The following is a 130,152-nucleotide window of genomic DNA, read 5'->3' on the forward strand; positions in this document are numbered from 1 at the left end:
AAACTTTTCTTAACAGACAATTCATTGTTTTATTCACTGTTGTAGCCATGTTGGTCCCAGGCTATTAGAGAGACAAGGTAGGTGAGGTAATATCTTTTATTAAACTAACTTGTGTTGGTGAGAGAGACATGTTTTCGAGCTTACACAGAGCTGCTCTTCCTCCTCCTTCTCCTCTTCTTCTTCTTTCTTTGTTCCCTGACCTGAAGAAGAGCTCTGTGTAGCTTGAAAGCTTGTCTCTCTCACCAAGAGAAGTTGGTTCAATACAAGATGTTACCTCACCTACTTTGTCTCTCTAAGTCATTGTCTTCTAAGACAGCTTGCACCTTCCTACCTCCCTTTCAGGGTTGCTTTAGGGCAGAATTTCTCTGTCCAATCATTTTGATTATTTCCTTTCTTTCTGCAAAGAAAGCAGCACGATCAAGCATACCAGCTTTTCTGGAATGTTCCCCATTTGAGCTGAATAAGGCTCCCTGTGTTGCTGTTCCACTAAGTCAGACAATGTTGAAAACAGGAGAGACAGCAGCTTCCCGACCCAGATGCCTTGTAGCCCCAGGATGGTGCAGTGGCTAAAAGAATTGGGGAATCTGTCTGTATAGCTATGAATCCTAGTTGAGACTGTGAAGTTGTTATCAGTGAATATCTCTATGTGAACGTGGAATCCACCACCCGTAGCACATAACCACCATACTAGGGACAATGGCGCGTAGTCAACCTTAACGACTGTACTCTGACTGTACAATGGGAAAGCTAAGGAGAGTGGTTGAAGCCAGGAGACTCAGGAATCCGGCAGCTGGTTCCCTCACAACAGTCTGATGAGTGACCAAGAGGGGGCATCCAGCTACTGTAGATCTGTGACAAAGCCTATCTCTGCTCAGGTTTCTCAGCCATGACCCTCTCCTGGAGTCAGGTGCCTAAGCAAGGTCAGCCCTTCCTCAAGGGGAAAAAAACTGAGTAGGAGCTGTCACTTCCTCATACCCCAGGGAATATTTTACCTCTATATTTGGCACTGGTACAACTGCTGGTGGAATACTCTGTCCAGTTCTGGTGTCCACAATTCAACAAGGATGTTGATACATTGGAGAGGATTCAGAGAAGAGCCATGAGAATGATGAAAGGATTAGAAAACCTGCTGTCTAGTGACAGACTCAAGGGGCTCAATCTATTCATTTTAACAAAGAAAAGGTAAAGGGGTGACTTGATTATAGTCTATCAGTACATACATTGGCACTGGAGAACTGCCAGCACTAGAGTGGTTTAGCCAGCATCCTCACTGTAAAGTGGACAGGTTACCAGCCCAAGTGAAAGCAGCCCCTGCGTTCTAACCCACAGCTAGCCTGGGTTGAAAGCCTCACTAAACATGGTGAGAGGGTTTGTGTGTGGACAGGCTGGGGGCTAGGGGAAACACCTGAGTAAGAGCCCAGGTTAACTCTAGCTCAACCAGAAGTTATTGGGATCCAGGCAGGAATCACTGGGTGAGGTTCTCTGGCCTGTGCTATATGGGAGGTCAGACTGCATGATCATAATTGTCCTTTCTGACTTTAACACCTAGGAATCCATGAAGCTCATATCACAATAGAGCCCCATTGAGCTCTGCTGTCCACCACCTCCAGTATGTCAACATTACAAAGTTACTGGAGTTTGTTTTGGGCTCTGTGCAAGCCAACAAGACCGGCTTGCCTCATAGCTACACTGCACAGACTTGTCACCTCGGCTGACAGAGAGACACACAGAAAGCTGCCCTCCCACACAGTATCCTCTGACGTAGGGAAAGAGACACTGGCTTGGGAGCCAGAAGATCATGTCTTCAATTCTCTTTTTCCATTGACAACTGTTAATATTTCTATGCATTGCACAAGTGTGTACTATGAACCAAGGCCTCAGGTCTCTGTCCTAGGAGAAGACAGCTACCATTCAGCCCATGTTGCAGATGGAGATGACTGGGAAGTTGCACATGGTCATTTCTGGTACGTCTGGGACTTGAACCCCCATCTCTAATATGGCAGACCCAAATCTCATCCAGGAAGCTTTTCAAATTAACTTGCCCCAGTTGATATGCCCTGTGTAATAGAATATCAGGGTTGGAAGGGACCTCAGGAGGTCATCTAGTCCAATCCCTTGCTCAAGGAGCAATCCTCAATTTTTGCCCCAGATCCCTAAATGGCCTCCTCAAGGATTGAACTCGCAGGCCAATGCTCAAACCACTGAGCTATCCCTTCCCCAAAAAGTATCCGACCTTTTCAGCCAGCAGCCCGGCCTATGTTTATTACAGGTTAATAAAAAATTCTGGTAGAGCGAACATTTCAAGGCACAATATCCAAGTCCAGTCCTGCCCCCTCTAGTCCTGACGAGCAAGGCCTTGTTTTGCAAGTGATGCCATGTCAATTAGTGGGACGGCTCACACTGGTGGCACGACTGAGTGTAAGAGCAACATGGCCCAGCTCCTCCGCTGTCTCCTGTATATGCTGGCTGCAGCCAACATGGAAGGACCTCAAAGAAGCTGGTTGCAAAGCCCTGATCTTGGTACTAAGCCAGCCCTACTCCTTGGGGTGCCCTAATCTATTTGGGCTGACTATGGCCTCCCAGGAGCTGTCCAGAGGAATTTCCAGAGTGAGCCTTTCCTTTCCCCTATGCCAGGGGCTGGTGGAGGAGCTAGCTATGCCAGCTCATCCCAGCTGAGACTCTTGGTTCACCCAGAGAGACTATTCTGCTGGTATTATTCATTGACGCATTGTTTCTTTTAATGCAATAAAACCTCAATTTTCTATATACTTGAAGCTGCCACATGATTGCCAGCTGCCCCACAGAGTGCCCCAATCCCAGGGAGCTATGCCCCAGAGTTCATGGGGCCCAGCCTTGGTGTTTATTGAGCCAGCCTAGCACCCCTTCCTTGGACCATATCACATCGTTTGAGCCACCAACACTCCTCCACCAGGACTGTCTAATGTGCTGCTTGGTCCAGCCCAGACAGTTTACCTTGGACCATCTATTGAACCACGGCTGCTTGTGGCACCCAGTCCTCTCTGTCTGAGAGCCCCTCAGACCCCACATTTGGGACCATACGCCTCAGACTCCACATTTGGGACCCCACATTTGGGACCATACCCATGATCATGGTACCCAGGCATGTTGCCTGCCAGCTTTCTCAATGTTTCCTCTCACTTTGCATTCTGGGTAAACTCAGGCACAGGACTTGGGCAACCTCTTTGCAGAGCCAGTATTAAAACAGTGGTTTTCAACCTTTTTTCATTTGCAGACCCCTAAAAAATTTCAAATGGAGGTGTAGATCCCTTTGGAAATCTTAGATATAGTCTGCAGACCCCCGGGGTCCATGGAGCACAGGTTGAAAATTGAAACGGCTCAACTGACTTTTAGTTCTCTGGGCTTGTCTCCTAGCCCTTGTGGCAACTGACTTGCATATACCCCATGTGTAACGCTTCCCTCTTCCCACCCCACCATCCTGAAGTAGGGTCACACAGGAACAATCCCTGTAAGTACACACTGTACCCCAGGGTGGGCTGCTTTTCATGGACCCCCTCTACGTGCAGGAAATTTACACAGAGGTAATGTCATACATATAGTCACACTGGTGAAACCCCATCGTGGAGGCTGGCTGTACAGACCCAGTGTGAGGCTGATACTAGTAACACACCACTATCAGGGTTTCATCAGTACAGAACGTCTGCACTGCGTCAATTTCTTCCTGCACCGAGGGCCCATGCCATACAGTCAGGCCCCAATGGGGGGCAAAGCAAAAGTAAAAAAAGCAAAGCAAAGCAAAGCAGAGTTTGCTTCATTTAGTTACCCTAACGTATCCTGCTCCTTGCCAAGCTAAATATCTGTGGGCACTGCCAGTTCCCACAGTAAGACCAGCCTTTCCAAGATCCAGCCACTGAGTCCGGGAGAATGCAGAGTCCTGAGCCTGCCAGGCTAATTAGAAGAGCATGGGACACACATCTGGTAGCTATTGAGCGAGAAAAGCATTGGGAACAGAGGAAGCAAATATTTCCTGCAGCTCAAAGGAGGTGAATGTCCCACTTCAGAAAGAGGCCCCAGGGCACTGGCCTGTCCCATATACAGAAGCCCCACCATGCTGACCTTTCCCTCCACTGGCCCCTGGGGCACTAACCTGGCAACCAGCCACAAGCAGCAGCAGTCTCTCCCCCCCAGACCCCGCAGGGTAAGCAGCCTTTCCTGCCTCTTTCCTTGCACCATATGGGCCCTCAGGAACCAGCTTCTCCTGCCTAAGATGCAGATCTCAGCATGCAGGTGCCCCCCCTCCCACAGTGGTGTCAGAACTGTGGGGGCCAGAGCCAGGCGGGGGCCAGCCAGAGCCGGGTCGGGGAGAGCTGCACGGGCAGCTGTGAGGAGCACACACACACTTTTGGGAAGGCTCTGGTGCCCTTGCCCTGGGCTGGAGCTACTGGGGGCCGCCCTGCAGCCAGCGCTATGGAGCTGGGGGCCGTGCTGCCTGCCCGTCCGCCCACCGGTGCTTTAGGGCTGGGGGGAGGTGGGGTTGGGGGCTGGCAGGGTGGGGCCTCTGGGATCCTGTGGGGGAAGAAGAGTGGGAGCGGTGGGGCCCTAGGCAGAAGGGGCCGGCCAGCCAGCTAGGGGCTAGTCTCCCTAAGCCTGCGGTTCATCCGCCACCCATAATACTCACCAGCAGCCACACACCACGCAACAAAACCACTAACCCAGGAACCTATCCTTGCAACAAAGCCCCTTGCCAACTGTGTCCACATATCTATTCAGGGGACACCATCATAGGGCCTAATCACATCAGCCACGCTATCAGAGGCTCATTCACCTGCAGATCTATTGATGTGATATATGCCATCATGTGCCAGCAATGCCCATCTGCCATGTACACTGGCCAAACTGGACAGTCTCTACGTAAAGAATAAATATACACAAATCAGATGTCAAGAATTATAACATTCAAAAACCAGTTAGAAAACACTTCAGTCTCTTTGGTCACTCGATTACAGACCTAAAAGTGGCAATTCTTCAACAAAAGAACTTCAGAAACAGACTCCAACGAGAGACTGCTGAATTGGAATTAATTTGCAAACTGGATACAATTAATTTAGGCTTCAATAAAGACTGGGAGTGGATGTGTCATTACACAAAGTAAAACTATTTCCCCTTGTTTGTTCCCCCCCCCCCCCTCCGTTCCTCAGACCTTTTTGTCAACTGCTGGAAATGGCCCACCTTGATTATCACTACAAAAGATTCCCCCCTCCCCCCGCTCTCCTGCTGGTAATAGCTCACCTTACCTGATCACTCTCCTTACAGTGTATATGGTAACACCCATTGTTTCATGTTCTCTCTGTATCTCAATCTCCCCACTGTATTTTCCACTGAATGCATCCGATGAAGTGAGCTGTAGCTCACGAAAGCTTATGCTCTAATAAATTTGTTAGTCTCTAAGGTGCCACAAGTCCTCCTTTTCTTTTTGCGGATACAGACTAACACGGCTGCTACTCTGAAACCTACCAGTAGATGGCACTAAAGACTACGCAGCATTTATTTTCTTATTACCATATTTCATGTTCCCAAATTGATGACCGTGCGTGGGGGAGGGGAAGGAGGGGAGCAAGGAGGCAGCGTTGCCAGTTCTGGTTGGACATATTCCGGGAGGTTTCATCACATGACATAATATTTAATTGAATATTAATCTTTAATTCCCGAGAATCCTGGAGTACTGGCAATCCTAGGGGACAGTGGGGGGGGGGGGGGTGTACAATTGGCAGGTGCTGGAAGGAGTATTTGGGGATGCTGGAGGGATGGGTGTGTGTACTGGGATGGGGGTATTTGCAGGGTGCTGGAGGGGGTACCTGTGGCCTTGTATTCGTGGTGGGGGGGGGCAGTGTCACAGTGTCAGCCAGCACCTCCCTGTGGGCCTCTCCCCCTCCCGCGGCATGTTCCCAGACCCTAAGTACCTAGATTGCTCTAGTTGGAGGCTCCTTTTATCGTGACGTTGGGCTATTAACGCACACGGGGGCTGGAACTAGGGGGGCCGCTGCCGCTGCCCCCCCCCCGGCTTGAAGCGGCTTCCATCATCTAGAGGGGTTGCAGTTTGGGTCAATGGCTCCCAGCACCCCTCTGATGCACTTACCAACCCCGACAGCCACACCCCCCCTGCCCCCCGCCTCCCGAGCGCGCCCAGGGCCGCAGGCTCCAGCCCGCCCAGGAGGCTTCAGGGCAGCTCGGTGCCCCGCCCCCTGCGACCGCGCCCCCGCCGCCAGCGCGCGCGCCCCCGCAGCCCCCACCCGCCTGCCCAGAGCGCGCCCGTTCCCCACGCACAGCCCCCCTCCCTGCCCAGAGCGCGCCCGTTCCCCACGCACGGCCCCCTCCCTGCCCAGAGCGCGCCCGTTCCCCACGCACGGCCCCCTCCCTGCCCAGAGCGCGCCCGTTCCCCACGCACAGGCGGTGTCCCCGGAGCGCCGCCGGGGGGGTCGGTCCGCCCGCCATGGAGCGCTGCGGGCCCGGGCTCGGCTACGAGGAGCCGGCGGAGCGGGCTCGACAGCAGGAGCGGCACTACCAGCTGCTGTCCGAGCTGCAGGCGCTGGTGAAGGGGCTGCCCAGGTGAGGGGGGGGGGGGCGCCGGGCCTGAGGCCCCCCGCCCCGCCTCATGAGCACCCGCTATCGCGATCGGAACCCGCCCTCCCCCCGCCGCACGTGTCGAGCCCAGGCCGGCCAGGCTCGCGGCTGAGCTCGCCTCTGGACGCAGCTCGGGAGCGGGGCCCAGCCTGCGGGGGGGGGGGGGGGCAGCGGCCCGGTAGCTGAGCAGCCCCCGGGGGGGGAGCGGCGCTGTGCGGGAATGCAGCCTCACGCCCCCCTCCGCTCCGGCCGGGCCGGTGCCTGCGGAGGAGATCGCCCTGGTTTCCGGCACGGGGGGGGGCTCTCTCGGCGCTGCCCCCCACCCCGGCTTTACGGACTTGCCCTGGGCGCCGTCCGCTCTACCCCCCGACCCCGCACCCCTTTCCTTGCCCTTTCTCCGCAGCTCCTGCCAGCAGCGCTTATCGTACACCATCCTCAGTGACCTGGCGCTGGCCCTTATCGATGGCACCGTCTTCGAGATCGTCCAGGGTCTGCTTGAGATCCAGCACCTGACGGAAAAAAACCTTTACAACCAACGGCTGAAGCTGCACAGTGAGCACCGCGGTGAGAGCCCCCGGTAGAGCTGAGCCCCTGCCCGGCCCCAGTCCCTCTCCCGCCTCCTTCCTAGGAAACTGGTACTCTTAGTTCCTTTGAAAAAAGAAACGGAGGACTTGTGGCACCTTAGAGACTAACAAATTTATTAGAGCATAAGCTTTCGTGAGCTACAGCTCCCTTCTTTGCTTTCCAGCTGCTCGGCTCTGGACGCTGAGAGCAGGGGGAAGTCAGATTGTACAGCTGGGAAACCCCAGGGATTTGCAGCCTGGGCTGCAAGTCATGGGCTGGCAGCCCCAGTAAAAGCATGAGTGGCCACTTAGTAGATACAATATCACCAAAGGTGTGCTTGCGGCAGGGATGTTGGGAGCAATGCTCCAGTCCTTGTCAGTGTATATGTATATGGCCATGCTGCAGAACCAATGTGCTTGTGCAGATTGAAGAATTAATATAATTCCTCAAGGGAACGTGAGCTACGTTAGTGGCTACATTTTAAAGCGCTCAGTCTTACCGTGGGTAGCAAAGAGACTTGAGAACTTACGGACAGAATTCTGCTATTCAAACACATTGATAAATACATTTGTGTCGTGGTTGATCTTCTATACTTTTGCCTTTGGGTATCCACTCCTTGCCCCTGGAGTGGCAACTTTGCTCTGCTCCTGCTTGCAATGGAATTATTGAAAGCAGAGTTCTCTGAAATAAGGTATTTAACTTCCAAAGCCTAGCCTTCTGCTGTGAATAGGGGAAATGCTGGGTGTCACTGCCTTAACTACTGTCATTCTGAATGGAGAGTCTAACTTTGTATTTATTAATCAGTGCTCAAGCAAGAAATGTTCCACAGACACAAAGAGGCCCAGCAATCCTGCAAACCTCACAACCTGCCAGTTCTCAAAGCAGCTCAGCAGAGGGAGCTGGAGGTAAGGCTTTCATTAGCACTTTGTAGCTTGCTAGAGCTGTTCCTACCAGCTACAAATTGCAACCTCGTTGCAGTACTGTCTGTCATCTGTAAAAAAAACAATAAAGCCACATTTAAATATAGGGCACAAACATTGAAGCTGGTTCTGAAATCAGTCTGGAAACCTATGAGTTAGACTTCCAGCTATAGGATCTGATGATCGGAAAAGACCTAGCAAAGTTCTTTCCTCCCCATCTTCTGTCAGTAAGTAATGATGATCAAACCCTGTTGTGTGCTCTAGACTACCACTCCCAGGGGCCTATCCTGAGAAATCACTAGAGGAGGTAAAAGGAATTGATTATTTGTGTACTGTGCACTTCTGGTGGCAGACTGCAGATGTAAATATGGTGGAACTGCTGTCAGGGCCATCCCTAGGGGGGGTGTGGGGCCCAGGGCGGATTCATCTCTTCCGAGACTGACCGACCGCGCCGGCCAATCGCACCAGCCTATGGGGCCCAAGACAGAAGTGTCGGATTCATCTCCTCTGGGAGCAACTATGCCAGCCAATCACACTGGCCCTTGGGGCCCAGAGCAGTTGCCCCAATTCACCCTACCCAAGGGATGGCTCTAACTGCTGTTAAGGCCTCCATACTAATTGGTGACGTACAAGAAATACAATGCTGTCTGCTTCTGCTGCTACGCTCCTAAGAAGTTAGAGCTGGCAAGGACCGAGCAGAGGCAGAGAGTCAGGTTAGGAATCTTGGTGTGCTACTGATCGTTCCCAATTCCCAAAATGCCTCCTGTGGAGTTGTTCCCTTGCTCAAGTTATGCCCTTATTTATCTCAGAAACCTTTTCTTATGACATAGGACAGGGGTTCTCAACCTTTTTATCTGAGGCCACACCCACATGCTATAAAAATTCCACCTCCCACTTGTGCCACAACAATGTTTTTCTGCATATTGAGTAGATTAAAAACCAGAGGTGGCATTAGGGGGTAGAAAGCAGGGTCAGTCCTGGGGCTGGTTTTGTTTAATATCTTTCATAATGATATGGAGGATGGTGTGGATTGCACCCTCAGCAAGTTTGCAGATGACATTAAACTGAGAGGAGAGGTAGATACGCTGGAGGGTAGGGATAGGATACAGAGGGACCTAGACAAATTAGAGGATTGGGCCAAAGGAAATCTGATGAGGTTCAACAAGGACAAGTGCAGAGTCCTGCACTTAGGATGGAAGAATCCCATGCACCGCTACAGACTAGGGACCGAATGGCTTGGCAGCAGTTCTGCAGAAAAGGACCTAGGGGTTACAGTGGACGAGAAGCTGGATATGAGTCAAGTGTGCCCTTGTTTCCAAGAAGGCCAATGGCATTTTGGGATGTATAAATAGGGGCATTGCCAGCAGATTGAGGGATGTGATCGTTCCCCTCTATTCGACATTGGTGAGGCCTCATCTGGAGTACTGTGTCCAGTTTTGGGCCCCACACTACAAGAAGGATGTGAAAAAATTGGAAAGCGTCCAGCGGAGGGCAACAAAAATGATTAGGGGACTGGAACACATGACTTATGAGGAGAGGCTGAGGGAACTGGGATTGTTTAGTCTGCGGAAGAGAAGAATGAGGGGAGATTTGATAGCTGCTTTCAACTACCCAAAAGGGGGTTCCAAAGAGGATGGATCTAGACTGTTCTCAGTGGTAGCGAATGACAGAACGAGGAGTAATGGTCTCAAGTTGCAGTGGGGGAGGTCTAGATTGGATATTAGGAAAAACCTTTTCACTAGGAGGGTGGTGAAACACTGGAATGGGTTACGTAAGGAGGTGGTGGAATCTCCTTCCTTAGCAGTTTTTAAGGTCAGGCTTGACAAAGCCCTGGCTGGGATGATTTAGTTGGTTGGGGATTGGTCCTGCTTTGAGCAGGGGGTTGGACTAGATGACCTCCTGAGGTCCCTTCCAACCCTGAGATTCTATGGTTCATTTGCCTGGGGCCCATACCACAGGGGGGCCCCTCAAAGCTAAGTTGCTTGGGCTTCAGCTTTGACTAGCGGGGCTTTGACTTCCGCTTTCTGCCCTGGGCCCCAGCGAGTCTAACGCGAGCCCTGCTCTCTGGTTATTTTTGGCAGACCCCCTGAAACCTGCTCATGGCCCTTCAGGAGGCCCTGGACCCTGATTGAGGGCTGATCTCTCCCCAGGCGGATGCAGTTCCCACAAAGAATCAGTCTGTAGTTGCAGTGACTGAACTGGCCTTTCTGTTAGAAAGTCAGGATTTGGGGAATTAGGTCTGTGAACAAATCGGCTCCAGGGATTGCTCTGCAGAGACATGCACCTGTTCTTGGTGTTCTAACTCACAGCCTCATGAGGAGAGCAGTTGTCCCATGCATTGCGGTGGGCACCATGATGGTGCTGCCTAGTCTATCTTCCTGTCCTTCAAAAATGCAGAGAATAAGATATTCTTGGGGAGTACAAACAGGTCCCGGGCCCCTTTAAAGCTTCCAAAGGATCAAAGTAGCTTCTGGGTTTCATTAGACAGGGGCTGGAGAAAAGCTAATAGGAAAGTAACTAGAGGAAGAAAATTAAACTTCTTTAGCTTTAGAATCCCAGTGTCTTTTTCTCATTTCTCAGGCCGTGGAGCAGCGCATTCGAGAGGAACAGCGATTGATGGATGAGAAAATAGTCTTGGAACTGGACCAAAAAGTAGTTGACCAGCAAAGCACCCTGGAGAAAGCTGGAGTGTCTGGATTTTACATCACCACAAACCCACAGGTCTGTGAGCAAAGAGTGCAAGTAAATGGCTAAAAAAAACCCTAGAAATGAAGAGTAAAATAGAAGAAGCCATCCTCATTGCTTCATCCAACCACATGGCAGAGGGTTTGAACTCTCAGCCTCCAGTGTTAGAAGTGTGATCCTTGCTCAGCTGCATGAACCGAAGGGCAAAAGGTTTGTCTACATGGCATATTAATGCTTGGCAACCTGGTGAACTGTAGATTTACAACCTGACTTGTTGCACGCACTAACTCACTGCGTAGACTTGGCCTAAGTCCTCTGGCTGGAAACAGCAGTAGGCTCAAACTTCTTATGTAGACCAACCAGTAGACAAAGAGGGACAAAGAGCCACACTCTTCTATTGTGGGTTACATTGAGATGAGAAGTGTATGCCAGGAGCCTCTCAACCCTGAAACTTTAGTCTGCTTTAGCTAGAAAATAAACCTAACATATAGTGAGCTGATCGCTTTCCTCATCTATAAATCACTGCCATCACCTCTGTGTAGCTGCCTACTGTAAAGGGACTTGATAAAGGATACAGTTCTTAGTTGGAATCTCCAGCCTCTGCCATATTAGAAATAACCGATTGTTTTCCATAAATCTCCTTGTGCACCCATCAGCTCACGTTCCTATTCCAGTTTGCTCTACTAAACGCCTCCATACAGTTATTTTTCAAAAATACAGAAATATTATTGATCTGCATTACCGTAGTGTCTAAGAGGCCTCGTCATGGACCAGGACCCCACTGTGCTCATGCTCTACAAAAACTGAACAAAAAGATGGCCCCCTGCCCAAAAGACCTTACAATCTATGTAGGACAAGAAACTACAGATGGAGACAGACAGATAGGGGATTAAGATAAAACTGACACAGCATTATCGACAGTGGTCTGAGTATCCCAGGGCCTAACCATTGTCACATTTTTTGTAGGTATCACAGAAAAGGACATTTATAAGAAGGGGTTTGAAGGAGGATAATGGTAGTTTTTACAGGGGAGCTTCTCACAGTTGAGTAATGTTGTTTGCCAAGGGAGTACAAGTAATAACCCAACCAGACCTAAACCTCAGTGATCACCTTTTCCTTTTGTGAGCATTTTAACTTGTAAGTTTTTAATAGAAAATGTCACCTAATGCCATACGTGCTGGAAAGGCGACAGGCCACTGTGCCTCCTTACCTGGTGTATTGACGAACAAGCAGTGGAAAAGGAAAGAACCTTCATAAAGTGTTGGTTTCAGAGTAGCAGCCGTGTTAGTCTGTATTCGCAAAAAGAAAAGGAGTACTTGTGGCACCTTAGAGACTAACAAATTTATTAGAGCATAAGCTTTCGTGAGCTACAGCTCACTTCATCGGATGCATTTGGTGGAAAAAACAGAGGGGAGATTGATATACACACGCAGAGAACATGAAACAATGGGTTTATCATACACACTGTAAGGAGAGTGATCACTTAAGATAAGCCATCACCAGCAGCAGGGGGGGGAAGGAGGAAAACCTTTCATGGTGACAAGCAAGGTAGGCTAATTCCAGCATAAAGTGTTGAGTCTTAAAACATCAGTACCTTGTAATGCAGGGGTGGCCAAACTATGGCCCGTCAGACCTTTTAATCCGGCCCTCGAGCTCCCACCGGGGAGCAGGGTTGGGAGCTATCCTGACTCTTACCTTGCTCCGCTCTGTGTGTGCAGCAGCTCCGCATAGCTCCCGGAAGCAGGGGCAGCCAGGGGGCTCCACACAGTGCTCCCGCCCCAAGCGCCGGCTCCACAGCTCCCATTGGCTTGGAACCACAGCCAGTGGGGGCAGTGCCTGCAGATGGGGCAGCGTGCAGAATGGCATGGCCCCGCCTTTGTGTGGGAGCTGGAGGAGGACGGCCCACTGTTTCCAGGAGCCGCTCCTGCACCACTGAGCTGCTCCACCGTGCGTCCCAACCACTTGCCCCCAGCCCTGATCGCCCTCCAAACCCTTTGATCCCAACCCAGAGCATCCTCCTGCACCCCCAAACTGTTATCCCTAGCCCCACCCCAGAGTCTGCACCCCCAGCTGGAGCCCTTATCCCCCCCCCCATGCGCACCAATCCCCTGCCCCAGCTGGCCCTCCATACAATTTCCATACTGAGATGTGGCCCTCAGGCCAAAAAGTTTGCCCATCCCTGCTGTAATGGGATGATTTGTATCAAGATCTCATGTGGTGATGTACCTCATATTTTGTGGATGTGTTTAAACTAGAATAAGCCTTAGTTCTGCATGAGCAGTTTTTCCCTTTCACTCCCCTAGTGTGACTGACAGTTTGTGTGCTGCAGACCAGGTTCTCCTTCTGCAGCTCTTGCTAGCAACCAGTGTCAGAGAAATGGGACCGTCTGATTTCTTCATTAAAGTCTTTCCCTTCACAGGAGCTGACTTTACAGATGAACTTGTTAGAGCTGATACGGAAGTTGCAGCAGAAGGAACTGCAACCAGAGAAGCCTTTCCCCTGAGTAGGGCACAGCTCCTCTTTGTCCACCATCTCCCTCTGAGCGTCACACTAAAGAACAGGCTACTTACATCATTTGCTCTGTAACATCGGAGAGAAGCCACTGGTCACCAAGTGTAGAAGAAACAGCTGAATTTGTTAGATTCCTTTTCTTCGGGGGCCATGAAGAGCAGAGGGGGCAAGTAGAGAGCATTGTGTTCCTTTTATACTCTGCACCCCTCAGCACATGGTGTCCACTCTGATTCCCCATGTGTTTACTACCCAGCTTCTCAAGTACAGCTGTTGAGGAATAACTTGCGGTCTCTGAATAAGAAAATTAAGTTCTTTAGTGGCCAATGCAGTGTCCATCCAGACCAGAGTCCACGCTCTTGGGTGATGTGATCTGTAGAAAATGTGCCCACAAGACCAGACACAGAGTTTCTGGGCCCTTGGAAGGTATGTGTAAGGCACAAGATTTCTCAAGGAGACTAGTAATCCTCTTCCATGTGCAATGTTGGCATGTCTTTACTAACACACCAGAGACCAGACCATGCTCAATATGATCTTGGCAACCCGTTAGTGCCCTGCAGGTGTTTTCAGAGTGCCCAGCTGAGTGGGTCCTTCTGGAGAGCAGGCAAAGGGCTGCAACATCTTTGTGATGTGTGTATGTCTGAATGGATCAATCTGGAGTAGTGAGCAGTATTTGTTGCTCCATCTCAAATGCAGCCTTGCCTTGCTGCTGTGGGGGGAGGGGGCGGCATGTGTTGCAGGTAAAGAACTGCAAATGACAGGATGGCATTTAACAGCTTCTGGTATCAAAGGCAGGAACTGGTCTCTTTAAAAGCAGACATCTGGCTGGAGTAAGCTCTCCTTCCCAAAGCAGCCTCTTGGCAGATAACGACACAGGTTTCCCTTCATTGTGAGTTGCCACTTCTCTACTCCCACTTGAAGGAGAAAGCCAAGCCTGTGCCTGCCTACTCTGGGGCTGTGAAGGCAGATGTGCACTTTGTCTGAGAGGAGCCTGTCGGGGATGCTAAGGGTTATGTTACTGCATGCTACTTTAAAATGCCAGCCTCATAATGTTTAGAAATAAATAATTCATCTGCAATTCATGTCTGGCTCTTGGCTTTCATTTTCTGCTATCTGATTACTCTAACAGATGTTCCAATCTTTTGGTATTGTCAAAAGATGGGACTGGCCATTTAAGAGAAAAGGAGCCAGTGCTCCTATGACTGATTGACTGCCTCCAACTTGGATTTTAAGAGAAGAAAAGGGGCAGGTGAGAGCTGCAAAGACCTGAAAGAAGCTGTAGGTGATTCTGGAGAAAGGCAGGAAAGAGCAGGGAGAAGCGCTCGTAGACCTTCTTAAGCCAGAGAGCAGCAGAGGCTGCTGACTTGTAAGCCTGGGAGGCCAAAACCAAGGGCCAGAGAGGGCTGAAGGCAGGGGAGCAGCGGTGGAGGTTTGCCAGCTGACATCACACTGGAGAGCTGGAGCCAGAGGTCTGAGGGATGCTCCCCTGTGAGGATAATCTGCCAGCAGAAAGGTTGTGGAGAAGAGCAGAGTTGCACTCCAGTTGGAAGGGCTGTGATAGCTGTCCTAGCAAAAGGACAGGAAAGGATTGAAGAGCCTGGGTGTGGCAGAAGATGCCAGTGTCCCACACATGAGACACTGGCATTGTGGGACCAGATGTGGTATTTTAAGTACTATGTGCACTGGACTATATTTGGGGACTTTTGTTGTGGATTATTTGAACTGACTAATAAACCAGTCCCAAAAAGGGATATTAACTGAGGCAAGAGAGCTCTGGTGTAGTTACTGGGGACTCTGAAGGAGGGAAATTGAGGCAGGTGCACTAATTGTGCCACAGCCTGGTGCTGGAGGACACCCCAGGTAAGGCTGCCCTATGACAGACTGCAACCCTCCAAATGGGGGTCCTCTTTAAGCATCTGCATAGGAACTTTTATTATTCTTACTTTAAAAATAAAAGTGCCTACTTAAAAAGAGCAGTGCTATTACTTGTAACTGCTGGCAATACAGTGTGCAGAGCCCTCGGATACAGGGCAATGCACGGGTGCGGACTGGCTTGCTGGGGACATCGCACTGTAAGGCAGGAGGGAGGGTGACCAAGGGTCACTGCCCAGAGGCAGGTGACAGCTGGAGCTCTGAGACAGGCCTGGGTACTCCTGGAATGGACCATGAGCAGGGGGATACCCTGACAAGATGGCAGGTGGGACAGGCAGGAGGAAAGGGGGCTCTAAGAACAAGGGGGGGAGAGCTATGGCAAAGAAAGCTGGAGGTATGGGCTGGGGCCAGGCCTAAGGCTCTGCTATGCCTAACACAGGGCCACTTGCACCCTGCTCTCCCCATCATGACTTCACCCCCTGCCTGAAGTGGCAATGGCATGGTCCCCACCATGTCTTTTCAGACAGATAGGGTGTGGCAGCAGTGGCCCCTCCAGGATCAGCTTGTGTGGGTGGGCCAGCCCTCTTTTCCTCTAGCTACTCACACAGTCCCGTGGTGGCCTGGGGCTGATGGGGCATTGCAAGGCAGTGAATCAGGGTGTTAACTCCTCAGGAAGTGTCAGTGCACTGATTACGCTGGGTTTGTGTCTTCCACCTTTTCTATGCAACAACTACAGCCAGGGACTGACAAGTTTTAAGGTTGCTGACATGACTCCAGCAGCTGGGGCCCTAGGCCCTAGTGTCTGTGTTAATCCAGCCCTGTGGCCTATTAAAGGCTGGGGCTGGTGACACAGGAGTGAAGATACTATACCCCTGCTGCTGTGTAGACTTGCTCCTCAAAGGGGAGCCTCAAACTCATCTTCATACGGAGTTGGCCAACACGCAGTCAGCAGCCAGCCTCCCAGCCCTGGAGCTTCTGCCTTGGTTCAGCCTTTGCAGGACTTAGGTATGATGCAGCAAAGCTGTTGGAGCTTTGTAAGAGCAAAGCACAAGAAGAGCCATGCCCTAATCCCTGCTGGTGCAGTGGGGTGCCTCAGAAGGGGTTTTGCTGGCCCCCCAGGACCACAGAAGGGATGGCCTCAGACTTGCACCAGGCTGGCTCCACTTTCATGTAGAGTGACTACAGAGCTGTGTGGACAGACTCCCGCCCAGGAAGAACTATTGCAGGACCATTATTTATACGTAGGGTGAGTGTCAGCACCTTTGTTACAAATCGTTACACAGGCACTGAGCAGAGCACAGCAGGAACGTACCACGCCATTGGCAATAGCAGCCCCCGGTGTGGAACATTTCACACAAGACAAGTGCCAGTGCAGGGCAGGGTGGCACCAACCAAGCATGGAGCAGGCGGGACGCAGAACAGTGCGTACTAAGCACACCCCCTCCGGCAGTCACAGCAAATTCACAATGCCCATGCGGCACAGCTGCCTCCTGGGGGCTCCAGGAGAAGCCTCAGCTGACAAACAGCCAGGCTGTCAGAACGTAAGCCCAGTGTCCCTTCCCCAGCTCCTGCCTTGTGCAAACCCCTCCCAATGCTCCACGAGGCCAGGGGAGGATGGGGGACCGGGGAGGGTTTTGCTGCAGGGCCTGGCTGTTGTACTTTCTGTGGTGCTTGCATTGGCTCTGCCGGAAGCTCACCAAGTAATAGGGCCGTACTCGCAGGTGAGTGTGAGGCTTACACCTGGCCCAAGCCCTACCTGCACCTCATGCTGGGCCACAGCAGAGCCGTGGGGGCAGGGGACAGCTGCCATGACCACTCACGTATGCAGCTGCGGAGGTGAGGGATATGTACAGTAAACAACAGCCACCTTCATGCTTGCCCTGGGCACTGGCCTAACGTCAGAGCGGGGCTCAGTAGCTCACAGCACAGCAGCCAAGAGGAGACAACGGGCAAAGGAGAACCATCGGAAAAGGAGCCTCAGCAATGACCTGATGCGCAGGGCAAGGCCTCACCCCGACACCAGGCAGAGGGGAGCCCAAAGCTGGCTTTGCAGGGGAGGCTGCAGCCCAATTTACATGAAATCTGGCAATAGAGCAGGGACAGCCTAGGGGCTGGAGCCTGCCAGGGCACCTGGGAAGCGAGGGCCTGCCCCCATCCCTGTATGCCACGAGAGCAGCCTGTAGGGCCCCAAGGAAACTGCAAGGGGCTAGGGGCACAGGAGCTGGAGCCCAAAGCAGCCCCTTATAGGGCCTGGTGCTAGCAGTGGGATGGGGTTGAGAGGCAGCTGTCTCATAGATGGGGCCCTGGCCACTGCAAGCTACTTCAGCACTGAGTCAGGACACAAGTCCCAGGCTGTTCTCAGAAACACAGAGCATGCCTAGGTCCTGTCTCTCACTTTCAGAGTGCGGTAGCTGCCAGGCAGGGACTAGCTGGCCTGTGTGTCGTACAGGGCTGAGCACTGCAAACTAACCTGTGTGTGGGAGGCTGGAGGGACCTGAGAGTCAGGCTGATGTGCAGGCAGTCCAGCTGCTTGCGATGAGTGAGCAAGGGCACAGCCAGGGTAATACACTATTCCACTGCCCCAGTAAAGTGATTGATTGTCTAGAAACCATTCACCTGGGAACAGCTAACAAAGGGTATGGGGAATCTCTGCTCCCTCTGCACTTGCCCCTGTGAGGCCATGGATTTACAACCAGAGCGCCTTCCCTGGCCTCACCTTTGCCATCCCCACTCAGTACGAAGGTGTGGGCTGCCCCATGCTCATTTCTGTGCCTTTGAGAATAATAGAACCACATGAATGTGCCCTGGGTGTGACCCCACCAAACTAGGTACTTGCACTGGGCCAGGGCAGGGAATGCCAACAGGTGCCTGATCAGCACCCAATGGTCTGTACCAAGAACCCCAGGAAAGCTAGTGCAGAAATGCCCTAATATTTTGCACTTCTAGAGCTTTGCACATTCCAAGCGTTTTACACACATCATTTAATTAAGCCCACAGCTGCTCAGTATAAGCATAACCCACATTTTACTGATGGGAGAAGGGACTCAGCCGAGGCCAGGAGTCCCTGTGAGAGCTAGGATAAAGTCCTGACTCCCAGCCCTACACGCACCTGTGTGTTAACTCTCGCCTGTTTACCAGAGACCCTTCATCATACACCATGAACCACGGTGTGCTCTGGTGGGAACAGCCACGTTGGCACTGCTGCCCCTCAACATTTCAGGATGGGCAGGGCACAGAATGGTGGAACTGTAGAAAAGAAATATGACCCCCTCTGTTACTATGAGGGTTGTGCTGGGTTTGGGAGGGGATTTGGGCAGAGCAGTTGGGGAAGACGTGGCTTACACGTTACTAAGAGCTAGAAGTAGGTAGAGAAAAGCCAGATCCCCGTGGGCCAGGGTATGGGAGAAGAGGCAGCCATCACCTCTCTGGTGCTTTTGCTGTGAGTGCCGATGGGGAACTGTGTGTGTATCACCATCCTGTCTCCCAACACCAGAGTTTGCTCAGGGAAGACCCAGCCCTGGCAGCTCTCTCTGCAGAGGAAAGTGGGGGTGCAGGAGTGTCCTTTTTCACTCAGGGAGGCTGCTACGCCGTGGACGCATCATCGCTTGGCTTCCTCAGTCACCATGTCTGGCAGGCCCGTCGAAGGCTGGGGGTTGGGCTGAACCGCCTGCACCGTCTCCTCCAGGCTGCTGCTAGGGAACACCACGTAGCGGGCGCTCACATTGCAGGACGTGAGCTCACGCAGGTTCTCTTTGCTGTGCCAGATGCCGTAACCAAAATACACCAGGAGGCCTGTTGCAGCAGAGAGAGAGAGAGTTTGCTTAAGCAGCAAGGCAAAAGAGCTTGGAGGAAAGGAGCAGAACTAAGCAGTGTCTGGCTCAGCCAAGGCGGGAGGGAGAGACCCCCGATGTGTGTGATGGAGACTGACTAGGAAAGAAAGGGAGAATGAAAGCAGGCCCAATACCAATGCTGCAGGGCCCCACCAGCCCCCGCCCACCTACTCAACCAACTGGCATTTGCCACGGCCCATTGTCTATGGTCCTTCCACCAGTTTCAGACCATATGACAGTATCACTTCCCTTCTCTTTATAATGGCCCTGACCAGTGTAGTATCCACACAACCTGCTGGCGAGTTAAAACCAAAGCCCCAACAGGCCACGACCTGATTTCCCTACTTACTTCCCCAGACCAGCCAGGGCCATTTTTTAGTTTTTTAACCCAAGACAATTTTAATTCATTTTCCCACTGAAAGCAAGATGCATTTTATCCTTGGCCTACAACTCCCTAGCCCAGCATCACCATGAATGTCACCAGTTCCTCAGCTTAGAATGGGCCTGCTTCTCAGGAGAGTTAATGTCACTGATTAGCCACCTCCTGAACTCACCTAGGATCAACCAGATGGAGAATCGAAGCCATGTCATGTAGCTCAGCTTCAGCATGAGATAGATGTTCAGGAGAATACTCAGCGCAGGAGTGAATGGCACAAGTGGTATCTGCAAGGAAAAGAGCAACCAGTGATAAGGAGAGACCACACCTATGACAGTCACAACTAAGGCTGAGCTCACACATTCAAAGGACACTGAAGTGTGGACAACTGCTGAGAAAAATTATTCAAATGTTGTTGACCTATGACCTTTCCCTTGCTTGCAGTGAGTATAATGATATAGGGGTATATGACTGACCTTGATGTTTTGCTTATTAGGTTGAAACAGACATGGGGGGCAAGCAGGTGAACATAAGTAATTGGGTTACCAGGTTTGCTAGATTAAGGATTTGTTGTAGGAGGCCTAATAGACGTAGTTACACTAAAGGCTGGGTTTTAGTTATGATAGTATAGGCCTAGAGGAATATAATTTTAGGTCATAGTTTTGCACTCTTATTCACAGAAGGCAAGCAGGAGACCATGAAAGGGACAGGGCAAGATTTCTGAAGAAGGGAGTTCAGGGTGGGTTTGGTCTTTAGGTTACCAGGCACTAGGTAGGTAGTTAGACCACACTGCTGCATAGGAATTGTTAGGAAATAACTGAGAAAGGATTGATGCAAATAGTTAATATCAGGGCTGTCAAACAATTCAAAATATTAATTGCAATTGCAGTTTTAATTGCACCGTTAAACAATAGAATACCAATTTAAATTTATTATAAACATTTTGGATGTTTTTCTACATTTTCAAAGATATTGATTTCAATTACACAGAATACAAAGTGTACAGTGCTCACTGTGTTTTTTTTTATTACAAATATTTGCACTGGAAAGAGATAAACGATCTTGCTTCAACTTGTAGATTGCACTAAGGGGCATATGAAGGTTTAGCTTATCTGGCACATAAATACCTTGCAACCCTGGCTACAACAGTGCCACACGAACGCCTGTTCTTACTTTCAGGTGACATTGTAAATAAGAATCGTGCAGCATTATCTCTTGTATCTCATTTTTCTGAGAGATTGGCTGAACAAGAAGTAGGACTGAGTAGACTTGTAGACGCTAAGGTTTTACATTGTTTTATTTTTTAGTGCAGTTATTTTAAAAATATTCTATGTTTGTAAGTTGTACTTTCAAGATAAAGAGACTACACTACCGTACTTTTATGAGGTGAATTGAAAAATACTATCTTTTGTTTATCTTTTTTTACAATGCAAATATTTAATAAAAATATAAATTGAGCACTGTACACTTTGTGTGCTGTGTTGTAATTGAAATCCATATATTTGAAAAATGTAGATCAGCATCAAAAAATTTAAATTGGTATTCTATTATTGTTTACCGGTATAATTAAAACAGTGATTAATTGTGATTAATTTTTTAAATCGAGTTAATTGGTTTTGAGTTAATCACTTGAGTAAACTGTAACTAATTAATATTAATTATGCTTAATTTTGGACATTCAGAGATGGAGATGAAGGTGTCAGATGTAGAAGAGCTCTGTGTAACTCAAACTTGCCTCTCTCACCAACAGAAGTTGGTCCAATAAAAGAAAAGCCTACACTTTAGCTCAAGTCCAGCCTTCCTCTCTCCTGCAGACACTATTATGCATGGGCCACTCCAACCTCCCCCAGGCCACAGCAACCAATGAGAATGAAATGGGCAGATGGCTACCTGAAAGGTCTGGGTGCTCTGCTGTTGCTCATGGACCCAAATGAGAAGCACGCTGAGTAGAAATCCCAGGCTGAAGAGCAGCAGCAGCAGGGAGTAGCTCCAGGTGGGTAGATGAAGATGGGTGTTGCCAAATACCAAGATGGAGCACAGGCATACGGCAGACACCATCAAGGTAACCACAGCAATGGTGACCACCTCCCCAGGGTGGAAGTCGCTGAGGAACTCCAGGTAGGGCTCAAAAGCTGCCTTCAGCTTCCCTGGCTCCCGGTGCACTTTGGCTTTGTCTGTGCCCACCAGCTGCAGTTTGTCCGAAAAGGATTCATATTCCTTTAGCTCGCTGGGGCCAGCCCCTTCATTGGGCCCAGGACTGGGCTGGCTCCTGGCAGGCTGAGGGGGAGCTGCCGACTTCTCCTGCTGAAAGCGCAGCACAACAATGCTGGCTGCCACGAAGGTGTAAGCCAGCAGAGTGCCAATGGACAGGAACTGCACCAGGGCCTCCAGGTCAAAGATGAGGGCCATCAGAGCCATGAGCACCCCAAACATCACAATCCCGATCACGGGCACCTGTGTGCGGGGGTGCACTCTGGAGAATACCTGGAAAAACAGCCCATCTTCCGCCATGGCGTAAACAATTCTGGGGAGGGAGAAGAGGTTGCTCAGCAGAACCGTGTTCATCGCTGGGGGGGGGGGAAGGATAAAGAAAGAGAGAGGCCATGGGGTCAGAGTCAGAGACAGAGACACACCCCCAAACCTGCCCATGCCACCCTCGGGACCAGAGTTGGCTCAGGGACAAGGCAGCAGTGCAGTTCCTGAGTTCATGAGAGCACCTGCCAAGGAGTGCAAGGATCTCTCCCATGAGGAGGTCATGGTCAGACTCATCTGCTCATTCCAGTGGAGGCCATTGCTCCTCAGTGGTTCTAGATCCAGGATCCTGGAGCCCCAGAGAATACTTTGCCATCAGGAGAGATTGCCCAGGAGTAGGAACTCTATCCAGGACTCTGCTTCATTCCCTCAGTCCCGGGACAGATCAACAGGCAACCCCAGACAATGGGAGCAACTCCGAGGGGAGGCAACCTCCAAGGAGATGGAGTTAGCACACAGCATTTACTTTCCCCATTGCACAGCCGGGGAAATGGGGCAGAGCAGTTAAGTGACTTGCCCAAGGTCACACTGAGAGTCAGTGGCAAACCTGGAAATGGAATCCAGGGCTCTGAGCACTAACCAGTAGCCTTGAGGCTATGACTCAGGCCCTGGAAACATGCAGTGCATAACCTGAGATGTTATTTCTTTCATGTACCCTGCCAGAGGACACAGACCTAGCTACTAGCCCAGGACTGGGGCACTGGGAGTCTGGACATGAGGTTTCAGCCTGTCCATACTTACCACAAATGGAACCAGCAGCTACTATAAACCCTGCCCATGAGTAACCCCTTCTGTAAAATGCATCTGCCAGGGCAGCGTCAGGATCCAGAGTGTGCCAGGGCACCATTAGTGTCAGCACCACGGACACCAGTATATAGGCCCCCGTGGCCAGGCCCAAGGAGATGGCTATTGCTCTGGGAACAGCCTTCTGAGGGTTTCTGGTTTCTTCACTGGAGGCTGCTATGACATCAAAGCCTACAAAGGCATAGAAGCAGGTGGCCGTGCCTGCCATGATGCCCGACAGTCCATACGGAGCAAAGCCGCCTTCCTGGGCACTCCAGTTCTTGGGCTCTGCGAGAATGAATCCCATAACGAGGATGAAGAGGATCACACCCAAGCTGATGGCAGAGAACACATGGTTAAGCCAGGAGGACACTTTGGCCCCAAAGGAGATGAACGCTGTGGCTATCAGCAGGATGCCTGCTGCCAGGAAATCTGGGTAATGTGCCAGGAACGGCACCTGCCATGTACCAATGTGGGTCTCGGTGAAATTTTTTATTTTATGACTAAATATGGAATCCAGGTAGCCACTCCATGCCCTTGCCACTGCAGTGCCCCCGATCATATATTCCAGGAGCACATTCCAGCCAATCAGGAAGGCCCAGATCTCACCCATGGAGACGTAGGTGAACATGTACGCGGAGCCTGTCTTAGGCACCCGGGCACCGAACTCGGCATAACAGAGAGCAGCCAGCAGAGAGGCAAAGCCAGCTATGATGAAAGAGACGATGACAGCAGGGCCAGAGATCTCCTTGGCTACTGTGCCCGTGAGGACATACAGGCCAGAGCCAAGCATGCCCCCTATGCCCAGCAGCGTCAGGTCAATGGTGGAGAGGCATCTGTTGAAGGTCGTCTCCATCATGTCATCCTCCAGAGTTTTCACCCGGTTGAGTTTCTGGCAGAAGCGGGTTAGGTCCGCAGAGCGAGGCAGCAGGCCCGCCATCTCAGACAGACAGCCCTGCCCGCAGCAGGGACAGCGGAAGGATGGGGAGGGTCAGAGCAGCGTGTTGCGCAGAAGTCTCCACGTCAAAGACCTAGAGAGAATTAAAGAAAGCATGAACCAGCCCTTTCCCCCCTGCACACACGTGGCCCAAACACGAGCCAGCTCTCCCTCCCCGCTCCCCAGGGCCACACTTTAACTAACTCAGGTCCAGCAAGCACTAGCCGGGCTCTCGATTGTGTAACACCCAGCATCACATGACCAAGGATACTTCTCTCCAAACTCCAATGATTACCAGTAGGGGGCAGGCAAGTGGCAAGGGCTCAGAAAGGTTTCACTTTCCAGCCGAGCCCCTACATTCCCAGGGTCAGGCCTGCCTTGGCTGTTCCTCCAGGAACCACACCAGTTATGGGGAGCTGTGTGTTATGGCTGTACAGTGCAGCCAGGGAATCCAAGAGAAGTAGGGAAGAAGCAATTTTTTTATTAAGTATGTATTGGTGTTCCATCAAAAAGTCCCCTCTCACGAAGATTCCTGCTCACCCAGGAGTGCACCTGTCCTTTGTTAACAGACCATAGAATTGATTCCATATGTGTATCCACAAACCATTTACATGGGAGCCAATGACTTCTTAGGCAGAGCTGGTAGTGTCACCTCTAGCGAAGGCTGACTGACACTTTCAATGATAAGACCGTGTTTTCAGTTGCATATAACTTTGCCAAACATTAAGGGTTTGGGCTGAAATTCCCAGTGCTGGGTGTCTACCTCAGCCTGACTCTTTTTAGATGTTATCAGAACCTGTTCAGCTGTTTCCGAGAACAAGGTTAAGAGGAAAAAATACATTGTTTTGCCTATGTGCACAAAACCCCCTACAACCATTTCACTGCAAAACTCTAGCACCTCCAGGCTCTGAAGCAGGGCCTGACATTTGGCAGGGAGGTTACCCTATAGTCAGGGATGTGCCTTTTGCTGTCCCGTTGAAAACTTGCCAAAGTTTGGTTACTTTTTAAGCCTTTAAGATTTCGGTTCACACATCAACGCTCAGTAGAGACTGGCAGCATTATTATCTGAGTCCAACTGCATGGGTGCATGCACCATTCCCTCCCGCCTCCTACATGCTGACCAGACTGATCGTATTCTGTCCCCACAGAGCATGCTCCACCCCAGGCCAGTGGGGGCTCAGCAGGACTTTCCCTCTAATTCCTCCTCCCAGCTGCTGGAGACTGCTGTGGGGACAGGCTCAGGACAAGGCAGCAGCCTGGCTCAAATAAAAAGGGTGGAGGAGCAGAGGGGGGGAAACGAGGGGCAGGGGCTGGAGTAGGAGCAGAGGGGGATGGGGCAGAAGGGTCCTCAATCATAAGAGGACATTCCCCTCCAGAACCTGTAACTGAACCCAGGATTCCTGCATCTCCACATTCCTCTGCTGATAGCCAACAGCTATGAAACCCACTGGCAAAGTGGCTGCCTCATCCCCCTTTAGTGGATGGTCCCTCACAAACGAACAGTCTGCTAATGCTCAGAGGTCTGTGCTGTGCATCTAAAGGTTCCAGCTCTGCTGGTGACCCACGTATGGTCCAAAATGAACAATCAGAAATGTTATCGTCGTTTAAAAAAAAAAAAAAAAGTATGAAACTACATTTTAAAAAAATCTGTTTCTCTCGTGCTGAATGTTTAGTGTATGTTTGTTCCTCCATTTTTTAAACTGCAGCTGAGTAAAACAACCTGCCTTGGAATTGGTGGTTTACAGCAACTAGCAGGATCAGCTCCCGAACAGATGCTGAGGGCCTCTGGCTAGCATGGTACTAGGGGAGGAGCTATGCTATGCACTCTTACCTGTGTAACCCACACACCTCTTATCCCATCAAGTGGCACCGAGACCACTTAGAGAGAGAGATTAATGAGTCTGCTCTATAGCCTTAACTAACAGCCATATGGCTTTTAGCTCACGCAGTAGAGGCTTGTGCACTAAGCTCCAGAGACCCCAGTTCGATCCCACCCACCGATGACAGGGGTCTGTCGGCATTACACAAGGAAATCTCAGAGATCTTCCTGGACAAAGCACAATTCAGGAAAGGAGAAGACAATCTACAGATGGTGGCTGGGTGCAGGGAGAACCGATAAGGGATGAATTAGGCCCCCCTGTGTTTAAGCAGAAAACGTATCAACATTCCAGGTAGACAGAGTAACAGGTTTAAGGTTAGAATGGACCCCAGGTCATCATATGTCTGACCTTTTGTCTAGCACAGGCCACCAACCCCTCCAGCCATCCCCACACTAAACCCAATAACCAGAATTAGACCAACATATTTCAGACCCCAGGAGACTAGACTATTCTGTGCCACAGGCAGAGAAGAGGAAGGACCCAGGGTGAACCAGTGCCCCAGGCAATGGCAGGGAATCAATTTAGTGAGATATGCTGAGATCACTCTAGCAACTGACCCACACCCCATGTTGCTGAGAAAGATGAAAATCCCCCAAGGTCACTGCTAATCTGATCTGGGGGAAATTCATTCCCAATCCCAAATATGGTGATCAATTAGACCCTGAGCATGTGAGCAAGACTCAATAGCCAAGTCCTGAGAGAGAACTTGTAGAACCACCTGAGAGCACTGACCCATCCCATCTAGGTCCCAACTCCAGCTGTGGCCATCTCTGTTGCTTCAATGGAAGGATCCGTCTCACCCCAAACACCAGAATACATTGGGGGGCATTCCTTTCTGGCCTCTATAAGTGACCAGCTGAAGTCCTGAAGCACAAGATTTTAGGAACATAAGACATGAACTGGAAGAGACTACCATGGCTGCTGAGTCCTGCCCCCAATACCACAAGTAACTCCATCATACAATCTCACTCATAAATTTGTCAAGCTCTATCTTAAAACTAGTTATGTTTTTTGCCCACATAGCTCCTATTGGGAAGCTGTTTTTCCTCAATCTTCTGATGGTTAGAAAGCTTCTTCTAATCTCAGGCCTAAATTTGTTCATAGACAGTTTATCCCCATTTGTTCTTGTGCCAACATTGTGCTTTAGCTTAAATAGCTCTTCACCTGCCATAAAGTTTACCCACTTCCACTCCCCTTCTTCCCCGATGTAATTATAGAGTGCATTCAGATCCCTCTCAGCCTTCTTTTTGCAAGGCTAAAAAAGCCAAGCTCTTAATTTCTGCTACTAAAACAAGCTCTCCATTCCCCTGATTAACCTAGTAGCTCTTCTCTGCATCTGTTCCAGTTGGTGTGGGGGTTTTTGGTTTTAACATGGGTGACCAGAAGCGTACACAGTATTCCAGAGGAGGTCTTACCAGTGCCTTGTACAATGGCATTAATACTTCAATATCTTTACAGGAAATGCCTTGCCTGATCCACCCGAAGATCACATTTGCTTTTTCACAGCCATGTCACATTGATGGCTCACAGTCATCCTACAATTAACCCACATACACAGGTCTCTTTCCTTCTTGGTCACTTCCAACTGATGAGCCTCCAGCTTGCAGCAGAAATTCTTGTTATTAGTCCCTAGCTGCATGATTTGGAACTTTGTACTATTAAATTTCATCCCATTTCTCTTACCCCAGTCCTCTAGGTCATTCGGTTCTTCTTGTGTACTAGTCTGACCCCCCTCTGTACTGATGGTGCCCTCAACTTTGTGTCATCAGCAAATTTCATTAGCTCTCGTCCTACTTCTTGTGCCAAGGTCCTTAATAAAAATATTCAAGATTGGCCCCAAGACTGATCCTTCAGTAGCCTTCCCCCAGCCCATCATTCACTTTTCAGCACAACACGTTGTCTTTTCTCCTTTAGCTAGTTCCTTACCACCTTACAATTCTTGTACAAACTCCCATCTTCTCCTGCTTCACTAACAACATTAGTACCGTATCAAATGCTTTACTGATATTAGATCTATGGCATTTCCCTCACCTAAAATATCAATGATCAAAGAAAGACATTGGGTTAGCTTGGCAGTGTCTTCCTTTGGTAACCCCATGTTGCATTCTTAGAGCCTCAGGGTTGGAAGGGACCTCAGGAAGTCATCTAGTCTAACCCCCTGCTCAAAGCAGAACCAATCCCCAATTTTTGCCCCAGATCCCTAAATGGCCCCCTCAAGCATTGAACTCATAACCCTGGGTTTCGCAGGCCCATGCTCAAACCACTGAGCTAATCCCCTTGATTGCATCCCTTTTTCCATTTACTTCCATATATTTAATTATTCTTTCGTTCTCAATTTATTTTAAAGCCTTATATACTATTGAGGTCAGACTAAGGGTATTGCTCCACAGCAACTAGTCACCTGCAGCTGGCCCGTGCCTGCCAATTCAGGCTCACGGTGCTCAGGCTGCGGGGTGGTTCCATTGCAGTGTAGATGGCCAGGCTCAAGCTGAAGCCAGGGTTCTGGGACCCTGCAAGGTGGGACCAGAGCTCAGGCTCCAGCCCGAGCCTGGAAGTCTACAAAACGATGAAGCAGCCCAAGCTCCACGAGCCCGAGTCAGCTGGCACGGACCAGCTGCAGGTTTTTCTTTGCTGTGTAGACATACCCGGACAGGTCTATCATTGCCCAGATCACTCCCCTGCCCCCCTTTCTTAAGTATTACATTAGTGATTTGCCAGTCACTTGGTACCGCCCTCAGTTTGATAGTTTTATTAACATCCTTGCTAAATTTCATGTGCCAGTTCTTTCAGTATTCTTGGATGGAAATTACTGGGTCCCCCCCAACGTGAGCACATTAAGCTCTTAAAGTGTTGCTGCCACCTCAGACGTGGTTTGGAATTGGCAGGGAGGGAAAGAGAACAAAGGTGACCAGGTGCTGCTTTTGTGTCTTCGTGATTCTGGGTGTGTCTTTGAGCCGCGGTTTGTTACAGCTGTAAACCAAAGCATTCCAGGGGCTGCCCTACTTATGGTTCCTGCCTATGGAGCCATCCAGCAAACCAGGACAGCCAGAGCCCAGTGCTCTGGCAATTCTCCTTCCCTCCTCCACCAACACTCCTCTCCCAGCATGCCCCTAACCTGGGGGCAATGAGCAGCCCCCCTTTAACATCAATTGTCCTCCCCCCTTCGCCAGGGGAATTCGTGTGCTTGGGCTCCATCCCCTTTTATGCTAAACACACTATGTAAAGGGGTTAGCACGTGGCCCAGAATCAGGGCATTGGCTAGCACAGCAAAGAGTCCTAGTCTATCGACCTTCTGGGCATGCTGCAAAGACCATTGTTCCCGAGCTGCTTGAAACTGCAGGTCACAAAGATCTCGGGTCATTCCCAGCTGCTGGGCTACTGATGTGAATTACTTGTCAATGGTGGCTACTGGACTAGTCCACTTTTATCACACATTTCCAGAGTGTCAGGAGTGTGTGGGCTCCTTGTACTGACTGTATAACCCTAAACAAGTACAGTCAGGCAGGGAAGGGCCCTGTGCTATGCTCCCTATGAGATGATCGTCACTGGCCGGGCCTTGGGGACAGGGCTGCCCCTTTCTCCACCATACTGCTGACAGCAGGCCCAGACTCAAGGTACGTCTATACTGCAGCCATACCCTGTGATTGCAGTATAAACATACGCTCGCTGTCCCAGCTCCTGCGGTGTTCCCTCCTCTGGTGTGCAACCCACACACACTCCAGGTGGCTCTGTCCCTCTCTAGTAGTGGCTGGCCCACATCCAGAGGTTGATGAACCTGCTAGAGCTTTGGATAACAGAGCCAGTTCTTTCAGGTCAGTCAGAAGTGGTGCCTGCATTTCGAACCAGACAGCCCCAGTAACGGCGCTGCAGACCACCCACTTGGGGAATCGTGTAACACCTTCTTCCCACGCTTCAGAGACCAGCCTCTCCCTCTATTTGGGGCCAGGCTGTCCCACTTGCCTGTCAAGCTCCCAGCTCCCTGAAGCCTCCCTAACCTCCCAGGACCAAACCACCCGTCCCAAGCTCTCTGCCCCACAGGGGTCTCAGTTCCCACACAACCCTAAGCTCCACCCACTACTCCCAACAACCCTCCCTGCTCCCCCAGCCTAGCTATCCCCTCGCTCGGCTCTCAGAGCTACCCCAGCTCCTCCCAGGAGCCCTGAACCTGGTAGCTTCCTGACCCTGGCTCCTCTCCACCCATTGATCCAAGCTGCTCCGAGCTTCCCAGCTGCTTTAACCCTAAATCCACTTGTTCATCAGGCGATAGCTCACCCAGGCCCCACCCCTCATATACCCACTGGCTCTAGCTATTGGTCCCTTAATTCCAGCCTCCTGCTCTTCTGGCCTCAGCTTCTCCCCACCCGCCATTACCCACTGCCCTGCTTTCTCCAGCCCACCAGTAACACCATCCTCCAGTTTGCTTTCATCTGCCCCAAACGACCCCCACCCCAGGCCTGAGGTCCCAGTTACTCTACCCTCACTGGCTGCAGTGCCCTCTGGGGGAGGGGGAATGGGGTTTTTCTCCCCCTTCCTGCACCTTTCAGGGGTGACCAGCTCCTTCTATCCCCAGGGACCACCAATGGAGCTTGACCACTAGCTCCAAATCCTCTGGCAACTCCAATTTTCCAGGGAAAGGATGGCACCCGCCTCCCAGCACCAGGGCAAAGCCCAGATAGCGAACAAGCCAGCCCCTCCTGCTCCCAGCTGGGGCCCAGGCAGACAGGCAAGCTGGGCAGAGATCTTTGTGCTCAGACACAGGTACTGTGGCAGCACAGGCAGTCCCTGCCCCCAAGAGGACTGGCTCCCCGTTCCCCTCCAGCCTGGCCATCTGCGGACGCAGGGAGGAAGCTGGGAGATCAGCGCCTGCTGCCACCTGTCCGGCTCGGGGTGGAAGCAGCTCTCCCAGACCCAGGCTGGCACGACCGAGCCGGGGGAGCAAAGGGACAGACGTCAGAGCCTGCGCCTCCAGCAGGTCTGCGCAGCGCACGGTGCCAAGGGGGATGGGGCACAAGGGCGGGGACCGGTCCTGTGCCCCCAACTCCCAGCAGTGGGGCTGGCGGGGGCTCCGCCCGCCGCGACCCCAGGGGGATGGGCCCGGCCCTGGGCTGCACAGGTGCCGCGGTGCCAGGGGGTCGGGCCGCGCTTACCTGCCCCGGCGCCCGGCCGCAGAGAGGATCGTGCGGTCGTGGCCGCCGGGCCCCGTGTGCGAGCCGCGGGGATCGCTCTCGGCTCCCCTCTGCCCGGCGCGGCAGGAGCGAGCAAAGCGCCGCCTCTCGCCCAGGGGCGCGGCGGGGCGGGGCGGGGCGGGGCGGGCGGTGGCCGGGGCCACCAGCGGGCGGGGGGCGCTGCCGTCACTCGCCGCCCCGCCGCGGGGGAAACAGCCGGTCCCCGCCTCATTTACCTTGGCGCCGCGCTCGCTCCGCCCCGCCCCGCCGCCGAGCCCGGATCAGGCGGGGCCCGGGCGTCCCGCCGCACCCGCCGCTCGCGTTCAGCCCAGGGCTGCTTCTGCGGCGGCCCCGGGGACCGCACCGACCAGGGCGGCGTCTCTTCCCTCGCGACCGTGTGTGCGCGCCCGACCCCGTGGTATGGGAGCCTCCCACGCAGGGTCCTTTTCCCAGCTCCGGGCGGGGGGGGGATCCCCGGTCACAGATGGGGAGCTAGGACACAGAGACAAAGGCGGCCACTGATCTGTGTCCAGTCAGACCCCGAGCTGCGCTCCCTTACTGAGCCTTTGGGCAACCCTGAGTGGGAATCAGGCATTGGCCGCAATGCTTGTGATGAACGAGGCACTTTCCAACCACGAAGGACAGTCCCTGGCCCTGCACCAAGGGGTTTGCAGCCGAAGGACAGACAGACTAGGGCTAGTTAAAGGAAATCTGGGACAGAGACAAGGCTTGAAGTAAAAAGAAAAGGAGGACTTGTGGCACCTTAGAGACTAACAAATTTATTTGCACATAAGCTTTCGTGAGCCACAGCTCACTTCATCGGATGCATTTGGTGGAAAAAGGCTCGAAGTGGTTCCCCTGGGCACAGCTCTGTTACCTGAACCAGGAGACACTCCTGGCTCCTACCGCTGCACATTCACTACCCCCGATCCTCTGGCTTAGGCCAGTGTATCACGCAGATGACCCCTCACCCCAATTGTCACAACTCCCTCCCCCCTTTACATTTAATAGAAAAGTAAGATTAAACATGGATCAATGCCAACGGTGATCAGCCTATAGCGCTGATTGCGGGGGGGCAGGGTTGGAGAGGTTAACAGAATACTCCACCTTAAAGGGGGAGGGAGGGAGATTTTATTTGCTTCAGACAGCAGTAAAGTTTTCAGCACCTCCCACTTGCGTTTTGTGATCCCTTTGGGGTCGTGACCCACTGGCTGAGAAATTCTCTCTTAGGGTATGTCTACACTACGAAATTAGGTCGAATTTATAGAAGTTGTTTTTTTAGAAATCGTTTTTATATAGTCGATAGTGTGTGTCCCCACACAAAATGCTCTAAGTGCAATAAGTGCATTAACTCGGCGGAGTGCGTCCACAGGACCGAGGCTAGCATCGACTTCCGGAACGTTGCACTGTGGGTAGCTATCCCACAATTCCCAAAGTCTCCGCCACCCATTGGAATTCTGGGTTGAGATCCCAATGCCTGATGGGGCAAAAACCATTGTCGCGGGTGGTTCTCGGTACATGTCATTAGGCCCTCCCTCTCTCTGTGAAAGCAACAGCAAACAATCGTTTCACGCCTTTTTTCCCAGAGTTACCTGTGCAGACACCATACCACGGCACGCATGGAGCCCGCTCAGCTCACTGTCACCCTATGTCTCCTGGGCGCTGGCAGACACAGTACTGCATTGCTACACAGCAGCAACCCATTGCCTTGCGGCAGCAGACGGTGCAATAGTCCTGATAACCATCGTCATTGTGTCCGAGGTGCTCCTGGCCGCCTCGGTAAGGTCAGTCAGGAGCGCCTGGGCAGACGTGGGTTCAGGGACTAAATTAGAAGTGACTCAACCAGGTCATTCTCTTTAGTCCTGCCTGCAGTCCTATTGTACCATCTTATGGCGAGCAGGCAGGAGATGAAGATGGCTAGCAGTTCTACTGCATCGTCTGCTGCCAGCCAAAGATGTAAAAGACAGATGGAGTGGATCAAAACAAGAAATACACCAGATTTGTTTTGTATTCACTTGCTTCCTCCCTCCATGAAATCAACCACCAACAATCGTTTTGGTGAGGTCTGTCAGGGGCACCTTGAAAACTTTAATGGCAATTCAGTCCTGCCTGAAATACAAGAGGGAGGGATAGCTTAGTGGGTTGAGCATTGGTCTGCTAAACCCAGGATTTTCAGTTCAAGTCTTGAGGGGGCCATTCTGTGAGACAGCTGTTTTTATTTCTCCTTCATGTAAACCCACTCCCTTTGTTGATTTTAATTCCCTGTAAGCCAACCCTGTAAACCATGTTGTCAGTTGCCCCTCCCTCCATCAGAGCAACAGCAGACAATTGTTCTGCGCCTTTTTTCTCTGCAGATGCCATACCACGGCAAGCATGGAGCCCGCTGAGATCACTTTGGCAATCAGTAGCACATTAAACACCACGCACATTATCCAGCAGTATATGCTGCACCAGAACCTAGCAAAGCAAAACCGGGCGAGTAGGCAATGTCAGTGTGGTGAAGAGAGTGATGAGGACATGGACACAGACTTCTCTCAAAGCACGCGCCCTGGCAATGATGGCATCATGGTGCTAATAGGGCAGGTTCATGGCATGGAATGCCGATTCTGGGCCCGGGAAACAAGCACAGACTGGTGGGACTGCATAATGTTGTGGGTCTGGGATGATTCCCAGTGGCTGCAAAAGTTTTGCATGCGTAAGGGCGCTTTCATGGAACTTTGTGACTTGCTTTCTGCTGCCCTGAGGCGCAAGAATACCAAAATGAGAGCCGCCCTCACAGTTCACAAGTGAGTGGCAATAGCCCTGTGGAAGCTTGCAATTCCAGACAGCTACCGGTCAGTCGGGAATCAATTTGGAGTGGGCAAATCTACTGTGGGGGTTGCTGTGATGCAAGTAGCCAACGTAATCAAAGATCTTCTGATATCAAGGGTAGTGACCCTGGGAAATGTGCAGGTCATAGTGGATGGCTTTGCTGCAATAGGATTCCCTAACTGTGGTGGGGCCATAGATGGAACCCATATCCCTATCTTGGCACCGGAGCACCAAGCCAGTGAGTACATAAACCGCAAGGGGTACTTTTCAATAGTGCTGCAAGCACTGGTGGATCATAAGGGACGTTTCACTGACATCAACATGGGATGGCCGGGAAAGGTACACGACGTTCGCATCTTCAGGAACTCTGGTCTGTTTCAAAAGCTGCAGGAAGGGACTTTATTCCCAGACCAGAAAATAACCATTGGGGATGTTGAAATGCTTATAGTTATCCTTGGGGACCCAGCCTACCCCTTAATGCCATGGCTCATGAAGGCAGCCTGGAGAGTAGTCAGGAGCTGTTCAACTACAAGCTGACCAAGTGCAGAATGGTGGTAGAATGTACTTTTGGAGGTTTAAAAGCGCGCTGGTGTAGTTTACTGACTTGGTTAGACCTCAGCGAAACCAATATTCCCACTGTTATTACTACTTGCTGTGCACTCCTCAATATCTGTGAGAGTAAGGGGGAAGATGTTTATGGGAGGTTGAGACAAATTGCCTGGCTGCTGGTTATGTGCAGCCAGACATCAGGGCGGTTAGAAGAGTACAGGAGGGAGCGGTGCGCATCAGAGAAGCTTTGAAAACCAGTTTCATAACCGGCCAGGCTAAGGTGTAAAAGTTCTGTTTGTTTCTCTTTGATGAAGCCCCTTGGTTCATTCTGCTTCCCTGTAAGCTAACCACCCTCCCCTCCGCCCTTCGATCACTGCTTGCAGAAGCAATAAACTCATTGTTGCTTTACATTCATGCATTCTTTTTTAATTCATCACACAAATAGGGGGATAACTGCCAAGGCAGCCCAGGAGGGGTGGTGGAGGAGGGAAGGACAAGGCCACACAGCACTTTAAAACTTATTGAAAGCCAGCCTTCTGTTGCTTGGGCAATTCTCTGGGGTGGAGTGGCTGAGTGGCCAGAAGCCCCGCCACCGCATTCTTAGGTGTCTGGATGAGGAGGCTATGGAACTTGGCGAGGAGGGCGGTCGGTTACCCAGGGGCTGTAGCTGTAGTCTGTGCTCCAGCCTTTCCTGCAGCTCAACCATATGCTGGAGCATATTAGTTTGATGCTCCAGCAGCCTCAGCATTGAATCCTGCCTCCTCTCATCATGCTGCCGCCACCTTTCAGCTTCAGCCCGCCACTTACTCTCTTCGGCCCTCCACCTCTCCTCCTGGTCATTTTGTGCTTTCCTGCACTCTGACATTGTCTCCTAGTGTAGACCAGGGCTTAACCAGTACTGAATGCTGATTTGAGGCAACCTTTTGAATCGTGCCTCAGTCCTGATCTACATTAGGCACTGAGGTCGAATTTAGCAGCGTTAAATCAATGTAACCCTGCACCCATCCACATGACAAAGCCCTTTTTTTTTTTGACTTAAAGGGTTCTTAAAATCAATTTCCTTACTCCACCCCCGACAAGGGGATTAGCGCTGAAATCGGTTTTGCTGGGTTGAATTTGGGGTACTGTGGATGCAATTTTCCCGACAGCCAGGAACTGTTTCTCACTCTGAACCTGGAGCCAGTACTCCCCGAACCCACCCAAAGCTGCCTCCCAGACGTACCAGGCCGAGAAGGGACCTCTGGTGAGTGTACCTTTTAAAATACTATACAAGGTTTAAAAGCCAGCATGTTTAATGATTAATTTGCCCTGGCATTCGTGGCTCTCCTGGATATACTCCCAAAGCCTTTGCAAAAGATTTCTGGGGAGGGCAGCCTTATTCCATCCACCATGGTAGGACACTTTACCACTCCAGGCCAGTAACAGGTACTCATGAATCATTGTAGAACAAAGCATTGCAGTGTATGTTTGCTCGCGTTCAAACGACATCTGTTCTTTATCTCTCTGTATTATCCTCAGGAGAGTGATATCATTCATGGTCACCTGGTTGAAATTGGGTGCTTTTCTTAAGGGGACATTCAGAGGTGCCTGTTCCTGCTGGGCTGTTTGCCTATGGCTGAACGGAAACGTTCCCTGCTGTTAACCACACAGTAGGAGGAGGCAAAATGCAACCTTGTAATGAAAGCACATGCTATGTATGTAATGTTAAGAGCAAGGGTTACTGTGAAAGAATGTACCCATTGTTCTATAAAATGTGTCTTTTCAAATACCACTGTCCCTTTTTTTTCTCTCCACCAGCTGCATGCGTTTCAAGGATCACAGGATCTTCTCCTTCCCAGCGGCTAGCGAAGATTAGAAGGCGAAAAAACCGCATTCGCGCTGAAATGTTCTCTGACCTCATGCTGTCCTCCCACACTGACAGAGCACAAACGAATGCATGGAGGCAGACAATGTCAGAGTGCAGGAAAGCACAAAATGACCAGGAGGAGAGGTGGTGGGCTGAAGAGAGTAAGGAAGGAAAGTGAAAGCTGCATAGGAAGGAAAGTGAAAGCTGAGATAAAAAATAAAGCATATGGCAAATGGAAAACAGGAGAGATTAGCAGTAATGGCTATAAATGAGCAGTTATGAAATGCACACAAATGATAAGGAAAGGTAAAGGGAAGCTATCAATAACAAAACCCAACAAACAAACAAAAAGTATGGCCAGCAGGATTAAAGACAATGAGGAATTTTAATAATATATCAGGAATAAAAGATATCCTATCAATGGAGTGTAGGTCCATCTCTATATAGGGATAGCACCGCCAGCTTCCCCCACCCTCAGTTCCTTCTTAGAAACTCTAACAGTGGGGAAGGAGGGCAGGTTGTGGAATGGACATGAGCAACACATCTCGGAGAACACCAGTTACGGAAAAGGTAGCTGTCTTTTCTTCAAGTGCTCGCTCATGTCCATTCCATATTAGGTGACTCCAAAGCAGTATCCCTGGAAGAGGGTAGGAGTTCACGGATGTGTAGATTGCAACACAGCTCTGCCGAACCCAGCATCATTCCTGGCCTGCTGAGTGATGGCATAATGAGTGGTAAATGTGTGAACAGAGGACCATGTTGCAGCTCTAGAGATGTCCTGGAAAGGGACGTACGCCAGGAAGGACGCCAAAGATGCCTGTGCTCTCGTCAAATGGGTTCTGACAATTGGTGGAGGCAGAACCCCCGCCAGGTCATAAACAGGTGCATAACCTTATGCACGAGGTGATCCAATTGGAAATCCTCCGCGAGGACACCAGAAGGGCCTTCATCTTATCCGCTGTAGCGACAAGAGTCGAGTCGATTTTCAGAAAGGCTTGGTACGTTCTAAGTAGAATGCCAAGGCCCTTCGGACATCCAGGGCCTGAAGATGCCTCTCTTCACTGGTCTTGTGTGGTTTGGGACAGAACACCAGGAGGAAGATGTCCTGGTCCACATGTAAGGTGGAGACCACCTTTGGCAGGAAGGCTGGGTGGGGCTGCAGCTGAACCTGGTCCTTGTAGTAGACTGTGTATGGCAGTTCTGAGGTCAAGGCTTTAATTTCAGAGACCCATCTCGCCGACTTCACCACCATCAGGAATGCAACCTTCCATGACAGGTGGGAAAAAGAGCAGGAACCCAGTGGTTCACAGATGAGCCTAGAGAGGACCAAGTTAAGATCCCACTGTGGGACAGGAGTCCGTACCTATGGGAAGTGTCTCTCGAGCCCTCTCAAGAAGCTGACTGTCATGTCATGGGAAAACACCGTCTGTCCTTGGATCAGCAGGTGGAAAGTGGAGGTGGCTGTGAGATGCACTCTAATGGAAGAAAAGGAGTACCTGTGGCACCTTAGAGACTAACAAATTTATTAGAGCATAAGCTTTCATCAGCTACAGCTCACTTCATCGGATGCATTTGTTAGTCTCTAAGGTGCCACAAGTACTCCTTTTCTTTTTGCGAATACAGACTAACACGGCTGCTACTCTGAAACCTGTCTAATGGAAGAGTGTGCCAGGCCCTGTTTCCTCAAATGGAGCAGGTAGTCTAGGACAGCCTGTATGGAAGAACCTTGAGGGGGCGATGCCACATTCGGATGCCCAGCGGGAAAACCTCGTTCACTTGGCCAGGTAAGTCAGTCTAGTTGAGGGATTCCTACTTCCCAGGAGGACCTATTGGACTCCTTCCAAACAGGTCCACTCCTCCGGGTTCATCCACGCTGAGAGATGGAGGGACATGAGGCTGTGGTGTAAGAGCTGACTGTGGTCCTGTGACAGCAGGTCCGGGCGGTTGGGCAGGGGCCAGGGAGGGGCTGCTGACAGGTTCATGAGCGTGCCAAACCAGTGCTGGTGAGGCCATGCTGGGGCGATCATGATAACCTGCACCTGGTCTCTCTTGACCTTTGCCAGGACCCTGCTGATGAGTGGAATCGGAGGGAAACCCGTACATCAGGCTTCCTTCTGTCGTGGTCAGGGAGACATCGGAGAGGGAGTCCTTGCCCAGACCTTGCCAAGAGCAAACCAGTGGCACTTGGGGAGTTCCCCACCTTTGAAGATCATGGAAGATCCTTTGGATGGAGCAATCACTCGTGGTAAGAGAAGAACTCCCTGCTGAGCTGGTCTACCAGCATATTCTTGATGCCGGTGGCCCAATCCTGGTCACCCGGTACTGACCGCTCCATTTATACATCTGGCTCGGAGCGAGGTTCCCTGAAAGCAGGACAAGCTCTGGTACCTGTGGTGCTGCCTACATCATCAGCACCAAAACCTGTCCCATGGCCCCAAGCGCAGTGGCTGGCACCATGGTATCCGTGGAACCCTTGGGGGTTCACCCAACCTTCCCAGGCTGCTTGGTTAGTGTCAGGAGCATCAGAGAGGTCAGCAGCCTCGGTATCCCGTCCTTACGCCCTGAAGCCTTGGGCACCGGGGAAGACTCCACAGGTCCAGGAGGACCCAGGGGAGCAAGCTGCTGGACCACCAGTGGAAGTAGAGGTTCCCATGGCACTGACAAAGTCCTCATCATCGCTAGAAGAGGCTATCATGGGGCCTCCTCACCCAGTTCCTCAGGATGATGTCAAAGCACACCAGGAACTTTTGAAGAGGGTCGCTTCCAACCTGGGGCTTCAGGCAGAGGAACTGGAAGAGCCCTTGGACTCTCTGTTTGACGTCCTCTTTTCCTTCCAAAAACCCGAGCTGGTGCCTATGCATGTGTCCCCGCCTCAGTGGCACCGTTCCCCATTGAGAGAGACGTCCAGCCATCTCTTGCCCACCTGAAGCAGTCATGCCTCAGGACTAGAGAGGCAGGCTCAGCAGAGCCCTCTTCAGTCTCCACACAGGGGGCACCAATTGAGGGGCTTGAGGCGTAACTCGCTGGTAGATTGGTGCAGACCCTCTGAGGCATGCGCCACCTGGTGAGAAATCCTGGACCATCTCTGTCTCCAAGGGCCTGGGACTGATCGAGGATCAGAGAGTCTCCAAGCAGTAGGTCGTCCTACTCAGGAAGATCCTCCTGGCAACTGGCCCGTATTAGCTCCCGGTCCCATTTGACATCCCGGTACCGGTCTAGTAGCGTGAGGCATAGATTACCAGGTATCCAACGCAGATCTGCCAAACACCATCGGTCCCTGAGATCCCAACCAAGATGCCAGTCTCATTCAGACAGGTTGGCTTCAGGACACAGCCACCAGTCAGACATGAGCCTGCACTGCTATCTGGACTCGCAGGCAAAGTGTGGGATGGGCTGCACCACTCCACTTGAGCTGGGCCTGACTTCCCGGCTCATGGATGGCACCGGCGGAGCACTGTGCACAGAGGCTGGGGTGTTCGGTGCAGAGTTGGACAGCTGCTCCGGTGCCAGAGTGAGTGTTGACTCCATTAGGAGTGCTCTTTGATGGATATTGCGCTCCTTCTTCATCCTACGTTTGAAGGACTTACAGATACAACACGTCGCTTATGTGTCCTTCACCTAAGCACCTTAGGCAGCTAGTATGTGGATCACTGATGGGCATAGGTGTGGTGTTTAGATGCTGCTTGTAATTATTAAAACTGGGAGCACTGGCTGTTGGGAGTCTGAAAGGACAAGAAACAGGAGGGGGGGGAAGTTGAGGAGGCAGAGTGAGAACTACTGAGGGTGCAGCAGCAGCTTGGTAAAAAGGTTTCCACTTTAAGAAAAAAGGCCCGTTGAAGTTTGTTAGTACCTTGCCTGGTTGTTACAACATTTTGGCAATGAGGATAGATCTTCTGCCTCTGAACCCACTTGCACCCTTTCTGCAAAGCCCAGGTGAGCCTCCAATTGCTTTTACTGCCTGAATCCATATGTTTGAAACTTAGCTGCTTGCAATCAGTGCTACAGAGATTTCTGAAGTAAGAAAGCGTGCTCTGCTAATCCACTACCTTGGAGCAGAAGGGCAGTGTATATTTTACACTTATCTGCAAGGGGAAGACAAATATGAGACTGCACTCACTGCATTAAAGAACTCTTTTGTGCCAAAAGTGAATGTAGTAGCTAATCACTACCGATTTTGCCAGTGTAAGCAGAAAACAGGGGAGACTATAATGCAGTATATTGCTTCCATGAGGAGTCTGATTATAACTTGTGACTTTGGGAATATGGCAGATGAGATGATTAGAGACCAGCTCATTGAGAAAACAAACAACCATGCTTCGTGTATGAGAATGCTTATTTCTAGAACCACAACTTACACTAGAAAAAGCAATAACCATTGCTATTCAGATTGAGTCAGCGACAGCTGAAGCCAAAATAATGAGCATGGATACAGGAGGCACAGTCCAGGCTGTGACTCCTTTGCAGAAAAGTTCCCTATCGCTGCAGACAAACTATTACAAGAGGAAAATAAATGGAAAAACCACCGAATCAGCAAATTCAAAATACAGTAAAAGCATGCATTCGCTGTTGATCCCCACAACACCTTGCAAGCTACACAGGATACAAATGTAGCTCAGTGCAATCATTGCAAAAAGATTGGGCATTTTGCTAAAGTATGTTGCAGCAGCCAGTTCAATCAACAGGTGCATGCAGTTACAATACTAGATGTTATTGTGCTGAGCACAGACAAAATCATTACTGCATATATTCCAGAACAAATAAAGTGCACTGTAAATGTTTCCACCATACCCTCAGGCAAATCACACTCTATTCAGCTAATGTTGGACACTGGCTCAACAGTATCTATACTACCTGATTCCATCTATTTGCATTACTTTAAAGATGTGCCTCTTACTGAACCCAAACTTCATTTGGTGTGCTATTTGAAAAAACATATTTAGTACATGGCTGCCTGCCAGCAATAGTTACTTTTGGTGATTGCTGTGTAACTGCAGAGTTCTACATTGTCCACGAAGGCACAGCTATCCTTGGCAGAGATTTATTCGCTGCTTTAAATCTCAGGGTAGTTAATGGATTAATTGATCTTCCTCAGCAAAGCACTTTTGCGGTACACACACCAGTTTCAGCTGGAACCCAACACCAGGTTGAGGAGAAACTCGGCTGTGCTTATGAGTTTCTCCATAAAGTTAAAATACAGAATAATGTGATGCCTGTACAACAGAAGTTAAGGCACTTACCATTTTCAGTCAGGGAAGCTGTTTCAGAAGAACTTAGAAAACTTGTTCAAAATGACATTATTGAGGAGATTGACTCCTCAGAATGGGTTTTACCTATAGTAGTGACGCAGAAGAAGGGTGGAGGCATTTGCCTTTGTGTGGACTTAAGGGAGCCAAATAAAGCTATTGTGATTGACAGCCATCCTCTTCCTCACATAGAAGAAGTGTTCGCAGAACTCCATGGAGCAAAGATGTTTTCTACTCTTGATTTGCAGAGTGCATACCACCAGGTTATGTTGCATGAAGATAGCAGAGACCTCACAGCATTTATTACACGAGGGACTGTTTAGTTTTAAACGTGTTCCATACGGTCTTGCATCTGCCCCAAGTGCCTTCCAAAAAAATGATGTAATTGATTCTGAAGAATCAACATGGAGTTCAGTGCTATCTGGATGATATTACCATGTTTGGAAATACTTCTGAGGAGTATGACAATAACCTGCAGTCTGTACTAAACTGCATAAGCGAAGCAGGCCTCAAGCTCAATAGATCCAAATGCAAATTTAGACAAACTGAACTCTCCTTTCTGGAGCATACAATTTCACAGGCTGGACTAAAATCTGATCCAGATCAGATCCTGGCAATTTCAAATGCTCCTCCTCCAACAGATTTGCAAACCTTACGTTCCTTCTTGGGTCTTACCTCCTGGTATGCAAAATTCATCCTCAGTTATGGTTCTGTCATTGAACCATTACGAGAATTACTATGGAGAAGTTCCTTAGTGTGGACAAAGGCTGCACAAGCTAGTTTTGAAACGGTGAAAGACTTGATCATACATAGTCCAGTACTTGCACTATTCAGTCCTGCATTGCCCACAATTGTAACTACTGATGCTTCCGATTATGGACTTGGGGCTATCCTCACACAACTTCATGACAACAACACAGAGAGGACTGTTGCATTTGCTTCAAGGACATGAAGTAATGCTGAGAGAAAATATTTTACAGTCAAATAGAAGCACTTACTTGTGTCTGGGCTACTGAAAAATGGAGAACTTACCCATGGGGCTGCACATTCAAGTTGTGCACAGACCACAGCCCTTTGACGACGTTGCTCACCACAAAAGGACTGGTAAGTGCAAGATGTCATATTGCTAGATGGTCTGCAACACTACTCTCTTTCAATTATGAACTGGAATATAAGCCTGGAAACCAAAATGTGGTAGCTGATTGCCTCTCTCACCTGCCTTTGCCTTCACCAGATGGTCCACTGGAGGATGAGGATGTAGTGGTTATGCTTATTACAAGCACTCTTACTGCAGTTACAAAAAAACAATTTCAAGCTGCTTGTTCAGCATGTCCAATTCAACAAAAACTACAGGAATTTCTGACAAAGAGATGGCCCAGTAACTATAAAAACCTTGACCCAGTTTTGCTGCCTTATTTTAGAGTTCGGGATGAACTTTCTTTGCTTGATGGCTGTGTGCTACGAGGTACATACCGGCTACTTGTGCCAGAAGAATTACAGTCAAAACTCATACACCTAGCACACAATACTCATCAAGGAATTGTCAGAACCAAACAACAACTACAGGATCTGTATTGGTGGCCAGGGATGGACTCTCAAATTGAAGCACTCAAAATCCTGTGTCAATTGCCAAATGCATGATAAGACAGCAGTGATATGTATCCCTCCATTACAGCCTGTTCCTCTTCCTGAATCTGCATGGGAAAAAGTGGTGATTGATATTGTAGGAGCCTTTGATACTGCTCCAAATGACAGCCGTTATGCCATCACTTTAATAGACTATTTCAGTAAATGGCCTGAGGTAGCATTTACATCTCTTCTGCTACAGTAATTAAGTTCCTCTCTTCAGTTTTTAGCAGGGAAGGTAATCCCAAAGAACTGGTTTCAGATAATTGTAGTCAATTTACTTCCCTGTAGTTTGAAACTTTTCTAGCAGAGAGGAACATTTTACACAGAAAGTCACCCCATATTACCCTCAAGCCAATGGGGAAATCGAACGGTTTAACAGAAGTTTGAAAGAGAGTTTGCAAATGGCTAAACTGTAAGGGCAATTGTGGATACCCTTCACTATTAATTTCTTGCAAGCATACCGGGCTATACAACATGCCACAACACAAAGATCACCCGCAGAGTTGCTGCATGGGAAACAGATGAATACTAACCTGAACATTGCTAAATTGTTACAAGTACGACCTGATGCCCCAACCAAGGATGATGTGAGAAAAACAGTTGAACAGAACCAAGCAAAGTATAAGACTTTCACAGACAAGCGGCGGGGTGCAAAGGAACCAAAGTTTGAGTGTGGTTCCTTCATTAGAATACAAAAACCTGGAATTTTATGAAAAGGGGACCATAAATTCACAGCTCCTCTTAAAATCAGAGAGAAGAAGGGACCTTATACTGCTCAACTTTCTGATGGGCGGGTATGGAATGCTTATCTTGCACCTGCCTATGCACCAAGAGGAGATTATGCCAACTTCCAGTCTGCATTGGATGACTTCACCATAGTATCAACACAACAAGACATTGCACTGGAACCAGGGCTTGAGAGACGGCCTGTCAGACCCAGACGACCATCTGTCTGGGCTACAGACTATGTTATGTAGTATCTACAGTGTTTTCAGTGTAATATTTCTGCCAACAGTATAGTGTCTTGTTTCATATTTGTTCCTGTGGTTAGAACGTTTGTTTTAATTGGGAGAGTTTCTTAAGAGAGGAGGGAATGTGGTGTTCAGATGCTGCTTGTAATTATTAGAACTGGGAGCACTGGCTGTTGGGAGTCTGAAAGGACAGGAAACAGGAAGCGGGGGGGGGGGCGTTGAGGAGGTGGAGTGAGAGCTACTGAGGGTGCAGCAGTAGCTTGGTAAAGAGATTTCCACTTTAAGAATAAAGGACTGTTCAAGTTTGTTAGTACCTTGCCTGGTTGTTACAACAATAGGCCGTTTGCACCAATCGCAGGGCTTAAGGCCTGGGGACCGGGGCATGTCCCGTCCCCTGGCCGAGTCCTGCTCGGGACTAATGAAGAGTTTGAAAACTACTACCAAGGGTGACTATATACAACTATATTACAGGTATTCAAAGTTCACAAGAACAGAAAAGGAATCAACGCTAGCCGAAGCAGCAGATGTTCCAGCACCGTGACTGGCAGCAAGAAGGAACCGAGGGTGGAGGGAGCCGGTGGCGCCCCTTATACCGTGCCATGCGGGCTCCACTCCAGAGGGTGTCAGAGCCAGTCCCCTATGGATATTGCTGAGGGAAAAACTTCCAGCACCAGTGCATGTGGCGAGCACACACAGACCTAATATGGAATGGACGTGAGCAAGCACTTGAAGAAGAAAAAAAGTTTTAATGGAAAATTTTCAACCAGACCTAACTAAAATGCATCTAGGAACAAATAATGTAGGTCACATTTAAACAATGGGGGACTGTATCCTGGAAAGAAGTGACTCTGCAAAGGTCTTGGAGGATAAACAACGTGTGTTCTCAGTGCAACACTGTAGCTGAAAGGGCTAATGTGATCCTTAGAGGTATAAGCAGGGATTATCAGGAAGGAATAGGTGGTGTTCTTACCTCTGCATATGGCATTAATGAGACGAGGACTGGAGATGGTGTCCAGTTCTGGTGTCCACACTTTAAAATGGAAAATTGAAAAATTGGAAAGGGCTCAGAAAAGAGTTACAATGATTGAGTATGGAAAACTTGCTTTATAGTGAGAGACTAAAGAAGCTCAATCTATTTAGTTTATCAAAGAGAAGGTTAAGAACTGACTTGATCATATCTACAAACACCTACATGGGGAGATTTCCGATATTGGGTGGTTCTAATCTAGGAGACAAAAGCAGAACAAGAGTGAATGGTTGGAAGCTGAAACTAGACAAATTCAGACTAGAAATCAGGTATACATTTTTACCAGTGAGTGTAATTAACCATTGGAACAATTTACCTAGCCATGTGGTAGAGTCTCTGTCACATCTCATCTTTAAATCAAGACTAATAAAACTCTCTAAAATATGCTGTAGCCAAAACAGAAGTTATGGGCTTGATGCAGAAATTACTGGATAAATTCCTATGGCCGTAACAGCCTCTTCAGATCTAAGCATCTCTATAATGGGGTGGTACCCACCTCTCACAGTGCCTCTTGGGTCAAGTGTGTGGGTGCCTGCAGTTGTTCTTAATGTCTCAGCTCACAGTGCTCCCTGTAGGCCACTGTGCTTGTCAGGTGGGTCTTCAGTGACTCAGCCCTCCAGCCAAGTCATACACAGTCCATATGCAAAGAAACAACCCCCTTCTGGATTATAAAACCAAAATGTCTTGCAGCCTTCCCCAGGCTCAGTCCTTTAAGAATCCAACCAGGCCCATCATGGTACCCCTCCATTGGCAACATCTCTTTAGTTCTTCCCAGGCTCCTGTCCTCAGTCTGATCAACAGGGCCTATCTTAGTACGCTAGTTGGCCAGCTTATATGCGAAGGTTCCTGCTCTGAGATGGAGCAGCACCCCCAGGGCTTCCTCTCTGGAGGTTCTTCATCTGCCTTTTAGTACTCTGACCCTTGCTCTCTGGATGGGTCAGTCTCAGTTCAGCCCCCTTCTGGGGGCCTCACAGGTCCATGTATAGTCCCTTCCCTTGGCCTGTCTAAACTCCCTTCTCCTCAGGGCACAGTCACTTCCCCAATGGCTGTTGGGGGATAGGCAGAACTTGGGCCTACCCACTACTCCGGGTCCAACTAGGGAAACTAAGTAGCAACCACGTACCACATCCCTTTATCTAACTGCATTTCCCTGGGCCACTTCCCGGTAGCCCATCTTAACTGAGTCCTGGCAGCCAGTCAGAAATTATTCCCTCACTTCATCACCAGCAAATAACTGCCTTAGCCCTCGCTGCCCACCAGGAGTAACTCTTGCTTCCCCAGTCACTGCTAGCAGGCTGATCTGTTCAGGCCTTTCAGCTCCTTTTATATGAGCCTGCTGGGCCCTGATTGGCTGCTCCCTGCAGCCCCTCTCATTGGCTCTGTCCCACAAGCTGCTCTACGCAGGTTGGAGGACCTCTCTATTGCTCTTTTCTGGGGCAGGGTGAGGCAGGGCCATGAGGCCTCCAGCAGAGAGTCTTCGGACCTAGTCTATTCTGTCACAATCTCCTACTTAAAAAGCTAGTTTTCAAAAAACAGTGTCACTGTACACGTCAGACATGTATTTAATCAGCAGTTACTCTAATAGCAAATAATCCAGTTATGTAACAATACAAACACTGAAATCAGGCTTCAGTGGACACCACGATCAGGTCAGACTAGAGAGAATCATAAAAATAGATGACCTATCAATGACCCTTCTAGTCCTACAAGTCCAGTCCCCTGCATGGAGCAGGACTAAATATTATCTAGATCATCCCTGACAGGATGGAGGTTCTACAATCTCCATACAGATAATTAACTATCCTGCCTCGGCCCCTGACCACAGCCCAGCTGCGGCTCTGCACGCAGCCCCGGTTTTGGCCCCAGCCCCAGCTCCAGCCCCTGGGCATGGCTCTGTTCCTGCATAATTCACTTGGTGCATTAATATACCAACATCTAAGATGTAAGTTAGATTTTCCCCCTGTATTCCCTCATCTCCTCTTTGTGCTTGCTGTGATTGCCAACATTCCCCCCAGATTCCAACCCTTCACCCAGGTCTCCATGTTCTGGGCCTACCTGTGGGCTTGTGTCTCCTGCCCAGATCAAACCTAGTTTAAAGCCCTCCTCATTAGGTTAGCCAGTCTGTATCGGACAATACCCTTCTTCCTTGATACATGGACCCCATCTCTGCTCAGCAATTCTCCTCAGAACAACAGCCCATGTTTAAGGATGCCGAAGTCCCCCTGGCGACACCATCCACACAGCCAGGCATTCACCTCCACCATGTGTCTGTCTCTGTCTAAGCACCTACCCTTGACTGGATGGATTGATGAGACCACCACCAATCAAACGTTCCCTTCAGGCCTTATCATCTACAAACTCATTCTCATTCGACCGCAATTTTGGAGCGCTTTCAGGAAAGCAAAGAGGCTCCACGGTACTATCAGCACTGCAGCCCAAACTGTCCCCAGGCTGCCTTATATATATGTTGAACAGGAGTGCAGACATAGGGAGTCCTGTGGATGTCACGGAACCAGAGGAAGTTGAGGAATTCATTGTAATTGTACTTGCAATGGCCCAGCATGAAACGAAGCTAATCTCTGGCTCTGTTACAGCAAAACAAATGGGCCAAGTAACTCCTCAAACAATTTTAAAAACATTTTAAAATACACAAATAAAGTAGGATAACGTGGAGCCCAACTCACAACTATTCATTCCGTTTTTATGTGCTACTGTGGAGTGGACACTGGGGACCGACTATGGCGTGGGCACTGACTTGGGAATCAGGAGATCTGGGGGCTGTTCCCAGCTCTGCCATTGATTTGCTGAGTGACATGGATGAGTCCCTTCCCCTCTCTGGGCTTCTATTTCCCCTCAGCCCTTTTTCTATTACCTATCTAACACGTTGCTAATGCTGAGTGAAGGCTGCCCAGTGCTGCTGTATGCCCTTACAGAAGGTAGAGAGTTAAGGTACACTCCCCATGAAACCTTAACCCTGTCCTCCTCGAGCGATGCTGCAACAGACTTACTAGCACTCTGCCATTAGAGGCTGTGGCTCGCTGCAGGAACAATGCACACGAGCACTGTAGGACACAATCTAATGCCTTTTCTTTGCTATGGCAACCCTTGGGTGTAGGTCAAGCGTAGCAAATGGAAGCTACCTACACCTGGCCAACCCCAAGCACTGAGCCTACTCCACACAAAGCACCCCACTCTTACAAAATTCTCCTGCAGATTCTCTGAGACATTTCCTTCACTTTCCCCCTCACTAAGCCCATGTCAGCAGTCAGGTGGTAGACAATCTACCAGGAAGTCATCTTTGCTGACACGACTCACAGAACTCAGGGCTCAAATGAAACCTCATCTTTCATGGTACATAAGCACCTTTCCTTGTATCACAGCAACAGCTCTAACAACCTGCTCCAACTAATCCCTCCACCACTGAATACAGAGACACCCAACACAGCTGCAGTGCATGTACTTAAATGCTGGAACACAAACAATGGCACATACTCTTAGCACTTCCTCCTGTCCACTTATTGCGCTACCCTGCTTACCGTATTATTGCCAGCTCCAGGGGGCAAAGTTAAGGTTTTGTTGCCAGGACAGCAAATACCTTTGTGACACTGTGTGCCCCAAAGCAACACCCTGGCATCCCTTTATTCACTACTGTCATTATAATTATACGTTTTGTACAAAGTATGCCTTTCAGAGTGGTAGCTGGGTTAGTCTGTATCAGCAAAAACAATGAAGAGTCCTTGTGGCACCTTGGAGACTAATACATTTATTTGGGCAGAAGCTTTTGTGGGCTAGAACCCACTTCATCAGATGCATGGAGTGGAAAAATACAGCAGCAGGTATATATACATATAGTACATGAAAAGATGGCAGTAGCCTTACCAAGTGGGGGATCAGTCTAATGAGACAATTCAATTAACAGTAGTATACCAAGGGAGGAAATATCACTTTTGTAGCAGTAATGAGGGTGGCCCATTTCAAACAGTTGACAAGAAGGTGTGAGTAACAGTATGGGGAAATTAGTGTTTGTAATGATGCATCCACTCCCAGTCTTTATTCAGGCCTAATTTGAAGGTGTCCAGTTTGCAAATTAATTCTAATTCTGCAGTTTCACATTGGAAACTGTTTTTGAAGTTTTTTTGTTGAAGAATTGCTACTTCTAAGTCTGTTATTGAGTGACCAGGGAGATTGAAGTGTTCTCCTACTGGTTTTTGAACGTTACAATTCCTGATGTCAGATTTGTGTCCATTTATTCTTTTGCAGAGACTGTCCGGTTTGGCCAATGTACATGACAGAGGGGCATTGCTGGCACAAATCACATTGGTAGATGTGCAGGTGAATGAGTCCCTAATGGTGTGGCTGATGTGGTTAGGTCCTATGATGGTGTTCCTTGAATAGATATGGGGACAGAGTTGGCACCAGGGTTTGTTGCAGGGTTAGTGTTTTTGTTGTGTAGTTGCTGGTAAGTATGCCTTGTGAGGTATCATTTCAAAAGTCTTGATATGTTGAACATTAATATCCTGTTGGATTGTATGTGCTGTCATTGTATGTGTGTGTGTTACTGAAAGATGGTAGACAGTACTAATGGCCCATCAACAAAAACAATGGGCCATGGAGATCTTTCCTGTGGACACTTCAGTCAGTTTATGAGTAATGGCTGCTAGGACTCAAAGCATGCAAGGGCATGTGACTAGATTATGTGATACTGGACTCCATCTTGTTGCTTGTACTTTTCCACAAACTGTGCTGTGGGCTTGGCTTGAAACAAAGAAGTTCCCTCCATGTGTCAGAAACTATAAAAAGGGGTGGGGTGGGGAAAATGACAGCCACACTTGGCCTCACTCTCCCTACAACACAACACCTGAGGAACAAAGACTGAAGTGGGAAAAAGGAGGTCCCAGGTGGGAAAGAAGAAAGTCCACCCAGCTTTCACATACAGTCAGGCTGTTTGTACTATTAACAGGGTGAGACACCACTTGATTCAAATCCTATCTAGTTTATAAAGAATTGTGGGAGACGCTGGGCTGCAGAAACAGCAAAATGAATAAATAGGTGATTTAAAATACAGTTTTTACTACAGATTTAGATCAATTTCCCATGGCCTCAGAGTCTGGAGATCAGCCCATGAAATTTTCATATATTAGAGGGGTCAGGAAACAAGATGTCTTCAAAGGTATCAAATTTAACCAATATGTACATCATTCCTAACTAGTGTTGCCAACTTTCTAATTGCACAAAACCTAATATCCTTGCCCCACTACTTCCCCGAGGCCCTGACCCACCCCTTCTCTGAGGCTCCACCCCCACTAACTCCAGGCCCCCTCCCTCACTCACTGGGCTGAGGCAGGAGGTTAGAGTGCAGGACGGGTGAGGGCTGCAGCTGGGGGTGCGGGGTCCAGGGTGGGGCCAGAGATGATGGGTTCAGGGCTAGGGTAGGGGGTTGGGGTTCAGGAGGGATCCAGGCTCCAGGAGAGGGATCAGGGCTGGGGTGCAGGAGGGGGTTCAGGATGTGGGCTCCAGCCAGGCAACACTTACCTCAGGCAGCTCCTGGTTGGTGGTATAGCAGGGCTAAGGCAGGCTCCCTGCCTGCCCTGACTCTGTGCTGCTCCCAGCCAATGGGAACGATGGAGCTGGCACTGGGGGCAGCAGGTGGAGCTTCCTTGATCACCCCTGCGCATAAGGGCTGCAGGGACGTGCCGGCCGCTTTCGGTAGCTGTAAGGAGCCAGGACAGGCAGGGAGCCTGCCTTAGCCCTGCTGACCAGACTTTTAACAGCCTGTCAGCGATGATGACTGAAGCTGCCAGGGTCCCTTTTTGACTGGGCACTCCGGTCGAAAACCGGACACCTAGCAACCCTATTCCTAATTCATGCTCATTTGATACAATAGAAATAGACCAGATAGACAAAAGTGAGTTTAAATGACAGTAAATATTTATTAGATATAAAACTCGAACTATTTTCACCATTACAGGACAAATTTCATTTGGCTACACATAATTTTCTCAAAAAGTTCTATAGCTTATTTAAAAATATCATTATTTGCTGAAAAGCGATAGTAAACAAAAATCTCATTCCTAGGCACAACCAGATTTCCCCACAACACTAACAGGACAAACACGTTCATTCTGTACCAATAGTGAAGCTTCAACAAAATACAGAATATCAGGAACCTATTTTACCAGGACAATGGAAGGGGCAGTCTCATACTTTGGCACATTCAACAAGGTGCCTCTTGGAGAAAATTTCATTTTTGAGGGACTGGAGAGCAGCAATGTATAGATGGTAACTGCTCCCACCATTCAATGCAAGATAGATGAAAAGAAGGAATAATCAAAGGGGTTGCATATTTTGGGGGTGTCCAAGGCTCATCCAGTTCCCATCAAATAAAAGGAAGACCTTTGATTCCACTGAGCACATGTAGTGTTACGAAAATTCCTGGGAAACCTACAGAATAGAAAAAGACCATTTATTCACACTCAGCCCAAACTTTGTTAAGGTGAAGTTAAGGTTGCTATTGTACAGCTGGGCTTGCTATGACCCCAATTTTTGTGGGATTGGGAGTTCCAAACCCCAACATTAGAAAAACTGGACAATGAATCAATGGTGCTGCACAAAGCACCACAGGGGTCCATAAAACTTTATGCTGATGTGAAGCTGTAGTGGGCACAGAGAAATGGTCAGGGAGTTGCTATTGTTATCTCCCTGAGGGAAGAGCTAAGGTTTTGTGCCTGTACTCTTTTATGATTTCCAGGCATTTTGATACCTCCTGGTGCTACAATTTTAATACAGCCAAATGCAAGGTGCAATGGATCTAGGAACCAAAAACATAGCTGATAATTACAGGATGGGGACTGTATCCTAAAAAGCAGGGACTCAGAAAAGAATTTAAGGAATCATGGCAGAAACCAACTGAACAAGAGCTCCCAGTGTGATGTGGTGGCTAACAGCGAAGGCACTCCTTGGATGTATAAACCAGGGAATATTGAATAGAAGAAAGGAGGTGGCTTATTCATGGCACTGGTGAGACTACTACTGATACTGGATCCAGTTCTGGTGTCCACACTTTAAAAATGATGTTGATAAATTTGGGAGAGCTCAGAAAAGAGCTGCAAGAATGATCTGAGATTTGGAAAGCCTACCTTATAGTGAGGGATTAAAGCTCTATTAAGTTTATTCAAAGAAAGATTAAGAGGTGATGATCACAGACTACAAAGACCTACAGAGGGAGAAGATTTCCGATAGCAGAGCTCTTTTATCTCCAAGAAAGAGGAAGACAAAGATCCAAAGGCTGGGATCTGAAGCTGGATAAATAGACTGAAAATAATGTACTTACCTAGGTATTCATATATCCCCCCCGACAGCATCTGAGCACTGCACACTCATTAATGAAGTTCATCTTCTGAAGTCCCAACCCTCCTGTGAGGGTGTTATCCCTTTTTCACAGATGGGAAACCAAGGCACAGCATAGAGTAAGGACTGGTTTACATGGGAAAGTTACATGTGCTTATGGTGAGAGTTTAAACCAGGTTAGGTAAACTGGTGCAAAAAGGTTTTGTGGACACTTATTTTGGTATAAATCAGATTTATTTTGGTTCATCTTAAGTCAATTAGGGACAGGTTTAACCTAAGCAAAACCTAAACCAAAACAAGTGTGTCCACACAGGGGTTTGCAATAATTTAGTTAACTTGGTTTAAAAACCAGTTTAAGTTAAATTTGCGGAACTCACTCATATAGACAAGGCCTAAGAAATCTTTTCCTCAGCTAGGAGACCTGGCTTCAGTTTCTGAATTCCAATCTGTTGGATCTTTTGTTCTTTACAAAACAAATAAAATATGAAGAATCTTCACAAACACAGCTGAGTCCCAAATAACCATGTTTACTGAATGTACACAAACATTCCAGGTCTAGCTACCCATACTGCTTCTCTGATTGGTTTCTGACAGCTTCTAAAAACACAGAACACAGTGAGTACACTAGAGGGCCCACAAACTATTTAAAGGGATACTGTCCTATTCCATACACTACACAATTCTTTTTCTCCAAATAAGGTTTGAGGGCTATTAGCTACTGGAACAACTTACCTAGGGTGTTGTGGATTCTCAATGCCTTAAGATTGGATGCTCTTTCTAAAAGACCTGCTCTAGCTCAAGCAGAAGATAAGAGGTCAATGCAAGAATCACGGAGTGAAATACTATGGCCTGTGTTGTGCAGGTCAGACTAGATTATCACAATGGTTCTTATTGGCTAAAAGTAGATGACTGTGACTCCTTGAATTGGGGTCCGGTTCTACGTTGGTCATGGCCCCAGCATAGAGTAATACAGTCTTCAGGTTACCCTAGTCTATGGCAGCTGGTGTAGCTGGGCACAGAGTATTCTTCTCAAGCCCCCAGCCTGCTCTGACAAAGGCCCTGTGCAGAAGACTGAAGGAGAAAGGTAGTACAAGGAGCTAGTTATGCTGGCTCTGTACCCACTAGGGACTCTCCTGCACCAGGAGAATGCCCTGCTGGGGAGATCCAGCACCAGGTCACAGCAGCGAATCTAGTCCAATTAATTTAAAGCTACAGCAAGGAGAAGCTTTTAACAATGACATTGATGAGCAAATGGAAAATGTTTCCATGGGAGGCACTTGTAGCACTGCTGCTGGAAATCCTCATGTCAAGGCTTTGAGATGGTCAGTGATTTTGCCACAGTGCAGGGGCGTAGACTAAGAGTATGTATACAAAGGCAGCCTGTGGAAGAGAGACTCCCAGCCTGGGCAGACAGACTTGGGTTTGTGGGGCTTGTGCTAGTGCTCTAAAATTAGCTGTGTGGACAACAGTGTGACGTTGCGGCTCAGGTGGGAGCTCGGATGCTGAAGCCTTGGGAGGCAGGTAGGCTTCAGAGCCTGAGTTCCCAACCAAGCCACAACGTCAAAGTGCTGTCTATGCAGCTATTTTTAGAGCAATGGTGCGAGCCTTACAAACCCAAGTCTGTCTGCCCAGGCTGGGAGTCTCTCTTCCGCAAGCGGTGTAGACATACCCAAAGTGACCTTGAAGAGGTTCCTTTTAGGTCAAAGGATTCTATGAATCACCCTCCACACTGAACCAAGATTGGATCTCAACCTTTGGTTGGTCTTTTTTGTGCAATGCTGCATTTCCACCATATCTGATCTGAAGATTTGGCAAAAGCGTTTTCACAGCATCACACAGGTCTGCAAAGTCTTTGTTCGCAGGGATCTCCTAGAGGGAGAAATCATCACAGATCAGTGTACAGTACGATTTACCTTTTCTCAAAAGGTAAGTATCACAACAGCAAAGGTAGGCATCACAACACATTCTTGCTGTCAGGCATCCATGCAACTAATGCAAGCTCTGACAAAGCTCTTTCAGCTCAGTGAGCTGTCATCGACCAGTTCACCAGCAAGTGGCAATACCAAAGCTCTGGTGGATATAAAATAAAACATAAAACAAACTAGCTCCCAATATCAGGAGAAGAACAGGAAACACAAAGATGATGAGGAAAAGGATCAAAGGTAGCTGACAAATCAAGAAGGGAGGACGTGAGATTCCAAGCAAGCAACTCACAACTCTGTTGAGGGCTGTGTCTCTAGAATGATCAAAGTACAAAGTGGCTGGAATGCAAAAAACATGGCACAACGGTGAGATAGAAAATGCAATAAACAGCCTGTCCACAGAGTTCACACAAAGTCTGAGGAGGGACTCAGGAAAGTGCTGGAATAGAAAGCAGGCTCAGGAGAAGGGTTTGTAAGAACATGAGGAACAGCATTTGAAAGGAGGTACTGGAGACAGATGGGGGTTTGTAAGTGCAGGAAGGATAGTCAGTTCTTTCTTTGGCTGAAGAATACATTTGGTCTGTTTCAGCCAGTCAGAATGCAACAGGTCACTAAAAACAGGGAGGAACTGTTGCTCTATTATTAATAAGTGAGAGCATTATAACCTGTGTTTTTCTTTATAAATTAGAAATAAGCCATCAACAAAAACATTTGGAAAAGGCAATTTTATAATAACCACAACACCATTCACCAGGTGAAGGGCTATTTCGCTTTCTGGCAAACTTTAACATTAAATAGAAGGAGACCCTCTGTTAAAACCAGATGGTGGTTTATGATGTAACTACAGAAGTCAGACAGCTAAGTTATGGGTACCACAGTATCTGCAGCTCAGTCAAAATAGGTCTAACTACAAATATTTGGTCTTTGTTCAACGTGCTATTATGCCATGTTGCATAGTTACAATGTGGTGGAACTATGCTATTTGTAGAAACAATCATTCTGAATGTTCCGACTTGGGGCCTTCATAATCCACCCTCCTTTTTCAGTCACACATTCCTTTGGGATTTCATTTCCCTGTATTTTTACAGGCAAAAATAGAGAAAAAGAGAAAGGTGCCAGTATCTGTTTCAAATCTGTGTCTGACTTGTTAGTAAATATTAACTTATGATTTTTGTATGTTAAATTGTAATATTTATATACTAATGAAAAGTCTATTTTATGTATCTATATATTTATTGCCCTATATATATGGAAAGTTCTTTGTCCTTCAATTGAACCTAATGGGTGAAAGGAAAATTAACTCAATAATGGAGTGGGTGTAGTCTTTTAACCCTACTTTTTACCCTGACTTTACTAATAAGTCTCGGTATCCAGGGAAGAGATCCCTCAACCTAATGAAGTGTCTACAAAAGTATATGAGAAACAAAACCGGGTGGGTTCTGTAATGGACAAAATAATGATGCATTGAAAGAGGTTTTTAACTCATTAAGAATTGTTGGTGTCATAGCTGTTAGTAATAATGATTGATGAGTAAAAAGAAATCTCTCATCCAATCAGGTAAATTGTGGATCATAAAAGAAATTCTGCCAGCAATTAGGAAAACAGAACATAGTAAAATTAATTGTGAGAAAGTACTTTTCCCTCCAAAAAGGAGCTTCATCTCACACCCAATAAAAGGAAAGAGGGTTGGAAAGTTAGTTTGGGAATGAACACGGTCAGCATTCCACCAAATACAGAAGAAGGGACCAAACTACCTTCACTTCACCACCATCCCCTGTAGATAAAGTATGTCTTCCTTCTGTATAGTGTTGTATTAATCTTTGATTAAATAATTCCATTTGAGCCTGACAATATCAAATCGTTATTAAATTCACACATGCAACAGACTGTGCACACTCCCAGGCTAGACAGCACATTTAGATCAACACCCCGCCTTGCAGATGGTCTCAGAATGCACCCAGCAGCTCTGGCAGCCCACAGTGCCAGTGGACTCTCTTAGCCTTAAGTCACTGTATGAATGCATCCTAGGTCACTTGTGACTAGAAGTCATTACTGAATGGTCACAGATGGCAAGGACCAGCTGCCAAACTTTAGGAGAGAGGCTCTGGAGTGGATGGACCACAGACTGAATTCCCATCTCACCTAGTTACAGGGGTGAGGCACATGCATAGGGTACTGCGAGGAAGCTTGCATGAACACTGCCCATGCCATACCTGTTGGCAAAGGCCTGCCTTCCTCAGAGCTGTCAGTTTGGCACTTTTCACCAGTGGGAGAATGTACTCTCAGATAAAGGTCTTTGAGCCTCAACATCCTCAAGGATTATGAGCTGAGGGCCACTTTGTTTTAATGAATATGGGACTCAAATCTTTATAAAACTATTTGGTTCTTCACAGACCAGGTGTGACAGATTTTTCTAGAGGTTTCAGGATGTGCAGTAGCTCAAATTCCTTCCAGGTTCTGCTATTTTAGTAAGACAAGGCCAGGTCTAATGTGTAAAGGCCAGTGCCTATGCATCTTAACTGGACATCCATATCTTAGAGCTGGGCATTCAAAATTGGCATGTAGGGACATAAAACAGGCATTTATGCATCTACATGCCACTCTGAATATCCAAGGGTGATGTTTGGACACGTATTTAGGTGCCCATGGTTTCAAGTTGGGGGCCCATCCACATATGGTCCTTTAGCTTACAGTGACCTGCAATGATGGTGCTGCTGTAATTCACGTTGATAGCACTGTGTTATTTACAGTTCAGACTGGTCTCCTTTGGAAAGACCAAACTTTCCCCTGCCCCTCCCCCCCCCCCCCGCTGTTTAACACTTACTGAGAAGTCAAGGATTTCTACCACGGCACCAGAATTTGCTTGTATAGATTTGAGAATCCCAAAGCAGCCTTCACTCTGCATGGGATTTCTGGCCATCTAAAAAGGCAGACACAGGAAACAACAATAGGAACAATACAGATTGCAAGTTTTTAATTAATGCACCTTTTTTTCACACCACAAACTGCAGCTGTCTTACAGAGGAAAATCAGCCTTCTCAAGTGTCTTCAGGCACATGCCATGGGCATGAGACAAAAGCAGAAACTCACAGTGATAAGAATGGATGGTGATAACTATTTGAAAAATCTCACATCTACAACAACAAAACTTGTTAAAAAAGTTTACTTTTGTGGATCATCAAGATTTTCCCAGGTCTCACTAAAGCAACTACATAACCTTATTATGGTCACCTTGTCCTCCCTCAGCGTCCACAACTCCACTCTCTCCTGGTTCTCCTCCTCCCCATCCCATCTTTCAGTGAGGGTTCCCACCAGGCTCCATCCTTGCCTTTCTTCCTTTTCTCCCTTTACATGCCATCACTGGCTGCCTTTACTAAAGTGTATCTTAGTTACACATCCTTGAACCTGACCTCGACTGTACATTTTACATCAGTACAAGATGCTTTGCTGCATCCAGCTTCCACTGGGCAATGCGGAAAAAACTGTCAGGGAGCTGGTTATGGCTTCATAATTCTCTGCTTGACCCTGTTGGCCACTCTGCCAAATGCAAGCTGCCAGTGGTCCCCAAAGGGCAACAAACCAGCTGGGAATATCTAAAATGCCATGCATCTGGTCATACCCACTCTCCACCCCTCCATGACCTTCTTAACCCGAGTGTCAGGAGCTCCCTTTGTGCTGTCTGAGGAATGGAAAGGAAGAGGAACAGAGCAGAGCATCTACCACACTGTGCTGAGCTGAGGGACACGTCAGACACCCAGTGGCCATTAACCACGTCTCCCTCCTGCTCCCAGATGTGTAAAGCAAACGTGGCTGCTGTGTAAGCAGGTGAAAAACAAACGTGGCTGCCATGTAAGCAAGTGACAGCAGAGGCTAGGAAGATCAACCTCCATATTGGAAGGTGCTAGACTGCAGGGCAGAACAGGGAGCAGCAGGCTACAGGCTCTGGTTCACATAGGGGGAGGGGTATAGAATATCATAGAATATCAGGGTTGGAAGGGATCTCAGGAGGTCATCTAGTCCAACCCCCTGCTCAGAGCAGGACCAATTCCCAATTTTTGCCCCACATCCTTAAATGGCCCCCTCAAAGATTGAGCTCACAACCCTGGGTTTAGCAGGCCAACGTTCAAATAAAATGCTTGAATTCCAAAGACTGTTGAATACAAGCACTCCTTGTCTACATGAGACCATCTTCATGCTGCATTTCACAGGAGCAGCCAGAGACTGATGCTAAAGGCTCCCCTGTTGTTACTGCAGAATGGCTCACGCAGGATCTGATTCAATAAGCACTCATGCCAGTGACATTTTAAATATATACTTTATTGTGTTTTCCAAGATCTGCTTTAAAAAAAAGCTACTCACATTAAGTCTCTTCAGAGTCTGGTTTTCTTTCAGGCCTACTGCAAAGCGCAGAGCTCCTTCCAGTGAAATGCGGTTATTGCTTATAACAGAGAAAAGGTAGACTTCTTACATTTTTCATTCCGTGTTCCCAACCCACCAAGCCAGAGCCATGCTGTCATGGAGACATTTACTACAGTATGGGCAACAGGAGAACAACATGCTTTACAAACTCACATGAAGGTACAGGGAGCCACTTCACCCACCACTGACATGTGAACACATCTGGCCGGGCATTAATTGCAGCAGGTTAACAGCTTTCCACACACAATTTGAAGGAGAAGTGACAAAGAATCCCATCTCCAACTGAAGTTGCAGGGAGTAGACGCACCTGTCTGGGACACCTGTGTTAATGTTCCTGCTCTCACGGAAAGTGCTGCAAGATCTTTAGTGACCCTGAATGCTCATGGCCTCGGTGTTAAATCTCATCTGAAGAACAAGCTCCAGCAGCACAGCATTCAACAGCTACACCACTTCCTGAAGTGCACAAGTTTCCCATCCAAATACTGACCCTGATTGGCCCTGCTTAGCTCATGTCTATTTCTGAGCATTCGCTTTTATTGTTAGTATAACAATTAAAACCTCAGTGTTTGTTCCCTGAAATTTTAGTTTTGTAAGTATATCCAGATAGCCGCCAGTACAGCAGCAGCCACTGTCTGCTCTTTGGGAGCTTAGGTCCCACTGGCACCGGATGGGAGGTTCATTGCCAGCTTGCCTGTGGGATTTTACACTGCAGGGAGTACTTGGCCACTACCCTCTTGCTCACAGCCTGTCTCATGACCATTTCTGGTTATGTTCATGGTCTCCATAACTGCATCTCTCTGAAAATTACCTGGTCTCACAGCTCTCCCACTAACTTCACCAGCCTCCATTGTTTTCTTGACTCTCCCTTTGCTGAGCCAACCAGCCTCCCCTTTGAATTGATTCCTATCATAACATTATGTCCACTGTAAGCCCTATCAAATCAACAATACTTCTCACACCTAACTATCCTTAGTATATAGGCCAGTCCCAGGCCTCCAAGTACATAGGCCAGTGCTTTGAAGAACAAAGGAACTTGTCCAGCTCTCACTGTGAGCACAAACATCTCATGCTGCACAAGGTGCCCTCTAAGCCCCAAAGTCCCATTTCACTTTTCTTCTCATTTCCAGAGATGCTAGTAACCCTAGATCCTTATCACGAAATTTCTTTCTATCCATCCTCCCCAGCCAGATGGAATTAATTTATTTCCTTCCCAATTTAAGATTGTAATGATATCACCTTGACCCCAGTAATCCTCCTCACTCCTTTACATCATCGCTTTCTCTGGGGCCACGAGCCTGACTACAGAGCTTGGGCCCTGGCAGTAGGACAGTAAATAACAGATGCCAACAGATCTTCCCCACCTAGAAATTTCATGGCCAAACTTCCATTACATGGCATTCCCTTTGTCATCTTAGCGCCAGCAAGACTGTCCCGCCTTACACATAAAACTGAGGTCAGTGGCTGCTCAGGATTTCAGCCACCAGAGAGTGGCTCTCACTTTGAAGCATGGGATGTATTACATCATGATCTAAGCCTGACTCACCTAATGTTGAGCTCTTCTAGCACATTGTTGACTTTAAGGGCCTCCCCCAGGGCAGCTGCTCCGTTGTTGCTGAAGCCATTGTAGGAAAGGTCCAGAACTCTGAGGAACATGTTTGCCTGTGGAACAAGCCAGAATTATTGGAAAAAACCTCACCGTAGTTTGAGACAGAAACAGCCATCTGCATGACCCTTGCAGAATGACCTTCCATGGACCATGCTTCCAAACCACAGTTAAAAATAAATGCAAAGGGAAAGTGAGCAAGAGGAAGAGAATGAGCAAAGGACATTTCATACCAACAACCGTAACTAGTGGTGGGTGAACCTCAGAAAAATTCTCTCTCCCTAAAGGACCGTCCTAAAATGTCAGACTTCCCTCTTCCTTCAACCCCTCTCCTCTCCCTTGGAAGGTCTCACCTGTAGAACACAGGTCTGGCAGCTTCTTGACTTGACCACAGCTGCCGTTTGATCTGAATACCACATGCAAGTAGGTTGTGAGACTCACAGAGTACAACACAAAGGATTAATGGCTGCTGGAGTCCAGTAGCTGGACCCAGAAAGAATCTCACAAGTAGGGGAGTTGTGCGGCGGGAATATCTATTGGCTGAGGGGGAGCTAGTGGCTAATGAGCACAATTCATTGAGGGAGCTACTGGATGGTTCGCAAGACAATGGGATCCACACTGTTGGCTCCATGCTCAGTGCAGTCCCCAGCACCTGGTCAAACTCCTTGTAAAAGGGGCAGGATGACAGCTAAGGAAGGAGCAGTAAAGGGTAAGAGAGTGCTGAGTGAACAGTCTGGGATGGGATAGCACCACTGAGCTCAGTCTGGATGCCTCCAGTATTGCTAACCCGGACAGTTCAAGTCATGAGTCAGACACCAAAATATCATGCAATCAGCCCCCCCCAAAATCACAAAATCAAGAAGGATTTTTTTAAGGCGCTTTTCTGGTGGCCGGGGCAGTTCCTTCAGGAATATCAAGCCTGGTCTTCTTTGTGCAGGACAACTGCTTCCTGAACTAGATAATGGCAGCCCTCATCTGAAAGGAAAGGAGTGTTGATGTTGAGTGGGCAGCTCGAGTTAAATAGGTATTAACAAAAATAAAAACAGAAAAACCCACAGCTTTTAAATAATCTGACTAGAAATCTCTTCCTCTTTCAACTGTGTAGGTCTCAATCTCTTGTGATGTCATAAACTCGTTATTTCACTCCACCACAGATTCTTCCAGCAAAACAAGAAAGTCAAAATTGGAGATTTCCAGTGTAAATATCTACCTATATTAACAACATACACACACAAAAGCCAGGCTGAATATCTTCAACAGAATGAAGCAAAAAACAAAACAAAAAAGGAAGAATTGTGTCTCCTCTGCAGCTCATTATTCTCTTGTTGGCCCTCCTTCCTCACCAACCTTGCAAGATGCACCATATAAAATGGTTAAAAAAAAAAAAGTAATGCAATGTACTGTATTAGATAAATAATCTGATAATTAAAAACAGCATGATAAAAGCACATGCATAACTGGACAGAAGTAAAGTTGCACACAGCCTGAGCGTTGGCATTTCCTGGCCATCCTAAAAGTACTCACCAGTTTTATGAATGGAATTTAAGGTGGCTTTTTAATTTTTTTTTAAGAAACAAATTCCAATCTAGAATTTAATCTTGTACTACTAATTTAATCTGGAATGGATTTCAATTATCTGATTTTAAAAAAATAATTAAGTCAGGTTGAGGCTTTATAAAACCAGCTTGAAAATTTATGCTATTTATAAATATTAATTGAAATCTGCAATGAATTAAATTATGAATGCTTTTTTTTTAAATGCAACTACTAGTAGGAGATTTTACTTGAATTTTATAAAACTGCTATAGACAAAAATCAAAATATTGAAAATTAAGGCCCGATCCTGGAAACCAGATTGGAATATAACTTTAATCAACATGAATAATCCTACCCATTCACTGGGGCCACTTGTGGTCTTAAAGTAAGCATACCAAAATGATTTAATATTAACACTGTAAAATTATTTAGACTTATTCAATTACACATTAATAAAGTTACTAACTTTGGAATACACGCAGCCCTACATTTTCAAAACCAGGAGCCCTAAAGTTAAGCTCCTAAACTCAAATTTAAGTCCCCACGAGTGGGATTTTCAAAAGCACCTAAATGATTTACGAGCACAAGTCCCATCAACTTCAAACTGCATACAGGGAGCTGTACAGCCTTGAAACATTTCAGCTTGTGGAAGTGCAGTACGTCGGCAGGTGGGCTGGTTGCGAATATAGCCCAGGCGGTTTGCTTATCAATCTGTGAAGTTTGTGCTGGTCTCACAGTAAGGATGTTACTAAGGCCCTGGATTGGTCTTTTTCAGGACCAATAAGCATTTTGCGTGTGAAACCTCACAATGGGGGGAGAGGGAAACTATGTATAATCGGAAATTCTACTAACATTCATTTCAGCAATTTAAGAATATAAAATGGGGAGAAAGTAATGAACTTCAAACTGCAAATGGAAATAAAAATCAAGATTTAATTTTTTTAAAATTGATTTTTAAAATCATGATTTTTATCTCCCTGATTTCAAGGCCTATACATTTCCAGATTTCACAGTGTTTTATGTTCAGGTCATGATGGCAGCGTCCACCCAAACAGATGACGCTTAACGTGAGTATTACAGGGTGCAAAGACAGGAGATATCACAGACTTCCTACCTCGAAGCCTCTGGCTAAGGCAGCTGCTCCTTGGCTACGGAAGTAGTTCCAGCTGATATTAAGCTTCTTTAGTCCAGTGTTTTCTGCTATTGCCATTCCAAGAACCTCACCTTATGAAACAAGTTAAGAAAAAATTGTAAAAAGACCCAGGAAAGGATCAGGTGGTTCAGCTGGGCAAGAAGCTCAGGTAAGGGTAGGAAACTCTTTGGGTGAGAAATGTTCTCTTTTATGCATCTTGTGGCACAAGCCCAGAGCAGGAGCTGCAGGAAGAGCCAGAAAACAGGCCCCATGTAGTCAGAGACCACTGAGTGCACATAATGTGGTACAAGAATAAGTCCCCATAAGGCGAAACAGAGCTCAACAGGTCTGTAACCAGAGCAGGGCCATTCTCATGGGCTGGCTGAAGTCCAGACCCAGTAATGCCTATACCACACAAAATAGCTCTGCTCCTCAACCCTGTGCTCCCTCGTGCCACCCTCAAGTGAGATTACAACCGTTGAGAGGTTTCCTCTGTGCAGAAGGCTCAGTAGGATTGAAACAGATAAGGAGGGGAGGAGGTTTCAGGGAGGAGGAAGACGACATCAGGATTAACTGGGGGAATAAAGCAACAGACCAGGAGGGAAAAAGAGGAAGAGAGTGCAGAATGGCTGGCGGAGAGGATGGGAAAGGGACACAGCATCAGCCTGCAGGAAAACCAAAGGAGAAGCAGAGCTCATCACTGAGCTCCCGGAGGCCAATACCATCAAATCGCACAGTGCTGCATCTACAGTACCCCAAATTCGACCCAGGAAGGTCAATTTTAGCGCTACTCCCCTCCTCGGGGAGTACAGCAGTCGATTTTAAGAGCCCTTTAGGTCAGCTGAACAAAGTTGGTTGCGTAGACGCATTCCTTATAAATTCGACCTAACCTCATAGCGTAGAATGGGCCTGAGAAATCAGTAGAGACAGAGCCAGTAACAAATGGGTGGCCCTGAAAGAAGGAGGGGAGGGAGGGAGGGAGATGGGTAGGATTGGAAGGAAGGAATCAAAGTAAGGAGAAAAAAAGCCCCAAACCTCTTCCAGTCCTAGAAAGACTCTCTGGCCCCTCAGGGTTCTTAGCCCTGATCTACACTAGGAGTTGAGGTCGAATTTAGCAGCGTTAAATCGATTTAACCCTGCACCCGTCCACATGAAACACTTTTTTTCAACTTAAAGGGCTCTTAAAATCGATTTCCTTACTCCACCCCGACAAGGGGATTAACGCTGAAATCGGCCTTGCCAGGTCAAATTTGGGGTACTGTGGATGCAATTAGACGGTATTGGCCTCCGGGAGCTATCCCAGAGTGCTCCATTGTGACCGCTCTGGACAGCGCTCTCAACTCAGATGCACTGGCCAGGTAGACAGGAAAAGGCCCGCAAACTTTTGAATTTCATTTCCTGTTTGGCCAGTGTGGCAAGCTGCAGGCGAGTCCAGAGCTCGTCAGCAGAGGTGACCATGATGGAGTCCCAGAATTGCAAAAGAGCTGCAGCATGGACCGAACGGGAGGTACAGGATCTGAACGCTGTATGGGGAGAGGAATCCGTGCTATCAGAACTAGTTTTCGAAATGCCAAAACATTTGTCAAAATCTCCCAGGGCATGAAGGACAGAAACCATAACAGGGACCCGAAGCAGTGCCGCACGAAACTTAAGGAGCTGAGGCAAGCCTACCAGAAAACCAGAGAGGCAAACAGCTGCTCCGGGTCAGAGCCCAAAACATGCCGCTTCTATAATGAGCTGCATGCCATTTTAGGGGGTTCAGCCACCACTATACCAACCGTGTTGTTTGACTCCTTCAATGGAGATGGAGGCAACACGGAAGCAGATTTTGGGGACGATGAAGATGATCATGAGGTTGTAGATAGCTCACAGCAAGCAAGCAGAGAAACCGGTTTTCCCGACAGCCAGGAACTGTTTCTCACCCTGGACCTGGAGCCAGTACCTGCCCCGAACCCACCTAAGGCTCCCTCCTGGACCCGCCAGGCAGAGAATGGACCTCTGGTGAGTGTACCTTTTTAAATAGTATACATGGTTTAAAAGCAAGTGTGTTTAATGATTAATTTGCCCTGCCATTCGTGGCCAGTACACCTACTGGAAAAGTCTGTTGACGTGTCTGGGGATGGAGCGGAAATCCTCCAGGGACATCTCCATAAAGCTCTCCTGGATATACTCCCAAAGCCTTTGCAAAAGGTTTCTGGGGAGGGCAGCCTTATTCCATCCACTGTGGCAGGACACTTTACTGCACCAGGCCAGTAGCACATAGTCGGGAATCATTGCAGAACAAAGCATTGCAGTGTATGTTTGCTGGCGTTCAAACAACATCCATTCTTTATCTGTGTTATCCTCAGGAGAGTGATATCATTCATGGTCACCTGGTTGAAATAGGCTGCTTTTCTTAAGGGGACATTCAGAGGTGCCCGTTCCTGCTGGGTCATTTGCCTGTGGCTGAGCAGAAATGTTCCCTGCTGTTAGCCACGGGGAGGGGTGAGGGGCTAGCCATGTGGTGGGGGGAGGCAAAATCCAACCTTGTAACAAAAGCACATATGCTATGTATGTAATGTTAACAGCAAGGTTTACCATGAAAGAGTGCACCCATTGTTCTATAAAATGTGTCTTTTTAAATACCACTGTCCCTTTTTTTCCCCATTCCACCAGCTTTCAAGGATCACAGGATCTTCTCCTTCCCAGAGGCTAGCAAAGATTAGAAAGCGAAAAAAACCACACTTGTGATGAAATGGTCTCTGAGCTCATGTTGTCCTCCCACATTGACAGAGCACAGCCGAATGTGTGGAGGTAGACAACGTCAGAGCGCAGGAAAGCACAAAATCACCAGGAGGAGAGATGGCAGGCTGAAGAGAGTACATGGAGGGCTGAAGCTGAAAGGTGGCGGCAGCGTGATGAGAGGAAGCAGGATTCAACGTTGAGGCTGCTGGAGGATCAAACTAATATGCTCCAGCGTATGGTTGAGCTGCAGAAAAGGCAGCAGGAGCACAGACCGCAGCTACAGCCCCTGTGTAACCAACCGCCCTCCTCCCCAAGGTCCATAGCCTCCTCACCCAGAGGCCCAAGAACGCAGTGGGGGGGCCTCCGGCCACCCAGCCACTCCACCCCAGAGGATTGCCCAAGCAACAGAAGGCTGGCATTCAATAAGTTTTAAAGTGCTATGTGGCCTTGTCCTTCCCTCCTCCACCATGCCTCCCGGGCTGCCTTGGCCGTTATCCCCGTGTTTGTGTGATGAATTATTAAAGAATACATGAATGTGAAGCAACAATCACCTTATTGCCTCTGCAAGTGGTGATCGAAGGGAGGTGGGGAGGGTGGTTAGCTTATAGGGAAGTAGAGTTAACCAAAGGGGCAGGGGGTTCATCAAAGAGAAACAAACAGAACTGTAACAGCGTAGCCTGGCCAATCATGAAACTGGTTTTCAAAGTTTCTCTGACGTGCACTGTGCTCTTCTAACTGCCCTGGTGTCTGGCTGTGCATAACCAGCACCCAGGCGATTTGCCTCAACCTCCCACCCCGCCATAAACATCTCTCCCTTACTCTCACAGATATTGTGGAGCTCACAGCAAGCATTAATAACAGTAGGAATATTGGGTTCGCTGAGGTCTGAGTCAGTAAACTGTGCCAGCGTGCTTTTAAACGTCCAAATGCACATTCTACCACCATTCTGCACTTGCTGAGCCTGTAGTTGAACAGCTCCTGCCTACTCTCCAGGCTGCCTGTGTATGGCTTCATGAGCCATGGCATTAAGGGGTAGGCTGGGTCCCCAAGGATAACTATAGGCATTTCAACATCCCCAACAGTTATTTTCCGGTCTGGGAAGAAAGTCCCTTCCTGCAGCTTTTGAAACAGACCAGAGTTCCTGAAGATGCGAGCATCATGTACCTTTCCCAGCCATCCCATGTTGGTGAAATGTCCCTTGTGATCCACCAGTGCTTGCAGCACTATTGAAAAGTACCCCTTGCGGTTTATGTACTCGCCAGCTTGGTGCTCCGGTGCCAAGATAGGGATATGGGTTCCGTCTATGGCCCCACCACAATTACGGAATCTCATTGCAGCAAAGCCATCCACTATGACCTGCACATTTCCCAAGGTCGCTATCCTTGATATCAGCAGTTCTTGCATCACAGCAGCCCCCACAGTAGATTTGCCCACTCCAAATTGATTCCCGACTGACCAGTAGCTGTCTGGCGTTGCAAGCTTCCACAGGGCTATTGCCACTTGCTTCTCAACTGTGAGGGCTTCTCTCATCTTGATATTCTTGCACCTCAGGGCAGGGGAAAGCAAGTCACAACGTTCCATGAAAGTGCCCTTACGCAAGCGAAAGTTTTGCGGCCACTGGGAATCGTCCCAGACCTGCATCACTATGTGGTCCCGCCCGTGCTTGTTTCCCGGGCCCAGAATCGGCGTTCCACCACATGAACCTGCCCCATTACCACCATGATGCCCACATTGCCAGGGCACGTGCTTTGAGAGAAGTCTGTGTCCATGTCCTCATCACTCTCGTCACCATGTTGATGTCACCTACTCGCCTGGTGCTACTTTTTGCTTTGCCAGGTTCTGGTGCTACATAACGTGCATGATGTTTAATGTGCTCCTAATTGCCAAAATGATCTGAGCGGGCTCCATGCTTGCCATGGTATGGCATCTGCACAGAAAAAAGGTGCGGAACGATTGTCTGCCATTGCTCTGACAGAAGGAGGGGTGACCGACGACATGGCTTACAGGGTTGGCTTACAGGGAATTAAAATCAACAAAGGGGGTGGGTTTATATCAAGGAGAAACAAAAACAACCGTCCAACAAAATGGCCCTCTCAAGGATTGAACTCAAAACTCTGGGTTTAGCAGGCCAATCCTCAACCCAATGCTCAACCCACTGAGCTATCCCTCTCCCCGGTATTTCAGGCAGGACTGAATCTCTATTAAACTTTTCAAGGTTCCCCGACAGACCTTACTGAAACGATTGTCAGCTGTTGATTTCACGGGGGGTGGGGGGGGAGCGCAAATGAATACAAAACCAAACTGGTGTATTTCTTGTTTTGATCCACTCCATTTATCTTTTACATCTTTGGCTGGCAGCAGACAATGCAGTAGGACTGCTAGCCATCCTCATCTCCTGCCTGCTCGCCATAAGATGGTACAATAGAACTGCAGGCAGAACTAAAGAGAACGACCTGGTTGAGTCACTCCTAATTTAGTCTCTGCGCCCATGTCTGCCCAGGCGCTCCTGACCAACCTTACCGAGGCGGCCAGGAGCATCTTAGACATGACAACGCTGGTTATCAGGCCTATTACCCCATCTGCTACCGTAAGCCAATGGGTTGCTGCTGTGTAGCAATGCAATACTGCGTCTGCCAGCACCCAGGAGACATAGGGTGAAAGTGAGCTGAGCGGGCTCCATGCTTGCCGTGGTATGGCGTCTGCACAGGTAACTCAGTAAAAAGGCATGAAACGATTGTCTGCCGTTGCTTTCATGGAGGGAAGGAGCGAGGGCCTGACGACATGTACCCAGAACCACCCGCGACAATGTTTTTGTCCCATTAGGCATTGCGATCTCAACCCAGAATTCAAATGGGTGGCAGAGACTGCGGGAACTGTGGGATAGCTACCCACAGTGCAACGCTCCAGAAGACAACGCTAGCCTCGGTACTGTGGACGCACTCCACCGAGTTAATGCTCTTAGAGCATTTTGTTTAGGGACACACACAATCAACTATATAAAAATGATTTCTAAAAAACCGACTTCCATAAATTTGAACTAATTTCGTAGTGTAGACATACCCTAAGAGAGGAGAGGATGACAAAGGATTTGAAAGCTAATGAACATTCTTTCCTTGCCCATTAAATTCTATTCAGACTTCTTGCCCTTAATCTCAAGCCCTACATTACACTGCCCAGTCTACATCCCAGATCTGCTCTTCTTTTGCACCCTGTCCACCAATATCACCAGCTTTAATACCCCTCACTTTCCCTCCCCAACTTCTCCTTGCCTTCTTCCAGGCTGCCCCTTATGCCTAGACACACTTCCAAAAGGCTGCCCCTTATGCCTAGACATACTTCCAAAAGGAAGTCTCCAAGCCCTCTCAGCTCCGCAGTCAAATCCCATCTAACACCCACTTCTGCACCATCCCCCACAAAAAACACACATTGTAAAAACAGAGTTACTATATAGGGTGACAGGTTTCAGAGTAGCAGCTGTGTTAGTCTGTATCCACAAAAAGAAAAGGAGTACTTGTGGCACCTTCGTAACAAATTTATTTGAGCCTAAGCTTTCGTGAGCTACAGATGAAGTGTAGCTCACGAAAGCTTATTCTCAAATAAATTTGTTAGTCTCTAAGGTGCCACAAGTACTCCTTTTCTTTTTACACAGGGTGAGTAACTGTCTCTGCTTTGAGTAGCGTCCCTATAGGTGCTCCACTCCAGGTGATTATTGAGCAGTTCCCTCTATGGAAGGAGGGGGGCTTCAGAGTTGAGTCTAAGATTGAAGCTAGAACTGTGGAGCCAAATGTGGCATCAGAAGTGGAGGCATGAGTGATTGCATAGTGTTCAGCAAATGTATGAATGGACATTCAAGTCACGGTTCTACATACTTCTGCAATAGGAATGATCTTAAGAAAGGCTATTAAAGTAGAGAGGGATCTGGTGGAGTGAGTTAATACTCTAAAGAGGTCAAAGATCATGAGACTGTGCTTAAGATGGCATAATGGTTCATCTCTCCTTCCTGCTTTGCCAACACTTTCCCCTCTCAGAAATGAACAACTCTTTGGTTCCCTCTACCTCTTCCACTTCCACTCACCTCTTCCATTCTCCTTGTCTTGATCTATCCTGCCTTTCATTCTGCTTCTCCCTTCAGCTCAATCATCTCTTCTACAGCCCCCTTTTTGCCTCCCACAACCTGACTGACCTGGGGGTGCAGGGGCTTTGATAAGAGGTAACAGAGCAGTGGTTCTCAAACTTTTGTACCAATAACCTTTCACATAGCAAGCCTCTGCGTGTGACCCCCCTTATCAATTAAAAAAAGACTTAAATATATTTAATACCACTATAAAAGCTGGAAGCAAAGCAGGGTTTGGGGTGGAGGCTGACAACACGTGACCCCCCATGTAATAACCTCGTGACCGCCTGAGGGGTCCCAACCCCAGTTTGAGAATCCCTGTAATAGAGGTTCAAGCTAGACAGTTTTGACCGCCATGGAGGGTCAGGGAAGACAGGATAGCCACTCCCATCCCTTGACATCCTGCCCCCTCCCTCCAGAACTAAAAATGAAGACATTAACTTGCAGGAAAGATGAATCAGTATTTGCCCAATGCCGGCAGTCCCAGACATATCACCTCATTTCATCAGAAGCAGCAGCCTATTTATTCTATTTGCTTTGCTTTTCTCTGCTCCGTGTCCTTATTTCTTCCTCTTCTATCTCTAAACAGACTCTGTCCTCCTTCTCCTGGGTTTTCTGTTCTTCCCAATTTTCTATGCTCTGCTCTTCTCTTATCCCAGTTCTTCACTCTGTTCAGTGAAAGGCATCCTGGGAGAAGTTATTTGTAAAGAGGGATTTGAACGATGCGAGGAAGGCCATTCAGCACATGAGGAGAGGGAGTGAATCCCAGCATAAAGAGAAAATTTAGAGATGGACAGAGAAGATGGTTAGGTCTGGAAAGAGCAGGAGACAACAACAGCAGAGATGGAGGCAGATGGAACTTTTTCAGGCCTTTGAAGGTGAACAGCAAGAAATATGAACTTAGTGCAGAAAGTGAGATGATTCCAAGTGAAGGGATTCAAAGAAGGGAGTGACATGCTCTGAGTGGCAGGAAGAGATGGTATTTTTGGCTGATCCATTCTCTGTGGGTTACAGGAGGATATAATGAAACATAGAAGATCTCAAAAGGTGGCAGACCAGCAATGACCAGGGTGTAGAAAGACAAGATTAATGGTGGATAGAGAGAAAAGGATGGATTTTTAGAGGAAGATGTGAATGTTTCATGAGTAAGGATTCCAACATGATACAGAAGTTATGAGCCTGGGTGGTGGAGGATGACGATGGAGCTGTAGGTGGTTTTGGGAGAAGATAGAAGTTCAGTTTTCATCACTTGGAGAGTGAATTTGCAGCAGGATATAACTATACAACGTGTGGGTCTACAAAGACACTGCTTTACCTGATGTGTCACCAAGCATGTTGTGACTCAGATCCAGAGATTCCATTTTATTGTTAGCTGGGAGGGCATCGGATAGGTACTTAGCTGCATGGTCATCAAACTCATTTCCTGAAAGTTTAAGGGTAAGAACTGTAGTATTCTCCAGAAGCATAGCAGAAAGGGCCTCGGCTCCTTTAACTCCAAGTCTGTTGTCAGATAAATCAACATCTGGGGGAGGGGGAAAAAAACCCAAGAACAAAATCACCATTTAGCTAAAGGGGAGATGTCAGAAAGACCTCCAGCTGTCCACTGCAATGGAAAAAAAAAACTCTTACAGCAGTATTGCCAATCCTCAAAGTTCAAAAATTATGAGATTGCCTCCCCCAAATCATTTTTAAATTTAAGAAAAGCTGAAATAGTGGCTTTTGCTCTGACTTCTGAGTTTTTAAAATTCCTCCTGCCCATCCCTAGCGTGTGTGTGACAATTACCCTGTTGTCAATTCTCCCAAATGTATAGTGAATAAGGTAATTTTGACACAGCTGATGGAGCTCTGACTACACCCCATGGAGATCAGGGCCCCATTGTGCCTGGTGGTCCACAAACACATAGGGAAAGACAGTCCCTGCCCCCAAAGCACTTACAGTCTAGTGCAAAACTTGTGGGTGAATTTGTGCTATGACCCACCACACTCATCTCAGCTAGGGGCCTTCAACCAGCCATTAGATGAGAAGAATCTTCTAATCTCTGCTGAGCTGGGCAGGATTCATACAGCTGCCCCACAGAGGAAAGACTGTGTAGATCATTAGCAACACCCAAGGCATCCAGACCTCCATTGGCGCTAATGGGACACTTTGGAGAATGAGACTCTTTTTGGAAAGACACGTTTATTAAACCATTTTGCAGATCACCTCCTCTCTGCACACACATGCAAAATCTTCCGCATAGGCACTGTCCCACACTGCATGCCACAGCCCTCTCTTAAAGGGACAGCTCTCATTAACTAAAACCAAACACTAAAAATGCAACTGTAAAATAAATATTAACACTACATCGGCATTCACTTCATTCAATAATTTCCATTCAAGAATACCAAAAGAATTTTCCAAGGAGCTCTCTGAATCATAAATATTGATTAACAACAAACCTTGGCACCAGGGCTTAAATTCTCAGAGATTATTTCCTGGAACACCCCTCTCCCCCCCCACATCCAGTTTGGGGCTCCAGGCTTCAGCTGCAGGGCAGGCTTCGATGCTGGGTCTCCTGTGGGTTTGAAAATATTTACCTGTTGAATTTAAGCCCTGCTTGGCACATTGGGGAAGTTCCAAAAGACCGGAAAAAAGCCAGCGTAGTGCCAATACTTACAAAGGGTAAACAAGATGACCTGGTTAATCACAGGCTACTTGGATTTGTAAATAATGATGGGGACAGATCCGTTCTACAGAGTGATCTGGACTGTTCAGTAAGGCAGTTTCATTTGAGTGATATGCATGAATATAGCCAAATGCAAAACTATACATCTAGGAACAAAGAACAGAGGTTATGCTTACAAGGTAGGGGACTGTAGCTTGGAAAGCAACAACACTGGAAAGGACTTAGATGACAGATAACCAACTGAACATGAGCTCCCAGGGCAATGCAGTAGCTAAAAGGGTGAGTGCAATCTTTGGGTGTATATGCAGGGGAATATAAAAAAGAAACAAGGTGTTCTTACCTCTGTGTACAACATTAGTGAAAACATTACTGGACTACTGCATCCAATTCTGGTGTCCACATTTTCAAAAGGATTTTGAAAAACTGGAAAGTTCAGAAAAGAGCTACAAGAATGATTTATGGACTGGAAAACCTGCCTTAGAGAGAGATTTAAAAACTAATATTTAGTTTATGCAAGAAAGAGTGGACTTGCTCATGGTCTACAAATACCTACATAAGGAAGAGATTTCTGATAGCAGATGATCTTTAATCTAGCAAAAAAAGGCAGAATGAGATCCAGTAGCTGGAAGATGAAGCTAGACACAAGGACCACAGATAAAATGCAAACTATTAGAAATGAGAGTAATCTCATTGGAACAACTTACTAGGGATGTGGTGAATTCTCCATCAAGACTTTAAATCAAGACTAGATAACTCTCTAAACGATGCTATAGCTGAAACAGAAATTATGGGCTTGATGCAGAAGTTACTGGATGAGTTCCTATGGCCTGTAGTGCAGGAGGTGAGACTAGATAATCTTAAACTGCCCCTCAAATCTAAGCATCTCCTATTTAAAATGTTAGTTTAAGAAACACTGTTACTGTACCTCAAGAAGAGCTCTGATTAAGCTAGAAAGCTCGTCTCTCACCAACAAAAACTGGTCCAATAAAAGATATTACCTCCCACACCTTGTCACTTGTACGCTCAAGAGATTTATTTAATCAGCAGTTACATAACTGGATTATTTGCTATAAAAGTAACAATACAAACACTAAAAATCAGGTTTTAGAGGACATCAAGATCTATTGTCTTGCAAGGTAAATATTAATCAAGGGTTTAAGTTCTTGCATTAACAAATTCTGATGTCTGTCTCAGACATCAATACTTGTATATTAAAATGCAGTTCTGAAAAGGGACTGTAAAAATGGCATGGAGGATTTCATGTGTGTGTGTCCCAATAGTTCCCAGGGAAAATGTATTTAGTTTACAAGTAAAACTATGGCATCTTGTGCCCAAAATAAGCTGCAGACACCAGTGTCCAGCTCATCCTCCTTGCCTGCCTCCACTGCTTCCTACCTTTCCAACTACCGGCTTGCCAAAGTGATAAACTGGAGGTGGGGGTTCAATGGGGTGTGTAGAAAAGGGGAGACACCTGCTTTGCCATTCACACCTCAGAATCCATCTGTTGGGGTAGTGCTACTCCAGCTTCATGGAACCTCACCCATCTACCTCAGATATCTGAGGTAGGAGACCTAGGCTCAAGTCCCGGCTCCAGATCAGGCAGCCTTGGGATTTGAACTGAGCTCTTCCACTTCAGAGGGGAGTGCTTAAACCACTGGGTGACTGGGTAAACACGGAACACCTTCACCACTTCCCTTAAGCCACTTTCTATTTGACAGCTTTGGCGGCTGCCCACCCAGTTTGCTTGCTTCTGTGGCTCCATTTTTTAGGCACCTAACTCTCCCCATGCATTGTCTGGAGAGCCGGTACACCTAACTCAGGAACGTGGATTCCAATGGGTAGCAGGGAACCTAAAACTAGGTGTTGCAAAGCTGAGCAAAGTCCACTTTGTCACCCTAGCCCAGTCCTTACAGCACAGATATCAGCTGGAGCACCAGCTCTGCTAGCCCTTAATTAGAAGACAGTTGTTCCAACTGCCAGTCCAGCAAACTCAACCTGGAATCTGAAAGTTAAGATGGGCTTTTATTGCCTTATGCATCTTCAATATCCTGCAACTATTCTCCCAAATTCCAGTTCCGTTACTGATTCATGAGCCAGAAGAGAATTCAGCTCCCTCTCCCAGAATGCTATTGACTTTGCAGAGATAACAGGAGTAAAGATATGAATTCATGAAAGTAAAGGCTATGAATACATACAGGGAGATCTCAATAAGAAGGCACTATTTTAAATAGTCACTTTTCAAAGTAGGGCCCAATTCTGTAGCCCTCTCTCATGTGAGCAGTGACAATCAATGGGATCAGCCAAATATGCAAACAAGAACTTCCTCCTCTCTCATAAAACCTTATTGCCACACTCTGAAACATGCCTTACAACAGAATTACCTTTGAATTAAGACACAAACCTGAAATGTAACAGTTTTCTTTTAACATCTCTGCAACTGCAGCTGCCCCTTCTCCATCCAGCCAATTATCACTCAGGTTTAACTTTATGATGGAGGTGTTGGTCATCAAGGAAAGAGATAAAGCTTTGGCACCCTGGAACATATAACAGCATAATGAGTCACTCACAGGTCTATTTGGTACAATGAGCACTTTTAGTGGTTTGCTTATTTCAGTTTTCCTTAACCTATCAAGAATATATAGATTGACAAAAGCTTTCTAGGCCCTGGCTGCATTTATGAAGAACACAACTGAAAGAAAAGGACATCTACAAGTCCATACCCAACAACAGGTCCCATCCTGCTACCAGTGAAGTCAATTGCAAAATTCTCAGCAACTTCAATGGATGCAAGATCTAACCCACTGTCTCTTAAGGAAAGTAGTAGAAGCCCCCTTGTGTGAGTGATTTAAAACTACACTGGGAAAAGCAATGCAGAATAGTTAGAGTTCAAAGGATGCAATCTGAGTTGGTAAGTGTCATTAATTATTTCTCCATCCACCTAGAAATAATAAAAAAGTTTACCAATATTCATAATGGAGAGGGAAAATTAAAAATATCTGATTTGTTCAGCTCGAGGACACCTGGTGCCTTCACTCATTGTCAGTTCTATCACGCAATCAGTAACTAATACTAGGATAAGTACCACTTATGATTTTATTTCTGTTATTACTCCTAGGATCTTTTTGGAATAAATTACTTAACTTGATTAAAATATTTTAAATTTGGAAGTAAATGGACTGACATTATCCATGAAATTAAAACAAACAAACCAATCTACACTCTCCAACCCTAAATACACTGTAAGGAACAAGAGGGTGAAGGGATCCAATAGGTCTACTTCAGTTCTAATTTCCCTAATTCTACCATGTTTATTACCATAACAGGTGAGCATTAAGGCTTCTTGCATTTTATGGCATAAGTCATGTGTTCCCGCAAAGTAAGTTGTGTAAAACCAGAAGCAACTACAAGCCCGTTATGGCTAGGACTGTGACACTAACCTACATACAGAACTTCTTTAAAAAGTTTTAGGATGTTGTTTAAACTTATGAATCTTAACCATATAGACACATATATATTACATTAAAAAAATGTGTACACCCAAGGAGGATAAAAATCTTATCCCACAGCCCTGGGTATTCCTGTGGGGTGCAGTGGTGAGAAATCTAATTCACCATCCCACAGAAAGGACAGCCAGGTGCTGTCAAGATGACAAAGCTGACAAATTCCTCTTAAGATGTGCTAAATTTCATGTGGCACCTCATTTTGCTTAAATACATTTATGTTGTTTGACTGCACTCCCTCCCTCCCTTAGCTGAAAGCCCACTTCCCCTACTCGCCATTCTTTATAAAGAAACAACTGCTGAAATTCTTAAATGTATTATTCCTTCTTCGGTTTAAATTAAGTCCCCTTGTTCTGGCCTGTCCAATAATTTTCAATAGATCATCAAGTTTTATTTTGTTCATACCGAAACACGATATATTTAATGCTGGTCTACACATAATATACACCACAAAACCAAGTGAAAAGCTAATATTACTTTAATTAGTACTTATACTTGATTTCCCCCACCCAGACACACACCCCTAGCCACTGGCTCAACCGCCATACATCGCAGAGCGCACATTGCAGCCTTCACTGTGCCAAAGCAAAGTGATTTATTCTATTTTCTGCAACTGTTACCTGTGCACCAAGTCCATGGTGCTTCATAATCAGTTCAGAGTCCTTCATGTGACGCAGGAAATAGGATATGGGTACCACTCTATATAGTTGGCAGGCTGCTATGTATCTGCTCTTTCCAGTTGGATCAAAAGGTTCCTTAGTTTCTACATTAGAAAAAGGACAACGGACATAGAGAAAACAAGCTGTACAAACAAAAAACAGGTTTCAGAGTAGTAGCCGTGTTAGTCTGTATTCGCAAAAAGAAAAAGGAGTACTTGTGGCACCTTGGAGACTAACAAATTTATTTGAGCATAAGATTTCGTGAGCTTTCGTGAGCTACAGCTCACGTCATCGGTTGCATCCTTAGTCTCTAAGATGCCACAAACAAAACGCAGCACTTCCCAATTAACAATTTTATCAAAAAATGAAAATTAAAGAATTTACATTTCTTTCCAGCACCTTCCCCAGAGTCTCCATGCACTCAAAAGTTAACAGAGCAGAGTGAGGCAAGACTCAGGAAAACAGAATTGTCCATACATACTTGACCTTGCTGCTTGTTGTATGTTACATGATCACGTACAATTACTTACAAGATCCCTGCCTCATTAGAGGCTTGATCCAAAAAAAGTGACTGATATCAATGGGAGTCTTGCCATTGATTTCAAATTGGTTTTGGATCAAGCCCTCAGTCCACAAGTTGCATTCTGCTCAGTGAATTCTCCGAGTGATATGGATAAAAGCAACGTAATAGAAATTATATAAATAAAGTTGTAAAAATTTAAGCAACATTTAAGGTAAATGTTTAATTTAAATTTTAAATTTGATTAAAAGCAAGTGTTCTGTGTGCAGTCCTCCTCTTCACTTTTATTTCAGTAAGTTATACAAAAAAAAGATTGAAGCCCTCTCTCATTCTGGACTCGCCATATAACTCACAATGAATGAGGTGGCCAAGATCTGCAAATATAATAATAAGGTAATAATAATGGGTAATTAAGAACTTTAATCTAGTGAACAAGGGAGCATATGTACTTTACCTTATGTTTTCCATCTCCCAACTTTTCAGCCAGTGAATGAGATCACAAACTGTTTGCATGGAGTTTCCTAAGAGTGTTGTTTATTTTTGGTTTTGCTTTGTTTTGTAAAGAGAAAGAAAAAGGAATTAAGAGTATATTCATTCTTCACTTAGAGAAGATCAGGGAAAATTGCATGTCCACTGCCAGTTTTGATACTGTTCTACAGATATAGGACAAATTGTGCCAGATCCAACCCATGTCATGTTGGAAGAGATTCCTACCACTGTGCAAATCAGGGCAGGTGGGATGTTTTGTACCTTCTATTTCAAGGTCAGTATCCCACTCTTCCTCCTTCTCGCTATCTTCATCAGCCTTCTCCTCACTCTCATTCCCCTCCGAATCATCCGGTGTGTTTGTTCTGTTACTAGCATCTCTTTCCTGGTGCACAGAGCGCTCACAAATGGACCTGGGGACAATCTTGAAACACAAGAGAAGGTTACACAGAAATTCTTCTTTTCAGTGAATGTAAAGATCTTACTCTTGGTAAGAAACTGCTTAAGAGCGTGAGCTACTTTGTAACTTAAAAAAAGGAAAATGAGTACTTGTGGCACCTTAGAGACTAACATTTATTAGAGCATAAGCTGTAGCTCACGAAAGCTTATGCTCTAATAAATTTGTTAGTCTCCAAGGTGCCACAAGTCCTCCTTTTCTTTTTACGGATACAGACTAACACGGCTGCTACTCTGAAAGTTGTAGCTTCAGTTATTAACGAGCCAACTCTTACTAACACTACAGTAAGAAATCCAATGAGTGATTCACAGGCACCCATCCCATAATCTATTTCTGTACTGATGGAAGGGCTGGACTAGTAGTCTGAAACTGAAGGTACCTGAACAACAGCCCTGACCTGGAGGGACTTCTAGTGGTGCGGGGTTCATTCAGTGCTTGCACTTTCAGTTGGAACTGCCAAAGAGTATGACAACAGCACCTGTCCTCTAGAACAGGACTGTCTCCACTACACAATGCATTTCAGACACCTCCTGTGACCGCTGGGCATCTCGTACTACATTTGAACTGATGACTCAGATGGGAAAGACAACCAGAATCACGTTTGGGTCTAAATCCTTTGCACTTGCAGCATCTTTCATCCAGTGATCTCCAAGCACTTCAGAAACATTGGCTAATCTCACACTCCTGTGAGATTAAATCCTAGCCTTCATCAATTTGGCTACCATCACTCAGAAAGATGGATGAACGGGGTAGCACTTGCGGTGTGTAAACAACAAAATGCACGGCTTTCTTCACAACAACAACAGCTGGAGATTTACTTTGAAAAAAGACAGCTCAGATTTTGGAGAGTGGCTGAGATCTACCCAGGCCTAACACATTTCTTCAAAGCCAGCTAGCCCTTTAGACTCCCACTGCACACGGGGGACTTTGCCCGAGGGGCTGGAATACAGATCAAGGGGGAATTCTCTGAAAGCACCATCTGGATTCAGAGCAGGGCAGGAGGAAAGGGAAGGGCCTTGGACAGCCAGGTGGGCAAACGAGCAGCCTCTTCACCTGCTGATTTCAATGGTGAAACCCCCCGTGATGTCCCGCGTCACTCCGCTGCCCCAAACAGGGCCGGGGCGCAGGCTGCCTGCAGACTCAAGCACACGCGCCAGGGGCCGGGGCCGGGGCCGGGGCCGCCGGGCCCCACTCGGTCCCTCCCCCGCACACCGGCCCCGGCCCCGGCCTCACCGCGCCGCAGGAGGCGGCGGAACGCACCCTGCCGCGGCTGAGCTCCGCCCGGGGCCGGCTGGGCGGCCGGACCCCAACAGTCCCCGCGGGCGCCGGGCCCGGCTGGCTCCACAGCGGCAGCATCAGGCAGCGCAAACGCTAGCGCCTGGCGCGTCACGAGTCACGCCTATGGCCACGCTGCCCAATCAGAAGGGAGAAAGCGGATCACGTGCGCCTATGGACCCAATCAGCGCTCAGGCGCCGTCTACAGGGACAAGTGGCTGCTCACGGCTTGTTGTGCTGCTGCCATGGCAATCCGGGCAGCGGCCCCGCCCCCGCCGCACCTCCCAGCGCTGTTGTGCCCCCAGTGCCCCACCCCCACCGTGCCCCCGTATCCTGGCACCGCCCCCCGCCGTGCCTCCGAGCCGTGTGGTGCCCCCAGTGCCCCGCCCCCGCCCCCGCTGTGCCCTGTCCCCACCCCTACTGTACCCCCAGTATCCTGGCCCCACCCCCGCCCCTGCCGTGCCCCCAGTATCCTGGCCCCGCCCCATATTTCTTCTGTGCCCCCAGTGCCCCACCCCCACCGTACCCCCGTATCCTGGCACCGCCCCCCGCCGTGCCTCCGAGCCGTGTGGTGCCCCCAGTGCCCCGCCCCCAGCCCAGTATCCCGCCCCCGCCCCCGCTGTGCCCTGTCCCCACCCCCACTGTGCCCCCGTATCCTGGCACCGCCCCCCGCCGTGCCTCCGAGCCGTGTGGTGCCCCCAGTGCCCCGCCCCAGCCCAGTATCCCGCCCCCGCCCCTGCCATGCCCCCAGCATCCTGGCACCGCCCTTCATCTCTGCTGTGCCCCCAGTGCCCCACCCCCACTGTGCCCCCGTATCCTGGCCCCGCCCTTCATCTCTGCTGTGCCCCCAGTATCATGCCTCACCCCCCGCCGTGCCTCCCAGCCCTGCTGAGCCACCAGTGCCCCATCCCCAGCCCAGTATCCCGGCCCTGCCCCTCACCGTTGCTGTGCCCCCAGTATCCTGTCCCCACCCCCACCGCTGCTGTGGCCCCAGTGCCCCACCCCCATCACAACTCCCAGCCCCGCTGTGCCCCCAGTATCCCAGCTCCATCCTTGCCATGTCTCCCAGCCTGGCTAGGCCCCACCGCTGCTGTACCCTCTGTAGCCCTTATCTGCTACCCTCAGACCTGGTGCACGGTTGTGGTCTCTTGCTTGGTATACAGTACCAACTCTTGGCCACATAACTATGTCACTCGGGAGTAGGGAAAATCCCCCCCACCCCGAGCGAGGTAGTTATACTGGTGCAGAGAGTGCTGTGTCAAGGGGAGGGCTTCTCCTGTCAACATGTTACCGCCTCTTGGGGAGGTGGTTTAACTGCATAGGTAGCATCTTCACTAAACACGGCACTGCTGTAGGTGTAGACAAGCCCTCAGTTACAGCTGCACAGCACCTTCCCCATCCCCGGGGAAATCATTTTCTTTTTCAACCACCTCTACTTTCCATTTGTTCTGATACTAACTGGGAGCTGCCAGAAAAATGGAAAAAAGGAAAAAACGTAGTAATGATTGGCCAACTGGGGTCTCCTGGTAGTGGAGTGATTTGGAATGGTGGCATTTTCTCCAATAAATAGGGCTTCTGGAGTGCAGATTGTACTGACAGTCCCTGCAGGTGATTTAGTAAGTGATTGTCTCTGCTGGAACAGTGCTCAGTGGCTCCAGCCCCACTGTAAAATGATAGTTACAATGTAGACCCTTTGTTTTACAATATCCTGACAGCTTCTTTTTTCATATTGTTCTTTCTCAGGTTGCCAGAAGGTGGCATATCCCACATGGACTGCAGCGATGCAATGAGAACTGCAGCTGGTGACTTAGGCCTTGTCTTAAAAAGCTTTGCCATTTTAACTATGCAGATGCAGTGATAGCAGTAAACCCTGCCCAGGCATGGACACAGTTAAAAGGCTTGTGTAAACAAACAGTGTGTGGCAAGCTGGGGTGTAAATCTCCCCCAAATGAGCCTGCTGCACACCAAGTATCCATGTGGACAATGCTGCAGTGCACTAAAAGTTCCACAGTGTGCTTTGATCTACTCTGCCCCCTCCCCCAACCCCTTTGAAATAGGAGTAGAAAATTTGGGATAGATTTACATTCCAGTTTGCCATGCATTGTTTGTGTAGGCTAGCCCAAACTGGTATGAATGCCTTATACTGGTCTAGCTTATTCCAGTTCAGGAAGTAGGGCTGTCAAGCGATTAAAAAAAAAAAAATCAATCGCATGATTAATCATGATGTTAAACAACAATAGAATACCATTTATTTTAAATATTTTTGATGTTTTCTACATTTTCAAATATATTAATTTCAATTATAACATAGAATACAAAGTGTACAGTGCTCACTTTATATTTATTAAAAATATTTGCACTGTAAAAGACAAAAATAGTATTTTTCAATTCACCTCATACAAGTATTGTAGTGCAGTCTCTTTATCATAAAAGTTGAACTTACAAATGTAGAATTATATACAAAAAATAACTGCATTCAAAAATAAAACAAATGTAAAATTTTAGAGCCCACAAGTTCACTCAGTCCTACTTCTTGGTCAGCCAGTAGCTCAGACAAACAAGGTTGGTTACAATTTGCAGGAGATATTGCTGCCCACTTCTTGTTCACAATGTCACCCGAAAGTGAGAAGAGGCGTTCACATGGCACTGTTGTAACTGGCTTTGCAAGATATTTATGTGCCAGATGTGCTAAACATTCATATGTCCCTTCATGTTTCAACCACCATTCCACAGGACATGCGTCCATGCTGACGATGAGTTCTGCTTGATAACAATCCAAAGCTTCATCATCTGAGTCAGATGCCACCAGCAGAAGTTTGATTTTCTTTTTTGTTGGTTTTGGTTCTGTAGTTTCCGCATCAGAGTGTTTCTCTTTTAAGACTTCTAAAAGCATGCTCCACACCTCGTCCCTCTCAGATTCTGGGATGGCACTTCAGATTCTTAAACCTTGGATCGAGTGCTTTAGCTATTTTTAGAAATCTCACCTTCTTTGCATTTTGTCAAATCTGCTGTGAAAGTGTTCTTAAAATGAACATATGCTGAATCATCATCCAAGACTACTATAACATGAAATATATGCAGAATGCAGGTAAAACAGAGCAGGAGACATACAATTCTCCCCCCAAAGAGTACAGTCACAAATTTAATTGATGCATTTTTTTTTAAATGAGCATCGTCAGCATGGAAACATGTCCTCTGGAATGATGGCCGAAGCATGAAGGGGCATATGAATGTTTAGCATATCTGGCATGTAAATACCTTGCAGTGCCGGCTACAACATAAATAAGAAGCAGTATTTCCTGTCAATGTAAACAAACTTGCTTGTCTTAGCGATTGGCAGAATAAGAAGTAGACTGCGTGGACTTGTAGGCTCTAAAGTTTTACACTGTTTTGGTTTTGAGTGCAGTTTTGTAACCAAAAAAAAATCTGCATTTGTAAGTTACATTTTCATGATAAAGAGATTGCACTTCAGTACTTGTATGAGGTGAATTGAAAAATACTGTTTCTTTTGTTTATCATTTTACAGTGCAAATATTTGTAATAAAAAAATATAAAGTGAGCACTGTGGACTTTGTATTGTGTTGTAAATTGAAATCAATATTGAAAATGTAGAAAAACATCCAAAATATTTAATAAATTTCAATTGGTATTCTATTGTTATAAATGCAATTTTTTAAATTGTGATTAATTATTTTTAGTTAATCGTATAAATAACTGCAATTAATTGACAGCCCTAAATATAAGCTATACTGGTACCTCTAATAACCACATCCAAACTTGAACTTTCACCAGCATAGCTATGTCAGCAAAAACTCACACCGCTAACCAATGTAGCCATGCTGGTAAAACGTCTGAAGTGTAAGCAGGTCTTAATCTCAACCTTAATTTTGCCTGGAGCAGGAAGAAGCGATATGTGTAGATAGTGCTGGAACGTCCCACCACAATGATTCGAAGCACCCGCTCTGCTGTTAGCATAACTGGGTTGAAGTCTGAGGGCCGGGTCCTCAACTGGGGTGAGTCATGGAGCTCCAGCGAATTCAGTACAATAACTGAAGACCCATCCCCAAGATTTTAGAATGGCCAATGCATTTCCAGCTGATCATAATCACATGTGCTGTGGCCCAGCCTGCCCTGATACATCAGTGGGAGTTTTGCATTCACTCCCCTAGGAAGAGGACAGTTTCATCCTTTCTTTTACAGGCAACTGCTGCTCTTGTTTCTAACTAAGACCCCCACTTATTAAAACATACCTATGTAACAAGACCATCTACAAGGGTTTGATCCCCCAGTCTTCACTCACATACAGCTCCCACTGACTTCCATTGACTAAGTTTAAGTCAAGTGTAAATGCACCTACTAGCTGAGTCTAATTTTAAGAGCACCTGTGAGCCACTATTTAACTGAAGGGCGGAATGTGAACTGGTGTTTCAGACCAGCCCCCAAGGAATGCGCTGGCTTGGGGAGACCCCCCCCCCATTGCAGTCACCTCCCACCAGGAACTGCATTCAGGCAGGAAACTACTGACACTTTGTTGTGTTTTAGGAAAATCTAGCCATTTGGCACAAATTTCCTGGTATCCTAAAATGCATTTAGCTCCTTGCACGCAAAGCGGCACATGACTAGAAATAAAACCTTCCTCCCCATCTAAGGGGGAAGTTCAGCTCACTCTGCTCCAAGCCCAAGGAATTGGGCTCATTTGGGGGCAGGGGTGTTGCACCCTCTGAGGCAGCATGGGGAGTTCCTCTCCAGGGCAACTAGAGGGTGTAAACCCCTCATGTGGCAGCTCTGCCCCACAATCTGTCATGCAAACTCTTCACAATATACTAGGGCTGGCATTTTCCAGACTGCATACCTGGAATTAGGCATCTAAATGACACTGGCTGCCTTTCATTGGTGCTGAGCCCCCTGCATCTCCCACTGGAGTCAGAGGTGGTGTGCTACACCCTTCTGTCAGTCAAAGCCAGTTTAATTTATGTGCCCAACTTCAGCACCAACATTCTCTAACTTTGGTTCAGTTATCTGAAAGACCCTTGAATTAATCCTGTTAGCCCTAAAAAGAAAAGGAGGACTTGTGGCACCTTAGAGATTAACAAATTTATTTGAGCATAAGCTTTCATGAGCTACAGCTCACTTTATAGGTTCATGCAGTGGAAAATACAATAGGGAGATTTTATGCACACAGAGAACATGAAATAATGGGTGTTACCATACACACTGTAACAAGAGTGATCAGCTAAGGTAAGCTATTACCAGCAGGAGAGAAAAAACAAACAAAAAAAACCAACCCCCACCTTTTGTAGTGATAATCAAGGTGGGCCATTTCCAGCAGTTGACAAGAACATGTGAGGAACATTCGGGGGGGGGGGGGAGAACAAACATGGGGAAATAGTTTTACTTTGTGTAATGACACATCCACTCCCAGTCTTTATTCAAGCCTAATTTAATGGTGTCCAGTTTGCAAATTAATTCCAATTCAGCAGTCTCTCACTGGAGTCTGTTTACATTCATATAGGCCAGCTGTATCTCTCAGACATTTATTTTAAAGCATTCCCAGAAAAAAATATTTCCAGTCAATGGGCACTTAGTGCAGGAGGATGTTCTGGCGTTGCGGCTTCCTGCATAGGGACCATGTTCACATAGTATCAACTCCCTTCTCTCTTCTGTTGGCCAGCTGGCCGCTTCTGCCTGGATGGGCTGCCCTGCCCTGGCTCATGCTATGCCCCGATTACCACGGTCTGCCTGCATCCTCAAATTGTTTCAGGTAGAACTGTGTAGCAAGTTGCCTTGTCATCACTTTAAGTCCAAAGAAGGCAGCCGTGATTTCTGAGGCAAGAAACACCAGGTAAATGATATGCACAGCTGTCTCCAGGGGCAGCCGAATGATGTGCTCATCCGTGAGGAGGAAAAGCAGAAGTGGGAGCTGTATCAGGAAGGATAGGAGCAGGAATCCAGCAAGTTCAGGTACCTGCAGAAGCAAAGGAAGCTGAGAGGAAAGACTGAAAACACCATAGCAAACACTACAAAGAGCAGCATGCAGCCGAGGCTTTGGGACTGAGACATCTAGAGAATGTGCGAAGCGAGACAGAGATCATTGTGTAGGACTTGGATCCCAGGATTGGGAATTCTATGCTCTAGAACTTAGCCATTCCCCCCTAAGCATCACCATAAAGGATGCTCCAGCATTTCACTCTCCCTTTGCTTGTCTGCTTAGCCTCCAGTGGAGCCCAGGCACAGCCACAGATCTTGCAGGACTTTTGACCCAAAGCGGAGTACAGCTGGATAATTTATTTGCCTCAAGTTATCCACTAACAGGTCTTGCTGAGCTAAGGAAGTGTGGCTCAGTGGATAGGATATTAGCCTGTCACTCAGAAGACCTGGGTTTAATTCTCTCCTCTACCACAGACTTCCTATGTGACCTTGGGCAAGTCACTTAGGGCTTGTGTAGACAAATAGTGCAAGACAGATTTACACTCGGGTTTGCTGAGCACTGAGTGTCCATGTGGACCCTGTTGCTGTGCACTAAAAGTTTCATAGTGTGCTTTGAAATACAAGTAGATCAGAGATCACTCAGGAACTGTTAGTGCATGCCAGCAGGTCCACACAGTCAGTTACTGCTTGGCAGGCTAATGAGAGGTAAGTTACACCCTAGCTTGCCACATGCTGTCCAGAGAAGCCATCTGTCTCTGTTCCCAATCTGTAAAATGAGGATAATAGTGCTTCCTACCCCACAGGGGGTTGTGCAGATGAATATGTTAAAGACTGAGAGGTGCTCAGTGAGACATACCCAGGGTACAACCCAGACCAGTGAGTAGCTTCATCACCCCTGCCCTACCTGGGGTGCCCTTCACAATGCCTTGCTACTGTAGCCTCCATCCTGGACTGCTCACAAACAGCCTCTAGCATGCAAGTCACACCCAGCTATGTCTGTGTGTGTTCTGCAGATAGCCAGCCACACAGTAGTTCTTACTGCAGAGTGACCCCAACACCCCCCAGCCCTAGATTCCCCCCCCCCCCGATATGTATGTCCAGCCCTCTCCTGGACACTACAAGTTTATATAAAGTCTGTTATTTCTTTAATAGGAATAATAAGCACACAACTTGCCACCCCAAATGGGGTTTCCCAGACACTTCAGTTTAAACCTACTGGATTAGATAAAACAATAAAACAAGTTTATTAATCACAAAGAGATTTTAAGTGAGTACAAGTAATGAGGCATAAAAGTCAGAAATAGTTACAAGAAAAGTAAAGATAAAACATAGCTGGTGCCTAACAAGCTCTATTAAATTCAAAGCAAAGTTTTCTCATCACGTGCTTTTAGCAGTCTTGCTGACTGCATTTCTTAGGTCAGGACCCCTTCTCCCAGAATCCAATGAACGCTTCCATTGTCACTTCAGGTGCTGTGAATGCAATGGGCAGAAAAAGGGGGTGGGATCCTTGGGATGTTTGTCTCTCCTTTTTATAATTTCAGTCCCCCTCTTGAAAACATTTCCAGCTGAGATTTATGTGGAAGGAAACCCTGTTGGTTTTTTCCACCTGGTTGAACTTCCTTTGTCTCCCCCGCTTGATGTGCTTATTGCTTAAATACAAATTAAGCAAAGCACACATTACTTTGTTTGAGACAGGCCTGTTTGCCAGCCTCTGTTTGGAACATGTGTTAATAACACCATGCAGTGGAATCTTATAAACTTCACATACAATGTTGCCACACATTTTACCAGGACAATAATGATCAGCAAATTATGAGTTTTCAAATGATACCTCACAAGGCATATTTTGTGCAAAGATTATTACAATGGTATGTAGGGCATGGAAACAGGTACATTCTGTCACACTCAGACACTGTGGTGAGGAGAGCTAGATAGGTGCCTTAGCCTAGACTTGGCTGAGCTCAGCAGAGACCCAGGGTATGTAAGAAGGTGACTGTAAACCACTTTTTCACTCGGGGGGCGGAAGCACAAAATTCCTGGCATAATTTAGGGCAGCCTAAGGGCTCCTGTCGGTTGCATCAGCCACAACAGTCCATCCCCCCCACCCCATGACTGCTTCCCCAGCTAGTGATCATGCTATAGCTCCACTCCATCCTGCCCTTGGAACACCTACACCCAAAGGGGAAAGGAGGTGATGTAAAGGCTACTATGCCTGCTTATAGCAACTGGGACTCAGCCTGGGATCCCTGTGGACCAGGGTGTCTTCTTAAGACAGAGCGGTCTTCTTTACAGTGATGCAAAGGAGATGGAATTGGTGCCAGGCTTATTATTCAATTAATTCAAAGTATTGGCCAGTTAATTTCCATGAATTATTCTTGGGCTTCAGGTCTCAATATCATTCATAGTGAGGACCATCTCTTAACATATTTCTTCTCATACGCGTGTCCCAGCTACGAGTTGGCACCTGGCCACTCCTTCCCTCCTTTTGCAATCACATAACTTCCCTATGGCAACTCCAGTGATCACTTTCATGGAAAGAGAACATTGGAGTGGGGGCAGGGGCAAATGATTTTATACTTTGATAAATTAGGAAAGTATTTCATGTACTTTTATCTTCTTTTCATACAGTCACAGAAATGTCAGGCTGGAAGGGACCTTGAGAAGTCATCAAGTCCAGCCCTCCGCACTGAGGCAGGACCAAGTAAACCTAGACCATCCCTGTCAGATGTTTGTCTAACCTGTTCTTTAAAACCTCCAGGTGATGGGGATTCCACAGCCTCCCTTGGAAACCTAGTCCAGAGCTTAACTATCCTTAAAGCTAGTGTTTCCTAATATCTAATCTAAATCCCCCAGCTGAAAATTAAACCTATTACTTCTTGTCCTACCTTCAGTGGACATGGCTAATAATTGATAACAGTCTTCAAATATGTTAAGGGAAATTTTAAAGAGGACTATGATCAGGTGCCACCTCAGGCTTCTTTTCTTTAGATTAAACATGCCCACTTTTTTTTTAAGCTTTCCTCATAGGTCAGGTTTTCTAAACTTTTGATAATTTTTTTGCCCTCCTCTGGACTCTCCAAAGTGTGGTGCACAGTACTCCAGCTGAGGCCTCACCAGGGCTGAGTAGAGTGGGACAATTATCTCTGTGTTTTACATATAACATGCCTGTTAATACACTCCAGAATTATATTAGCCTTTTTAGTAGGGCTGTTTATTAATTAGTTAATTCACACAATTAACTCAAAAAAGTAATCACAATCAGTTTTAATCACATTGTTAAACCATAGAATACCAATTGAAATGTATTAAATATTTGTGAATGTTTTTCTACATTTTCAAATATTTGAGTTCAATTTACAACAGAGAATACAAAGTGTATAGTGCTCCTTTATATTACAAATATTTGCACTGTAAAAATGATAAACAAAAGAAATAGTATTTTTCAATTCACCTCATACAAGTACTGTAGTGCAATCTCTATCATGAAAGTGCAACTTACAAATGTAGATTTTTTTTGTTACATAACTGCACTCAAACAAAACAAAGTCTACTCAGTCCTACTTCTTGTTCAGCCAATCGCTAAGACAAACAAGTTTGTTTACGTTTATGGGCGATAATGCTGCCTGCTTCTTATTTACAATGTCACCTGAAAATGAGGACAGGTGTTCTCATGGCACTGTTGCAGCAGGCATTGCTAGTTATTTGTGAGTCAGGTATGCTAAACGTTCGTTTGCCCCTTCATGCTTTGGCCACCATTCAAGAGTGGGATGTGATGCTGCATATTCTTTATAGAAATATGCTTATAATATGAATATGGCATAACGAAGATCTATTTTATGCAAGATAGGTCTTATAAGATATCATTGGAAAGGTTATGATTTACTGAATAAGATTATTAAATTTGTATGCATGAATCATTTCTGTGTCTAAAGTTAGGAATATTGACGATGTAACAATTACAACTCTGTGTGTACTTGGGAAACACCCACCAGACAGCAGTCCATCAGCCTTGATGGGCCATTAGGAAGAAACAATAATACTTTGAAGATACTAATCTCTCTCCTTCCTGAGAAGTGTTCTGGGATGTTGCTGTGATACTGCAAGATCAGGTGATAACATCACCTGATATAAAGTACCATCTCAGACACTGCTGGTACTTTTCCACTGGAAACAGGGGCTTCCTGCCTTATATAAATTCTATTTAAGGCTGGGAATCAAGGCAATCCAACACTCTTGTCCTTTGCCTTCCAACCCAAGAAGAAAGGCTGCTGAAAGTACTGAAGAGACAAAAACTAAGCTGAGGGAAAGGCAAGGGCTGAGTCCAGACTAAATAGGAGTCTACTTCGTAAAAAGAAATAACGAACTCTAAGCTACAGAAACTCTGCAATCTGCCTAAACATTTTGTAACCTGTGTCTTTAGTGTATTAAGCTTAGTTTGCGTGTTTTGTTTTATTTGCTCAGTAATCTGCTTTGTTCTATTTGCTATCCCTTATAATAACTACAAAAGGTAAATTTTAAGTTAATAAACTTATTTCTTGTTTATAACATAACCCAGTTTATGTAATTACTATCTGGTGGGGCAGGGGGAAGAAGTTGTACATATTTCTTTCCACCTTAAGGGAGAGGGCAAATTTTTATGAGCTTGCACTGTGCAGATCTTTCTATACAGTGCGAGACAATATTATCTTGTGTGTACTCTCCAGAGGGTACCCAGCACATAAATAAATTTCCTGGCTGAGTCTTCCAATAGAGAGCTGTTTGCAACCTCTGTGTGATTCTACAGCTGGTGCATCCCTACCTATATGTGTGTGTGTGTGTGCGCGCGCGCTGCAAGAGGCCGGAGAGCCTAATTTAGCAAAACAGGGACAGGGAGTCCAGGCTTATGTAGTAGAAGGAGCTCAGTGAAACCCCAGTACATCAGGTGACATCCCAGAAGGGGGGGGGTCCAATCCATCACCCAGAGGACATACTTCCATGCCACTGATGCTCATTAAAAAAAAATGCATTAATTAAATTTGTGACTGAACTCCTTGGGGGAGAATTGTATGTCTCCTGCTCTATTTTACCTGCATTCTGCCATATATTTCATGTTATATCAGTCTCAGATGACAACCCAGCACATGTTGTTCAAATTAAGAACACGTTCACTGCAGATTTGACAAAATGCAAAGAAGGTACCTGTAGCAGAGTGTGGCAGGGCCCCCTTAGCTCCTTCCTCTGCTAAATCCACAAAATCACTCAGACTCTGGGGTGAGTATTCACTGGTGAAGTTCATTCACAGGCTTGTTCCTACCATCATTTCACCATGTACAGTTGGCCCTTCACCATCTGAAGGAAGGGAAGAGATCCCTCCCTACCTTTACCCTTTCTTTCTATTCCCTCTTTGGCTTCCTTCCTCTGAGGTTTTTAATACAGCCCCAAGCTCATTAGGCGGCAGCTGTCTCTGCCTCCCCAATTAGGGCCAGGTTATCTCCAGTCAGCTCTAATCTATCCCCCTAAATGGAAGCTGGCATGACAGAGGGCTGAATCAGCAACCCTTTGCCCCACACCCTGTCACAGTACCAATGTGAGATTTCTAAAGATAGCTATAGCACTCAAACCAAGTTTAAGAATCTGAAGTGCCTTCCAAAATCTGAGAGGGATGAGGTGTGGAGCATGCTTTCAGAAGTCTTGAGAGCACCAGTCTGATGCAGAAACTACAGAACCCGAACCACCAAAAGAGAAAATCAACCTTTTGTTGGAGGCATCTGACTCAGATGATGAAAATGAATGTGCGTCGCTTCACACTGCTTTGAATATTTATCAAAGAGAATCCATCATCGGCATGGATGCATGTCCTCTGGAGTGGTGGTCGAAGCATGAAGGGACATATGAATCTTTACCACATCCAGCACGTAAATATCTTGTGACACCAGCTACAACAGTGCCATGTGAATGCCTGTTCTCACTTTCAGGTGACATTGTAAACAAGAAGCAGGCAGCATTATCTCCTGCAAATGTAAACAAACTTGTTTGTCTGAGCAATTGAATGAATAAGAAGTAGGATTGAGGGGACTTGTAGGTTCTAAAGTTTTACATTGTTTTATTTTTGAGTATAGCTATTTTTGTACATATTTCTACATTTGTAAGTTCAACATTCATGATAAAGAAATTGCACTACAGTACTTGTATTAGGTGAATTGAAAAATACGAATATATTAATACTAAAAATATTTTTACAGTGCAAATTTGTAATACAAATAAATATAAAGTGAGCACTGTACACTTTGTATTCTGTGTTGTAGCTGAAATATATTTGAAAATGTGGAAAACATCCAAAAATATCTATTTAAATAAATCGTATTCTATTATTGTTTATCAGAGCGATTAATCTTTTTAAATCACTTGACAGCCCTATTTTTTCACCAACTGCATCACAATCCGGACTCATACTCAATTTGTGATCTACTGTAACCCACAGATCCTTTTCAACAGTACTACCAGCTAGCCAGTTATTCCCCTTTTGTATGCATTTAATTTTTTCTTCTTAAGGGAGTATTTTGCACTTGTCTATATTGAATTTCATCTTTTTTATTTCAGACCAATTCTGAAATTTTTCAAGGTTGTTCTGAATTCAAATAATAGAATCATAGAATCTCAGGGTTGGAAGGGACCTCAGGAGGTCATCTAGTCCCACCCCCTGCTCAAAACAGGGCCAATCCCCAACTAAATCATCCCAGCCAGGGCTTTGTCAAGCCTGACCTTAAAAACCTCAGAGAAAGGAGATTCCACCACTTCCCTTGGTAACACATTCCAGTGCTTCACCACCCTCCTAGTGAAAAAGTTTTTCCTAATATCCAACCTAAACCTCCCCCACTGAAACTTGAGACCATTACTCCTTGTTCTGTCATCTGCTACCACTGAGAACAGTCTAGATCCATCCTCTTTGGAACCCCCTTTCAGGTAGTTGAAAGCAGCTATCAAATCCCCCCTCATTCTTCTCTTCCGCAGACTAAACAATCCCAGTTCCCTCAGCCTCTCCTCATAAGTCATGTGTTCCAATCCCCTAATCATTTTTGTTGCCCTCCGCTGTACGCTTTCCAATTTTTTCACATCCTTCTTGTAGCGTGGGGCCCAAAACTGGACACAGTACTCCAGATGAGGCCTCACCAATGTCGAATAGAGGGGAACGATCATGTCCCTCGATTTGCTGGCAATGCCCTTACTTATACAGCCCCAAATGCCATTGGCCTTCTTGGCAACAAGGGCACACTATTGAATCAAATCCAGCTTCTTGTCCACTGTAACCCCTAGGTCCTTTTCTGCAGAATCCTGCCCTCCAAAATGTGTGCAACCCATCTCAGCTTGGTGTCATCCACAGATTCTATAAGCATATGCTCCACTCCATTATTCAAGTCATTAATGAAAATATTTGAGCTTCCCCCTGCAAGGGAAGTGTGACCAGCACACTTTCCAGAGCTGAAGTGATGAAGCAGAGTTTGATGGGGAGCTGTAGCTGCCATGTCCTGGCCACTAGACTGCCCTGGCCTTGAGTCAGTTCTTACCTTTTCTTGCAGATTTCCAATGTATCCAAGATACAAGCGTAACCCGTCAGCTAATGTGAGAATGAGGAAAACAGCAACAAGGAGGAACTGATAGTAACAGGGCAGCAGGCTGTACTGTAACAGGAGGGCATAAGTGACAGATCATCCCTCATTTCGTCCCACCAGATCCACACCCACCACCAGCCCCAACACAAACCTCTCCCACCCCATCACTCCATATATTCACTCTCCATCCATTTCACCTGCTTCCCTTACCTGCCATTGCCACCCCCCTTGTCAGGGTCTGGGACATGGGCAGTCATGACAAGTGGTAAAATCCAGAATCAGAGGCCAAGTGCCAGAGCCCAGGGTCAGAGCCAAAAATCAGAAATTTGAGCCAAGACTCAGAAGTGGGTTAGTTGGAAGGAGGCAAGGCAGGACAGGGCCTGTCACAGCCATGGACAATTGCTTCAAGCATCGATGACTATGACAACTGCTGCTGCTGGGCTTAAGAGCTGGTTTGCTGATTTTCCAGCCAACCAGGCAGTGTACTACAGGCCAGCTGTGCTTGTTAGGTTGCCAAGAGCCTGGCTTTGCTGATAGCCCAGATTTATGGATTCACAGAGTCCAAGGCCAGAAGGGACCATTGTGATCATCTGTCTGACCTCCAAAATAATTCCTAGAGCAGATCATTTAGAAAAACATCCACTCCTAATTTAAAAACGGTCAGTGATGGAGAATCCACCATGGCCCTTGGTAAATTGTTCCAATGGTTAATTACTGTCACAGTTAAAAATTTGCCCCTTATTTCCAGTCTAAATTTGTATAGCTTCAACTTCCAGCCATTGAATTATATTATACCTTTCTCTGCTAGACTGCTTCTGTCTCTCCAGTGCTGACCATCGGCTCATTTCCCAGACTCTGCCCCACCCTGGATCCAGCTCTAACCAACAGGAGGAACTATCACTTCCACCACTAGGCCGGACTACCCATGGCCCAGTACCTTCCAGAGGGATGCTTCTTGCCCATGGGATGGATCAGGCAGCAAAATCCTCTCTTGGACCTCCCCTGACCTGTACATTTAAACCAAATGAAAACATAAGAGGAGCCCAAGAAGTTTTGCCATTTGACAGGAGTTTCCATTTCTCAGGGTTTGAAATGGACCCATTTTGTGGTTACTTGTGTTTTGGGAAATGAAGGATTTTGATGGCTGGTTTGGAAATGGGTTCAAGAAAAGTTTTGATAAAAATCTCATGCAAAAATTAATGAAAAACAAAAACTTTCTAAAAGGTCAGTTTGAGAAAGAGTTTTTGAAAAAAGGCCATTTGTCGACAAAAACCCTTTCTGCTTGATAAACCCTGACCGGGACAGAGGCTTGGCTGGCAGACTGTCAAGAAAGGACAATTGTGCAGTGGCTTGGGCACTGAAGGAATGTATTAGGTGGGACTTCACGCATCTTCTCAGTTCTAACATCCCTGGTTATATGGTACCTTTAATGCAAGCATTATCCCCTCGGACAGGCACCAGAATGGGAAGTAGAAGACATTGAAGAATAGCATCATCTGGAGGGGCAGGCTGGACAGCACCTCATGCCCTGTGCAGGAATGAAAAGGCACAAGGTAGCAGGTCTTTCCTTTTGCCACACTGCAAATCCCAGTCTTAATGGGGAGAACCTGCCCACAAAATAGGCATTTTACTGAAGAACAAACCTGAAAATGCAGCCTGCCCTGCATAGCACATAAACACTGTCTATCAACACAGGAGCTTGGCCCCTCCTCAGGGGATCAGGCTGGGCCCCTGAAGCCCAGTCTCCTGTTGCTGGCAGCTGCTAATGTGGAAAGTGCAGGAACTCCCCCATGGGTGATCCTGATGAGGTTTCACTGTGACCCTTTTCAAGGTTGGCTTGTGGGTTTAGATTCCTTCCAATTTTTTTAATCCTCTCTAATGTAAATGTGTGTTTTCCCATTATTCACATACATGGCTGATGCTTTTATGATTCCCACCAACATCCTGGCACCAGCAATATCAAATGGCAGAGGGCTCTGCAGGTTAATCATATGATGGTATAAAACAAATTCCCTTTTTACCAGTTTTGTACTTGCTGCCTCAGTTTCACTAAATGCCCCTTGTTCTTGTATTGGGAGAAAGATCGATAGGGTTAATAGATTCCAAGGCCAGAAGAGACCACTGTGATCATCTAGTCTGACTTGTATAACACAGGACAGAGATTTGTCCCAAATAAGTTCCTGATCAACCTGTCCACCTCTGTCCTTATTCATGGCCTCTTCATCCTAAACAATCCCAATCTTTGCAATCTCTCCACCACACACCTGGTGGGACAAGGATAATACAAACAGATTCCCTGCCTGTACACCCATCCTGCTTCCCCTCCTCACTTGGAGCCCATCTCCTTCACTGCACACCTTATTGTGCAAGGCCCCTCAGAGTGAGCACACAACTCATGGGGCAGGCCAGGAAGGCTGGTGTTTGTGCTGCTCAGAGCTCGGCCTCTTTCAGTGCACATTGTAGGAGACAAAAGCCTCTATTCACAGAATAAAGCAAAGCCCATTTTGACTTTGCAGCAGTAAAAGCAACAGCAAACACGCAAACACATTCCTGAAGCAGAGCCCTGTAAGCGGTGTTGTAATCCACATTGGATCTGGGGCAGGCAGAGCAGAAAGCGCGCAGACCCTGACCTGGGCCCCAGGATTACTGTACTACCGAGTACTGTACCTGGATGGTAGATCTGGGCAGCTCTGCAATCCCTAGTTTTATTGTTGATGAACAGCGATCCACTGAAAGTTGTCAAGCCCCTTCGGACATTGTGAGGCAGAGCCATCAGCACCAGCTAAACCCGTTCTCCCTCCTGACCTGGATAAGATGGTATTAAAAAGAAGCTCTTTGGCTTTAATTAAATTATAGGATTGGCCTTCCAAGCTGCCACTCAGCCACTGTGCTGTGGTGGGAGATAGCACAGAAGAGAAAAGAAAGCCCTGGGCAGGTGTTGCCTGATCTATTGATTGTATAGTGATTATATTACTGATTTAGTTTCCCCAGTTAGCACTTGGAAGTTTGGTAGGTTCTGCTAGATCAGGCCCCATATTATCAGAATAACCATTCAGTGGGAGCCCTGATCTGCATGGCTGTAACACATACACACACTTGGGAAATCACACTAGGTTTATAATTTTATTAATACAGTTCACAAAGTCATGCATACTCTAATCCAGCAAGGCAGCTAGAGATAATATTTAGACTACACCAGCCCTTGCTGAACAGCCTGATGTGTCAGTTATCTTCCCCGTCACCATCACCAGTAGCTGTCATCTAAGCCTCTCCCCAGGCATGCAGGCTGGGACACAGCTGTTATAATGTGTTATATTGACTCCACTCTGCCTAATGCATAGTCAGGAGTGGGTTCAGCCCCTTTTCCTTATTTGTAGTTCCTCCCCCTACTAATGTTGTGGTGCCCTTCTCCCATAGCTTATTAGCATATATGTCAATCAGTTACTATGATATTCTTGTGGTCAGACATCTGCTAATGTTCCTAACTTTAAAAAAACCAAGCTGGTATAAAGTAGCGTCTTGTGGTTACCTGTCAGCAGTTTAGTCCCTATAGCATTCTGCCTTGTGCTGTCTTATGATCTAGGGTCACTCCTGGTTAGCTACTCCTGGTTAGCTACTCCTGATAAGGCTTTTGGGGCCTTGATAAGTTTAGCTAAGCTACTGTCTTACAGTTGTTGAGGCTTATAAGCTCATTGCATTACTGCCTTAACTTACACCTGTGCCTCACCTAGCAACTACCTATAGATATCATCTAGGCTACCCAGGTGAGTTCCCTGGCGAGTGCTGTGGCCACCGGGTCTAGGACTCTGTAGCCCTAGTGGGAGGAATGTTGGTTGGAGCAACGTGGCCGGTTAGAATATCTCAGCAGCCTGTTGAGCTGACCAGATCCAGCTCGGGGCCCAATTCACAGCTAACTCCAGTGGAGTTGCAATAACTCCCATGGGCAGCGAGTCCTTCTCCTCCTAGGCCACAGGAGCCAGTAGTAGTGGAAAATGGGATGGAACAAATTAAACAGTGGTGACAGCAAGTCAAATATTATGAAGAGAGAGGCACCAGGATGGACCCTGAACTCCATCTAGGACCGCACCAGGTCCTAGTGATGGAGGCAGTGGGTGCAGGGAATAGCACCAGGTCCTACATGATGAAGTACAACGCTATCACCACAACCTTCATTTCCTCAGAGCAACCAACGAACAACTGGTCTCAAGGGATGAGGGCCAAGCCACTCAGCTGCAGATACCAGGTGTGCTGCTCAAACCAGCAATGACTATGGGAAAGTGACGGAGGTGAAGACAGAAGACCGGCTTCCAGATGGCAGAGAGCAATAGCATGAATGGGAACAAAATAAAACCACAGCCATATGAAAAGTTTTTAGGGTGTTTGGTCATCTCAAAGATTCTACTGTCCATTGAAGTCAGTTGCCTTGTAGGAAGAGAGGTGCTAGAATAGTTGTAAATAAACAGCAGCATTTTATGTGTATCTCTGTATGTGCATGTAGTTCGTACTGTACGTCTAAAGATGTACTGCCATCTGCTGGCACAAACATGAGGTCTGCAGTATCTATTTCAATAGCTTCCATCCCACCATCAACTTCAGCCTAGACCAATCTACACGGGAGGTCCACTTCCTAGATACCACAGTGCAAATAAGTGACGGTCACGTTAACACCACCCTATACCGAAAACCCACTGATCGCTATGCCTACATTCATGCCTTCAGCTTCCATCCCGGACACACCACACGATCCATTGTCTACAGCCAAGTGCTGAGGTACAACCGCATTTGCTCCAACCCCTCAGACAGAGACTAACACCTACAAGATCTTCACCAAGCATTCTCAAAACTACAATATTCACACGAGGAAATAAGGAAACAAATCAACAGAGCCAGACATGTACCCAGAAGCCTCCTGCTGCAAGACAAGCCCAAGAAAGAAACCAACAGTATTCCACTGGCCATCACATACAGTCCTCAGCTAAAACCTCTCCAATGCAACATCAGTGATCTACAACCCATCCTGGACAACGATCCCCCACTTTCACAGGCCTTGGGAGGCAGGCCAGTCCTTGCCTACAGACAACCCGCCAACCTTAGACATATTCTCACCAGCAATGACACACTGCACCATAGTAACTCTAACTCAGGAACCAATCCATGCAACAAACCTCAATGCCAACTCTGCCCACATATCTAGACCACTGACACCATCACAGGACCTAACCAGATCAGTGACACCATCACTGGTTTATTCACCTGCACGTCCACCAATGTAATATACGCCATCATGTGCCAGCAATGCCCCTCTGCTATGTACATCGGCCAAACTGGACAGTCCCTATGTAAAAGGATAAATCAGATATTAGGAATGGCAATATACAAAAACCTGTAGGAGAACACTTCAACCTCCCTGGACACACAATAGCAGATTTAAAGGTAGCCATCCTGCAGCAAAAAAACTTCAGGACCAGACTTCAAAGAGAAACTGCTGAGCTTCAGTTCATTTGCAAATTTGAAACCATCAGTTTAGGATTAAACAAAGACTGTGAATGGCTAATCAACTACAAAAGCAGTTTCTCCTCCCTTGGTGTTCACACTTCAACTAATAGAAGAGGGCCTCATCCTCCCTGACTGAACTAACCTCCTTATCACTAGCCTGATTCTTGTTTGTATATTTATACCTGCCTCTGGAAATTTCCACTACATGCATCTGACAACGTGGGTATTCACCCATGAAAGTTTATTCTCCAATACGTCTGTTAGTCTATAAGGTGCCACAGGACTCTTTGCTGCTTTTACAGTATCCATATACTAGACTACAGGATTGTTGCTCCGAAGCCCAAAATGTCTGTTAAGTCAGTCTGAAGTGATAGAAACAGTACAAGAGTGAGAGCTCTTCTCATTCATAATATTGTTGCCTGTTTTAGATTTGAGTGGCTGGTCAAATGTTGGGACTTTAGGGACGCTCCAGGTGGAAGCACGATATCATCTTTGACGCAGTTGTATCTACTTACAAGGAACGTACAAAGTCCTTCTTCTCTGAGCACAGGACAAAAGGAACAGTTCCTTACAGCCCCAAGCATCATTAGCCAACACACCAAAAAGAACAGAAGTACTTGTGGCACGTTAGAACGAACAAATTTATTAGAGCATAAGCTTTTGTGGGCTACAGCCCACTTCATCAGATGCATAGAATGGAACATATAGTAAGAAGATACATATACTGTGACAAAGCTCTGCCCTTGCCTCTGTGGGTCCCATGTTTCCTGGCGGATTTCTCTAGCCTCAGAGGCTCACTGTGACCCTGCTCATAACCCTTCTCTCTCTCTAGAGACAAGGGTCACAGTCTACTGAGCCATTTTCATCATAAGCCAGCAAGGGAGGTAAAGAGAAGTTGTCCTTCCTTGCACAGTCTCTGTTGTCTCCCAGTCTCAATGATTAATCAGGAGCAAAGGTGTGGGGAGGGGAGCCCGGGCCCACCCTCAACTCCGGGCTCCAGCCCAGGGACCCTAATAGTATCAACTATGGTAGCTGACCTTTTAGAAACATGACATGTACAATTCCCTGGGCTACTTCCCCCACAGCAGCCCTCACTTCCTCAAGCTCCACTTCACCTTTACCTCAGAGCCTCCTTCCTTGTACCTGATATGGTGTGTACTACTCAGCCTCTTCAACAGCACAACTTCCTCCCACAGTTCCTGACATGCACACCCACCTGACTAACTGGGAGGCTTTTAACTAGTTTCAGCCAGCCACTGATTGGCTTCAGGTGTCCCAATCAACCTAGCCTTCTCCCTGCCTTCTGAAAAGTTCTTAATTGGTCCCAGGTGTCTTAATTGACCTGGAGCAGCTGCCATTTCACTGATCCTGGTACCAGGGATTTGTTTAGCCTGGAGCGAATCTCTCTCTCTCTCTCTCTGCCACTGCTCTTCCATAGCCTTCTAGTTTGGAGGGAGGTGGGAAGCTGCTATTCCTGCTGCTGCTAGGCCCTAAGCTCTCCCTGCTGCTCCAGGTGCTCCCCTGGTGGGACAGACACCACCCCCCTCCGGTTCTCTGCTACTTGGGTGCTGGACCGCCCACTCTTGGGTGCTACTACTGCTCCAACTGCAGCCCCGGAGTGGGGGGGCTGCTAGCTCACTCCCCAGAGAGGAGGAGTGAGGGACCCCAGCCACTATTGTTGTGGACACCACCACCACCACCTGAGAGGGGTCCTTTCTGCCTGCCTGGACCACCACCTGGAGTTCCTGGAGCTGCTGCTGCTGCTGCAGAGTCTGCTGGCTGGAGCTGCTGAAGCCCGAGGAGGAGAAGAAGAGGACCATCTACCAGTGGGGGAGCACCTAGAGACTTTGCAGACCACCGTGGAGGGGGCCTAAGACTGAGTAATTTTCAAACTGTGCTCTTGTGGTGGGGGTCTTGACTGTGTTTCCAGGGACACAGGGGGTGTGGCGTGGAGCTGCCCCCCAATCCATCTGTGTGTCCCCCCAAACCCCACCACTACTACCACCACGGCTGCCCCCTCCACCACCCCCACTGGCTGTATACCATCTGCCTCAGCTCCTGCCTTTGGACTCAGCTGCTTGCTTGGCTTACTACGCCCTATTTCCACCCTTTGGGCCAGAAGCAGCAGCCAGATTAAAAAAGACTTGTGCAAGTGCACGTGGGCACATGTGCTCCCCCCGGACTGCCTACCCCCCAGCTTTTCCCTTTACTACCTGCCCCATTTGCCACTTGTAGCTTTGCCCCCTCTTTTGCCCCAGCCCCCCTTACTAGCTTCAGTTTGTTTGCATGCCCCGCCCATTTCCTTCTGCAGCCTTTGTTTGTTTGCCCCGCCCCAGCCTCTGAAGCTAGCCCCTTGGTTTCCCTGCCCTAACTCCAGACCGCTTAGCCCCTCGCTCCGTGTGCCCATGCCCCCTCCCATGCGCTTGTGCAACTCCCCATTTTAGTTTTAACCCCTTTCACTGCACCCCGAATGTTGTTGTACCCCCCCACCCTAGTGCACCAAGAGGAGCCGGAATTCCATCTTGTGTCGGTGACTGACCCGTAACCCCTGATTGCCCCCTGTCCAGCCCACCCCTTTTGGCGCCCTCCTCCCCTGCCTGCAGCCTAGCGGGGAGGAGTGGTCGACCTGCTTTCCCTCTCCCCTCCTCCTTCTGGTGTACCCCCTTTCCTCCTTACTCATGATGGCGGAGGATGAGACGGGTAAGACCCCTCCAGCAGCCCCAGCTACCCCTCTCCCGCCTACCCCTCCGTCACCCCCCCAAGCTTCTACCTCCGCTGCCGAACCATCTGCCATCGCCCCCGCTGGGGCACCAGCAGCGACGGGCACTGGGGTGACCTCCACTGCTGCCACGTCTCTCCCCCCCCTCAGATTCGGGGGGAGCCCCCCCAGCCGGCGGGAAGGGCCAGGGGAAGAAGAAAGGGAAGGGCCCTGCTAAGAAGACCAGGTCCTCCATGGCAGGGGCTGCCCCCAATACCCCGGCCCCACCGCCGGCTGGGGCGTCCCTCCCCGCTGTTCCCTCCACCAGCTCTGCGGGTGTCCCTCCCTCGGCCCCCAGGGTGTACGCCCAGGTGGCGGCAGCCCCCCCGCCTGTCGCTACGTCGTCTCTCCAGCCCACTGTCTCCACTACCATCTATAGCGGCCGAGGTCTCTTTCCCACCATGACCAGGAAGCACGGCGTCCGTTGCCTCCTGGTGCCCGTCTCGCCCCACGTGGAGACATATGTGCGGGCGTTGGCAAGGGTGGTGGGGCCAAAGACCACTGTGGTGGCCTCCAAAATCTATAGCAAGGTCGTCTTCTTCTTCACATCGGAGGCTGCCGCCCAGGAGGCGGTGGAGAAGGGCCTGGCAGTAGGGGGCGACTTTGTCCCCTTAGAGCCGCTAGAGGACCTGGGCGTCCGCCTGGTCCTGACCTCCGTCCCTCCCTTTCTCCCCAATGCCGCCCTGTTACCCACCCTTTCTACCCTGGGGAAGCCCATCTCTGTCATCAGCCCTCCCCTTTTGCGCTGCAAAGACCCCGCCCTCCGTCACGTCCTCTCGTTCCGCCGGCAAGTGCAGCTTCAACTGCCGCCGGCGGCGCGTGACGGAGAGGCACTCGAGGGATCCTTCCTAGTCCCCTACCAGGGGGCCCATTACCGGGTGCATTATTCCACGGGGGAGGCCCGGTGCTACCTCTGCCGGGCGATGGGGCACGTCCGGAGGGACTGTCCCATGACCCGGCAAGGAGGGGCATCCGGGATCCCCGAGCCCCGGCAGGGCACCGGCCCCGTCATCGCCGGCGCCCCTGGCTGCCCTGCGCCCGAAACCCCCCCTCCTCATTCCCAGTCCACCATTGCTCCCACTTGGGCCCAAGGGGCACCTCCCCAACTATGCCCAGACGAGCGGGAGAGCCCCGCCCCCGCTGTTTGCAATCTGGCGGGGCCCATGGAGGAGGTTGCGGCAGGGACACTGCCAGGCATGGGAGAGGGCCCGCTCCAAGGGGAATCTTCCCTCCCTTGTGCTGCCCCACCGTTACCCCCTCGAGTCCCTGAGCCATCGCTTCTGCCCCCTGACACAACCCCTGCTAGCCAGCCCCCGGATGATGCCATGGAGGGCTGGGCCCTAGTCCAGGGGAAGCGGGGCAAGCGGAAAGCTCGAGCTCCGCTTCTTCCATCTGACGCGGAGGCCTCCCAGAAGACCAGGAAGGGGGGCACCGATGCCGAGCCTTCCGCTCTACCCACGGGTGTGTTCCATCCACCAGAGCCGGCTGGGGAAGACGTGGCAGCACTGGAAGGCAGTATCTCCCCTCCACGGGAGTCCCTCCCCTCCAAGACCCCCGAGGCACCATCTGAAACCCCAGTGTGCCCCGACGCAATCGTCGCATCATGTGCCGGCGGGGAGAATCCCGGGGTAGCGGAAAAGGATTTCCCGTCCATATACGAGGAGATCGAGGCCCTGGGTCTGACCCTGGTTACCCAGGGGGAGGACGACCCTATGCCAGCGGGCCTCGATCTGGACGATTTCACTACAACCCCCCTTTCCCCATGTTCCCTCCCCCTAACCGTTGCTTCCGCTCCCACCTCCAAGGAGCCCCTGGACTCCTCCATCAACCCGGCTGTGGAGGGCACCCCGCTGAGTGCCGCCGAGCCAGTTGAGGCGACGGCCAGTGCCATGCAGCCGGGACCTGAGCCACCAGGGGCATCCCTCGCTGGTGAGGAGCATTCAACCTCCTTCCTGGGAGAGCGCCCTACAGAAGAGAGTTCATGTCCTGATGCCGTGGCTGCCAAATCCACCATAGAGCTTGCGCCCGGCATCACTGAGAGCCCTCTCCCCGCCCAGAATCTCACCTCTACCCCTGCCCCTCCCCTATCCCGTCCACCTTCCGAGATGTTATTGACACCCCTGGGACTGTCTCCTTCCCCTTGCCAACAGATGACCCACAGGGAGCGGCCTTTGTGTTTACCCGACCCGACCCACCAGGGGCTGCTATCCTCCCTCCGCCACCCCCTATCACCCCAGCATTTAAGCCAACTTATCAGGAGCCCCGTCGGGGGTCCGCACCCTGTCTGCTCATCTCGGTGGGCCACGGGGCTGTACCAAGGGCCCCGTTGGGGAGTAACCAGACCGTAACACCAGCCCCCCATGCGCTGCGAGAGGAGTTGCGGGAGTTTCTAGAAGACGTCCGTGGCTACCGCAACAAAGTCCAGCTTGCCCTCCAGCGATGCGGGGACTTTAATCAAATCCTCCGGGCCGCAAGGGCCCTCATGGAGGAGGGTAAAAGGATCAGGAGGCAGGGCGCCGCAGCCTACCAGCGGGTCCGCCACTTCCGTGACTCCTTACTCACCTACGGGGTGGGTCACGGACTGCTGCGCGGCCCGCCGGGAGCCGCGAGCATCACTGCCGGCGAGGATCCCCCCCAGCCCTCCTCATGGCACCCTTTACTATCGCAACATTGAACACCCGCAGCTGTAGGATGGGTCTCCGCAGGTCCCAGGTGCTCTCCTTCCTTCGGGAGGGGGGGTACTCTGTCGTTTTCCTGCAAGAGACCCATACGGATCCGACCGCCGAAGACAGCTGGCGGCTGGATTGGGGGGACAGGATCTACTTTAGCCACCTCACAGTTCGTATGGCTGGAGTGGCGACCCTGTTCTCCCCCGACCTACGGCCCGAGGTGCTGGGGGTCGCCGAGGCTGTGCCGGGCCGCCTGCTGCACCTCCGGGTCCGCATGGAGGGGCTTGTAGTCAACCTCATCAACATCTATGCCCCAGCAGCGAGCCCGGAGCGGCTGCAATTCTATCAGCAGGCGTCCGCCTTCCTCGGCACCTTGAATCCTCATGAGTGCCTGGTCCTGGGAGGGGACTTTAACATCACCCTCGAGGAGCGGGACCGCTCGGGGACTGAGCAGAGCCCAGCCGCAGTTGCCATCCTACAGGAGATAGTCGAACACCACTCCCTGGTGGACGTCTGGCACAACCACCACCCGAATGGTTCCACATTCACCTTTGTCCGGGTGGAGGCCCATCGGTTGCGCCTCTCCCGGTTAGACCGCATTTATTTATCACGCTTTCATCTTTCACAAGCCCACTCCTTCAGCATCCGGCTGGCCCCTTTTTCTGACCATCATATAGCCACCGTGACAGCCTCCGTCTGCGCGTAGAGGCCGGGGATGGCTTATTGGCATTTTAACAACAGCTTGCTGGAGGATGTGGGCTTCGTGGCGTCCTTCCGGGAGTTCTGGCTGGCCTGGTGAGGGCAGTGGCGTGCCTTTCCCTCGGCGCAGCAGTGGTGGGACCCTGGGAAGGTGCGCACCCAGCTCTTCTGCTATGATTATACCCGGGGCGCCAGCCCACGGAGGGATGCGGCGATAGAGCAGTTGGAACGGGAGGTCTTAGAGCTGGAGAGGCGTCTGGCCACCAGCCCCGAGGATCCATCCCTCTGCAGAGCTTGAGGGAGAAGCGGTAGGAGCTCCACACCCTCGAGGACCATTGGGCCCGGGGTGCCTTTGTTCGATCCCGCATCCGTCTCCTTCGGGAGATGGATCGTGGCTCCTGCTTCTTCTACACCCTGGAGAAAAAGACGGGGGCTAAAAAACATGTCATCTGCCTACTGGCAGAAGATGGCACCCCCCTCATGGATGCGGTGGAGATGTGCGGGAGGGCGATAGCCTTCTACGCAAGCCTTTTCTCCCCGGATCCGACCGATCCTAACGCTTGCAGAGTGCTGTGGGAGGAGCTCCTGACGGTCAGCGCAGGCAATCGAGACCGGCTAGAGCTTCCTGTCACGAGGCTGAGTTCTCGGAAGCCCGCCGTCGCATGCCCACCAATAAATCTCCGGGCATGGACGGGCTGACCGTGGAGTTCTACCGCGTGTTCTGGGACGTCCTGGTCCCTGACCTAGTCATCGTCTGGGCTGAGTCTTTGCAGAGCGGGGTCCTCCCTCTTTTGTGCAGGCGAGCCGTGCTGGCCTTATTGCCGAAGAAGGGGGAACCTCTGCGATTTACGAAATTGGTGTCCCGTCTCGCTCCTCAGCACGGACTACAAAGTCACGGCAAAAGCCATCTCGCTGCGGCTAGGCTCCGTGCTGGCGGACGTGGTCCACCCAGACCAGACCTACACCGTCCCGGGCCACAGCATCTTCGACAATCTATATCTGGTCTGGGACCTACTGGAACTTGGGTGTAGGGATGGTCTGTCGTTCACCCTCCTGTCCTTAGATCAGGAGAAGGCGTTCGACAGGGTGGATCACGGGTATCTCCTGAGCACTCTACAAGCGTTTGGCTTTGGACCCAGGTTTGTGAGTTTTCTCCGGGTGCTGTACGCCTCCGCAGAATGTTTGATCAGGCTCAACTGGACCCTGACTGAACCGGTTAACTTCAGGCGAGCAGTATGGCAGGGGTGCCCCCTCTCGGGCCAGCTGTACGCTCTGGCGATCGAGCCCTTCCTCTGTCTCCTCCGAAGGAGGTAGACAGGGTTGGTACTGCGGGAGCCGGAGCTGCGGCTGGTCCTGTCGGCGTACGCTGATGATGTGCTCCTCGTGGTCCAGGACCCGGGCGACTTGGCGCAGGTGGAGGTTTGCCAGACCATCTGTTCAGGAGCCTCCTCCGCGCGGGTCATCTGGGTCAAGAGCTCTGGCTTGGTGGTAGGGGACTGGCGGCAGGTGAGCTTCCTCTCACCCGCGCTTCAGGCCATCCGGTGGAGCACGGGTCCGCTGCTCTATCTCGGCGTTTACCTTTCTGCCACGCATCCCTCTCCGCTGGAGAACAGGCAGAATTTAGAGGGCGGGGTGATAGAGCAGCTCCGGAAATGGACAGGACTACTCCGGTGCCTCTCCCTTTGAGGGAGAGCGCTGGTGCTTAATCAACTAGTCCTGTCCATGCTCTGGTACCGGCTCAACACCCTGGTCCCAGCCCCGGGTTTCCTGGCCAACCTCCGGACATCGATTCTGGAGTTCTTTTGTTCAGGACTGCACTGGGTCCCTGCAGGGGTTCTCCATCTACCTCTGGAGGAGGGAGGGCAGGTCCTAAAATGTCTGCTCACTCAGGTCCATGTCTTCCTCCTCCATACCCCGTAGAGGCTCCTTTATGGTGCAGGTAGTCCAGCATGGAGCATACTGGAGCACGCCTTCCTGCGCCGCTTCCGAGGGCTCCGATACGACCAGCAGCTCCTTTATCTCCATCCGAGAGGTCTTCCGCGAGACCTCTCCGGGCTGCCGGTCTTCTACCAGGACCTCCTCCGGACCTGGAAACTCTTTTCAATGACCAGGTCCATGGCGGCTACCGAGGGGGCAGATCTCCTCGCGGAGCCCCTGCTACACAACCCTCAGCTCCGTATTCAAACCGCACCAAGAAAACATCTCTACACGCTCGTGCTCCACACCCTTCACGCCCGCACCCTCGTGTCCCGCCCCGATACAAAATGGCAGGACCTCCTGCCACCTTTGGAGGATGAGGATCCCCGGTGGGCCAGCCTATATTCCACCTCAGTCCCAAGGCCCGCTGGGGATGTCAGTTGGCGGCTCCTTCATGGAGCCGTGAGCACGGGCGTGTACTTGGCGCGGTTCACTTCAATCCCAGACACCTGGCCCTTTTGCAGCGTGAGGGATACCCTGGCACATGTATACCTGGAGTGTGCTAGGCTGCAGCCCCTATTCCGGCTCCTCACCAATATTTTATTATGTTTTTGTTTGCACTTCTCCTCTCACCTTCTCATTTATGCACTCCCTATCCGTGGCCCCAAGAAGTCACAGGATCTCCTGGTCAATCTCCTCCTGGCCCTAGCTAAAATGGCCATAAAACCAGAGTGAGGAGGTTGGCCGATGGAGTCTCCTGTGACTGTGCGGCCTATTTCCGATCCTCGGTCCGTTGTCGTATCCGGGCAGAGTTCCTCTGGGCGGTGTCCTCTGACTCCCTTGACGCCTTTGAGGAGCAGTGGGCACTGTCCGGGGTTCTCTGCTCGGTGTCCTCGTCCGGTTCCCTTCGTTTGACCCTTTGACCGCACTCCTGTCCTGTTATTTCATTAGTTGTCCCCCGGAATTTTTTGGGTATCTAGGTCCTGTGCATCCCCTTTTTAGGTTGTGGGGGATCCTTTAGCGGTGGACAGGCTTCTCCCACCCACTTCCCGGATCCCAATAAGACTACTCTTCCATAGCCTTCTAGCTTGGAGGGAGGTGGGAAGCTGCTACTCCTGCTGCTGCTAGGCCCTAAGCTCTCCCTGCTGCTCCAGCTGCTCCCCTGGTGGGACAGACACCAGCCCCCCGGTTCTCTGCTACTTGGCTGCTGGACCCCCCATTCTTGGGTGCTACTACTGCTCCAACTGCAGCCCCGGAGTGGGGGGGCTGCTAGCCCACTCCCCAGAGAGGAGGAGTGAGGGACCCCAACCACTGTTGTTGTGGACACCACCACCATCACTACCACCTGAGAGGGGTCCTTTCTGACTGCCTGGACCACCACCTGGAGTTCCTGGAGTTGCTGCTGCTGCTGCTGCTGCAGAGTCTGCTGGCTGGAGCTGCTGAAGCCCGAGGAGGAGAAGAAGAGGACCATCTATCAGTGGGGGAGCACCTAGAGACTTTGCAGACCACCGTGGAGGGGGCCTAAGACTGAGTAATTTTCAAACTGTGCTCTTGTGGTGGGGTTCTTGACTGTGTTTCCAGGGACACAGGGGGTGTGGCGTGGAGCTGCCCCCCGAACCATCTGTGTGTCCCCCCCAACCCCCACCACCACTACCACCACGGCTGCCCCTTCCACCACCCACACTGGCTGTATACCATCTGCCTCAGCTCCTGCCTCTGGACTCAGCTGCTTGCTTGGCTTGCCACGCCCTATTTCCACCCTTTGGGCTAGAAGCAGCAGCCAGCCTAAAAAGACTTGTGCAAGTGCGCATGTGTGCATGTGCCCCCCCTGACTGTCCACTCCACAGCTTTGCCCTTTACTACCTGCCCCATTTGCCACTTGCAGCTTTGCCCCCCCTTTGCCCCAGCCCCTGCTTACTACCTTCAGTTTGTTTGCCTGCCCCACCCATTTTCCTTCTGCAGCCTTTGTTTGTTTGCCCCGCCCCAGCCTCTGAAGCTAGCCCCTTGGTTTCCCTGTCCTACCTCCAGCCCGCTTAGCCCTCGCTCCGTGTGCCCATGCCCCCTCCCATGTGCTTGTGCCACTCCCCATTTTAGTTTCAACCCTCTTCACTGCACCCCCAATATTATTGTATCCACCCCTCCTCAGTGCAGCCAGAGGAGCCGGATTTCCACCTTGTGTCGGTGACTGACCCCTAACGCCTGATTGCCCCCTGTCCAGCCCACCCCTTTTGGCGCCCTCCTCCCCTGCCTGCAGCCTAGCGGGGAGGAGTGGTCGACCTGCTTCCCCTTTCCCCTCCTTCTTCTGTTATCTTCCCTTCCCTCCCTGCTCTTGATGTTGGGGGACGAGACGGGTGGGGCCCCCCCAGCAGCCCCAGCTACCCCTCTCCCGCCTGCCACTCCGTCACCCCACCAAGCTTCTACCTCCGCTGCTGAACCTTTTGCCACCACCCCCGCTGGGGCACCAGCAGCGACGGGCACTGGGGTGACCTCCACTGCTGCCACGTCTCTCAACCCCTCAGATTTGGGGGGAGCCCCCCCAGCCGGCGGGAAGGGCCATGGTAAGAAGAAGGGGAAGGGCCCCGCTAAAAAGACTAGGCCCTCCATGGCAGGGGCTGCCCCCAGTGCCCCAGCTCCACTACCGGCTGGGGCGTCCCTCCCCGCTGTTCCCTCCACCAGCTCTGCGGGTGCAGCTCCCTCAGCCCCCAGGGCGTATGCCCAGGTGGCGGCAGCCCCCTCACCTGCCACTATGCCATCTCTCCCGCCTATCGCCTCCATTACCCAGCTATAGCGGCCGGGGCCCCTTTCCCACCATGACCAGGAAGCACGGCATCCGTTGTCTCCTGGTGCCCGCCTCGCCCCACGTGGAGACCTATGTGCGGGCGTTGGCGAGGGTGGTGGGGCCCACGGCCATTGTGGCGGCCTCCAAAATGTATGGCAAGGTCGTCTTCTTCTTAGCATCGGAGGCCGCCGCCCAGGAGGTGGTGGAGAAGGGCCTGGCAGTTGGGGGCGTGTTAGTCCCCTTGGAGCCGCTAGAGGACGTGGGCGTCTGCCTGTTCCTGACCTCTGTCCCTCCCTTTCTGCCCAATGCCGCCCTGTTACCCGCCCTCTCTACCCTGGGGAAGCCCATCTCTGTCATCAGCCCTCTCCTGTTGGGCTGCAAAGACCCCACCCTCCGTCACGTCCTCTCGTTCTGCCAGCAAGTGCAGCTTCAACTGCCGCCGGCGGCGCGTGACGGAGAGGCGCTGGAGGGGTCCTTCCTAGTCCCCTACCAGGGGGCCCATTACCGGGTGCATTATTCCACAGGGGAGGCCCGGTGCTACCTCTGCCGGGCGATGGGGCACGTCTGGAGGGACTGCCCCTTGACCCGGCAAGGAGGGGCATCCGGGACCCCTGAGTCCCGGCAGGGCACCGGCCCCGTCATTGCCGGCACCCCTGGCTGCCTGGCGCCCGAAACCACCCCTCCTCCTTCCCAGTCCACCATTGCTCCCACTCGGGCCCAAGGGGCACCTCCCCAACTATGCCCAGACGAACGGGAGAGCCCCGCCCCCCCTGCTTGCAATCTGGCGGGGCCTGTGGGGGAGGATGAGGCAGGAACACCGCCGGGCATGAGAGAGGACCCACCCCAAGGGTAATCTTCCCTCCCTTGTGCTGCCCCACCATTATCCCCTCGAGTCCCTGAGCCATCGCCTCTGCCCCCTGACACGACCCCTGCTAGCTAGCCCCCGGATGATGCCATGGAGGGCTGGGCCCTAGTCCAGGGGAAGCGGGGCAAGCGGAAGGCTCGAGCTCCGCTCCTTCCATCTGACGCGGAGGCCCCCCGGAAGACCAGGAAGGGGGGCACCGATGCCGAGCCTTCCGCTCTACCCACGGGTGTGTTCCACCCACCAGAGCCGGCTGGGGAAGACGTGGCAGCACTGGAAGGCAGTATCTCCCCTCCACGGGAGTCCCTCCCCTCTGAGGCCCCCGAGGCGCCATCTGAAACCTCAGTATGCCCCGAGGCAACCGTCGCATCAGGTGGCAGCGGGGAGAATCCCAGGGTGCAGAAAATGATTTCCCGTCCATATATGAGGAGATCGAGGTCCTGGGTCTGACCCCGGTCACCCAGGGGGAGGACGACCCTATGCCAGCGGGCCTCGATCTGGACGATTTCACTACAACCCCCCTTTCTCCATGTTCCCTCTCCCTAACCGTTGCTTCCACTCTCACCTCTGAGGAGCCACCAGACTCCTCCATTACCCCGGTTGCAGATGGCACCCACCTGAGGGCCACCGAGACTGTTGAGGCGACGGCCAGTACCACGCGGCCGGGACCCTAGCCACCAGGCGTATTCCTCGTTGGTGAGGAGAATTCAACCTCCTTCCTGGGAGGGGGCCCTACAGAAGAGGGCATCTGATGAAGTGAGCTGTAGCTCACGAAAGCTTATGCTCTAATAAATTTGTTAGTCTCTAAGGTGCCACAAGTACTCCTTTTCTTTCTACAGAAGTGAGTCCATCTTCACATGCCGTGGCTGCCAAATCCACCATAGAGCCTATGCCTGGAATCACTGAGAGCCCTCTCCCCGCCCAGAATCTCCCGTCTAACCCTACCCCTGCCCCTGTCCCTATCCCATCCATCTCCCGAGATGTTATTGCCGCCCCTGGGGCTGTCTCCTTCCCTTTGCCAATAGATGACCCCCAGGGAGCGGCCTTTGTGTTTACCCATCCCGACCCACCAGGGGCTGCTATCCTCCCTCCGTCGCCCCCTATCGTCTCAGCGTTCAGGCCAACCCATCAGGAGCCCCGTCAGGGATCTGCACCCTGTCTGCCCATCTCAGTGGGCCACAGGGCTGTACCAAGGGCCCCGTCGGGGAGTAACCAGGAGACCGTAACCCCAGCCCCCCATGCGTTGCAAGAGGAGTTGCAGGAGTTTCTAGAAGACGTCCGTGGCTCCCGCAACAAAGTCCAGCTTGCTCTCTAGCGATGGGGGGACTTTAATCAAATCCTCCGGGCCGCAAGGGCCCTCATGGGGGAGGGGAAAAGGACCGGGAGGCAGGGCGCCGCGGCCTACCAGCGGGTCCGACTCTTCCGTGACTCCTTACTCACCTATGGGGTAGGTCACGGGCTGCTGCGTGGCCAATCCAGAGGCGCGAGCATCCCTGCCGGCGAGGATCCCCCCCAGTCCTCCTCATGGCACCTCTTACCATCGCAACATTGAAAACCCATGGCTGTAGGATGGGTCTCCGCAGGTCCCAGGTGCTCTCCTTCCTTCGGGACGGGGGGTACTCTGTCGTTTTCCTGCAAGAGACCCATACGGATCCGTCCGCCGAAGACAGCTGGCGGCTGGATTGGGGGGACAGGGTCTACTTTAGCCATCTCACAGTTCGTACGGCTGGAGTGGCGACCCTGTTCTCCCCCGACCTACGGCGCGAGGTGCAGGGGGTCGCCGAGGCTGTGCCGGGCCGCCTGCTGCACCTCCGGGTCTGCATGGAGGGGCTCGTAGTCAACCTCATCAACATCTATGCCTCGGCAGTGAGTCCGGAGCGCCTGCAATTCTACCAGCAGGCGTCCGCCTTCCTCGGCACCTTGGATCCTCAGGAGTGCCTGGTCCTGAGAGGGGACTTTAACATCATCCTTGAGGAGCGGGACCGCTCAGGGACTCAGCAGAGCCCGGCCGCTGCCGCCGTCCTCCAGGAGATAGTCGAACACCACTCCCTGGTGGACGTCTGGCACGACCACCACCCGGATGACACTTCCACGTTCACCTTTGTCCGGGTGGAGGTCCATCAGTCGCACCACTCCCGGTTGGACCGCATTTATTTATCACACTTTCATCTTTCATGAGCCCACTCCTCCAGCATCCGGCCGGCTCCATTTTCTGACCATCATTTAGTCACCGTGACAGCCTCCCTTTGTGCGGAGAGGCCGGGGCCAGCCTATTTGCATTTTAACAACAGCTTGCTGGAGGATGCGGGCTTTGTGGCATCCTTCTGGGAGTTCTGGCTGGCCTGGCAAGGGCAGCGGCGTGCCTTTCCCTTGGCGCGGCAGTGGTGGGACCTAGGGAAGGTGCGTGCCCAGCTCTTCTGCCGTGACTACACCCGGGGCGCCAGTCGACGGAGGGATGTGGCGATAGAGCAGTTGGAACGGGAGGTCTTAGAGCTGGAGAGGCGTCTGGCCGCTAACCCCAAGGATCCGCCCCTCTGCGGAGCGTGCCGGGAGAAGCAGGAGGAGCTCTGGGCCCTCGAGGACGATCAGGCCCGGGGTGCTTTTTTCGATCCCGCATCCGTCTCCTTCAGGAGATGGATCACGGCTCCCGCTTCTTCTACGCCCTGGAGAAAAAAAGGGGGGCTAAAAAACATGTCATGTGCCTATTGGCAGAAGATGGCACCCCCCTCATGGATCCGGTGGAGATGTGTGGGAGGGCGAGAGCCTTCTACGCAAGCCTTTTCTCCCCGGATCCAACCGATCCTAATGCTTACAGCATGCTCTGGGAGGAGCTCCCGGCAGTCAGCACAGGCAACCGAGACCGGCTAGAACTGCCTCTCAATCTGGCCGACTTCTACCTGGAAGAGCAGTCTTATTGGGATCCGGGAAGTGGGCGGGTGAAGCCCGTCCACTGCTAAAGGATCACCCCCAGCCTAAAAGGGGGATCCACAGGATCTAGATACCAAAAAATTCCGGGGGACAACTAATGAAATAACAGGGATGCGAGTGTGGTCAAAGGGTCAAACGAAGGGAACCTGACGGGGACACCGAGCAGAGAACCCCGGACAGCGCCCACTGCTCCTCAAAGGCGTCAAGGGAGTCAGAGGACGCTGCCCAGAGGAACTCTGCCCGGATATGTGAACGGACCGAGGATCGGAAATAGGCCCCACAGTCACAGGAGACTCCATCGGCCAACCTCCTCACTCTGGTTTTATAGATGGCCATTTTAGCTAGAGCCAGGAGAAGGTTGAACAGGAGATCCTGTGACTTTGTGGGGCCATGGATAGGGAGTCCATAAATAAGAAGGTGAGGGGAAAAGTGCAACTAAAAGCGTAATAAAATATTGGTGAGGAGCTGGAATAGGGGCTGCAGCCTGGCACACTCCAGGTATATATGTGCCAGGTTTCCCTCACACCACAAAAGGGGCAGGTGTCTGGGGTTGGGGTGAACCGCGCCAAGTACACGCCTGTGCTCACAGCTCCGTGAAGGAGCCTCCAACTGACATCCCTGGCGGGTCTTGGGACTAAGGTGGAATATAGGCTGGCCTCACCCTCCAAAGGTGGCATGAGGTCCCGCCCTTTTGTATCGGGGCAGGACAGGAGGGTGAGGGCGTGAAGGGTGTGGAGCACAAGTGTGTAGAGATGTTTTCTTGGCACGGTTTGAAAGCAGACCGGCTGCATCTCGTATAGCTGGCTTACAGTGAGGGGGTGAGGGGGTCGGTTGGCTCCACGGAGCAGGGGTCCAATTAAAAGGTCAGGTGAGCCTGGACTAGAGGGTGGGCAGGGCGTGCCCTTGTGCAGGACCCGGTCGAGATAAACCCGAGCAGCAGGCGGCAAAGCCGCCTCCACCTCCTGAAGTATGCACCGAGGAGTACAAGGTCTGGAGAGCCCCATGCGCTGAGCGAGCGTCAGGGGATCTAGCCAGTCTCTCCGGTCATAGTCCAGAAGGTCTCCGACTCTTGTGACTTCTGCCAGGACCCACCTCTGGCGCACCGAGCGGGACTCCGCCACCTGCACACTGTCCATTTCCGGAGCCGCTCTGTCACCCCGCCCTCTAAATTCTGCCAGTTGTCCAGTGGAGAGGGATGTGTGGCAGAAAGGTAAACGCCGAGATAGAGCAGCGGACCCGTGCTCCACCGGATGCCTGAAGCACGGGTTGGAGGGAGCTCACCTGCCGCCAGTCCCCTACCACCAAGCCAGAACTCTTGACCCAGTTGACCCACGCGGAGGAGGCTGCCAAATAGATGGCCTGGCAAGCCTCCACCTGCGCCAAGTCGCCTGGGTCCTGGACCACGAGGAGCACGTCATCAGCGTACACCGACAGGACCAGCCGCAGCTCCGCCTCCTGCAGCAACAACCCTGTCAACCTCCTTCGGAGGAGACAGAGGAAGGGCTCGATCGCCAGAGCGTACAGCTGGCCCGAGAGGGGGCACCCCTGCCGTACTGCTCGCCTGAAGTTGACCGGTTCGGTCAGGGTCCAGTTGAGCCTGACCAAACACTCTGCGGAGGCATACAGCGCCCGGAGAAAACCCACAAACTGGGGTCTGAAGCCAAATGCTTGCAGAGTGCTCAGGAGATACCCGTGATCCATCCTGTCGAACGCCTTCTCCTGATCTAAGGACAGGAGGGCAAATGACAGACCATCCCTACACCCGAGTTCCAAAAGGTCCCGGACTAGATATAGGTTGTCGAAGATGCTGCGGCCCGGGACGGTGTAGGTCTGGTCTGGGTGGACCACGTCCGTCAGCACGGACCCTAGCCGCAGCGAGATGGCTTTTGCTGTGACTTTGTAGTCCGTTCTGAGGAGCGAGACGGGACGCCAATTTCGTAAATCACGGAAGTCCCCCTTCTTCGCCTGTACGAAAGAGGGAGGACCCCACTCTGCAAAGACTCAGCCCAGACGGTGACTAGGTCTGGGCCGAGGACGTCCCAGAACACGCGGTAATACTCCACGGTCAGTCCATCCATGCCAGGAGATTTATTGATGGGCATGCGACGGAGGGCTTCCGAGAACTCGGCCAGACTGAGAGGCAACTATAGCCAGTCGCGGTCGCCCACACTGACCATCAGAGTACTTTGCAATGTTAGAATCGGTCAGATCCGGGGAGAAAAGGCTTGAGTACAAGGCTTTCGCCCTTCTGCACTTCTCCACCGGATCCGTGAGGGGGGTGCCATCTTCTGCCAGTAGGCAGATGACATGTTTCTTAGCCCCCCTCTTTTTCTCCAGGGCGTAGAAGAAGCAGGAGCCACGATCCATCTCCCGAAGGAGACGGATGCGGGATCAAACAAAGGCACCCCGGGCCTGATGGTCCTCGAGGGTCCGGAGCTCCTCCCGCTTCTCCTGGCACGCTCCGCAGAAGGGCGGATCCTCGGGGCTGGCAGCCAGATGCCTCTCCAGCTCTAAGACCTTCCGTTCCAACTGCTCTATCGCCGCATCCCTCCGTCTGCTGGCGCCCCGGGTGTAGTCACAGCAGAAGAGCCGGGCGTGCACCTTCCCTGGGTCCCACCACTGCCACGCCAAGTGAAAGGCACGCTGCTGCCCTCACCAGGCCATCCAGAACTCCCAGAAGGACGCCACGAAGCCCGCATCCTCCAGCAAGCTGTTCTTGAAAAACCAATAGGCCGGCCCGCCTCTCCGCGCAGAGGGAGGCTGTCACGGTGGCTAAATGGTGGTCAGAAAATGGGGCTGGCTGGATGCTGGAGGAGTGGGCTCGTAAAAGGTGAAAGCGTGATAAATAAATGCGGTCCAACTGGGAGTGGTGCGACCGATGGACCTCCACCCGGACAAAGGTGAACGTGGAAGTGTCATCCGGGTGGTGGTCGTGCCAGATGTCCACCAGGGAGTGGTGTTCAACTATCTCCTGGAGGACGGTGGCCTTGGCCAGGCTTTGCTCAGTCCCCGAGTGGTCCCGTTCCTCAAGGGTGACATTAAAGTCCTCTCCCAGGACCAGGCACTCATGAGGATCCAAGGTGCCAAGGAAGGCGGATGCCTGCTGGTAGAATTGCAGGCACTCCGGACTCACGGCCGGGACATAGATGTTAACGGGGTTGACTATTTGCTCCTCCATGCAAACCCGGATTTGCAGCAGGCGGCCCAGCACAGCCTCGGCGACCCCCAGCACCTCGCGCTGTAGGTCGGGGGAGAAGAGGGTCGCCACTCCAGCCGCATGAACTGTGAAATGGCTAAAGTAGATTCCGCCAGCTGTCTTCGGCGGTCGGATCCGTATGGGTCTCCTGCAGGAAAAGCACAGAGTACTCCCCTCTTGAAGGAAGGAGAGCACCTGGGCCCTGCGGAGACCCATCCTACAGCCATGGGTGTTCAATGTTGCGATGGTAAGAGGTGCCATGAGGAGGGCCGGGGGGGATCCTCGCCGGCAGGGATGCTCGCGGCTCTGGATTGGCCATGGAGCAGTCTGTGACCTAACCCGTAGGTGAGTAAGGAGTCACGGAAGAGGCGGACCCGCTGGTAGGCCACGGCGCCCTGTCTCGCGGTCTTTTTACCATCCCCCATGAGGGCTCTTCTGGCTTCTCACCAATATTTTATTACGCTTTTGGTTGCACTTCTCCCCTCACCTTCTTTTTTATGGACTCCCTATCCGTGGCCCCACAAAGTCATGGGATCTCCTGGTCTACCTCCTCCTGGCCCTAGCTACAATGACCATCTATAAAACCAGAGTGAGGAGGTTGGCCGATGGAGTCTCCTGTGACTGTGGGGCCTATTTCCAATCCTCAGTCCATTCACGTGTCTGGGCAGAGTTCCTCTGGGCGGCATTCTCTGACTCCCTTGACGCCTTTGAGGAGCAGTGGGCGCTGTCTGGGGTTCTCTGCTCGGTGTCCCTGTCCGGTTCCCTTCGTTTGACTTTTTGACCACACTCCTGTCCCTGTTATTTCATTAGTTGTCCCCCCAGAATTATTTGGAATCTAGGTCCTGTGGATTCCCTTCTAGGCTGGGAGGGATCCCTTAGCAGTGAACTGGCTTCACCTGCCCACTTCCCGGATCCCAAAAGGACTACTTTTCTATAGCCATTTCTATGCCCCATCCCATATCCACCTGTACTGCTCAACACCATAGAGTTGGGCAATTTGGGACGCCAGGCAGTATGCTCGTGACAGACCATCAGCGTTGTCATGGTGGCATCCAGCCCTGTGCCGTATGCAGAACTTGAATTGTTGGAGGGATAAGAACCACCTGGGGACCCTTGCATTCTTTTCCTTATTCTGCTGCATCCACTGGAGGGGCGCATGGTCTGTTACAAGAGTAAATCGCCGGCCTAAGAGGTAGTAACGCAGTGTCTCCGTAGCTCATTTGACAGCAAGGCATTCTCTCTGGACTACTGCGTATTTCTGTTCTCTTGGGAGAAGCTTTCTGCTTAGGTAGAGGATCGGGTGTTCCTCTTCTCCCACCATTTGCGACAGAACTGCCCCCAACCCCACCTTGGAAGCATCTGTTTTTAAAATAAATTCCCTGTTAAAGTCTGGGGCTATGAGTACGGGGTCATTACAGAGGGCCATCCGAAGGTCTGTAAATGCCCCCTTTGCTGCGTTGGTCCACTTTACCATGCCTGGACCTCAGGCCTTCACCAGGTCCGATAGGGGACTTGCCCTAGTGGCGAAGTGGGGAATTAACCATCGGTAGTAGCCTACCACGCCTAGAAACGCATGGACCTGCTTCTTTCGGGTCAACCAGGGCCAGTTTTGAATTGCCTCTAGCTTACTCATTTGGGGCTTCACTATGCCCCTTCCCACAATATATCCCAGGTACCTAGCCTCTGCTAGTCCTATGGCACATTTAGCAGGATTAGCAGTGAGGCCAGCCCGCCTTAAGGTGCGCAGTACTGCCTCCACTTTCTCCAAGTGGGTTCCCCAGTCTGGCATATGAATGATGACATCATCTAGGTATGCAGCTGCATAACTAGTATGGGGGCGTAGAAGCTTATCCATGAGGCGCTGGAATGTGGCTGGGGCCCCATGTAGCCCAAAAAGGAGGACGGTGTACTGGAATAGCCCATCTGGGGTGGAGAATTCTGTCTTTTCTTTAGCTTCTTTGGTCAGAGGAATCTGCCAGTTCCCTTTTGTCAGATCCAGTGTAGTCAAGAATTGGGCACTACCCAGTCCGTTAACCAGTTAGTCGATGCGTGGTATGGGGTATGCATCAAACTGGGATATTTCATTCAGTCGGCGAAAGTCATTACAGAATCTCATGGTACCGACAGGTTTAGGCACTAGAACAATTGGACTGGACCACTGACTGTAAGATTCTTCAATAACCCCTAATTGTAACATTTTCTTTACTTCGGCCTTGATTTCCTCTCTGTTAGCTGCTGGGATTCAGTAGGGTCTCAATGTTACCTTGGCTCCAGGGATCATGTGGATATGGTGATAGGTCTCATTAATCCATCCTAGTTTTGTAGAGAACACATCTCAGTTGCGATTAATCATGTCAGCTGCCTCAATCTTTTGGATTGGCGTCAAGTCGGATGATATCCTCACTTGCTCGTGTAAGTTATCCTCCTGGGGAAGGGTCTCCTGCATGACTAAGCATGACTCTCGATCGTGCCAAGGTTTTAGAAGATTGATGTGGTAAATTTGCTCCAATTTCCGGCAGCCTGGCTGCCGCACCTTATAGTTCACCTCTCCCAGGGCTTCGATTACTTCATAGGGTCCCTGCCACTGGGCCAACAGTTTACTTTCTGCTGTGGGCACCAGTACCATCACCCGATCCCCTGATTGGAACCATTGAAGCTTCGCTTGGTGGTTATAATGGGTTTGTTGGGTCTCCTGTGCTCTCTCCAAGTGTTCCCGTACAATGGGCATAATTCGGGCTATCCGATCTCTCATCTGCAGTACATGCTCAACTATGTTCCTTCCAGGATTTGGCTCCTCTTCCCAGGCTTCTCTGGCTATATCCAATATGCCCCGAGGGTGGCGCCCATATAGTAGTTCGAATGGAGAGAAACCTGTGGAGGCTTGCGGAACCTCCCGGATGGCGAACATGAGGTAAGGCAATAGGGTATCCCAATCTTTCCCATCCCGGCTCACCACTTTCCTGATCATGGCCTTGAGGGTCCTATTGAACCTTTCCACAAGGCCATCTGTTTGTGGGTAGTATACAGAGGTCCGTAGGGCTTGTACATGGAGCAATGAACAGAGATCTTTCGTCAACTTGGACATGAAAGGTGTCCCTTGATCAGTCAATATCTCCTTGGGTAGCCCAACTCAGGCAAAGATCTGTACTAGCTCCTTAGCTATTGTCTTGGAAGCTGTGTTGCACAGGGGAACAGCTTCCGGGTACAGGGTTGCATAGTCCAATACAACAAGCACATGTTGGTGGCCCCGAGATGTCTTCTCTAGGGGCGCTACCAGATCCATGGCTATCCGTTCAAAAGGAACCTCTTTTATTGGAAGAGGTATCAAAGGAGCCCGCAAGTGCGGGCGAGGGCTATGTAGCTGACGCTCTGGACAAGTGGTGCAGTATTGCCAGACATCTTCATGTACTCCTGGCCAGAAGAACCTCCGCAGGATCCGTGCCTGGGTTTTCTCTACCCCTAGGTGTCCTCCAAACAGGTGACTGTGGGCGAGACTCAATATGGCTTTTTGATGTTTTCGTGGCACCAGAAGTTGTATCTCTTGCTTCTGCATTTGCACCACATGGTACAGGAGATCTTTCTTCACTATAAAGTACGGTCCGGGACCCTGGATCTTCCCATCCATGGGTATCACATTGATCTCAGCCACCTCTTTCCTGGTGTTATCATATCTAGGGTCCTCCGCCTGGTCCCGCCCAAAAGTCTCTCTCCCAGGACTAATCTGCCTAAGCTCCCAGGGGCCGGCTTTTGCTTATTCCAACGGCTCACCGCCTACATGGCTGGGGGCAGCTTCTGGCTTACCTTCTGTGGTGGAAGTTTCTCTGTTGGCTGCTTGCATCCATCTGCCTACTAGGGAGGTCTTCTGGGTCAGGATCCGGGTTCCCAAGGCCTATGCGGCCTTCCTCTCTTTTTTTGTCTTCCGGGTCTTTCGGGGGGGGCTGAGAACAGATCCTGAGAAATCTCAGCGAACATCGGGGGTTGACATTCCCCTGGTGACGAGTCGCTGTCCTCAGGGTCCCCACCTTCCTCCAGACTCTCCTGGGGGAGTAAATTATCAAACCCTGGATAGTGCCTCCCAATGACTACAGGATATGGGAGTTTAGGAACTACGCGCACCGTCACCTCAATGCGATTTCCCTGAACCTCTATCTCCACTGGGATGGTGGGGTAATGGCTCATGGCCCCATGCATGCACGTCACTGCTACGCGTTTGGCTTGTAGCAGCTGACTATTTTTTACCAGCTTACCCGATATGAGGGTGATAGCACTCCCAGAGTCCACAAGCACTGTAGTCTCTGCTCCATTTATCCTCACTGGCCTGGTGTAATTATGTGTAAATAATGCGACCCCCGCGAGGTGGATAAGAGAGCATGGGACGTCCCAATCCCCCAAGTTACATTGCATAGGCTCCTCGGTGCTGGGACACTGTGCTGCTATGTGTCCCCACTCCCTACATGCATAACGTCTATAATTGCTTTTAATCACTCCCCTGTCCCAGGGGTTAGGGGGTTTAGTCCCGGGGTTCCCCCCAATCAGGCCAATCCCTTCCTTCTGGGGTCCCCGCTGGTTTTCAGGCCCCTCTCTTCTTCCACCTAGGACTCCCCGGGGTTTGGCTGCCCAACCTTCCAGGGTTGGGGTCAGGTGCTTGCTTCGAAAGGGGCCTTCTTTGGGTAGTCGGGACAGTTCCCTGGCTATCATCTGTCTTTCTACCAGTGTGATCACCTCGTCGTACATGGACAGATCATTCTGCCTACCCATTTGCAGAGATCTGGCGGCAGTCCCTGCATGTAATGGTCTATGACCAGGGTCTCCAAAATCTCCTCCGGCCTGCACACCTTGGGCTGTAACCACTTCCACGCAAGGTGTATGAGGTCGAATAGTTGGGACCTTGGGGGTTTGTTCTCCTGGTATTTCCAGTCATGGAACCTCTGGGCCCTTACTGCTGCTGTTACCCCTGATCGTGCTAGGATCTCTGCCTTCAGACAAGTATAGTCAGTGGCATCCATGGCAGGCAAGTCAAAGTAGGCCTTCTGGGCCTCTCCACACAAAAAAGGGGTGAGGATGCTGGCCCACTGCTCCTGGGGCCATGCCTCACGCTGAACAGTCCTTTCTAATGAGAGGAGATATGCCTCTACGTCATCTCCTGACGTCATCTTTGGCAGACAACCAGTGACCCTCAGGGTTCGCGTCCCGTCGGACCCCTGGGCCTGGGTGGTGAGGAGCTTCAGCTGGTCCACCACCTCTCTCAAGAGGGCATGATCTTGGGTCGCCTGGCTCATCAATAATTGATTGGTTTCCTGCTGTAGACGCATAGACTCCTGTTGTGCCATTGCCTGAACCCGGGTGCCCTCCTGCTGGGCTGCCGTGGCTTATACCAGAGCTCTGACCACCTCCTCCATTGCGGTACAAAGCAAACAAACAAACCAAACTAAAGCAAACAAAAAAATCCAAAACCCCAGTGCACTTTTTTTTAAAAAAAAAACCTCTTTCTTCCACCACGCTGTGAACGAAATCCCACTTCTGTTACCAGTTGTGACAAAGCTCTGTCCTTGCCTCCGTGGGTCCCATGTTTCCTGGCAGATTTTGCTAGTCTCAGAGGCTCACTGTGACCCTGCACATAACCCTTCTTTCTCTAGAGACAAGGGTCACAGTCTGCTGAGCCATTTTCATCATAAGCCAGCGAAAGAGGTGAGGAGAAGTTATCCTTCCTTGCATAGTCTCTGTTGTCTTCCAGTCTCAGTGATTAATCAGGGGCAAAGGTGGGAGGGGGGAGCCCGGGCCAACCCTCAACTCCGGGCTCCAGCCCAGGGACCCTAATAGTATCAGCTATGGTAGCTGACCTTTTAGAAACATGACATGTACAATTCCCCGGGCTACTTCCCCCACAGCAGGCCTCACTTCCTCAAGCTCCACTTCACTCTTACCTCAGAGCCTCCTTCCTTGTACCTGATATGGTGTGTACTACTCAGTCTCTCCAACAGCGCAACTTCCTCCCACAGCTCCTGACATGCCCACCCACCTGATTGACTGGGAGGCTTTTAACTAGTTTCAGCCAGCCCCTGATTGGCTTCAGGTATCCCAATCAACCTAGCCTTCTCCCTGCCTTCTGGAAAGTTCTTAATTGGCCTCAGGTGTCTTAATTGACCTGGAGCAGCTGCCATTTCACTTATCCTGGTACCAGGGATTTGTTTAGCCTGGAGCTAATATATCTATCTCCCTCTAATTTTCTATAGCCATCTGGCCTTGCCCCATCACAATATACATACAGAGAAGGTGGAAGTTGCCATACAAACTGATAGAGGCTAATTAATTAAGATGAGCTATTATCTGCAGGAGAAAAAAAAAACTTGTAGTGATAATCAAGATGGCCCATTTAGACAGTTGACAAGAAAAAAGCTCTCTCTAGCTTTTACCAGGAATACTCGGCTTTCTTGCTTTTGCCACTTCCTCCTCTCCTTCTAGCCCCTTGTCTGTTCCGAGTTTCTGTGTGCACACACACACACACACACCCCTTAGCCCACATTGGTGGTAGTTTCTGGGCTGATTCTATTTGACTTGTTTTAGATGTGGTCCCTGAACTGTCTCTTACAACTCTCTCAAGTAAAGGGTGTGCTTATATGTCAGTTTGAACCAGGTTCTTAACGCAACCCATAACAAGGTTTAACCCAGCTCACAACAGTATCAGCAGGTTCAGACATCACTGGGTTTTGCAGTCTGCTAGGTTCCAATTTTTAAGTTCTCAGCCTTTTGACTTTATGCATTACACCCCTGTGGTGTACAGCTACAGTCATGCATGTACCTGCGCTAGCACAAGAGTCTTCCACCATTGTGGTATCAGAGAACTCAGCCAATCACCATCATTATTCTACAGCTAATTTGCATGCAACAATTTCATTGGTTGTATGAGGGCGACCAGGACCAGCTCAAGGCACCAGCAAAAACAAGCAGGTGCTTGTGGTGGCAAATTTCGAGGGGCCACATTCTGGTGCCAGCCAGGCAGCCCCTAGAAATGTGCTCTCGTCGCCCCAGCTCACCTCCACCTGCTCCCCTGAGCGCGCCGCCGCCACTCGGCTTCTCCCCTGTCCCTTCATCCCTCCCTCCCAGGCTTGCTGCGCGCGGAACAGCTGTTAACCCTGGGAGGGAGGGAGAAGCCGAGTGGCGGCATGCGCATGGGAGGCGGTGGGGGTGGAGCGGAGGTGAGCTGGGGCGGGATGCGGTTCCTCTACCGCCCCCCATTACTTCCTGCACTCCCCCCACTCCACCTGCTCCCCTGAACGTACTGCCTCTCCCTCGCCGGGGAGGGGGGAAGAAGCGGAGCAGCGGCATGTTCAGGGGAGCAGGCGGAGCTAGGGCAGGGGAGCCGCAGGAAGCAATGGGGGGGGGGGAAATGTGGCACATCTGGGAAGGAGGCGGGGCCAAGGATTTGGGGAAGGGGTTGGGCACAAAAAAAAAGTGGGGACGGCCAAAATTTTTTTTGCTTGTGGCAGCAAAACTCCTAGAGCCAGCCCTGAGGGTGACTGCACAGTTTATAGATTACGTGGCTCAACTGCCACACCTGTGTGCCCAACTGCCGCCCACAGAAATCAACACAAAGAAATCTCCCAGCACAACCCCTCTCACACACACACACAAATCAACGCAACACAACCACACACAATAATGCCAAATATCACTCTGACGTCTAGAATGTCTGTAGGGTCAGAGTTAAGTGATGGAAACAGCTACAAGTAAGGTCAAGGGCTCATTTTGTTCACAATATCATCAGTGTGACAACCTGCTCCTCCCATCCAGCCCCCAGATGAGCAGCTGTCACATATATAGACAGACCTGGTGACTTTTTTTGGTACCATTGCTACCACCATTCCAGTATTCACGCCTTGTTTCTTCAAAAAGAAAATGAGGACTTGTGGCACCTTAGAGACTAACAAATTTATTTGAGCATAAGCTTTCGTGAGCTACAGCTCATTTCATCAAATGCACAAAAGCTTATGCTCAAATAAATTTGTTAGTCTCTAAGGTGCCACAAATACTCCTTTTCTTTTTGCGAATACAGACTAACACGGCTGCTACTCTGATCCTTGTCTCTTGTAGCCTTACACTTACGGGTTTTAGCATTTTCTCCCCAGGAACTGGAATCCCAGAGATGCACTCTAGCAGGTGGTAATTATTATGTGGCATCACTTTGAGAAGCCGCAGTCAGGTGTCTAAATAACTTAGTAGCACATATCAGACTTAGCCTGAGAGCTAGTGAAAATAACATTTATTACAATAAGAACAAATCTAATCTAATATGGAACTAGAAGCATTAAAGAAATAGTTCTATACACAGAAACTGCTCACAGATGTCTATGTCAGTCTGTCTTGAGTCTTAATTATTTACAGATCTACAAACTTGGTGCCATGACCTGTCTGTCCCGAGTAAGATCTCATCCAAGACTCTAGGGACATACTCTGTGCAGCTAGCCACTCCTAATGTCACAGCCACACTGTTGTTTTAAGTGTACTTGCTCAATCAGAGCTAGCATGGGTATGTATCAGTGAGCTGGGAATTACAGCTCCAGCACCAGTGTAGATGGCACCCTTAGAATCCCTTTCAACACCTAAGTCTCCCCATACAATACGTTGGGAGCTTGGCTGCCTAATTCAGGCTGTGAATCCCACTGGACAGCAGGGTGCTTAGATGTTAGGTGTTGCAATGCCTACGTACCTTTGTGCATCTAACCCTAGTAAGCTCTGCAGTGAAGGGACTGTCTATTATTGTAGGTCTGTACAGTGTCTAGTGCAATGGGACCCTGTTCTTCATGGTTTCCCTCCTAGGGTAGATGTGTGAGGCTGTGCTCAGTTATAAGGTTTGTGAAGTGCAGAGAGCTACTCCTATGAGCCAACTGCAAAGCTTACTAAGGGATAGAAAGGACAGCCTAGTGGCTAGGAAGCTGACTTGGGAGATGTAGAATTAGTTCCCTGCTCTGCCACAGATGCCCCATGTGGCCTTGGTCATGTCATTTAGGGCCAGATTTGTAAAGGTATTTAGGAATCTAGTGGGATTTAAACATTTTTTTTTAAATCCCACCAGGCACCTATGTCTATAGGAGCCCAAACATCTCACAAATCTGTCTCTAACTCTCTGTCAACCTCAAAGAGCCATCAGTTACATGGATGATGAAATAACCAGGATGATAAACCTGGCTGACTCCCAGAACAGGTCAGATAATAAGTGGACCATGTGGAAGGAAAACAGAGGTGTGGTGGGTTGCGCTACCCGCACTGCAACCTAACCTGGGACTCAGATTCAGGGGAGATGCTATCAGAGGTGATTTGAAACCAAATATAGCAAGCTGTTCTGGTCCAACTTCAAAGAGGGAATCTAGCTGCAGGATAGGGATTTATATTATCTCAGTTCTAAAGACGCTGTCTTCCTACAATACTGGAGAGGAAAATCCCTACTTTTTTAAAGTAACTCTGGGGGTTACTAAATCAGGCTTTCCAAAAACTCTTTATCCAATGTTTTATTAAAATATCATTGTTATTTTTAGATTGCTAGGTTTTAAAGCTAGAAAGGAGCATTCTGATCATGCAGTCTGACCTCCTGTACATCACAGGGCCAGAGACTTTCACTGAGTAATTCCTGCATCACCCTCAGTACATCATGGTTGAGCTAGAGCAGACCTTTTTGAGAAAAAAAACCAAAAAAACAAAAAACTTCCAACATTCATTTAAAGATTCAGGTGATGGAGAATCCACCATGTCCCCTGGTAATCTGTTCCAACAGTTAAATACACTCTGTACAGAAATGGCAATTTCCTGCAATATTCTTGAAAAAACATTATTGAATTGGGGTCCAATGTACTAAATGCAAAGTTTAGGTATTATTGTGCAACAGGCTTGCAAGTAACCTCTATGGGGGGAAGATGGGATGTAAGGCCTGGCTGATCAAAGGACTATACTGAACAATATGCCAGACAAGAATGGACTTTTGCGGCAAACAAAGTCAAGTGGTTTGCTTGGGGAAATCTCCATGGGGAGGTGAATGCCAATCCCCACCCCACACCCCCACTGTTATGCAAAATCCCAGCCTTTAGAAGCTACCTTGTGAAGAGTGAGCCCCTGTTAACTGATCACTTCTTTCATGAGGCCAAAATCAAAGCCACAAGCTGCATCAAGGAAAGAAAGACCTATTCATGTTGGTTCTGGTTCAGAATCTGAGATAGTTGTGAACTTGTAACCATGGGCAAAACCCATTGTGGGCTTTGAAGGACTGACACCTACTAAAGCCCAAGGTTGGAGTTATGGGGGAGTGTCATGGGGCAGGTACACCAGATCAAAGTGCATCAGGTTGTGGGAGGATCAAAGTAGAGATTTAGTAGCCCAGTGGCCTGAGGCCATGCAACTGCCCCTCAGTGCAGGGCGGCGTGGCCCAAGCAGCTATGGTCAATAGGACAATCCTTCTGCTGTGCAGTTCACCCCTCTAGGTGTCAGCTACCCCACTGGCAGGGCAGGGGGACCCAGGCCCACCATGCTCCACCAGCACTTCTACAATCAGTCTCAGTCACATGGTACCTTAGTCCTGATCCTTAGGTCACTTCCTATCCTTCCTGCCAAGGCTGGTAGTCTCATGCCCTCTACTGTCTCTCCTGGGTTGGCAGTGGCAGTGCTTCACTGGAGCCTCAGCCAGGCTGGCTGACTTCTGGAGCTCTGGCAGTCTCCCTCAAAGAACCTGCAACACACATCTGTTCTCACTACTGGCCAACCTAGACTGACCTGAGCTACTCCCTTTTACACTCTGGTTCCAGCTAGAGTATGCCCAGCAGGGGTGTAGCTTCCTCCAGCCACAGAGTGTGGTTAATCCCTTCTGAACCAGTTCAGGATAAGTACACCCCATCAGAGGGTGATCTCTGGTAAGTTTATTAGCATGAGGGTATGTTCCTTTATTGCTTTAATATGTTTTCTTTGTAAAGTTTTCACCTTAATTAATATGCTTGCTTAAAAAAGAGCTGTGTGGTAACTTGTAACTGGTGGCAATTACACTACTTATAGCCCTCTAAGAGCAAGCAAAGCACAGACACTGGTCGATTTAGGCAATCTGGCTTGCTGGGAATATCACAGTGCAGGCAGGGAACCATGCAGCCTAGGAAAAACCACAATCATGAGGGAGAGACACATGGCTCTCTACTGAAAAGAAGTGATGACTGAAGAGCTGAGAGCTTAGAGTAGGTGCCCTTGAGGGACCAGACAGGGGGAATACAGGTGCAGTTGCCCTGGCCTGTGACACACTCATTATTAAAACTTTGCCACTTTTATTTCCAAATTGAATTTTTCTGACTTCAACCTCTAGCAGTTGAATTTTGTTAACTCTTTGCTGCACTAAATCAGTATTGTTCTCCTTGTGTACGAAATTACAGAGAGATCAAGTCACCTCTTAGCCTTCTCTTCAATACACTAAGGGTTAGGGAACCAGAAGGTAAGCAGTCTTGCCTAGTGGAATCATGGAATCATGGAATCATGGAATATCAGGGTTGGAAGGGACCCCAGAAGGTCATCTAGTCCAACCCCCTGCTCAAAGCAGGACCAAGTCCCAGTTAAATCATCCCAGCCAGGGCTTTGTCAAGCCTGACCTTAAAAACCTCTAAGGAAGGAGATTCTACCACCTCCCTAGGTAACGCATTCCAGTGTTTCACCACCCTCTTAGTGAAAAAGTTTTTCCTAATATCCAATCTAAACCTCCCCCATTGCAACTTGAGACCATTACTCCTCGTTCTGTCATCTGCTACCATTGAGAACAGTCTAGAGCCATCCTCTTTGAAACCCCCTTTCAGGTAGTTGAAAGCAGCTATCAAATCCCCCCTCATTCTTCTCTTCTGCAGACTAAACAATCCCAGCTCCCTCAGCCTCTCCTCGTAAGTCATGTGCTCTAGACCCCTAATCATTTTGTTGCCCTTCGCTGTACTCTTTCCAATTTATCCACATCCTTCTTGTAGTGTGGGGCCCAAAACTGGACACAGTACTCCAGATGAGGCCTCACCAGTGTCGAATAGAGGGGAACGATCACGTCCCTCGATCTGCTCGCTATGCCCCTACTTATACATCCCAAAATGCCATTGGCCTTCTTGGCAACAAGGGCACACTGCTGACTCATATCCAGCTTCTCGTCAACTGTCACCCCTAGGTCCTTTTCCGCAGAACTGCTGCCGAGCCATTCGGTCCCTAGTCTGTAGCGGTGCATTGGATTCTTCCATCCTAAGTGCAGGACCCTGCACTTATCCTTATTGAACCTCATTAGATTTCTTTTGGCCCAATCTTCCAATTTGTCTAGGTCCTTCTGTATCCTATCCCTCCCCTCCAGCGTATCTACCACTCCTCCCAGTTTAGTATCATCCGCAAATTTGCTGAGAGTGCAATCCACACCATCCTCCAGATCATTTATGAAGATATTGAACAAAACGGGCCCCAGGACCGACCCCTGGGGCACTCCACTTGACACCGGCTGCCAACTAGACATGGAGCCATTGATCACTACCCGTTGAGCCCGACAATTTAGCCAGCTTTCTACCCACCTTATAGTGCATTCATCCAGCCCATACTTCCTTAACTTGCTGACAAGAATGCTGTGGGAGACCGTGTCAAAAGCTTTGCTAAAGTCAAGAAACAATACATCCACTGCTTTCCCTTCATCCACAGAACCAGTAATCTCATCATAAAAGGCGATTAGATTAGTCAGGCATGACCTTCCCTTGGTGAATCCATGCTGACTGTTCCTGATCACTTTCCTCTCCTCTAAGTGCTTCAGGATTGATTCTTTGAGGACCTGCTCCATGATTTTTCCAGGGACTGAGGTGAGGCTGACCGGCCTGTAGTTCCCAGGATCCTCCTTCTTCCCTTTTTTAAAGATGGGCACTACATTAGCCTTTTTCCAGTCATCCGGGACTTCCCCCGTTCGCCACGAGTTTTCAAAGATAATGGCCAAGGGCTCTGCAATCACAGCCGCCAATTCCCTCAGCACTCTCGGATGCAATTCGTCCGGCCCCATGGACTTGTGCACGTCCAGCTTTTCTAAATAGTCCCTAACCACCTCTATCTCTACAGAGGGCTGGCCATCTCTTCCCCATTTTGTGATGCCCAGCACAGCAGTCTGGGAGCTGACCTTGTTAGTGAAAACAGAGGCAAAAAAAGCATTGAGTACATTAGCTTTTTCCACATCCTCTGTCACTAGCTTGCCTCCCTCATTCAGTAAGGGGCCCACACTTTCCTTGGCTTTCTTCTTGTTGCCAACATACCTGAAGAAACCCTTCTTGTTACTCTTGACATCTCTTGCTAGCTGCAGCTCCAGGTGCGATTTGGCCCTCCTGATATCTTTCCTACATGCCCGAGCAATATTTTTATACTCTTCCCTGGTCATATGTCCAACCTTCCAGTGGTCAGAGCAGGAGTCCTGGTCAGGGAACAGCACTGAGGGACAGCATTGGCAGAGTTAACTGTCAATGACCAGAGCCAGGAGTTGAGACAGAACCAAAGCTGAGGGCTGGAGCTGGGATCATATACTAAAATGTCAAAGCCAAGGGTCAAACCAGAGCTGGAGTTAGAGGTCAGAGCCAGGATTGGTAACCGATGGTTGCCAGTGAGCCATAAGGCCAGGAGCTGTAGGAGAAGCAAGGATCAGGGGCACGGTGGGAATGGGGAGTAAAGGCAGGAGTGAGGCAGGAGCCAGGAGCAGAGCAGCATCAGGAACAGGGTTGGGTGCAGAACGCAGGCACGAGCAGGGTCCAATGCAGAAGCAGGAAATCACCTAGTAGCTCAACTTCCTGTGCCTTTTTCTGGCTTAAACAGCCTGGTTGGACCAACTGGTGGAGCTGGATGATCCTCCAATCAGGGCTCCCATGTGTGGTGCCTTGGACGAGGCTATAGTCCTGCTAGCTCCTGGGACCCCCCACATTTCAGCAGACATTGGGTGGTGGCCAGGATGTGACAGCTGTCTGGGGACGTGCAGGCCTGCATTCGAGAGCCAGGGCATTGCATCCATTATACTGAGCTCCTTTAATCTGTTTTCCAGACTCTAAGTCACTCTTGTAGTTCGTCTCTGGACCCGCTCCAATTTTTCAGCAACCTTCTATAACTGGGCATTGTATACAGGCTGTGGTCTCACCAGGGCCTTACAAAAAGATCACATTACGTCCCTACTTCTCATTGATATTCCCCTCTTCGTACATCTAAGGCTCGCATTAGCCTTCTTACCCACAATATCATACCTG

At 49.3% G+C, this 130,152-nt stretch overlaps 4 protein-coding genes and 1 long non-coding RNA gene across 15 annotated transcripts; 2 read left to right on the forward strand and 3 right to left on the reverse strand.

The window, feature by feature from the left end:
• Positions 1 to 6,282: 6,282 nt before the first annotated feature.
• Positions 6,283 to 14,359, forward strand: LOC119843755 (protein DGCR6-like). Its single transcript, XM_038373576.2, has 6 exons — positions 6,283 to 6,290; positions 6,427 to 6,585; positions 7,004 to 7,164; positions 7,969 to 8,069; positions 10,665 to 10,805; positions 13,189 to 14,359. The coding sequence occupies exons 2-6, from the start codon at positions 6,470 to 6,472 to the stop codon at positions 13,270 to 13,272; spliced, it is 603 nt and encodes a 200-aa protein (XP_038229504.1). The 5' UTR covers positions 6,283 to 6,290; positions 6,427 to 6,469; the 3' UTR covers positions 13,273 to 14,359.
• Positions 14,360 to 16,782: 2,423 nt separating this feature from the next.
• SLC7A4 (solute carrier family 7 member 4) lies at positions 16,783 to 31,241 on the reverse strand. 2 transcript variants are annotated; one of them, XM_043497887.1, is made up of 5 exons: positions 30,889 to 31,241; positions 22,629 to 23,701; positions 21,246 to 21,922; positions 19,534 to 19,642; positions 16,783 to 18,941 (listed from the first exon to the last, which is right to left on the reverse strand). In XM_043497887.1, the coding sequence occupies exons 2-5, from the start codon at positions 23,608 to 23,610 to the stop codon at positions 18,748 to 18,750; spliced, it is 1,962 nt and encodes a 653-aa protein (XP_043353822.1). In that variant the 5' UTR covers positions 23,611 to 23,701; positions 30,889 to 31,241; the 3' UTR covers positions 16,783 to 18,747. The 2 variants fall into 2 exon arrangements, with proteins under 2 accessions (XP_043353822.1, XP_038229503.1); XM_038373575.2 differs by lacking the exon at positions 30,889 to 31,241 and adding an exon at positions 30,635 to 30,849.
• A 4,040-nt stretch (positions 31,242 to 35,281) lies between these two features.
• On the forward strand, positions 35,282 to 65,045 carry LOC122456805. The gene is made up of 3 exons (XR_006275884.1): positions 35,282 to 35,329; positions 53,593 to 53,596; positions 64,843 to 65,045. It is a non-coding gene; the product is annotated as an uncharacterized LOC122456805 (long non-coding RNA).
• On the reverse strand, positions 51,070 to 79,198 carry LRRC74B (leucine rich repeat containing 74B). Of its 10 annotated transcripts, none has more exons than XM_038373807.2 (11): positions 79,074 to 79,198; positions 77,621 to 77,780; positions 76,312 to 76,454; positions 74,593 to 74,725; positions 70,841 to 71,047; positions 62,670 to 62,779; positions 59,960 to 60,075; positions 58,357 to 58,435; positions 56,822 to 56,917; positions 53,828 to 53,944; positions 51,070 to 51,169 (listed from the first exon to the last, which is right to left on the reverse strand). In XM_038373807.2, the coding sequence occupies exons 1-11, from the start codon at positions 79,167 to 79,169 to the stop codon at positions 51,149 to 51,151; spliced, it is 1,278 nt and encodes a 425-aa protein (XP_038229735.1). In that variant the 5' UTR covers positions 79,170 to 79,198; the 3' UTR covers positions 51,070 to 51,148. The 10 variants fall into 10 exon arrangements, with proteins under 10 accessions (XP_038229735.1, XP_043354096.1, XP_038229733.1 ...); XM_043498161.1 differs by having other exon boundaries at positions 70,841 to 70,948; positions 79,047 to 79,198; XM_038373805.2 differs by having other exon boundaries at positions 79,047 to 79,198.
• A 5,273-nt stretch (positions 79,199 to 84,471) lies between these two features.
• LOC119843822 (transmembrane protein 17B-like) lies at positions 84,472 to 95,378 on the reverse strand. The gene is made up of 4 exons (XM_038373712.2): positions 95,273 to 95,378; positions 94,030 to 94,133; positions 92,561 to 92,674; positions 84,472 to 85,053 (listed from the first exon to the last, which is right to left on the reverse strand). The coding sequence occupies exons 1-4, from the start codon at positions 95,376 to 95,378 to the stop codon at positions 84,814 to 84,816; spliced, it is 564 nt and encodes a 187-aa protein (XP_038229640.1). The 3' UTR covers positions 84,472 to 84,813.
• Between the last annotated feature and the right edge of the window lie 34,774 nt (positions 95,379 to 130,152).

Source organism: Dermochelys coriacea, chromosome 15 (assembly GCF_009764565.3).
Source record: "Dermochelys coriacea isolate rDerCor1 chromosome 15, rDerCor1.pri.v4, whole genome shotgun sequence".
NCBI classification, from domain to species: Eukaryota; Metazoa; Chordata; order Testudines; family Dermochelyidae; genus Dermochelys; species Dermochelys coriacea.

Bases quoted from the DNA above. Each gene is read 5' to 3' on its own strand.
- LOC119843755 (XM_038373576.2), top strand. From the start codon at position 6,470: ATGGAGCGCTGCGGGCCCGGGCTCGGCTACGAGGAGCCGGCGGAGCGG. The intron at 7,165-7,968 runs GTGAGAGCCCCC...TTTATTAATCAG, and splicing joins GCTGCACAGTGAGCACCGCG to TGCTCAAGCAAGAAATGTTC. The intron at 8,070-10,664 runs GTAAGGCTTTCA...CTCATTTCTCAG, and splicing joins CTCAGCAGAGGGAGCTGGAG to GCCGTGGAGCAGCGCATTCG.
- LRRC74B (XM_038373804.2), bottom strand. From the start codon at position 79,169: ATGCTGCCGCTGTGGAGCCAGCCGGGCCCGGCGCCCGCGGGGACTGTT. The intron at 62,780-70,840 runs GTAAAGCAGTGT...TTGTTTCATAAG, and splicing joins CATGCTTGGTGACACATCAG to GTGAGGTTCTTGGAATGGCA. The intron at 60,076-62,669 runs GTAGGAAGTCTG...CTTGTTCCACAG, and splicing joins CCTTAGCCAGAGGCTTCGAG to GCAAACATGTTCCTCAGAGT.
- LOC119843822 (XM_038373712.2), bottom strand. From the start codon at position 95,378: ATGGCTCTGCCTCACAATGTCCGAAGGGGCTTGACAACTTTCAGTGGA. The intron at 94,134-95,272 runs GTACAGTACTCG...ATTCCTGCACAG, and splicing joins TGCCCAGATCTACCATCCAG to GGCATGAGGTGCTGTCCAGC. The intron at 92,675-94,029 runs GTACCATATAAC...CTCCTGTTACAG, and splicing joins GGATAATGCTTGCATTAAAG to TACAGCCTGCTGCCCTGTTA.
- SLC7A4 (XM_043497887.1), bottom strand. From the start codon at position 23,610: ATGGCGGGCCTGCTGCCTCGCTCTGCGGACCTAACCCGCTTCTGCCAG. The intron at 21,923-22,628 runs GTAAGTATGGAC...CCCCCCCCCCAG, and splicing joins AGCTGCTGGTTCCATTTGTG to CGATGAACACGGTTCTGCTG. The intron at 19,643-21,245 runs GTAGCCATCTGC...TTTTCCTTGCAG, and splicing joins AGAGCACCCAGACCTTTCAG to ATACCACTTGTGCCATTCAC.